The sequence below is a fragment of the Impatiens glandulifera genome, chromosome 4, assembly GCF_907164915.1.
Source record: "Impatiens glandulifera chromosome 4, dImpGla2.1, whole genome shotgun sequence".
NCBI classification, from domain to species: domain Eukaryota; kingdom Viridiplantae; phylum Streptophyta; class Magnoliopsida; order Ericales; family Balsaminaceae; genus Impatiens; species Impatiens glandulifera.
Genome location: NC_061865.1, coordinates 10,227,384 through 10,371,562, shown reverse-complemented (window position 1 = coordinate 10,371,562; position 144,179 = coordinate 10,227,384). Strand labels below are relative to the sequence as shown.

The window sequence follows — 144,179 nt, the reverse complement described above, 5'->3', positions numbered from 1 at the left end:
GATAACAATCAATACAAGAGCGTGATTTATGGTTTATGTGGATTGATGAATTGTGGATTTATGATTGTGGTTTTTGGATTATGATTGTGGTTTTTGGATTATGATTGTGGTTTTTGGATTATGATTGTGGTCTTTAGATTGATGATTGTGGTTTTTGGAATATATTAATGGTTTTGTAAAATGGATAATTATTATTGTTTATATAGGTACAAATATGAAATATTAAAAAAAACGATTATATTTTTTAATAATGATATTAAACATAAGAAAACCATTACTAATAATATATCATTAACGATTTTATAAATAAGAAAATCGTTACTAGTAATATATCACTAACGGTTTTATAATTAACAAAATCATTACTAGTAATGCTTTATCTATAACGGTTTAACCTTGGCTAAAACTGTTACTGTTGTTGTTAGAGGAGTATCAATAACGACTTTCAAAAGTCGTTACTGATACTAGAAAAGTATCGGTAACGCTCGTTTCTATAACGAATGGTAACAGTTTTATTTGCCGTTACAGAATGTTATCAGTAAGGACTTTTGAGGCTTTCAGTAACGGTTTTCTCCCTTACTGATACCCTCTTTTCTACCCGTGACAATTATACAGACTAGAAGAAAAACTAAAATATAAATATACTAAATGCACAAATCTTTCATTTACATCGTCCATATTTGTGAAGATAAAGGCGAAGTTCTTGATGTGATTCTCGTGGTTCTCTAATATACAAACTGCACAAAATAACTAGAAATGATGTCTATTACCATTATATTAACATGACAGTGGTATTAAGAATGTGAGATTCTCCTTAAAAATAGATAGAAAAAATCTCCATAAAAATGGATATGCAAAAGATGAAATGTACTTAAGAGTCTAATTTACAATAATTTATAACTAAACAAATATGAAGATAGCAGGATACAAGAGGAAGCAAATTGGTTATGCAAATATTGCAAGATACAAGATGAAGTGTACTCTTACGTGAGGGTTTAAATGATAACGTGAGATACTAGGTTTTTTCAAATCTATCTTACAACCAACTATATTTGCTTAAGGTTCTAAAACATATTTCATACATAAATTTAGGGTCTAATTAAGTTTTTTTCCACAAGAGTTCAAAAATTCATAAGAATATATAAATGGTAATCAACAATTATTTTTCTTTAGATGGAATTAAAATATATTCTTTCAAATCAATACATGAGGCGAAAGAACCATGAAAGAATAAATGTCATGATGTGTGGTCGGTCGCAAAAGAAGAACCGTCGAGGAAGAAATGTTTTGTTGTGGTCGGTTGCGGAAGAAAAATATTTGGCGAAAATCAATAAATGATAGAAGAACAACTGTGGAAGGAGATTGAAAGTTGGGTGGGAAGAATAAATGAAGTTGAGAGGGTTTTGTTTGTTTGAGATCGCGTGGAAGAACAAGAGTGGAAAAGAAGAACAAACCTGTTTGTTTGATGTTAAAAAAATAAAGTTTTGTTTGTTTGATGTTAAAAAATAAATAAATTACCTGTGACAATAACGTTAAATAAGTTAATGGGAGTTCTAAATATACTTAAATAATGTAAAAAAAAAGTTTTTTAAATGTTAAATAGTTAGGAGTGTCCTAAATTCGATAAAACTCGTCAATTACTCTCTAAATTTGTCATTTATTCATATATATATATATATATATATATATATATATATATAGGGGCGGAGCCAGGATAAAAAATTACCTGGGGCTGACTCCAACTTGCATCTTAGATTTAACTTTCTATATTCCGTTTTTTTTTCAATAAAATTTCCACGATTATTCAAAGATGGAGACTCGTCATGCCCTCTTAATGCACACGTTTGCAAAGTGAGCCACCGAATGTTTTCAATAGTTGTTGTAAGCCGTAATCTGTTATTTTGTTTTTCATTTAAATACTATGCATTCAGTACTTTGTCAATATGATAAGGATATTCATTAGATTATCAAGATATTCAACTGCCCTATTATGTGGTGAAATATTACATCCTATATTATAACAAAAGAGCATCTATCCCCATCATTAACTCACTTTCAATATTTGAATTCATCTATTGTAAATGTAGGTTTTTGGGGTTGCTTATGTTCAAACAAGAAACATGGAAAACAAAAAGAAACATCTTTCAAAGGAGAGTATTTTAACCAAGTAAATTTCTTAAACCAATGACTTTAGAACCGTCGATTTTGATTTCCAAATTTGGTCGGCGGGTACTCATCCTTAATAGGTTGATATGACCCCATCTTATATAAGCTCGTCTAATTTCATCCATTTTATTAAATGAATATTTCCATATCGAAATACGTAATGCTGAATCAAGTTTAAAATTAAGAAATATAAAACACTATTATTATTTTAATTTTTATATTTTACCCTTATAAATAATTTGTATTATTAATTATATTAAAATAAATAAAAAATAATGTATAATTATAATATAAATATAATTTTCAAATAAATAATATTTCTATTATTATTTTAATTTTTATATTTTACCTTTATAAATAATTTGTATTATTAATTATATTAAAATAAATAAAAAATAATGTATAATTATAATATAAATATAATTTTCAAATAAATAATATTATTATATGATTTACATTATTTTATATATAATTTTTTATATTTTATTTATATAAATAAATCTTATTTATATATTAATTAAAATTTATAGATTATTATAAATATTTGTATATTAGAAAATATTGTTAGTATAAAATAAAATAATTATGAATTAATTTATAGATAAAAATTATATTTTAAAATATAATAAATTAAAGTTATTTATATATTAGAAAATATTGTTGGTATAAAAAGGTGAGGCTAGGGATTGATCCCTAGACCTCATGTTCAAAGTTCAATCCTTTAGCCAACTGGGCTGAGAGTCATTTGTCAAATAAATATATAAAATATTTTGTTTTAATATTTTAATTTAGGTGGGGCTGGAGCCCACCCTAGCCCATGTGTGGCTCCGCCTAATATATATAAACTTTTTATTGAAAGAACATTACAAAGAAGGGGTGTAGGGATAGAGAAAACCCTAAACCAGAAAATAAATAGACAACAATTGACCTATCGTACCAGTAAAATCAAAGAGGAATGTGAAAAAAAAACATAATCCAGAAAATAAATAAATAAATGTCAATAAGATTAAATAATTCTCCACGTCCAAAATCTTCTTTTCATAATAGAAGCAAAAACCTGACACATTAGATTCTTCTAAAGTCGTAGGTTTTCCCATGTAAAGTTTTACGGTTCGTTTTTTTTTTAATCTTCACCACGTGATAATAACGATATGTATATTTTCAATCGTTCGCGATATTATCATTCGTTCTTTTGCTCACTTGTCCTTTCCTCGGAGAAGGAGGATATGATTGATGTTTTGGTTGGCTCTTCATAAAGTTCATTTAATCTAGATTTATCTCTATATAATTAATTGAATATATTTAAATAATCTTATATGATTTAATTCAATAAAAAAAAAAATACATTCTTTACATATTAAGCTAAGCATGTTTATTAGGTTCCAAATCAAAAAAAGACGTCAGTGCAAAGCAAAGAGGGTTAAAGTTAAAATACATTTTAGTATCTAATTGGTCATCATATATATAATTAAGTTGAAGTGAGGACCTGTTTAGTAAATATAAATAGTTTAAGGACTAAAGTCAAACTTTCTACTTAGTATATATAGAAGCAAAATAATGTAATTCATTAGTTTTTCAAATAAAATAAAGATTGACAGAAGAATGCGAAGGAGAAGAGTTCCAATTCTTTTGATATCAAGATGCAGTAGGAAATAAGCAATCAGTCCAAATTACAAGCAAGCTTGATAAGCTATTGGTTTAACATAAAAGGATTATTACAATTCTTTTGTATTTATTTGTCATGAGTTCAAATTGACATAAAAGGATTATTATTTATTTATTACAAGCTTGATAAGCTAGCTATTGGTTTAACATTTCATGATTTCTTGCATGGAATGAGACGGTAACCACACAAGTCTTTGTTTCCCACGAATGCGCTTATAGGAAAATGATTCAACGGCTTCCCAAAAGGAATTTCTCCTTCCAATTGATTATATGACAAGTCGAACTCTTGCAGTCTGTTCAGATTCAGGAAACTTTTCGGCACTTCTCCCGTGAACTGGTTCTTCTCCAGCAAGACTGACACCAACTTGCTTACATTTCCCAGAACTTGTGGCAGACGAGAACCCAACTGGTTGTAGCTCAAATCCAAACGTTCTAGTGATTTCATGATTCCAATGGAATCTGGTACGCCACCACTTAACTTGTTACGTGATAGATTCAGATTTCGTATATTTTTCCCTGACGATCCTTTTCCTAGTGTTCCAATCCCGCCAGAGAATTGATTGTCTGAAAGATCTAAATTCCACATCTTGTCATTCAATTCCTGAAACACGTCTATACTCCCAGTCAGCCTATTTGAATGAAGATCAAGCTCTCCCAAGCTGTTCAGCCGTAGAACTGAAGCGGGTATCCCTGAATCCAGCGAATTCCTTGACAAATTCAGAGAGTAGAGATTACGAAAGCTCCCTAGCCATTCTGGTATAGGTCCGGTTAAATTGTTGACTGATAGGTCAAGGTTCCCTAATAAATAATTGCCGACAGGATTCACGATTTCTGGGATTGGACCATTGAAATTATTTCCAGCTAGGTTGAGTCTTCTAATTGATTTCATTTCTGGGATGGAGGAAATATTTAAAGCATTAAATGACAGATCGAGAATTTCAAGATCTGGAATCAAAGAGATCTCCTTGGGCAAAGGACCCTTGATGGAGTTATGGGGAACACTTAAAACTAATAACTCTTTCATTTGGCCAATGGATCCAGGTAAATTACCTGATAAACTGTTTCCACCTAGATACAGATCAGTCACAGATGAGAGATTACCGAAGCTGGAAGGAATAGGACCGTGGAGCTTGTTATTGTCTAGGTGCAGTCTCTTAAGTGAGGTTAACGATCCAAAGGTGGAAGGTATTTGTCCATTGAGTTGGTTATTATTCAGATGCAGGTAGTGTAGAGATGGCAATGGCTTATTATTATTATAGAAAGAAGGAAACGTTGGGATATTTCCTTCTAGGTGATTAAATCCTAAATACAGGAGTGTAAGGGCAGTTAAGTTAGCTATTGAAATTGGGATCTTCCCGCTTAATATATTATTCGAAAGGTCAAGCTCTTTTATAGCTCGCAAGTTACCAATCTCATTTGGTATAGGACCGGACAGAACATTTTCTCCGAGATCCAGTGTCTCCAGATTCGTCAACTCAAATACAGCATCAGGTAATTCCCCAGAAATTTTATTCGCGTGTAAAACTAGTTTTTTCAGTTTTTTCAAATTACCGATGCTTGTAGGCAGAGTTCCAGATAAGCTATTTGTGTTGAGATATACTTCTTCGAGTTTAGTTAACTTACCGAAATTTTCTGGAATAGGGCCGGTTAGCCTGTTGTTTCCCAGGTCCAACTTTCTGAGCGATGAAAGCTTACAGATTTCTTGTGGGATGTTTCCTCCCAGATTGATGGATGAACTGAGATCAAGAACTTCAAGATTTGTGAGTAGAGCTATGGAAGGGGTAATCTCACCAACCATTGATGTAAAAAAAGTAGCAGTGTGAACATTATTTGTCTGCGGAAGGTTCACTTGCGACACTCTGCCCGTCTCATTGTTGCAAACGATGCCGATCCATTTGCAGCAGTCGAGTCCAGTCCAAGCCTTTAGTCGGTCTGAGCTATCGAATTTGATCCCAGCCTTGAACTCGGTTAGTCCTTTCAGGTCCATTTCGTGGCATGCTTTGATATGACTCCCCGTATCCTCCGATACTCCGTAGGACTCGAAAGACAGCAGCAGTTGAAGAAGAAAAAGAAGAACAAACAATGATCTGCAGACCATTTTCATTTTTTTACTATATGAACTGGTTAGTACTGATCCCTCTTCCTTTCTCTGTTATATATATATATATATATATAGTAGTTTGGGTCAAAGATCTCAAATATATAGAAGATTTCTTTTTTTAGTTAATCGATTTTTCTTTTGAATTCGGTTATTTTGTTTTCCTTTACAATAACCCAAGATCAAACTAGCTCTAAAACAACAACAATAAACTTTTATATTAACAATCCCTAAAGTTTAAAGTGGTACAAAAGCATAATTATGTCTTGATTACCGATGACTTCAGATTTCTTTCTACCAAAGAAAATATTATAAATTCAGGAGATCATTTTTGGTCAAATATCTCCTGTTCCAATAAATAAAAAAGCCTAATTAAACAAAGTTTTCCTTTGTTCTCAAAATCCACAAAATATTCTAATAGCCTGGTTTGTTTAATTAGGAGATTAAAAGTATTTATAAAAAAAATAATAATAAAAATAATAAAGTAGTGTTATTGGCTTATTAGCATCTTACCCGTGCGTTTGCGCGCACGAGTAATAATATAAAAAACCGTGAAAAAAATATTACGATAAAAATATTATTGCATTTTAAATTTTATTTTAACCGTTTTAATTTTATTGACGAGTCAACCCACAATCTGACTCAAGTATTCATTTACTGTCACATATATTTGCAAATTAACCATAGTTCTCGACCTAGCAATGCAAACACTTTAAAAATTAAGCATTATTATATATATATATATATATATATATATATATATATATATATATATATATATATATATTATAGTTAGTTAGTTAAAAAGTTGAACTACGTTAATTAAATTTGGTGTTTAATTTAAAATATAAAGTGTTATTAGTCTATTTGGTTAAAAGGTTGTATTTGTTTTATTAGGTTGCAAGTTCAAACTATACATACCTATAGCATTTTAAAAATGTCCAGCGTTCATCAAATTTGTGTTGAATTTAAAATATAAAGTGTTATTAGCATAGTTGGTTAAAGGGTTTTATATGTTTTAGTTAGGGTACAAGTTCGAGTCATACCTATATCATTTTTAATTTTATTTTTAATCGTTTTAAGTTTATGGGCGGATCAACCCACAATCCGACCCAAGTATCCATTTACTCTCACATATATATCCAAATTAACCACAGCTCTCGACCCGGCAATCCGAACACTTTAAAAATAAGCATCATTATATATATAAATTAGTTAGATAAAAAGTTGAACTTATATTGTTAAAATGTCTCGCGTTCATCAAATTTTAGTGTTGAATTTAAAATATAAACTATTATTAGTCTAGCTGGTTAAATGGTTTTACTTGTTTTTGTTAGGATGTAACTTCGAACCAAACCTATAGCATTTTTAATTTTATTTTTAACCGTTTTAAGTTTAGAGCGGGTCAACCCATAATCCGACCCAAGTATCCATTTATTCTCACATATATATCCAAATTAATCACAGCTTTCGACCCGGCAATCTGAACACTTTAAAAATTAAGCATCATTATATATATAACAAATTAAAATTGGAATCAATATATAAGAGTCATTTGATAAAATAATAAGTTGGCAAAGATGTAGATTTTGGAGAGAATCTTGTGTCCAAACAAGGCTCAACGAAACAATTAAAAATGTGTAATTTTTGTTTTGTAACCACTAACTTGTTTCATAAAGTGTTCAAAGGATGAAAGGGGGCTTGCTTGAAAATAATTTTATTGTTTAGAAAGTTTATTATTTTGAATAAAATTATTATAATATTATTAGTATTTTATACTTTAAATAGTTATAAATGAAAATAAAAGTACTTTAATAAACTGTTTGATGGAATATAAAAAATGGGTTGGGATTATGTTGAATTGTATAGTTGTCCTTAGACCATCTCCAACCGAAAAACCCATTTTCAAACTCATTTTGGTGTAAATGTTATATCAAACAGTAAATCTTCTCCAACTGAAAAACTTATTCTCAAACCCAAAAGAATATTCTTATAATATTCTTCATTACATCAACTTTTATAACTTTTTAATATCCCCTCATATATTTTATAATATTATAAATTACACCACAATATTTTATTATCACTCAATTATTTTAAATTTGATTATAAATAAATTATTAAAAATTTAAAAATTAAAATACACAAACTAAATAAAAAATTATTTTTCACTATTATGATCTTTTTGAACATTATTATAATATTTAAACATTATTATATTTTTTTTGAATATTATTATAATTTTTTAAACATTATTATAATTTTTTTAAATATTATTATAAATTTATGTTATACAAAAAATATTATATAAATGAATTAAATTATATAAATTATTAAAATAATAAATTATGTAAATAAGTTTAATGTATAAAATGGACATAAATTAAGTCTAAGGGTTAAATTTAAAAAATAGAAAAAATTTTGAGTTTATGAACAGTGCAAACGCATATATGTGTTTGTGTAGGAGAGGGAAAATGAGGGAAACTCATTTTGGGTTTGGGTATTGGTATTAGTTGGAGTGATAAAGGGGTTCTTGGTATGAGTTTGGTGTTCGGTTGGAGTTGCTTTTAGACAATTGCAAATCTTGGATTTTTCTTGATGCATATTTCTTTTTCTTTTTTGTCTTATTTTTTTTTATTAAATCAATTATTATTTTTCTCTAAACCTACATATATTGTTTTTCATAGATTGTCCTTGTCCAAGAGATTGGATCCCATCAATATTTCCTCCATAAAACAAATGTGGCTCTTCTTTTTATTTAATTTATTCGTTAAAGGTTAAGCTACTTTGATTCAGTTTAATCTCAGCTAAATGATGCCATCTTATTTAATCGTTATGTTTTATTTGGTTTAATGCCTAACTTATTTCTTTTATAATATTATTTAATAATTAATATTATATATATATATATTTATTCATTTAATTTTAAATAGTAATAAATTATTTAAATTAATATATATATATATATATATATATATATTTGAAAATAAATTATATTAATATATTAAATTTTATAAATTTTATAAATTTTTCTTAATATATAATTTTAAATATTAATAATTATTTTAATTAAAAAATAATATATTTTAAAAGAAGTGATATAAATATATTAATTTTTATAAATATATAATTTTAAATATATTTAATATAAATATGATATAATATATATATATTTAATAATTTTTTAAAATAAAAAATTTTAAGATAATATAATTAAATAATAATAAATTATTGAAGTGACGGTATTTTGCACAACTTTATTAAACAGAACAATGAAAATGAGGATAATGTTGATAATAGAGCTTAACATTGGAGAAACGAATTTTCCACTATAAAACTTAAACTAGATTTTTTTTTAATTATGAAATTATGGGTTCGTTTGTAATATTATTGCTTCATAAATTTCTCAATGTCAAATACAATAGTTAGTTTGCATGAGAGGTTATACTAATGATTTATTAAAATATAATGTTATTTATATTTATTATCAAACTTCATATTACATAAATTTTATAATTTTCGTTATATATATAATTATTTTATTATGTGACTCTCTATTTGTGGGTAAGAAAAGGAAGAAGTTGAAATATATATTTAAATTTATGTTTTATTATTATAATAATTTTACATTAATATATAAAAAAATAGAAATAAATGGAAGATAATGAATAAAATAATTAAAATTATATGTAATATACGAGAGAATAAATAAATTGATAAAAATATATTGAATAAATGAATAAAATAATTAGAAAATAATGGAATAAATAACCGTGAATGAAAAAAAAAATATTTAATTAAAAGTGATGATGGAGAAATCGGTGAAATTATAAGCTTAAACGCTGAGGAAGAGAGAAAATTAAATTTAAACGTAAAATGTGTTTGATTATAACTTTTTGTTTGAGATTATTACACAAAATCACTTTAACCGCTTATAACACAATTGTCCAATCGCATCGTATATTTTTAAATCAAACGAGGCCGTTAAGTTACTAATTCAATTTATACGATAAATGAGTTTGATAAGTTTAATTATTTTAATTTATTTTCTTTAGATTATATAGGTTAGTTGTTAAACGTTTATTTCGTAATTTCATCTTATTTATTCTCATAAGTCGAATCAAACTAGTACAGTTGAACCATTTTCTATAATCTTGTATGTTTGGATAGATTAGGCTTATTTACTATTCATTTATTCATCAAACATATATTCAAATAGACAATTAATATTAAAATAAACTTATTTGAAAGAATAATAAATTATATGTAAGGGACAAGTTGCATTTTTTTTTTCTAAATTTCATTTTAGTTTTTATATTATTTTTTAAAGGAAAAAATTACCTTGGGGCTCTTTAATTACACCGATCGCTCAATTTTGACCTTTAAATTAATTTTTAAAATAAATCATCCCTTAACTTTGATAAAGATCACCAATTTTTAACTTTTTAGTTAAACATAACTGTTTAAATTTAAAATATATTTTTTATATATTATCTTTAATCTTATATTTTATATTTATATATATAATTATTAAATCGATTATATATATATTATTATTATTAAATTTTATATTTATATAATTATTAAATCTTTTATATAATATATATATATATATTATTTATTTTTTATCTATATCTATATAAAATAAAGTTTAAAATAATTTATATAATATATATATATATATAATTTATATATATTATTTTTAATTAATTTATATATAATATTTATATAATATATATTTTAAAAATTAATTTGAGTGCTAAAAGTAATTGAGTAGTTGGAAAGTTACCATTATTTTTAATATTTCAAATTAATTTTTAAAATATATATTCTATAAATTATATAAATTTATTTATATATATAATAATTAATGATTAGAGATAATACATCTAATTTATTTTTAAACTTTGTTATATATATATATATATATATATATATATATATATATATATATATATATATATATATATATATATATATATATATATATATATAAGAGATTTAATAACTATATAAATTTAAAAATTAATAATAAAATATATATATATAATATTATATATAAACGATTTAATAATTGTATATATAAATATAAAAAATAAGATTAGAGATAATACATATAATTTATTTTTTAAACTTTGTTTTATATATATATATAAATAAATAAAAGAGATTTAATAATTATATAAATATAAAAATTAATAATAATATATATATAATATTATATATAAGAGATTTAATAATTTTATATATAAATATAAAAAATAAGATTAAAGAAAATTTTAAAAAAAAATTAATTTAAGTTTAGGAAGTTATATTTAATCAAAAAATTGACGGAAGGGCCATCAGTGGTGACCTTTGTAAAAGTTGGAGGGGCGATTTGTTTCAAAACTAATTTAAGGGATAAAAGTGAGTGATCGGAGTCATTTTGAGAGCCGCTTAAATAATTTGTTCTTTTTTAAAATCTTTTGATTGTATTTCATGTATTGAATATGAGTTTTAAATATTTTCTTAACTTTAAATATTTATTTACTATTTAAAACATGTCAAAATATTTAATATGTATAAATATTATTTTAAATTAATTATTTAATAAGTATTTAAAATAATAAAATAAAAAGTTAATATATTAACACCGTATTTTTGTGTTAATATTTTAAAATTATTAATTATTTCTATAAATATATATATAAAAATATATTTATAAAATATATTAAATTAAAGAAAATAATAATTAATATTATTGTTTAGAAGAAGTAATTATATTATTTAAAAAATATATATAATATTAAATAAATTAGCTGAAATAAAAAAAATGTTTAATAAAATTAAAAAATTACATAAACAAAATCATACAAAATATTTAAACTAATATATATTTATGCATATATATATTTGAACATTGCCACTTATTTGTTAGTACATGAATATGTATATTTTAGGGAGTAATGTAAGAACTGATATAAAAGATTATTGTGAAAAAAATTAATTATTGTAAAATATGCTTAATTAAAAATTGATATATTTTTAGGCTTCTTAAATATAAAATTTATAATAATTAAAAATTTTCACAATAATTTCTTAATAAATTTTATTGTAAATTGACAGAATGTAGCTCGTCTCCCAAATCGGATATTCTAAATCTTTTATTCTCCGTTCCAGACCAATCATAATATAGTATTATTATTTTATTATTAAATTAAGTCTTAGATTGAAATGAAGAGATAATTTTGGGTCAACTTCATTCATGTAAATTAAGTTTGAAAATCCCATCACAAAGAAAATTACATCAAGAAGAGCTATAAAGTGCTTCACTTTACTCAGTTCACTATGCTCATGTAAATCCACATTCATGTGAAACCATTTATTCATTCTTTAAAATCATTTATATCTTCATTTAACTTACAAAACAATACAGAATAAAATATATTAATTATTTTACCGTCTATATAATTATATATTATATAAATATATATATATATAATAATATATTTATAAATTAATTTGTTTATAATTTATATATATATATATATATATATATATATATATATATATAACCAGGATAAGGCATTTAAATAAATTTATTTCATTATTTTATATAATTATACAGTAAATATATATATATATATATAATAATAAATTTAAAAAAAATTGTAATGTATTTGTAAAATAAAATATTTTAAAATTTATTGGTAAAATATTTAAATAAATTTATTTTAATTATTTTATATTTTATATAATTATATTATATATATATATATAATAACATATTCAAAAGTTTCTATAATATATTTAAATTAATTTGTAAGATATTTAAATAATTTTATTTTAATTATTTTATATAATTATATATTAAATATATATATTTATGTTCATGTAAAACCACTGACATGCACATTTATGTAAAAACATTTATATGTTTTATGTATTCATGTAAAGTCCTACAAGAGAATAAAAAAAAATGAAACAAACGATATCTGGTAAGACTTGTTTCACAATGTATTTATAACTCTCAAATGAGTGAAACAAGCGCTAACTGATGATATTTGCTTCACTAGGTATTTACAACGCTCAAAAGAGTGAAAAAGCGCTACCTGATGAGGCTTGTTTCACTAAGTATTTACAGCGTTGATGGAGTGAAGAAAACGCTATATAATAAAGCAAACTTCACTAGGTATTTATGGCGCTCAAAGGAGTAAAAAAAGCGCTATCTGATGAGGCTTGCTTCACTAAGTATTTACAGCGCTAATAGGAGTGAAGCAAACTTTAATAGGTATTTACATTAATCAATCATTCATTTGCGTTTGCTTCACTTTTATTTACATTGTTATTAAAATTGAAGTTAGGTTCACTGAAGTAATAAACTCTTTAAATAAATAGATTTTTTTTCTGCACTCCCACTATTTACTTTCTCTTTCATCGATTTTTCAAACCCTAGCACGAATCTTCTCCGCTACAATCTTCTCGTAAAATGGCATTTGACGGGGGTGGCGTCGAAAGTTCTTTGTGGTATTTGGGATGATGTTAATGCAACATTGGATCTCTTGAAGTGTGTAGCGATTTGTTGGTGTACATCTGCGATTTCTCTGTTAGAAATTACTCGCCGAGTTTTTGTCTTCTTTTTGTAGATTCGGATAAACCAGATCTATAAGAAAGTGTTTATCTTATTTTATATTTTTAATCGTCTTCTCAAAGTGTCTGGATGAACTCGTTTGTGTTGTTAACTAGGTAAAACCCTAAACGATCTTCTCGTATTTCTTAACAGGTACAATGTTGGCTTTCTTTAACAACTATTGCGACAAAAACACTTCATATTATTCATTATTCATCAACATCTTTACTACTCATAATTACTAATAATATATCTGGACCATTGGATCCTTTGAAGCGTGTAGCTATTTGCTGTTGGATATCTGCAATTTCTTCGATACAAATTGTCCATTAAGTTTTTGTCTTCTTTCTGTAACTTCGTTTACAATATAGAACGGATTTCGGTATGTTCGTTTTAATAGTCAAGTGCGATTCCAACTAAGTGTTATAATGTTTTTCTTAGTGTCAAATAGTTATAATTGATAACTGCTAATTGATCATCTATATCTTAATTTCAGGTGCCTCAAACACTCAGATTTTTATTGGACTGTGAAATATCGGATTATTTGATGGTAAATGTTGTCCTATCTTTTAATTACCTAATTTTTTCCAATGGAGTTGCAATTGGATAACTCGTAAATTTGTTTTGTTTCTGTTTGTGCAGATTATTGGTGAAATATCTATGCTATGAGCAATATTTAAATCGATGGAATTCGTTGGATCTACAGTTGAAAGTCTAACTGTAAGTTGATCAACAATTTTCACGAGATCGGAGAATACAAATTCCGTTCATTGGTAACCTAGTACTTTTTGTTTGTCTTGTTTCTTTAAAGATGAAAGAGATGATGATATTGTGTAACATGGTTGTTGAAGTTGGAGAAAAAACTGGAGTTGTACCTACTGATTCAACCATGCATGAGTACCTTAAGGTCAATTATTTTATATGGATATTTTCAGTTATTTGCAGAACAAAATGCTCATTTAGTGGTATGTTACAACAATTCTGTCAAAATATGCAAGCCAAAAAGACCCATTATACTATAAACTTTATTGAATTTGATTGTTGAATTAGGGTTTGTGTTGACTTAGATTTATATATAATTTTTACATTGTCGTCTAATCAGGATAGGGCTTTTGTGCCGTATGAAACAATTTACAGTGATGATTAAGCTAGGTAATCAAACCCCTTTGTGACCACATTTATAGAACGTTCATATTCTCATATTCAACAAAAATTGCGTCAGAATCAAGATCGTCGTCATGTCTGACACGGTCACACGATTCAGTTGATTTGGTAGTCAGTTATAGAAAATGTGGTTGGAGTAAAGATCAGCATGATTAACACATCTGGCACGTTCGACACATCGGAGAAAATCCTCTAGGAACGGTCGAAAGACGTCTTGCTTCACCTACCTATTCATCGCCTTGCCTCTTGTAGTTTGTTATGACAGTCTCCGCCTTGCCTTGGTGCATGTGTGGTTTGTTCCTTTGGTGTTGTGTAGGTGCATGTACATATCTTTAGGATGCAGACCTGCAGTCCGACTACCCTTCCTTGAGACGTGAATCTTGCATGCTGCAGCTGGTTGAGTTCCGTTTCAAGTGCTAGCGTTTTGGTGCAGGTGTTGGATCAGTCCCTAATTTAATAGGTGCATGCGTAGTTCATCCAGGATGTATGTTGTTTGTTACAGGTTGCAGGTTGTGCGACTGTTGTGTATTGTACATGCCGTAGGTTTTGCTGATGCAGTCGCAGTCGCAGTTCATCCCTACTGTTTGTGATATATTGTAGGTGTTGGTTCTTCATCTGCTTGTGGAAATGTCTATTGTTGTACTGTGTGAGATTGTGCAGGTGCTGCTGTTAGTTCTTGTTCAGTTTGCAGGTCTTGTGGCTGCTGGTATTATGTAGGTCGCATGCTTTCTGGTGTAGGTGCAAGTCTACTGGTAGTTTGATTTTAGTTGTAGTCTGTGGTCGGTTGCCTCATTGTGGTTGAAGATTGTAGTCGGAGCCTTCCTTACATTTGACCATTTTTTATTTTGTAAATTAGAAAATACAATCTTTTAGCAGAATTGTAGAATTTCCATCATGACTCTTAAAGACAAGGGAAGTGTGTTAGGATCGGGGACGCCCTCGGAGGACCGGGGTGTTTCCAGTTTCAGGAAGGGTGGCCGCTTACAACACACAACACACTTTGGTGATAGTCCGGTTAGAGACTATAACCGTTCTCAGCACTACACAAACTGTCACAGACTCTTGAACCGGGTTCAAGGGCGGAAATGTTTGTTTCAGTCTGAAGCAACGTATGCGACTTAGATGATGTTTAGAAGGAGTCGGTTTTAGAGATATGAGTGGACCTGTTTACGGAGTACGATTAATTTGGTTTGAGGTTAGGCTAATTGAGTAAGTAATGAAACGAAAGAAGTGACACGAGACAAGATTTTTTATGGATGTTCGGAGCAAACCCTCCTACATCACCCCTTCTTCTCAGGTTATGAGAAGTATCTCCACTAACGTTTAAAGTTACAACAACAACACTGTCGGTCGAGCCCAACTCGCTACTCGCCGGTTACACCAACTCACTCTTGATGTAATACAATAACACAACACAACAAGACACAGAAAGCTTCCGGTTTTATGACACACCGGTTTTGGATCGTAAAAGTTTATCTCTCTAAGATCTTTGTAACTTATCGCTTTTCTCAGAAGGATGTGATTTGTATTAAATGAGGATGCTTCATCTTCCTTTTATAGTAGATGAGATCCCAACGGTCATTTTCTTCTCTCTCCGTGGGATTGGTTGATCATTATCACGTCGATGCAGGGAGGTTACTTGCACGTTTCACCTTCCTCGACACTTGGCAATCATACAAGGATTCCTCAGGAAAATGTGACGTTGCCGGTTTGCAGATTCGAACACGTGTCAGACATGCACCTCCGGTTGTCAACATCGGATCAGTAAATTATCATTGATTTCCTCGCATGCTTCCGATCGGATCTGATCTTCTTTTATTCCTTCGAGACACGTCTATTTCGTCATACTATGTCACTTCTGCAGATTGAAGTAACCGGTTTTGTCTCTTACATAATATGATCCGGCTGGAATGTGAACTTTTGTCTTTGCTAGCCGGTCTCTTGAGAGAGTTAAAAACCGGTTCCTCTGATCCTGACTTGATCACTTGGAACTGATTTTTCTTTGAGGTATTTCAACATCCGGTTGATGAAGCTCCTAGCCGGTTCATACGATTTGATCTGTTCTTGCACATAGAGGTTAACAACTGTTTAGTTTTTCTAGCCGATTCCAAAAATTAACTTTACTTAATTTTTCTTATCAATTTCTCCCTTTTTGATTATTTAGAATAAATATTCAAAACTTGTAATGTATGACCGGTTTAAAAATTAACTTTACTTAATTTTTCTTATCAAAGTGTGTTTTTCTAAAAAAACATTTTGGCTATAAGAAGCTCAATTAGTGACTTTTTATAGAACACTGCGAAACGCTTGAATGAATACACAAGAAGAAGAACAACAACAAACTAATAATCCCATCAATCACAAAATCATTCAAATTAACGTCTTATTAAAACCTCATCTAGAAATCTTAGTGCCTGAGGAGACCGAAAAGAGACACGAACTAGAATGAAAATAAACACGAACAAGGGCTTCCATCAACTCTTGATGCTCCTCAAAAAGTTCAGAAATTGATTGTTGAATTGAATATTCCATTTTTTTCATACAGGTTCCTCAATGCTTCTTCAAATACATTATTGCATGAACTCTTCACCCACTCGTCCAGTAGCTCCACAAACATTATGACTTCCTGAATTAAATATGAAGAAGAATAATTCATTCTCACATGTCAGACAAGGTTATGGTTGTGATCCAAATATAAGAATTCTCTTGTTTCTCTAATTGGTTGTACAATGAAAAAGAAAGAATTAGACCCCAAAACTAAAATACAAACGAAATTGCAATTAAACAGTAAAAGACATGTTTCTGTATTCATAAAAGTGAACTAAAAATCTTCTAAGACATATTTTTTATGAAACAAAAAAGTAAAAGAAACTAAACATTTGTTTTACTATTGTCTTGTTTGTTGCTATCAATAAAATGGTGTACATCCATCCATAAGAGAAATCTGATCAGTAACCGCCATAACCTCTTCTTTCACCCCACTATTGTTGTTGTTATCGTTTGTTGCTGTTTTGTTCAAATCCACCATTTCTTCTTTCTCTATTAATACTGTTATTCTGCTTTGCCAAATCCTTCATCATCCTCTCCTCCTTCATTTTTACAAACCATGAATATAGTGTTTGAGGCTTCTACTTCCCTAATTTGTTCACTTCTAGTTTCAGCGGCTGCTGCAATATATATAAACAAGCAACAATAAATCTCAACGAATGAATATATGGAAATTACAACTTAATTTTAATTCTGTAGTTTACAATAGTGAGACAAACCTTCACAAAGAAGCTTCTATTTCCAATGTTCTTCTGAACTAGTAAAGCCCCAAATCTGCAAATAGAGAAACACATCAATTGATAAAAATAAAAGGAACTTATAAACATAAAATGAATGAATATATGAGTCAATAATACATTGACTTGTTTGTATTATTATTAACAGCTCTACTTCTGTTATAGACTCTAACACGTGTAGACATATAAGTGATGACTGTTTTTCTAGTAGTTTCAGTTGCCAAAGAAAATTTGTTACTTTGAAAATTCGATCTCCTTTGGGCATGAGTTCCTTCCATGAAAAAGAAAAGGCTTTCAAAATATAGAATAATGACAAATATCAATTATGTCATGCCAATTATTTAAAGAAACAAACACGAGTAAATTGTTAAACCTGTCGAATAGATGATCTTTATTCAATGAAATGTCGAGCCTTCAAAGATTTGTCTTGAGAAACCTAATTTGAAGTCTTTTAGTTTCTATTCTGCAAAGGAATGCATACAAATTAAGTATCTAAAGACATCAACAAACCTTTTAAGTTTACAGAGAAATAACTAACCTAAAATCGTTGGTTCTTAGCTTTAGGTGGACCTTTTTTGGACCATTTGATGATATCCTCTGAGAACACATAATATCAAAAACACTAAATAAATATTCTGTAAAATTGATAATGAATTGACAGAGATTGTAATAGTTTGTTCACCTAATGACATGTCCATTTTTTTGCTGTCATAGTTATTGCTTCATTTGTTAAAGGTTTAATTGACATCTGAAAAATAAATCAAGTTAAAGAACCAATCAGATAAGCATGTAACACTTTAACCCCAAATTCATCAATAAACGCAAGCATTATCATAATCAGAGACATGCAACAGTTCATTGAACAAAAAGAGTGTACATAGTTTCACTGCTAAAGAATCAACTATATATAAAGTCGTAAATTGAAATTCATCAGGCTTAATCGAGAGTAGTATAGGGAACATCCCATTAAAAATTGTTGTAGCATGCCATTTATGACCATATATTATTTTCATCCTCTCATTTTCTATTAACATATTAAACAAAAATTGTAAGTGAGAATGAGTTTGTAAAGATGTTTAATGAATATACATAGATAGATAGATACCTATTCAAGGCAACATAATCGAAGGTTAGTTGAAGAGAATTCAAGAACTTCATCATTCAAGAAATTGTTAACTTTATATGCAACTGTTGTGCTAACCATAACTTTACTTATGTATTCTTTCAAAATTTTCACCTCCATTGCTACTTCCACCATTCAATACCTAAAAGAAATATAAAAAAAGTGATTTAATAATCTATTATAATGTTCTGTTATTATTGAAGAGATGAAGTAGAAAATTTTGCATCTCTTAAAGAGACTTGATATACCTAAAGTAAATTATTATTGATAACAGATATCTAATAAAATTTACAGACATTCATGCATAATGATCTTATCTTACATATGCCGCTGAGAATCGCAGTAAAACAAATAATAAACATTCATTATACCCTTGATTTCCAAATATATACTCATTCTTCTGTCCATGAACAAAGTAAACAACTTTCTGAGATTTCTGAGATATGAGTAGTAATAATGTTGATGAATAATGAATGATATGAAGTGTTTTTATCGCAATAGTTGTTAAAGAAAGCCGACATTGTACATATTAAGAAATATGAAAAGATCGTTTAGGGTTTTACCTGGTTAACAGCATAGAAGACGATTAAAAATATAAAAGAATAAGAACACTCTCTTATAGATCTGATTTACTCGAATTTACAAAAAGAAGACAAAAACTCGATATGCGATTTCTAACAGAAAAATCGCAGATGTACATCAACAAATCGCTACACACTTCAAGAGATCCAATGTTGCATTAACATCATCCCAAAGACCACAAAGAACCTTCGACGCCACCCCCATCAAATGCCATTTTGCGAGAAGATTGTAGTGGAGAAGATTCGTGCTAAGGTTTGAAAAATCGATGAGAGAGAAAGTAAATAGTGAGAGTGCAATAGAAAAATTTCTATTGATTTAAATTATTACTTCAGTAACCTAACTTCACTTTTAATAACAATGTAAATAAAAGTGAAGCAAACGGCAAATGAATGATTGATTAATGTAAATACCTAGTGAAGTTTGCTTCCCTCCTATCAGCGCTATAAATACTTAGTGAAACAAGTCTCATCAGGTAGCTTGTTTCACTCCTTTAATCACTATAAATACCTAGTGAAGTTTGCTTCCTTAGATAGCGCTTGCTTCACTCCTATCAAAGCTGTAAATATTTAGTGAAGCAAGCCTCATCAGGTAGCGTTTGTTTCACTCTTTTGAGCGCAATAAATATCTAGTGAAACAAACCTAATTAGGTAGCGCTTGTTTCACTCATTTGAGCGTTGTAAATATCTAGTGAAGCAAGTCTCATCAGATAGCGCTTATTTCATTTTTTTATTCTCTTGCAGAGCTTTAAATGAAGGCATAAATGCTTTTACATGAACGTATAAATATTTTTACATAAATGTGTTAGTGATTTTATATTAATATATATTTAATATATAATTATATAAAATAATTAAAATAAATTTATTTAAATATCTTACAAATAAATTTTAAAATATTTTATTTTACAAATTAATTTAAATATCTTACATAATTAATATATTTTATTATGTATTGTTTTGTAGGTTAAATGAAGATATAAATGATTTTAAAGAATGAATAAATGGTTTTACATGAATTAGTAAGTGGATTTACATGAGCGGAGTGAAGTGAAGCATTGTTCACTTTATAGCGTTTCCTGATGTGCCTTTCTTTGTGATGGGATTCTCAAACTTGATTTACTTGAATAAAGTTTACCCAAAATTATATTTGGTTTCGGGTCTCTCTTTATTTCAATCCAAGACTTAATTTAATAATAAAATAATAATACTGCATTATGATTGGTCCGGAACAAGAGGATTAGAGGATTCAATAGCAGAAGATCTAATTTGCTCATCTCATATCCTTGTACAAACCTTACCATATATGTAAAGAAATATTATAATTTAATTGTGAATATATCTAAACAAAAAGTTATTTAGCTTTATATAAAAACACATTACTTAAAATAAAAACTCAACATGTTAACACAACAATATTTAATAACATATTATTTATTCTTTAAGAAGTTATTTTAACAAATATTTTATATTAAATAAATAAGCAAAATATTACTAAAAATATATTCAATTTTAATAAAATTTTTGAAACAAAATAATTTTTTTATCAATAAATCAAAATAATTTTTAAAGACACTTTATCATATATATTGTTGAACTTGCATAACTTAAGTATAGGGGTGAGTCGATAAGGTATACCTTAATATTTTATTCATACCTAATACCTTACCTAAAATTTCGGTATGCAAAAAATCTATACTTTTACCTTACCTTGATTTCGATATACCTTAATTTTGATACGATATCGTTATTATACCTTTGATACTTAAAAACCATATTAACTTAAAAAAATTAATCTCATCATTAAGGTAGAGATTGTATATATTGAATAATATTTCAGTATAATTATATTTTGATATTATTCAAAAATTATATTTCTATAATTAAATTAATATTAAATATATTTAATTATTTCTTTATCTTATAAGTATTATATATATATATATATATATATTTTAACTTATAAATACTATTTCGGTATTTCTGAAATCTCCATATACCAAAATTTTAAAAATCTCGTACATTTACTGTACTAATCGGTATCAGTATCATACCTTACCTTTTTTCGGTATACCTTAAAAATCGATATTTTTGATATATTATAATACGGTATTTTCGATATACCTTTAATATCGGTAATTTTTCTCACCCCTACTTAAGTATATTAAGATGAAAATTATATATTTTCAAATTTCTAGCATGTTAATATTATATTTAATATAAAAAATGATTGTTAAAGAAAACAAAATAATTAAAAAAAAACTTTTAAATCAGTTAAATTAAAATAAGGCAAAAAGATAGAGTAATAACAGATAATCTAAAGTATGCTAAAATAGAATATTCCATTTAAACATAGAATATTCTCCTCTTACTAATTAATTTCTCTCTACCACTATCAATTAATTTATTCATATTCTCACGATTAAATGTTTTCACTCTCCATTAATAAATAATTATTAATAAATGATTTTTTTTCACTTATTTTTTTTATATTTATTATCTCTCATTTAATTGATAAAATAATTCAACACTTCACAATAATATCTCACATTAAATATTTTAATAGTATGTTTAAATAAAACATAATGTGTTGTATTTATTAGTTATGTTTTTTCTTAAACCTTAAACCCTAAACACTAATTAATATATTTCTTACGTTAATTCAGTTGAATTATGAATTTATCTCTTTTATTTTTTTTATATTTTTATAACTTTTTAATTACTTTATTTATCAAATATTTTTTTTATATATTTTTTATGCCCTCTTTTTTTTCTTTGTCTTCTGTTGACTTATTAATATTTTTTTTTTAGTTTTTATTACACATAAATGTTTATCTAATATTTTTATTCTCTATTTTTCATCGTATTCTAAATACTTTAATAAACATAGATTATTATTAACATATTAATAGTGTGTTACTTTTTTAATTGATGATGGTAGGTATGAACATTGGTTGGTGGTCAAATATTGTGAAAGGATAACATTTATCATAATTTTGTGTTCATTATTTTATTATTCTTGTATTAGATTACTGGTAATTTTATTATATCACATTATTTTTTATTTAAAAAAAATATTATTACGATATTTCAATAAGATATTATTTTTAATTTTTGAGTTAGATGTAAAATTTTGTTTTTATTTTTTAAGTTGATTTTATTGGAAAGTGATATGAGTAATAGAAAAAAAAAACACAAAATATAATTTATTGACCAGAGAATAAAATAATCAATATTAAAGAAAAAAAAATAATAATATGAAAATAAAGAAATTAATTAAATAGAAATGAGAGAGATAAATTAATTAATTCGTTAGAAAAAGAAAAAATAAATAATTAGTAGAGGTAAAGAGAATATTTAAAAAAAATAATTTATTTTCACTGACTTAATTTCATATTCGCTTTCTTATCGTTACTCAATATATATATATATATATTTAATATTAAATAAAAAATATATATAATTAATTACAAATTTAATATTAAATAAAAAAATAATATAATTAATCACAAATTTCATAATTTGTTTTTGTTAATAATTATAAAGAATAATTGTGATTTTAATAGTGACGATTTTTTTATCAATTAATTCCTCATTTAGTAAAAGAAAATATTTTTATTATTTTTTAGTACATATTTAAGATTGATAGAATTTTATTAGTATTAATTATAACTAGCACAATACCCTTGCATATAAGGATAAATAAAATCACATTTACAAAATTGAAATAATCAATATTCCTTGATTTATGGTAGTCGTCGTCATCGTTTTTAGAATCATTGTTTTTAGAGTCATCGTTATTCTCTTCGTCATCAACATTTATTGTCCGAACATGATGGCGCTTCAATGGTTAGGAGAACCTAATGATCGTCTTTCTCCTCTCATTTATCGTTGTTTTCGTTATTCAAAAAAAAATGATAACAAACTTGATAAAAAGATATGCATTTAACTTTTTTCTCATCAACACAAACATCTTTATCTTCGACTTTTTACTCTCATCTGCTACATTTTAAATTACTTTTTAAAATATATATTATATAAATATTATAGATAAATTAATAATTAAAAATAATATATATAAATAATATATATATATATATATTATATAAATTATTTTAAACTTTACTCTATATCTATCTATATATATAATTCATTAATATATATATTATTGAATTATATATATATATATATAATTCAATAATATATATATATATATATTATTTATATATTATATAAAAGATTTAATGATTATATAAATATAAAAATTAATAATATATATAATATTATATATAAGTGTTTTAATAATTAAAATATAAAAAATAAGATTAAAGATAATTTGTAAAAAACTATATATTTTAAGTTTAAGCCGTTTAAGCAAGAAGTTGACGTAAGGGTCATTGGTGACCTTATTAAAAGTTAAAGGTGCGATTTATTTCAAAAATTAATTAGAGGGTTAAAAGTGAGCAATCAAAATAATCAGAGAGTCGTTCAGATAATTTGCCATATTTTTTAGTTTTGTTTAAACGATTTTCATATATTTATATATAATATTACTATTTATTTTTATTTATTTTATTTATATATATATATATATATATATATATATATATATATATATATATAAAAAATACTTTTTTTATCATTTAGATATTTTTTCTTAATTTTTTTTTATTTTCTCTCTCTTATATATATTATATAAATTCTTTTCTCACCTATTTATTTTTTAAATCATTAATTTTATATAAATATATTTTATCCATTTTATATTTTTTTAAAATTTTCTAATTAAAATTTTTTCTCTATCATATAAAAATATATTTTCTTATCAATATTTTTATATTTATATATAATATTACATAATTTCATTTCTTTATTTATATATAAACAACCTTTTTTTTTTATAAATGCACTTATCTTATAAAATAAATATAATATAATTATATATTTATATATATATATATATATATATATATATATATATATATATATAAATAAATAAAATTATAGTTTTAATGCATTTTCGAGATCTATGATTTATCATTTAATAAAATTTATCTTATAAAATCTATAATAATAATTATTTTTTCTTTCTTTCTTTATTTATTTATTTTCATTCTTATTATATATTATTTTATTCGTCTGCTAATTAATTTATTTCTCTCCTTTTATTTTATTTTATATATATATATATATATATATATATATATATATATATATATATATATATATATATATATATATATATATATATATATATATATAAATAACACTAATAAAAACTATATTAACAAAAAAAAATGTAAATACAGAGTTACCTTTCATATATATTTAATATATATATATTAAATATTTTCTCTTAGAATAATTTTTTGATTAATATAAAGATTAACTAATTTATAATATATATTAAATACAAAATATATAGATGCATAAAATTATAAAATTATTTCAACAATCTCAAGTGTTTTAACGGTTAACATGTTAATACATATGTGTTTCCCTTATAAAGGGTTTCTCTATTGTTTATAACTAGTTTATAGTCATTCCAAATTAAAAAAAACAAACAATTAATATAATTCTACATAATAGAAGATAAACTAAAATATAAATATACTAAATGCACAAATCTTTCATTTACATCGTCCATACTTGCAAAGTTAAAGACGAAGTTCTTGATGTGATTCTCGTGATTCTCCAAAATACAAACTGCACAAAATAACTAAAAATGATGTCTATTACCATTATATTAACATGACAGTGGTACTAAGAAGGTGAGATTCTCCCTAGATAGGCAAAATCTCCATAAAAATGGATATGCAAAAGATGAGATGTACTTAAGAGTCTAATTTACAATAATTTATAAAAGTAAGTAACTAAACAAATATGAAGATAGCAGGATACAAGAGAAAGCAAAATGGTTATGCAAATATTGCAAGATACAAGATGAAGTGTACTCTTACGTTTACGTGAGGGTTTAAATGGTAATATGAGATACAACATGTTTAAATGATATTGTGAGATACTAAGTTTTTTCAAATCTATCTTACAACTAACTATCTTTCTATCTTCAGTTAAGGTTCTAAAACATATTTCATACATAAATTTAGGGTCTAATTAGTTTTTTTTCTTTTTTTGGATGGACTTAAAATCTATTCTTTCAAATCAATACCTGAGGGGCGAAGAACTGTAAAAGAATAAATGTCATGTTGTGTGGTCCGTCGCTGAAGAAGAACTGTGGAATAAGAAATTTCATGTAGCGTGGTCGCAAAAGAAAAACCGTCGAGGAAGTAATGTTTTATTGTGGTCGGTTGCGGAATAAAAACATTCATCGAAAATCAATAAATGATCGCGCAGAACAACCATTGTGGAAAGAGATTGAAAGTTGAGTGGGAAGAATAAATGAAGTTGAGAGGTTTATTTGTTTGAGATCACATGGAAGAACAAGGAACGGTTTCCAAAGTAACCTTGTTTGGCGTTCACTTTCCCAAACTAACCTAGTTTGTTCATTCATTCCCAAACTAACCTAGTTTACTATTCAAACTCAGTTTTATTTTTTTATTTTATTTTTTTTTTACATTTAAAATTTATTATATATAAAGTTTATATTTTGATATATATTTTAAATAATTATTTTTATAAATTAAATTATTCATATTTTGATATATAATTTAAATATAATTATTTTTTATAAATTTGATTATTTGTATTTTAATATATATATATATATATTTACATTTCAATTATTATTTATATAGTGTAATAAATATTAAATAATTTTAATAAATAATTGTTGGATACTAATAAATTTAAAATATTTTAACCATAACAATATAATAATTAAATATTCACGTTTTTAAATTTATCAATTATTTATTAAATATAATAAAAAGATTACAATATTTCTAGGGTTAAAATATTAATTAAAAATGTTATTATATTTAATAAATAATTGATAAATTTAAAAACGTTTTTATGAATATATAATTATTATATTATTATAGTTAAAATATTTTAAATTTATTAGTATTTATCAATTATTTATTATAATGTTAAAGGGAATATTTATTATATATATATAGATAATAATTAAAATGTAAATATATATATATATATATTAAAATATAAATAATCAAATTTATAAAAAATAATCAAATTTAAATTATATATCAAAATATAAATAATTAAATTTATAAAAATAATAATTTAAAATATATATCAAAATATAAATAATTTAATTTATTAAAATAATAATTTAAATTATATATTAAAATATAAATAATTTAGTTTTTTATATAATGAATTTTAAATGTAAAAAGAATAAATAAATAAATAAAATTGAGTTTGAATAATAAACTAGGTTAGTTTGGGAATGAATGAACAAACTAGGTTCGTTTGGGAAAGTGACGCCAAACAAGGTTACTTTGGGAAACTATCCAAGAACAAGACTGGAAAATAAGAACAAACAAACATGTTTGTTTGATGTTAAAAAAGAAATAAATGGCATGTGGCAATAACGTTAAATGTATAAGTTAACGGGAGTTCTAAATATACTTAAATAATGTAAAAAGATAAATATTTTTTAAACAACAAATAATTAGGAGAGTCCTAAATTTGACAAAAACTCTTTAATTATTTTCTAAATTGGTCATTTATCTCATATATATTTTAAAATATCAACTTTTTATTGAAAAAAAAAATGGCAAGGAGCCTTTGAACATTACAAAGAAGGGATGGAGGGATAGGGAAAAACAAAACGAAAAAATAAATAAAATAAATAGACAATTGACATGCCAAGATCAAAGAGGGATTTGACAAAAACAAAAACTAGAAAATAAATAAAAGAATGTCAAAATGATCAAATAATTCTCTACGTACAAAATCTTCTTTTCTTAATAGAAGCAAAAACATGACGCATGATTCTTCCAAAGTCGTAGCTTTTCTCATGTAAAGTTCTACGGTTCATTACTTTTCAAATCGTTCACCACGTGATAAAAACGATACGTATATTTTCAATCGTCCGCGATACATTCGTTCTTTCGCTCACTTGTCCTTTCCTTGGGATTGAGGATATGGTTAATTTTTTTGTTGGCTCTTCATGCGATTCATTTAATATAGATGTATCTCTACTTTTTATTACAAATAATTAATTGATTATATTTAAATAATCTCATATGATGTAATTCAATAAAATACATTCTTTACATATTAAGCTAAGCATGTTTATTAGGTTCCAAATCAAAAAAAAAAAGACGTCAGTGCAAAGCAAAGAGGGTTAAAGTTAAAATACATTTTAGTATCTAATTGATCATCATATATATAATTAAGTTGAAGTGAGGACCTATTTAGTAAATATAAATAGTTTAAGGACTAAAGTCAAACTTTCTACTTGGTATAAATAGAAGCAAAATAATGTAATTCATTAGTTTTTCAAATAAAATAAAAACAGAAAATAGATTCGTGCCCTAGTTTTCACGATCGTCTTCTTCGTTGAATCAAAGCAAGAAATTAATATTCATCTCTTCTCTCATTGTTTTGATGAGTTTTTAAAACTATTTTTTTGTTTTTATTGGAGTCAAAATGAGTGATGACTGCCCTTTTGTTTAGAATGGTTAGATGATACTCTTCATACTTGAATAACCAATTAGTGGTTATTTCCATGTAGGAGATAGATTATTGGGTTATTTGAAAAAAAAAAGACATCAGTCGGATTACTAGTGGGTTTTGGGCCAGGCTAGGTTGGGTGGTAACTAATGTAAAAGTTTTAAGATATTTATATATGAAAAATGATAGAGAGCGCGACTTGAGACAAACAATGATCCAGCGATGCCTAGGTTGACAGGTAGAATATTCTCTCTCCTATTATTAATTATTTTCTCTCTCCTCTTATTAAATGATGTACGCACTTCCAAATAATTTTGTACAATTATTTGCGCAATCTAAATCTACCATTGTTTAGGACCCCCGAACTATTATTAAAATAAAGGTTATAAATAAAGTTTTGATAGCCAGACTTTTAAAATTTAAAATTGTCTTCGGCAAGCGCAAAGGACATAGCGTGAAAGCATTTTCCCGAGCGTAACCAAAAAACGAACCCCTTATAGAAACTTTGGTCTAAAGTAAGTTTATACATGTATATTTTACTGATTTTTCTAAAATTATTTGGCGACTCTGTATTCAAATACATAATCTTTTATTAAATTACTTATGTTTAATTAATTTAAATCGGGTGCTATAATATTTATACTAAAAGAGGTATAGACGAGTACTTTAGTACCTTTGATCATTTGATCCCTAAATTATTAAAGTTTGAATAAAATTAATTATTGTATAGTTAATTTTAAAAGCAGCCATGTACTATGAAAATCTTTTAAAAATAATATTTTATTTTTAAAAGATGTCTGACACACAAATCAATGTTGAAAAGCATTGAACCTCGAGTCACCATGTGATTCTCCTTATTGCGACGTGACTTTTGACATGTGCTAAGCTATGAAAAATACTCTAGGGGGTTACAATAGGAAAATTAAACAATGTTGAAAAATCCATGGCAAACATTTATTGATATATAAAAAAATAGTCTTTAATTAATTGATAATAAATTTAAGTTAAAATTATTTATATATATATATATATAATTATATATCAATATAAATATTAATATATTTCTAAATATTTATCTTTAAATTCTCCTAATAATTACTATTTTCAAATATTTTAAGTTGCTTGGGTCAATGGAGTGAAGAACTCGAAGAACACTTAGTGGAGTGAAGAACTCGAAAAACACTCAAGAAAACAAAGAAAAAACATTTTGAATTCTAGAGAGATAATAAAATGAGTGAAGAAGATATATGCGATATATGAAGAGTTCCAACATGACGGGATATATATAGCTGAAAATTAAACCATCACAATAAATTTATTTATCAATTCAACGATTTATAATTCATCCAACGACTGTCATTCCTAGACTTTTGACATTTCTAGACTCTTTGCATTCGATCTTAACCATTGGCATTCGATCTTATCCATTGACATTTGTAACCCCCGAGAAATCACCCTTGTCCTATAGCTTAGCAAGTGCTTGGAGGACACGTGGCAATACGGGGAGACCCGGGGTGGCTCTAGGTTTGATGGTTTCAACCTTAGTTTGCGTGTCAGGCATTTTTTAAAATTAAACATTGTTTTTTAAAGGATTTTGACATTACTTGGTCGCTTTTAAAATTAATTATGTAAAAATAACTAATTTTATTCAAATTTTAATAACTTGGGAATTATAAAATCCGGTTTAAATTAATTAAACATAAACATAATTAATTTAAGAAAAATTATTTATTTGAAGGCAAAGTCTCTAAATAAAAATGTATATGTGTACACGTATTTTATACTAGAGTTTCGTTTTTTGTTCAAACTTTGATGATACTCGGGAAATGGCTATTGCGCTTCATCCTCCGTACCCGTCCAAAGAAGGTCTCTACTTATAAATTTGGATTTCAAAAATCGGTTGTATCAGATTTTAGTTTTTAACAAATTATTCTCCCGGGCCTAGTCATGCTTCTAGATTTTAGCGTTATTTAGAATATTGAAACATCAATATTTAAATGTTGGTACCTCTTGCGGATGATAAATAGGGTGAAAATACCTAAAGAATATCATTCATTTTTAAAAGCATGAAGTTTAGAAATAAACACCAAACAAGCCTTTGGTGAAATATTTTTTTAGAAATATCGCAAAAATATTTAAAATACATTTTCTAATTTTTTTGGATTTTTAGAAAATGATTTGAAGTCCCAAAATTACAAAAATAATTTTGGATTTTAAAAAGTGGAACCAAACAGGCCTTAGGATCGGAATCCTAAGACTTGGGTCCGATTTTATCGATCGGGATCTGGAGACCCTCGGTCTAGGCTTGGTAGCTGTCTATCTGAGTACCAGAGACTCTTGGTCAAGGTGTTAAGGACTCTCGGTCCTTAGCTAATCTTGACGGTCTAGGTATAAGACCTATCGGTCCTAGGCTAGCCTAAGGCTAGGTTTCTCGGTCTAGTGTATAAACCTCTAGGTCCGGGGCTAGCTCTAGGCTAAGTTCCTCGGTCCCAGGTCTGGGATTCTCAGTCCTAGTTTTTGACCTCTCGTTCCTAGGTCCTAGGAGTCTCGGTCCCATGTTTTGATTCCTCGGTCGTAGGTCTTGGGATTCTTGGTCCTAGCTTAAGAATATCGGTCCTAAGACTCGGTCATAACTCAAGAACACATGTCCTAAGTCTCGGTCCTGGTTTATTTTTATCGGTCCTCGAACTTGGTAATTCGCGAATTTAAATAATTCAACGTACAAATATTATCCGAACCCGACCCAAGTATCGTTTACACTCACATGAATATCAAAATGAGCGGCTCTCGATAGACGAAGCTCTCTCTTTATCATCTCGTGCCAGATGCAACAAAGGATGAGCCATCTTTCCTTCTCGCGAACCACGGGAGCGCTTAGCGCCCAGAGGAGCAAAGCTCATTTTCGGGTAAAGCGGCGCATAAAAAAAGGCTGGCCCGTCAAAACGGAGCTTCCTTCGCGAACGAAGTTCAGAATCAACAAGGGTTCGTAGAACGAAGGGAGTGTACAACTAGGGCTGGGAAATTGGAGAAATTTTAAATTAAGTGTATATATATAATTCTAATTTTATAAAATTCAAATTATTATTTTGTATTTATTAATTAATGTTATTAATAATAATTAAAGTTATAAAATAATTTAAATCATTTTATTAAAATTAACATTATAAATGAAACTAAGATTTAATTTAATTAATATAGTAAAATTAGATAATTAAAGTAAATAATTAGATATAAATAGTTAAATTAGTAAAATGTGAGCCCAGTTATTTCATGGTTGGATAGGGTCGTGATTAAGAGACTCTTATTGATTTGTGTGCACATTTAAGATAAAGATAAACATTAGTGGAGACTCTAAACCTTAAACCCTAAATTTTAAATCCTAAACTCTAAACCCTAAATTCTAAATACTAAATTCTAAACCCTAATTAATATCGAATTATGAATTTATTTCTTTTAATTTTATTTTATTTTGATGACTTTTCAATTTATTTATTTATCAAATATTTTTTTATTTATTTTTTATGGCCTCTTTTTCTTTTTCTTTTTTTATTATTTTATAGGATATAAATTATTTAATAATAAGAGAGAGAAAATAATTAATAATAAGAGAGAATATTCTATCTGTCAACCCACGTAGGCATCGCTGAATCATTCGCTGTCTCAAGTCGCGTTCTCTATCATTTTTCATATATATATATATATATATATATATATATATATATATATATATATATATGCTGATTTTGAAAGGTTAGGTGATCTGTCTCTCACAATTCTTTTATAATAACCTCACACTTCTTTTTATAAAATAATATTTTTTTTATTTTATACAAACAATATTTTCTAATATATAAATATTTATAATAAATTAACACTTTTTTTTTATAAAAATTAATAAAAAAAACTAATTCGTAATTATAGTATTCTAATTTCAAATATAATTTTATTAAAATAATTATTATTAATATTTTATTTTATACAAATAATATTTTCTAAGATACAATATTTATAATAATATAAATTTTAGTTAATATATAAATAAGATTTATTTATATAAGTTAAAATATAAAAAATTATATATAAAATAATAAAAATCATATAATATTATTATTTATTTTAAAACTACATTTATATTATAATTATATATATATATATATATTATTAATTTCAATATAATTAATAATTCAAATTACTTATAAAATAAAAATTAAATAACAATTTATATAAATATAAGGGTAAAATATTATTTTATATTTCTTAATTTTAAATTAATTTTAAACTATTTCAACAAATAAATGTATTTGTTAGATTTTATTTAGGGCTTAGGGTTTTCACACATATTTATTTTTAGTTATTTATTTTATGTAAGATATAGAATAATGAAGATGTTCTAATTTGTACTTCTACATCACATGACCAGAGCTTTCTCAATCAATTAATGAGCCTACTAATGAGTCTAATGTTACTGATCAAATATACATGGTTATAATATAGCATATCAAAAGATGCATCATTTTGTTTTTAGTGTTATATTTTCAAGTCTTTAAATAGAGAAAACGTAGATGATACATTTATAGGAGATGTGTACAAAATTGGAAAATGATATTAGAAAGATTCAATCGTCATATGGAAACTTCAAATAGTTGTCATAATGAAGCTAAAATTCAATTTGAATCATTACAAGATCAAAGACATAGCGTGAGAAACGTTTTACGTACACATGGTCGTGATATAGAAATAAATTATCGCACCCGTTTAACGACAATGTTTGATGTAACACGCTTTCTATTGTAACATAATTGTAACGGAAAATAAAACCGTTACCAATCGTTACTAAAAATTACGTTACAGAAACTTCACAAGTATCAGTAACGGAGTTCGAAAACCGTTACTAATAGTTAAGGAACAACTGTAACGGTTCTAGCCGTCTTAAAACCGTCACAGAAACAACAAAAGTATCTGTAACGGTTTTCGAAAACCGTTACAGATATTAATGGAACAACAGTAACGGTTTTAGCCGGCTAAAAACCGTTACTGAAAGGCAGCAGTATCAGTAACGGTTTTCGAAAACCGTTACAGATACTTTTGTTGTTTCTGTGACGATTTTCTATTTGTTAAACCGTTACAGTTATGTTTATAGTAACGGTTTTTGAAATTATTTAACCGTTACTAAACCCTAATCGTTTTTTTTTACAAATTTTTATCTATATAAAACCACAATCAATCATCAATAACCAAAAACCAAAAAGCACAATCATCAATAACCAAAAACTCAAAACTACAATCATTAATTCAAAACAATAATCATCCACAAATTACAATCCATCCACAAACTATAATCCATCCAAAAACTACAATCATATCACAAACTACAATATCATATCACAAATCCACAAAAACCATTAATTAACGTACTTCAAATTACATTCAACTAACCAGAATTCAAGTGGGAAAGCGATGATCAAGTGGAAGGGGCATCATCTCTAAGTAGGAGGGGCATCATCTCGAGTGGGAGGGGCAGGTGGAAGTTGATCACGGGGAATCCTGGATAATAAGAAGTTCATCGTCGATCTCATCTCAAGCATCTCATCCCGCATTCTATCACGCTCCCTTCGAGCTTCTTCACGTTCATCTTGACGCTGCATCAATAATTCTTCGCGCTCCATTTCACGCTGCCTTTATGCTTCCTCACGCTCCATTTCACGCTGCCTTTATGCTTCCTCACGCTCCATTTGACGCTCGAGTAAGGCTTCTTCGCGCTCTCTCCGTGACTGAAGCTTCTCCGCTTCACGCTCCTCTCGCATCCTCTGCATCTCCTCAAGTAAAAGTTGGTTTTGTTCACGGAAATTTTGCGTGTCACTGCGCGGTGTGCTAGAACCACCACGAGCATCAGGTCTAAAAGATCTAGGTGTGACACCGGAGCCCAAACCCACAACTCGCCCATGTCCTTGAGACCTGAATGCGCACTCAGCCAACTGCAATTCATTTCTATTCTGGTCTTCTTCTATAACAGTTCGCAAGGCAGTCTACAAACACAAATTAAATTTGATTACATACATGAAATAAATAACAGAAATAAAACTAATAAACACGACTTACCACTTTTTCTTGAATAATAGGGGGAACCTCCGGATTTGGATCTTGCAGAGTTGGTTTCTTCGTATGAGTGTGCAGAAATAATTCCGCAAAATTAGGCGACGTACCAGTAGTCTTCTCCTGTACAAATTTAATAATTAATAAAAACGTAATAACATTATAAAATTTGTTATTCAATGATAAAACAAACCATTTGCTTCTCCACTTGCGAAAATGAGATGCTGCCCGCATGATTCTTGTACACAACACGCGACCTATTTTGCGCATTCACAGTACTTGTTTTTTGCAAATAAGAAAAATTTTGTGTTTAATGAATGATTAATGTAAGAGCTCTTTATAAACACTTTAATTTACCTTGAATTCCGGAGTGAAAAAGCGACGATCAAGTAGATAATGCCAATCACTTATTTCGATCTCGGGAGGGGGATTTGCCCTAATCGCTTGCTCGTTACCTTCACGGGCTTTAATGTACATGGTGTTCCAATGACATCTCCATCTATCCCATAATTTTTTGGCTTGAAATAAACTTTGTCTTCGATAGTTGTTGATGTCATCCCCCACAGCCACGAAAGGATCCTAAATAGTCAACATTAAAATACAATTATAGATTGTGATGAATACATAATGGACTTAATAATATAAAAAGTTACCGTGATAGTCATCCATATGTGATCTAGCTGTGTAGAGCTCAGGTCCGACCAACGCAAAGTCCTGTGAGGTAGTGCATTGGAGTCTCGAATGACACTCCCAATATGCCTCGACCAAGCTGTCCTATTCTCGCACATTGGTTTACCATCTACCGGGTTAAAATGAAGTGTCATCTTTTGCCCCGCTTGCAATCTACCAACTGCTTTATTCTTGTTCTTGCCCCGTCTCCTCCTCGAAATAGATCCTAAAATTAAACAAAAAATTATATAGGATCATAACAACTAACTTAAGCAAAAACACAAGTACCTCCATCTTGCTCCTCAGACGGGGGTTGTGTCTCATCATCATCATCATCGGGGTTAGTGTTTGGTACACTATCAACATTCATGACATCATCAAGGTCCAAATCAATTTCCCCGATAGAGTTACACAATTGCACAGGATCTTCTGAATGCTCCTCGGTCCTTTGTATAAGGTCGTTTAGCGCGCTGCTTAAACTCTTACCTTGCATTCTTTTAGGTGCCATGATAGCTGCAAATATTGAATGTAATGTTTATAAGAAAAATTTACTAGTAACCCTTCATAGAAAATAATTCAACCTTAATTAGAATAACGAGGATTTATTGGTGTCACAATTTTCCATTCAAGCTTTGATGCCATATCTGTAGAGTAAAAGACTTGTTGTGCTTGGCTTGCCATTATGAATGGTTCATTTAATTGAGTCTGTAGAATCCTGTTGATATTTATACTAACATAACCATACTTATCAACTTTAATGCCCCGATCTTTGTGATAAACATCAAACCATTTGCATTTGAAGAGAATCACTCGTCTTCCACAAAAGAATATCACTTCTATGATTTCATTGATCACTCCATAGTAGTTAATAGTCTCGGCTCCATTATTACCAACAACCAAAACCCCGCTATTTTGGGTGGTCAAGCTCTCGTCATGTTTTTCAGTGTTAAACTTGTACCAATTTATTTTGCACGAGTTATATTTCTTTGCATACAATGTAGGCCCACGTCCTAAAATCTTAAGATCCGTTGTCCTATCGGATTGATCGGTTAATTGCTCCACCTATTAATTAGAAATTATTGTTAAACTAATTGTCATATACTAAAAAAGGAAATTGTTGAGACGATTACTTACTCTTTCTTGGAAATATCTAACATATTGTTTATCCCGAGCCTAATTGGAAATATTAGGAGGGCATGATTGAACGAAATCGCTGCGCAAATGATAGATTAAATTATTACTTAAATCATACTTATATAAGATGTAATTAATGTACTTACTTATAATATTCTTCAGCTTCGCGACAATTTTTTAAGATGTACCAATGAGCACGCTCACGATCACCCGGTTGATATGTGTAGGGTGTGCCGTTAGATAAGTCTTCCATAGCGATGAATATGGAGAATGTTGTACTTGTATTTATCGATTCATCTTCTGACTCTTGATCGTCCAAATATCGGGCACACATGCTCATACTCTCATTCAAAAGGTAACTCTCGCTGATTGAACCTTCTAGAAAGTTCCTGTTCCTAAGGTATTTCTTGAGTGTGCTCATATATTCTTCAACTGGATACATCCATCGATACTGAACCGGCCCTCCAAGACAAGCTTCAAAAGCTAAATGAACTGGCAAGTGCACCATTATATCAAAAAAAGAAGGTGGAAAGATCTTCTCTAATTTGCAAAGTGTCAAGACAATGTCGTCATGTAATGTTTCCAATTGCCCGCGTTGTAAACTTTTTTGGCAAAGCAACCGAAAGAACCTTGCTAAATTCACCACAGCATCATACACATCATCGGGAAGTAGGCCACGTGTAGCTAGTGGAAGGATATATTGTAATAGAATGTGACAATCGTGACTCTTCAATCCTGAAATTTTTTTCTCCTCCATGTTTACACACGCCCCGATATTTGAACAAAAACCGTCGGGCATTTTAATATCTTTCAAAAACTAACATAAACGTTTCTTGTGTTCTGAGGACAATGCATAGGGGGCCGGCGGATACCGAAGAACACCATCAACTTCAACCGGATGTAAGGAATGTTTTATGTTCATTATGACCAAATCTTTCCTTGCTTTAATTCCATCCTTGGTCTTTTCTTTAAAATTCATTAAAGTTCCCAACAAACTATCACATATATTCTTCTCAATATGCATTACATCCAAATTATGTCTCAACATCAAAGATTTCCAGTAAGGCAATTGAAAGGATATACTGAATTTGTTCCAATTATCACCTCGAGATTCATGTATAACTTTCGTTTTCTTAGGCAGGTACTTTGTCAAACAAATTTCCTTTAAATCTCGCGCCTGCAATTGAATTTCGGAACCCGATAATAGTACAGGAGGACCTCTATGCTTAGTATGCCCGTCAAACGTATCGGTCTCTTTGCGTCATCGATGATTAGACGGGAGGAATCGTCGACGATTCATGTAACACTCCTTCTGGCAATTTTTTAACCTCAAAGACACGGTGTTCTGATTACAAGACGGACATGCCAATTTCCCCTTTGTACTCCATCCAGACAAATTTGCATATGCCGGGAAATCATTAATAGTCCACATAAGAGCTGCCCGTAAATTAAAATATTGTTTTATGCTTGCGTCGTATGTCTTCACACCGGTATTCCACAATTCCGTCAACTCTTCAATAAGTGGCTCAAGAAATACGTCAATACAATCACCGGGACTTTTTGGTCCGGGAATGAGCATTGAAAGAAGAAAATTGTTTTTGTCCACACATGTGGTAGGAGAGACGTTATAAGGGATGAGAATAACTGGCCAAATGATATACGATGTTTTTCCACTAGCAAAAGGTTGAAAACCATCACTTGCCAAACCAAGTCGCACATTTCGAGGTTCTGTTGAGAAATTTGGGTACAAGTTATCAAAGGTCTTCCATGTCATTGAATTAGCAGGATGCCTCAACACATCATCTTCGGGATTGTTATCTTTATGCCAAGTCATGCGTGGAGAAGTTTTGGAACACATGTATAATCTTTGCAACCTCGGTTTTAATGGAAAATAGCGCAGCGACTTGTTGGGTATATACTTACCATTCACCTTCGTTCGAATTGCACCATTAGATTTATTGACATTCCACCTAGAAAGCCCACAAACTTTACATTGCTGCAAATCCTTATCCTCTTTACGAAAAAGCATGCAATCATTCTTACACGCGTCAATTGTTTCGTACGATAGGCCCATGTCTTTAATGAATTTCTTGCACTCATAATACGAATTCGGTAGTTGATTATGAATTGGCAGTATTTCCTCTTTCAATAAACTCAACAATAAATCAAATGACGTGTTTGTCCACTGACCTACATTCCTTATGTGAAGAAGTTTAAGAAGAGTTGAGGCTTTGGAAATGCGAGAACCTTCACACAAAGGTAGTTTCGAATCGTCCAACAATTTGTAAAACGTATTAGCATCATCAACGAAAGGCTCATTTTCACTCGGATGTTCATTCTCATTGTTGACATTAGGGTACAAATCAGCAATAATATCCTCCATTAGATGATCCTCAGCAATAATATCTTCCATTAGAACATTCTCACAAACTTCAACAGGTTCGTCTTCCATGATATTAGTCTCGTTATTTGGTGGTTCATTGATCGGTTCGTCTTCAATTTCATCATCTGATTCATCTTCTTCCACATTCTCGGTAACAACATTTACATTGTGACGTCCAAAGTATCTCTTTTCACCGTGAAAATACCAAAAACCATAATTTTGTCTTATTCCGTATACAATCAGATGGGATCTAACCACACTCTTATTCTCATATACTCGATTTGCACACTTTACACAAGGACATGCAATCGATGATCTACCCATAGACCTTTTAGCAAATTCTATGAATTTATCTACCCCCTCACTATATTTATGATCGGTACGAAGTATAGTCATCCATGTTTTGTCTGGGATTTCCATCTAACCTAACATACAAATTAATCTAACTTAATCTACCAATCCAATAATCTAATATACAATTAATCTAATAATCCAAACATGCAATAATCTAACATACAAATTAATCTAACTTAATTTACCAATCCAATAATCTAACATACAATTAATCTAATAATCCAAACATGCAATAATCTAACATACAAATGAATCTAACTTAATCTATACCAATCCAATAGGATATCATACAATTAATCTAATAATCCAAACATGCAATAATCTAACATACAAATAATCTAACTTAATCTACCTACATCTAATAATCTAACATTCAAATAATTTACCTAAATCTAACATCAAATAATCTAACTTAGCATTCAATATTATCTAACCTAACATACAAATTATCCACTAACCTAACATCAATAATCTACTAACAATCTAACATTGATTGTAAATAAGAACTAACCTGGATTTTGAAGTGCAAACTACAATCCGAGGCAGCAAAGACAAAGGCAAATTCAAACCCCGATAGAAGTGAAATGGATGCAACCTGATTCAACAGTTCAAACGCAAAATGTGATAATTAAAACCTGATTCAACAGTTCAACATATATAAGAAGTAACATGATTGAATACCTGATTATACCGTTCAAACGGCAGTGAAGAACGAATTCAACAGTTCAAACGGGGAAATTCTGAATTTCTGCAAACCAAAAATTGGATTATGTATCAATACACTCCAACTAATTAGAAAATTCCATCTTGTTACAAATGCCATCAAGAGATATGAGAAACACGACTTTACTTATAAATTCAAATCATTGCACTGAATAATAATGAAAATACTGGCCAACATACAGAGATCATATTATGTATCAATTATTCACTCAACTTAGTGACCTTATTCATAATATGTGCAAGGTTAAATTGAGTAAACTTAATGAGGATAAATGTTACTGCTTTCAAGTTAGATAAAACTTCTAGCAGTTCTAATGGGAAAAAATGCACTTTGAGTCAATGTACGTAATAGTGAATCCTAGCTAAGAAAACTAAACTGAAATTTGATCAACCATTTAATCTATCAATAATTGATCACAACAGAATTGAATGCGAATACAAAATACATAGAAAAGAAAGTGCAAAATCAGTAAGAAATAAGTATCAGACTAACCTAACCGAAATCTTGCATATTCAATATTATCAGAAACACAATAAGGATCTTCAGTAATTTCCAATATCCATATCACATATATTCAAAATCAGTAATTTATTTGTATCAGTATCTAAATAGAATTCAATTATAAGCTGACAATCAATACAAGTAACAAATCTATCTAAAATCCTTTACGGAAAACACACAATGAAAAATACTAACCTAACCGATTATCAGACTAACCTAATCTTGCATTGGCACTAAAATATTTCAGAAATCCGAAATGAGGAAATCGAGAAGAACTTACCTGATTGATTGGAAGGCAACGGCGGCGGTGATCGGAATGTTGGCCGACAGAAGAAGAGGAACAGACGGAACAGAGAAGAGGGAAGAAGAAGAGAAGAGGGAAGAAGAACTTACCTGATTGGGGCGGATGATCGGCGGAATCAGAAAATGGGCGGAAGAAGAAGATGATAACCGGCGGCGACTTCAGACGGAAAAGAAACGGGCGCGGAAGAAAACTAAAGAAGAAAAGAAAAGAAAGAAAGGAAGATGGAGGCGCGCGGTTTATTAATGAGTATCTGTAACGGTTATATGGAAAACCGTTACAGATACTAGTAGAGAATTTGAAAAGACAGATACTCTATCTGTAACGGTTATAGAGGAAACCGTTACTAATAGATTATCTGTAACGGTGTTTGATAAAAACCGTTACAGATATACTTCACCAAAAGCATTAACTGAAGCCTTATCTGTAACGGCTTTCTCTATAACCGTTACAGATACAAGAAGAGATGTTAAAAAGACGGCTCGCTTTCTGTAACGGTTTTCTTTATAACCGTTACAGATACTCTATCTATAACGGTTTCCATCAAAAACCGTTACAGATATCCCTCATTAAAACCTTAACTGAAGAATTATCTGTAACGTTTTTTTCTATAACCGTTACAGATAATAGCAGAGATGTTGAAAAGAAGGCTCATTGTCTGTAACGGTTTCTTTTATAACCGTTACAGATATTCTATCTGTAACGGTTTTATTCCAAAAACGTTACAGATGTCTCTCCTTATCTGTAACGGTTTATATAACCGTTACTGATGTACTGATAATCGTAACGACTTAATAAAACCGTTACTGATAAATAATATTAGTAAGGGCGTTCGAACGCCGTTACTAGGAGTCGTTACAGAAGACTTATTTTCTACTAGTGAGGATTAGCTTTTTGAGGACATGATGAGTCAAGTAGTTCATCAAATAAAGATAATTTTTTTGAATTGATTGATTGGTATAGTTAACGTACTGAAAAGATTTTGTCTTCTTTTGTACCGACTCATGGATAAGAATAATTTAGTAATTATGCTTGTTAGTATTTTTATGTAATTAACGAGTAAAATTTTAATTAAAAAATGCATTTATTTGATTGCCAAAAAATGCTACGTTATTATGTATCTGGCCCCCAAGAGAAAATATTTCTAGGTCCGCCACTGGACATCAAGGATATACAAATTCAGTGGAAAATATATATATTTTGGATAATAATATGAATGATATGATGTGATTGATTATTACATTCTTGATTATATAGTGGATTATTTGAAATTAATCTAAAATAAATAAGGTCATACTTTATTTCATGATATGGTGATATGCATACTAGAAGATCTCAGGAAGCATGCAAAGGAGAAGAACAATTCTTTTGATATCAAGATGGAGAAGGAAATAAGCAATCAGTCCAAATTACAAGCAAGCTTGATAAGCTATTGGTTTAACATAAAAGGATTATTACAATTCTTTTGTATTTATTTGTCATGAGTTCAAATTGACATAAAAGGATTATTATTTATTTATTACAAGCTTGATAAACTATTGGTTTAACATTTCATGATTTCTTGCATGGAATGAGAGGGTAACCACACAAGCCTTTGTTTCCCACGAATGCGCTTATAGGAAAATGATTCAACGGCTTCCCAAAAGGAATTTCTCCTTCCAATTGATTATATGACAAGTCGAACTCTTGCAGTCTGTTCAGATTCAGGAAACTTTTCGGCACTTCTCCTGTGAACTGGTTCTTCTCCAGCAAGACTGACACCAACTTGCTTACATTTCCCAGAACTTGTGGCAGACGAGAACTCAACTGGTTGTAGCTCAAATCCAAACGTTCTAGTGATTCCAAGTTTCCAATGGAATCTGGTACACCACCACTTAACTTGTTACGTGATAGATTCAGATTTCGTATATTTTTCCCTGAAGATCCTTTTCCTAGTGTTCCAATCCCGCCAGAGAATTGATTGTCTGAAAGATCTAAATTCAACATGTTGCCATTCAATGCCTGAAACACATCTATACTCCCAGTCAGCCTATTTGAATGAAGATCAAGATCTCCCAAGTTGTTCAACCGTAGAACTGAAGCGGGTATCCCTGAATCCAGCGAATTCCTTGACAACTTCAGAGAGTAGAGCTTACCAAAGCTCCCTAGCCATTCTGGTATAGGTCCGGTTAAATTGTTGACTGACAGGTCAAGCTCCATTAAAGAACCGGCGGCATACCTCAAGATTTCTGGGATTGGACCATTGATATTATTTCCAGCTAGGTTAAGACTGATAATTGAATGCATTTCTACTAGCCATTTTGGGATGGAGGAAATATTTAAAGCATTAAACGACAGATCGAGAACTTGGAGATATGGAATCAAAGAGATCTCCTTGAGCAAAGGACCCTTGATGGAGTTATGGGGAACACTTAAAACTAATAACTCTTTCATTTGGCCAATGGATCCAGGTAAATTACCTGATATATTGTTTCCACCTAGATACAGATCAGTCACAGATGAGAGATTACCGAAGCTGGAAGGAATAGGACCGTGGAGCTTGTTATTTTCTAGGTGCAGTCTCTTAAGTGAGGTTAACGATCCAAAGGTGGAAGGTATTTGTCCATTGAGTCGGTTATTATTCAGACTCAGGTAGGCTAGAGATTGCATATAGCTGTTATTTGAAGGAAACGTTGGGATATTTCCTTCTAGGCGATTACTTGCTAAATCCAGGAGTGTAAGGGCAGTTAAGTTAGCTATTGAAATTGGGATATTCCCGCTTAATTTATTACTCGAAAGGTCAAGCTTTTTTAATACCCGCAAATTACCAATCTCATTTGGTATAGAACCGGACAGAACATTTCCTCCGAGATCCAGTATCACCAGATTCGTCAACTCAACTACAGCATCAGGTAATTCCCCAGAAATTTTATTCGTGTTTAAAACTAGTTTTTTCAGATTTTTCAAATTACCGATGCTTGTAGGCAGAGTTCCAGATAAGCTATTATCGTTGAGATATACTGCTTCGAGTTTAGTTAACTTACCGAAATTTTCTGGAACAGGCCCGGTTAGCATGTTATGAGCGAGGTTCAACTCTCTGAGCGATGAAAGCTTACAGATTTCTTGTGGGATGTTTCCTTTCAGATTGTTGGATGTGCTGAGATCAAGAACTTCAAGATTTGTGAGTAGAGCTATGGAAGGGGAAATCTCACCAACCATTGTTGTCGAAAAAGAAGCATCATCGCGTTTAAATACCTCCGGAAGGTTTACTTGCGATACTCTGCCCGTCTCATTGTGGCAAACGATGCCATCCCATTTGCAGCAGTTGAGCCCAGTCCAAGCCTTTAGTCGGTCTGAGGTATCGATTTTGATCCCAGCCTTGAACGCGGTTAGTCCTTTCAGGTCCATTTCGTGGCATGCTTTGACATTACTCCCCGTATCCAATACTCCTCCGTAGGACTCGAAAGAGAGCAGTTGAAGAAGAAGGAAAACAGACAATGATCTGCAGACCATTTTCATTTATTTACTATGAACTGGTTAGTCCCTCTTCCTTTCTTTGTTATATTATATATACTAGTTTCATAATAGCTTGTTTTCTTTTAAGTTAATGACTTTATCTTTTTTATTTGTTTTGTTTGGTATCTATTTTGTTTTCCTTTGCTTTGATGTTGATATTTTTAAACTCTTTTAAATTAGAATTGTAAGTGAATCCAATCTAAGTATGGGTCTTGCTTTTTAAACACTTTATGGTTTTGGATTTAGGATTTGAATGGTCATATATTTTGTTTCCAAAATCAAATCCTTATATTTTAACTATGATATTCTTATATTTTATTTTTTGGCTTAAATAATAGCTCAACTGCAATTTATGTTATTCATTCCTGAAATGTACAAGTCAAAGAAATTTAAAAGTCTGCACCTATAATTAATATGATCATTTTTCTCCTTTTAGTTGAATTGAATATTTGAGTGAGATTATAGGTAATGTGATAAAAAAAAATAATAATAATCCAAGATCAAACTAGCTCTAAAACAACAATAAACTTTTATATTAACCAAACAAGTTTAAAGTGGTACAAAAGCATAATTATATCTTGATTATAATGACTTCAGATTTCTGCCAAAGAAAATATTATAAATTCAGAAGATCATTTTTAGTCAAATAGCCTAATTAAACAAAGTTTTCCTCTGTTCTGAAAATCCAAAAAATATTCTAATACCTGGTTTGTTTTGGAGATTAAAAGTATTTATAAAAAAACAATTAAATAGTGTTATTGGTTTATTAGTTTCATAACAAATTAAAATTGGAATCAATATAGAGTCATTTGATCAACTAAGCTGGCAAAGATGTATATTTTGGAGATCTTATGTCCAAACAAGGCTAGGAAAAATAAAAAATGTGTTTTGTAAGTTTTGTTACCACTAACTTGTTTGATAAAGTGTTTAAAGGATGAAGGGGGGCTGACTTGAAAATAATTTTATTGTTGAGATTCGTTTCAGGATATTTAGAGAGAAAAAACAATAATTATGGGTGATGATTTTGAAAAAATAAAAATGTTTTTTTTTTTTTTTTTTTTTTTTTTTTTTTTTTTTGATAAAAAGACTTAAAGGATATATATATATATATATATATATATATATATATATATATAATAATAATAATTTAAAATATAAGATATTTTTGTATTTTGGTTAATGAATGGATTGATTTGATAATTGAGGGAGAAGGTAATGTAATAATTGATTTTGTTGGATTATTTGGAAAACCTGAATAAAAACAAGGCCTTGATTATTTTTGAATAAAATTGCTAATATTATGTGAGAGTAAACCGGATAAACCCATTTTGGGTTATGGTTTAGGTATGAATGGAGGAAAACTCATTTGGTGGGTGTGTGTGTGTGTGGGGTGGGGGTGGTGGTGGTGGTGGTTAGAGATGGTTTAAATAATTATAAATGAAAATAAAAGTATTATAAACTGTTTAATGGAATATAAAAAATGTGTTGGAATTATGTTAAATTGTATAGTTGCTTTTAAGACAATTGCATATCTTGGATTTTTCTTGATGCATATTTGTTTGTTTCTCTATTCATATTTTCTTCTTTTGTCTTATTATTTTGTATTAAATCAATTATTATTTTTTCCCTAAAACATACATAAATTATTTTTCATGGATTGTCCTTGTCCAAGAGATTGGATACCATCATTATTTCCTCCATAAACACAACAATTGTGGCTAAGCTTGAATAATAAGACCGATTATTTAATTTATTTGACCGTTAAGTTATATATATATATATATATATAAAATGATGCTTAATTTTTAAAGTGTTAGAATTGTATCGAGAGTTCTGATTAATTTGGATATATATATGAGAGTAAATAAATACTTAGGTCGGATTGTGGGTTGACTCACCCATAAACGTAAAACGGTTAAAAATAAAATTAAAAATGCTATAGGTATGTTTCGAACTTGCAACCTAACAAAATAAGTACAACTCTTTAACCAACTAGGCTAATAACATTTTATATTTTAAATTTAACACAAAATTAAATGAACGCGAGACATTTTAACAATAAAAGTTCAATTTTTTAACTAACTAATATATATATATATAATTATGCTTAATTTTTAAAGTGTCCGGATTACTGGGTCGATAGTGAGAGTAAATGAAAACTTGGGTCGGATTGTGGGTTGACATGCTCATAAACTTAAACGATTAAAAATGCAACCTAACAAAAACAAGTACACCCTTTAACTAACTAGATTAATAACACTTTATATTTTAAATTCAACACCAAATTAGATAAACGCGAGACATTTTAATAATATAAGTTCAAAATTTTAATTAATTAATCTCTATATATAATGATATTTAATTTTTAAAGTGTCCGGATTGCCGGATCGAGATATTTGATTAATTTTGATATATATGTGAAAGTAAATAGATACTTGGGTCGGATTGTGGATTGACCTATTCATAAACTTAAAACGGTTAAAAATAAAATTAAAAATGTTATATGTATGTTTCGAACTTGCAACCTAACAAAACAAGTACAACATTAACCAAGTGTGATTGAGATGTGGTTTGCCGAAGGATAATAAGTCGGTGTCAATTAAAAGTGGTTAAAAAAATATGAATCAAATATTTAATTGACCAAAGTGTGATGTCACGATGTTAAATACTAAAAAAATATGAATCAAATATTTGATTGAACAAAGTGAAAGTGTAAGGTCACGAAATAAGATATTCATTCGGAAAAAATATGTGATGAGATATATAAAAAGATAAGTTGTTTTACCGAAGTGAATAAAATGTGAAATGAGAGCGTTCTATTTTTTATTTTAATATATTATTCGTGATTTATTAAAAATTTAAATATTGAATATATATATTATTTATTTATTTAAATTTATTTTATTTATATTTTTATTCGTATGAATCGTACGGATAATTCAATTTATTTTGTTTCACCTGCTTAATTGTTCTAATTTATTATTCTTATTTTCTTTAAATTATTGTTATTCTCTAAAAGTTAATGTATGTTTAATTTTATTTTTATGGGATAACGTATTCGTTAGATCATTGTATCAACAACTTATTAAGTAATTTCATCTTATTTTTAATTATATATTGAATCAAACTAGTACAATTGAACCATTTTCTAATCTTGTATGTTTTGATAGGTTAGGCTTATTTAGTGAATAATTCACTATCTAATCATTTATTCATCAAACATATATTCAAATAGACAAGTAATACTAAAATACTTTTATTTGAAAAAATAATTATCTAATAATTTTTATATATTTATATCTTAATATTTTTTCACTTGAATAACTAAACTTTACTTATCTTATATCAACCAAAGTCTTAAAAGACCTTAACTCATCTTGAAAATAGGACTAAATTTTCCAAATTATCTTTTTATATGTAAAGTTATAATTAAAAAATAAACAGAATATAATTTGATTGATGTGATATTTTTTTTTTTTTTGTAAGTTATAATTTAATTAAAAATAATTATTATTTATAAAATATATTTTAATATTTATAAATAAATATTATATTTTAATTGTGAATATACCCAAACAAAAAGTTATTTAGCTTTATATAAAAATAAAAAATCACTTAAAATAAAAAAATCAACATGTTAACAAAACAGTATTTAATAACATGTTATTTATTCTTTAAGAATTTGATATTAAATATGCAATTTTAATAATACTAGCATATAGACGAGTAATAATTTAAAAAACCGTAAAAAAAATTACGGTCTCGTACACAGATAAAAATAATAATAATATGTATTTAATGTTTAAAATTCTTAATAAATCACGAATAATATATTAAAATAAAAAATATAATGCTCTCATTCCATATTTTATTCACTTCGGTGAAATAACTTATCTTCTCACATGGTTGTACTTGTTTTGTTAGGTTGCAAGTTCGAAAAATACCTTTAGTATTTTTAATTTTATTTTTAACCGTTTTAAATTTATGGGCGGGTCAACCCACAATCCGACCCAAGTATCCAAATTAACCACAACTCTCGACTTGGCAATTCGGACACTTTGAAAATTAAGCATCATTATATATATATATATATATATATATATATATATATATATATATATATATATTAGTTAGTTAAAAATTTAAACTTATATTAATGTTAAAACGTCTCGCGTTCATCAAATTTGGTGTTGAATTTAAAATATAAAGTTTGTTAGCCTAGTTGGTTAAATGTTGTATTTGTTTTGTTAGGTTGCAAATTCGAAACATAACTCTAATATTTTTAATTTTATTTTTAACCGTTTTAAGTTTATGGCGGGTCAACCCACAATTCGACCCAAGTATCCAAATTAACCACAGCTCTCGACCCGGCAATCTGGACACTTTGAAAATTAAGCATCATTATATATATATATATATATATTAGTTAGTTAAAAAGTTAAACTTATATTAATGTTAAAACGTCCCGCGTTCATAAAATTTGGTGTTGAATTTAAAATATAAAGTTTTATTAGCCTAGTTGGTTAAAGGGTTGTACTTGTTTTGTTGAGTTATAAGTTCGAAACAATACTCTTTAACATTTTTAATTTTATTTTTAACCGTTTTGAGTTTATGGGCGGATCAACCCACAATCCGACTCAAGTATCCAAATTAATCACAACTCTCGACCCGGTAATCCGGACACTTTAAAAATTAAGCATCATTATATATATAGATAATAGATTGTTGAAACAAAATAAAATTTATATTCATAAATCAAAATAATTTTTGTAGGACACTTATCATATATATTGGTGAGCTTTCCTAACTTAAGTATATTGACATGAAAATTATATATTTTCAAAATTGTAACATGTTAATATTATATTTAATATAAAAAATGATTGTTACAAGGAAATAAAATAATAATAAAAACTTTTAAATCAGTTAAATTAAAAAGATAAAATTATTATATATATATATATATATATATATATATAAATATATATAAATATTAAATAAAAAAATTAATATAATTAATCACAAATTTCATATCATATAATTTGTTTTTGTTTTATTAATAATTATAAAAAGTAATTGTGGTTTTAATTATGACAAATTTTTTTTAATTAATCTCTCACCGAAATTTATTAATATTAATTATAACTAGCAAAATTTTCGTATATTTGTACGGTTAAAAACAAAATAATAAAATTATCATAATCCTATACAATCAATATACATCAACGGTATACTATTTCTTCTCCTACTAACTTACTTTCGTCAAACCAACTATCTTACTTTTACTCACTTACCAACTCACTTTCGTCAACCATCATATTCTTTATTACACAATCATCTCCTCTTACCGACCTTTATCCAACATATTTCTCTTATTACCCAACCATCTCCTTTTTATCGACTTTTATCAACTCACTTCTGTCAAACAACATATTATTTATTCTTTTTTATAATTATTACAAATTTGCACCAGGTGAGATTCAAACTCTCGATCTTTATTATGCATAATGGAACACTTAATCATTACACCACTTAAGATTGTTAAATTTTTTTATAATTTTATGTATGAATATATAATTGATATTACTAATAATTATATAATTATATATATGGAATTTATATATATATATATATAAATTAAATTATATAAACGAATTTAAAATACTGTTAGTTTAGTTATTTAAATGTTGAAGTTATATTTGTTATAAATATTAAATTTTGTAGTTGAATATAAAATATAAAGTGTTATTAATCTAGTTGGTTAAAATGTTAAATTTATATTATGAGCTTATAAGTGGCGAGTGAGTCAACTTACGATCCGACCCAAATGTTCATTTACTCTCACATACATATCCAAATTAGGCACACTTCTAAATCTGACAATTCATATACTTTAAAATTAAACATTATTATTATACATGTATTGTCATCTATCTTTCTAACTAGTTTTAAATTTACTGTTAAATTTAATTCATTATTTTCTTCAAATTTAAGATTGGTACTTTTTCTTCTCTCTAGGATTATGATCAGTTACGTACGAACTACATTGTTCCCTTCGAATTTGAAGGCAATCAAAGAAAGCGTGGATATTAAATTGAATATTATCTATTCAACAGATGCATTACAAAGATTGGAGATATTATGATCGAGTATAGATCGAGATCGACGATATGAAACGATTGGAATTGCGGTAAAGCGCTAGATATCTAAGTTTTTAGAGTTCTTTTTATCATTTTCTCTCTAAAATAAAAAAGTTATTATGAAGAACCATAGTTATTGGAAACTTATATCCGATGTATCTCATGTCCCTTAGGAAGATTGGTTCTTGGTTAGTAGGCGAAAAATCAAGAACATGGTGAGAGGGTTAGGAGAAATCAAAAGGTTAAATCGGACATCAGTCTTCAATCAGGTTTCTCTACAACCTCTAAAGATGCATCATGCGTTTAGGTTCGGGGAGGTTATGCGTTGTAGCATGAATGACACAGGTGGTAGAGGGAGAGTCCTAGAAAGGGATCGACAATCGACTAGAATTTGAGTCCACAATAAAAGGAAGGAGATGTCTCTAGTTAGAATTCGACATATGCAACAAACTAGGTTTGGAGCGGCACAACCAGATCCTTGTAAGGTTGAAGCTCGGACATATACAATAGTGGTAGGCACTAAGAAACAAACTATTTGGGTTAGTTGGACGAAGATGGTTCATGTCGGAACTAAATTGTTTGAATTTCAAACGTTGGAGGCGAACTCTAAAGTTGTGTCTATTTCGGAAATTAATAACGGAAAAAAAGAGAAATTGCGGTTGATTTGTTTTAATTAAAGTTGTTACGTCGGGCTCTTCATATGTCGACTTGGAACTGAGGGCGTTTGGGGCTCTTACCTAATGATGGCGTCTTTTGGTATGGATTCAATTCTCATGAAAGATATGTTGCTTTATGAAAAGAATTTAAAACAACATTTATCATGTCAATTGATAAACGTATTAGAACTTTAGTTGCTGAAGGAATCCGACGACTCGTTGATGGTCAAATAGTTAATATTGAAAATCAACATGTTATTGAGCCACTCGTAATATAAGATCGCCCTTAGATAAGGAGGAGGGTAAATTGATTCGATTGTTTGGAATGACAACAAATATGTGGAATCATGATCTCCTTAGTAAGGTCGGTAATGATCTTGGGAATTTATCAAACTTGACGAGGAAACTCAAAGAGCACATGAGAACGATTGTGTTAAAATTAGGGTGTGTCAATCTGATCCACATATATGTTATCCTAAATCTATTTGTGTTGATAATGGGATACAAGTATATAAAGTGATGGTGTGGCATGAATGTCCTATTATCATGTCTCTTTCACCAGGTTCAAATATGCATGTGTCGGAGGCGTCGACTTTGTTTGGGTTAACGAGAGAGTTAGTGATAACCCCCATTTTATATCGATCAGATCCATATGGCTAGACTTGTAGATGTTGAAAGACTAGTTGTTGAGATGACCAATTTAGGAGATTTGATATGGTCGGGAGGATGATTGAGTAGGATGAGACTGAATTAAATGAGGCAATAGATTCTCGTGAGGCCGAGATAGAGTATCCGTCTCCACACCGTCAAGTTGTGATGTCTCCCCATATGGCAAAAAAATGGAGAATAGGCAGATGGTGGTATATCAATAGTTGAGTTCATTAACTCATCGTCCTATTTTAGATTTGTTGTTTGAGAAAGAAACTATTAACGAGGTAGAAAATAAGATTTGGTCACCTATAGAAGATATAATCTAGGTCAATCATATTAGAACTCTTTATCATGAGATTGATATTCTGGAATCACTAGTTTATTCTGTTTAATGAGGAATCGGTGATTTTTTTATCCATATTATGATGTCCACAAAAATATCTAAATAGAATTCTCGACACATAATATAATGATTGATGAAAACAAATTCCCCGTGAAGGAGGTACTTGAATTAGAGACTGAAGTATGGCCAATTATGCACGAGATTCCACCTCTACCGTATACTTTTCATCCAAGTAATTCTTCATAAAAAAAAACTACCAACATTGTTAGCTGAAGAAGTTAAATGATCTACCGTAAGGTTATATACAAGTAAGAAAGTGTGTCTTGAAGCCAAGAAATAATTATTTTGATTAGATTTTATCAATGATTAGAAAAATTATTACTTACAACGTTTATGAGTTAAATGATGGTGTGAAGAGAGGTATCATTAAATCATTAATGGGAACCCTTGGTTGTGGCATGTAATGTTTTAGTGAGACTAGAATTCGGAGGCTCTTAATTCTATAGGCCTGGCATCATGTGGAATTCTTGTGGTATTGAGTGAAGACATGTATGAAAAATTAGATGCTAATTTGGGTAGATACTCAGTTGACGTTCAATTAAGAAATCAGGAGAATAATATTATATGGGTAATTTATGCGGTCTATGGACCGGTTCTATCACAATTTAAAACAGAGTTCTTTAATAAAATGAAGAACGCGGTGAGTCTTTGAGACTTACTAATTGTTTTTACATGTGACATGAACGAAGTTAGATCACCGTCTGAATGGAAAGAGGTCAATATGCTTAATAACCTAATGCACGAGTTCTTATAGACAATTGAAGATCTTGAACTTATCGACTTGCCTTTAGAAAACAGTCAATTCACCTTTTAATTAGTGAATCTATTTCTTTTAGGGTTTTCAAATATATTTCAAAAGGTCCTTCGGTGGAGTTATTCATATCACCGACCGATTTGGATGGAATACCGTACGATGAGAGAACATGTCGACCATTTAGATTAAAAAATAAATGGTTAATTAAGAAAGACTTTATACCGCGTGTGCAATCATGGTGGGTGAGTCAGACATCAGTTGGTTCTCCGTCGAGTAAACTCTTTGTAAACTTAAGAAATCTACGTAAGCTTCTCAAAAGTTTGTTCGTGTGAGATCGTGCTTTATTTTCTGAGATTCATCCAGAAAGCCGGTAGAGTCCGCTAGGGAGTTAATCGTTCTTCTCGAGGATTTATGAGCTCGATAACTTATTTAGTAACGTTTTTTTTGTTTTTTATTTATTTATTTATTTTCTCTTAATATCATATTTTTGTTATTTTGTTTAAACGATTTTCATTATTTTTAATATATATGAATATTTTTTAATTTAAAAAAAAAAACTTTTCTTTTTATTAAATAGGCCCTCACTTGTTCTCAATAATGTTACAAACAAAAATTCAACTTTAAAATTGATATTTCTTTACTATTAAAGTATATTTTTTTATTTCACTCACTCTTTTTTTTTTTGATAATATACTAAAAACCTACACCAAATCAACACTAATTCCCAACAAAAAAGTATACGATTACAATTTTGCATAATCATTGACACAAGTCATAGCACACCCCATAATTCTAAAACCACATAACAAATGAGAACAATTTCGATTTCAAACAAACTTGATTAGAAATAATTGAAAAACAAATAGCAAACAACATATTTATTAGACAAGACATACAATAACATCCATATAAAAGAAATTAATATTCGTGTTTAATAATAAATGTTTACAACTTAAAAATCATTTATAATCTATGAAGATTGATGCATGAATCACCTACATGCCTACCCAAAGTTTTCAGCTTAATCGAAAAAATATTATTCTTAATCTTTATCTAAACTAAAAAAATGTTTTTAATGTTACGAATTCAAAACTCTTATATAAATCATTATTTTAGGGAGCCGAAACATTTAAATTACCTCACTCTAGAGTCCGCCCTAGACATCGTCTCTCCTTGTAACCTACCCGAAATATACAATAATTTGTTTGAATAGAATAAACTGAATTAAAAATAAATAAATAATTAAATAGGTTATAAGAAAACAATAATTAATTTGATTATTTAATTTTTACCTACATACATTCAGTTAAGTTTTAAATTATTTTTTTTTTTTTTATAAAGAAATAAAAGAACATTTATTCTCTCTCCTCTGAAATCGGGAAAATGTATGAGAGAGAAGTTGATGATGATGATGATTCATGTATAATGTAACTAAGTTGATGGCCTAACGTGTCTACGTGCTCTGTGAAATGTGGGGTTTCTGCAGAAAATCTTTCAAAAGATCAAGAATCAAGATCAAGATCAAACCCTTTTGATTTCTCAATCTCTTTTCATCATCTTTATATAAAACAAGACAATCTGATTCAACAAAGAAAGGCCTGACTAGGGTTATCATCATCATCATCAGAAGAAGAAGAAGATGAAGCAATCGAAGCTTGAAGCGTTAATGGCAGTCAGCAGACTGAAATTATTTCGAGTAGCGATGATACTCTTGTTTCTCTATCTCCTTCTTATGAGTTTAGAAATCCCTCTCATTCTCAAAGACACCTTAGACGAAGAAGACGCGCCTGGTTCTTCTCTCGACCGTCATCCCATCACCATCGACGAAGTGGTCGGAGATTTCGCCAAAATAGACAAAGCTTCGACAAGTTTCCCGCAGGTATATACCAAAGAGTACAAGAAAGTGTCCGGTCTTGTGTTCGACGAAATGCCATTTGCTAACGGAAGCAGGGATGAGTTCTCCGAGCTTCATAAAGTCGCCGCGCTCGCGTTTTCAGTTGGAAAAAACTTATGGAAGGAACTTGACTCAGGGAAAATCCTTGTTGAATTAGATAACAAGGCTGAGAATTTGTCTGAATCTTGTATTCATTCAATCATGAAACCAGGTCAGGAATTTCGTAGAAATGGTCGAACAATGGTGATCCCTTGTGGGTTAACATTAGGATCTCAGATTACAGTTATTGGAAAACCTTATTGGTCTCATCCAGAATACGAACCTAAGATAGCATTGTTAAGAGAAGGAGAGACTAGTGTAATGGTCTCTCAATTCACTGTTGAGTTGCAGGGATTAAAGACTGTTGATGGTGAAGACCCACCAAGGATTCTTCATCTCAATCCAAGATTGAAAGGTGATTTTAGTGGCCGACCTGTAATTGAGCAGAACACTTGCTACAGAATGCAGTGGGGATCTGCATTGAGATGCGAAGGTTGGAAGTCTGATGCTGGTGAAGAAACAGGTTAAATTTCTTTACATACTTCACATAATCTCGCATTCTTGATCTTTCTTCGAATAAAGTCTTTTTTTTATATTGTTTATGTGAAGTGGATGGGCAGGTGAAGTGTGAAAAGTGGATTCACGACGATGATAATCACTCTCAGGAATCAAAATCTACGTGGTGGCTTAACAGATTGATTGGTCGGAAGACAAAACTAACTGTCGAATGGCCATTCCCATTTGTAGAAGACAAGTTATTTGTCCTCACTTTAAGAGCAGGCTTAGAAGGTTTCCATATTAGCGTTGATGGGAGACATGTTACTTCTTTTCCTTATCGAACTGTGAGTTTTCTCTGTTTTCATGTTTTCATGTTTGTTGGTTTATAATCAATGATTGTAAATATGTGTTATGTCATATGATTTGTCATTGGCAGGGATTCTCTCTTGAAGATGCAACAGGACTATTTATAAAAGGGGATGTTTATATTCATTCTATTTTTGCTGCATCATTACCCACTTCACATCCAAGTTTTGCGCCTCAAAGGCATCTAGAAATGTCGACTAAATGGAAAGCACCTAACCTTCCTGATAAGCCTGTTCATCTTTTTATCGGTATCCTTTCAGCTGGCAACCATTTTGCTGAAAGGATGGCTTTGAGGAAATCTTGGATGCAACATCAATTGATTACGTCGCTAAATGTCGTGGCTCGTTTCTTCGTAGCATTGGTAAATAAATAACGAACAAACTACTCAAATTAACTGAATCGGTTTTCTCAATGATTAATTTTTTGTTGTTGTTGGTAGCATGGAAGGAATGAAGTGAATGTGGAACTAATGAAAGAAGCCGAGTTCTTTAGAGACATTGTGATTGTGCCCTACATGGATAATTATGACCTTGTTGTACTGAAGACTGTCGCTATCTGTGAATTTGGGGTAAAAAATCTGCCATTCACACATAAAATGAAACTCAAATTTTCACCTAACTTTTTTTTTTTTTGTAGATTCACGAACTTGCTGCAAATTACATTATGAAGTGTGACGATGACACATTTGTTAGAATAGATGTTGTGATGAAGGAAGTTAAGAAAATCCGCCAAGATAAGAGCTTATATATGGGAAACATTAATTACTACCATAGACCTTTACGCCATGGTAAATGGGCAGTTACATATGAGGTAGTCAAATCTTGAAAAGAAGCTCATTTTCCTTCTTTAAGTTTGCATCATTTTAATATGCATTTTTGAAAGAAAATGATCCCTTTGTTGGAACTGATCATGACTGTGGGGATCGTGCTAGCTTCTTCCAGGAAATAAACCCTATATGCTTAAATCTTTATACTTCCATTGATTGTTGAATTAGATTTGTTTCACTTAACCTTTCGAGGAATTTCAGGAATGGCCAGAGGAAGAATACCCCCCTTATGCAAATGGGCCAGGTTATGTGGTGTCTTCGGACATTGCTAAGTATATTGTATCAAATTTCGAGAAACATAACCTAAGAGTATGGTCCTAACTCCCACGCTAATTTTATTTTATTATTTTTTGGGGCTGATGATGTTTGTGGTGTAATGTAGTTGTTCAAGATGGAAGATGTTAGCATGGGAATGTGGGTTGAGAATTTCAACAAATCAATGACGGCGACAGTTGAGTATGTACATAGTGTGAAATTCTGCCAGTTTGGGTGCATTGAAGATTATTTTACTGCACATTATCAATCACCAAAACAAATGATCTGTTTATGGGATAGATTGCAATTACAGAGAAAACCGACATGCTGCAACATGAGATGATGATGATAGATTGATTAGTTTCCTTAAATCTTTCTTCTTCTTTTTTCTCTTACTCAAAATGTATTAGATTATCAGCAAAGGAATTAAATTAGCTGGCGAAATTTTAACATCATTCAACATAATGATTAAGAGGTAGTTTGATTTCTCTCGAGTGTTCTATTGTTCGTGAGATTGTTACTACATGTAGAGTCGCTAGCTGGTGTTTGAAAAACAAGCAATCAGGTAAATTTTCTTGAGATAGTTTTATTTTATTAGATGATAGTGTGATATCTGTTTTTTATTCTTCACATGATTTGGGTTTTGCAGGTTGAGTAAGGTAAATATTGTTTGGATAGTCAAAATCATTGTCAAACGAATTGAATGATGACTTACATATAGTGGGTATGTTCCTCGAAAGACTTTACTGTTTTTGCTATATGTTCCTCGAAAAGACTTCCATAAGCTTAAAGAACTCGAATGTATGATGGATGGATCGATCACTTGAAACAATGAATTATGTGATATAGAAGTGAAAGTTTGTCAAATAAGTTAGATTGTGACGGGCTTTCCATTCCATGTTAATCTTTCTTGTGATGAGATTTGTAACCAACCTAGCCTATTTGGAGACTGATATATTTTCATAATCTTGACAAAATTGAAAATGTTTTCTCCATTTGGTTTAAGAATGTTTTTTGATTTACGATCTTTAGATTATTGTGATAAGTTTTACTTGGTATAAACAAAAACAAAAATTGGCTTCATTTGGTCAATTTGGTGTTGTAATGATGTTTATTTTTTAAATTTAGCTAGCACGGTTTAGGCACTTGGGATTCCGGTTGCCAAGACTGCACAAAGTGCACATGGACCTTTGGTAATGAGGATCCCAAATGCTCAATTCAATTTAGTTGTCTCTGGAGACTTGATGAGTTAATAAAATTTGGATATAATTATTTTTTGGATCATATTTAGTTTAGGTTATTATAATTTTTCATGATAGAATATCTTAATAAATATAATATATTTTTTAAAATTTCATAAAATATATAAGTGACAGTCCTAAACATGGTGGTTGTGGTTAACAAATCAAAATTATAAAACTTTGTAGTTGGGTATTTCATTTAAAAGTTAACATGACAAGTTATAGTCTCATACTTTGTCTTACCATGTTTTAGTGATAATCGAGTTCTGTGTAATCGTAAATTTGAAATAATAGAAAAATGAAATGTGATAACAAATAGTAATTCAATATATTTCATTTTTCCTTTGGAAAATGTAACATTGTTGGTAAACAAATCAAGTTCTCATACAAGATTTTCTAAATAAAAAAAGTTAATTTTGCCCTAATTGAAAAGTTATCAATAAATCAACTTTACCCTAATTGAAGCTTAAATGACCTTAGATACTTTAGAATCCAAACTCCATCGATATCAACTTTGACCTTAATAAAATATATATTTATATTGTGTGCAAAATATATATTTATATTGTGTGCTCTTGCTTTAATAACCACGTGCATATTACTTAATTTATTTTTTTTAATTTAAAATTTATTTTTCTACAGTTCTTATACCGGACCCAACATCCGATTATATATATACAAAGGATATTGAATAGGTTTGGTAATTATTTGGATATCCAAACTTATACATCAAATGAGTCATTTAAATTTTTTTTTTTTAAATCAATTAGTTAAAGTGAAGTACACTAATATAATAACAATTCAATCTATACAAAATCTCATTCAAATTCAATATAGTGCAGATAAAAATGATATTGAATCCAATTTAATTATACTTTTCTTAAACAAAATATAGAAATCAAGTTAATATATCTATACAATTTATTTGTTAATAATAATATTAGTTAATATATAATAAAATAAAAATAATAATTTAAATATATATATATATATATATATATTAATATTTTAATTAATAAATTAAATAATTTAATTTGTGGGTATAAGAATGATATGATAAATTTTAATTTTTGTTATTTAAATAAGTGAAATCATTGTTCTTAAATTTATTTAAATAGTTTCTTACCTATAACGATGATTTTTTTTAATAATAAAAACAATAATTAAGAGGATGTCATGGTCGCTAAGAAAATATAAAAAACAAACACGTCCCATGTGAGTTAATATTTGACCAAGACCAATTCAACAACAGCTGGCGTGGGTCGGCAAATAGATATTTCCAACCTTCTTCCTCTTCCTCACTCTTTCTCATACCATTCCATTTATAGATAACTCCGACCGAACAAACTTACTTATAATTCTCTCTCCTCTGTCTTTCATAGTACTATGGAATTATTTCAAAACGCAAAAGCAGTTCGTCTCCGTAGCAGCCATGGTAAATACCTACACGCAAACGAAGACGATGATTCAGTAACACAAGACAAAGACGGATCATCAAAAAGCTCACGTTGGACAGTCGAATTCATCCCAAATTCAGACAACGCAATCCGTTTAAAAAGCTTCTATGGTAAATACCTAACCGCATCAAACATGCCCTTCCTTTTAGGTATGACCGGAAGAAAAGTCCTCCATACCCTCCCTCCTCGTCTAGATTCCTCAATCGAATGGGAACCCATCAAAGACGGAAATCAAGCCAAGCTCCGCACCCGATACGGCCAGTTTCTAAGAGCCAACGGTGGTCTTCCTCCATGGAGAAATTCAGTCACCCATGATGTCCCTCATCGTTCTTCTACTCAAGATTGGATCTTTTGGGATGTTCATGTCATGGAAATCTTAGTTGTTAATTCTCCTAAAGTGGCGGCGCCGACACCGACACCGGCAGCGAAACGACAGGAGTCTGGTGTGGCGACGGCGGCGAAGGGTGGGGGAGATGGGAGGACTATTTATTTTAAGGTGGCGGATGATTTGGGGAATGTTGAAGAAGGGGGAGAGGAGATGAATATTGTGTTTAGAGGAAATGGAGTTGATGAATTGAGTAGGAGATTGGAAGAGGAGACAGGAATTGAAGATATTATTGTGTGTTCTAAGAATCCGTTGAACGGGAAATTGTTTCCACTTATGTTACAACTTCCTCCTAGAAGTGTCACTATGCATCTTGTTCTTGTTCCGGCTGATTCTAAAGGTAATTACTAATTTCGATCAAAAATTGTGTTTTCAAAAAAACTCAATTAGGTTATGATTCTAGTATGATGTGTGATATCATGACTTTGTTTGATCTAGATTTTTTGTTTGTTTTTTTCAAAAAAAAAAAAAAAAAAAAAAGAAGAAGAAGATAAATAATGTTATTTGGGTTTTTGTTTTGTTTATATACTAAAATATTTTTTTTTATTTTTAAAATTAATTATGGCTAAGTGATAGTGATATGAAAAAAAAATGAGATCAAATGAGTTTTTTTTTTTAAAAAAGAGATCAAATGAGGTTCTTAGAGCTTGTTTGATTTGAAGGTTTTTTGGGGATTTTTTTTTTTTTATAAAATAGTACTCTTTTTTTTGTTGTTTTAATTGGTTTATTAATAAAATGTTGTATTGTATTTAAAATTAAAATTTAATAAAAATAAAGTAGGAGTATTTTAGATAGTTAAAATAATAGTGATAAAATAAAAAAATATAATTTTTAAACAAGTGGGTAAAATTCTTTTAAAAAAATCCCAAAAAGTCAATATCAAACTAGAACTTATTAATTTATTTCAATATAATAAATGTTTGTTTTAAAAAAATAAAATAAATAATTCAATAAATGTGAGATTGCAACTTGACATTAAAGTCGTACTAGTGGTTGGTCTCATAATAACATCTTGCCATTAAAAAAGACCCAAGTGTCATTTATTAATATATTTTATTCTTATCTAAATATTTAAGACTTTTAATTAATTATTAATTAATTAATTTATTTATTTATTATTATTTTATTTTTGCAGTTGGCCGAGATTTCGAGAAAGCAGGAATGGTTCTCTAATTTAAATTTTATATTTATGTTCTCATCTCAAATTAAATCTCAATTTAAGACATTTTTATTATGTGAGATTTTATTTTGTACTCTATTTTAAACATCTTGTAAATTCTCCCCTCCAATTTTATTTATTTATTTTGTTATGGTTGTGTGATTAAGAAATTATGTAAGAGAACGATATTGTAAAATTTTGTATCACCAAGTATACAAAATAAGAGAGTATTATTTATTATATATGATCATCTACAATATATTTCATTTATTTGATTTATTTATTCGCATATATGCATCTAGAGCGAGCAAGATGAGATCTAGCCCATAATTTTAGAATAGAGAATATTGCGGTTTTTGTCAATTTTGTTCCGAAGTTCTTCTTTTTTGGCACCTGTGACCATATCAACAATTTTTCCTTTCTTCATCAATATAAATGTTGGCATTGTCTGCACCCCAAACTCCATTGCCACATTCTGAATATATTTAAAAATAGAAAATTTACTAAATTGTATTTAAACTTCAGATAGAAAAATAAATAAATATACCATAAGTTCGTCGACGTCAATCTTGACGAACTCGACATCGGTGTATCGAGTGGAAAATTCGGAAATTACTGGAATCATGTTTTGGCATGGTGAACACCATGAAGCTGTGAAGTTTATCACCATCTGAATGTTACAAATTAATTAAATATATATTAGTCATATAAATTAATATAATTATTTAAGTCTTAATGTCAATTAGCAATTAATTAATTATATAGCAAACTGATGATAATCGTGAGATCATGATCATTTATTATGTTTGAGAGTTTGAGATTAATTAATTTATTATTTTCCTTAGTTTCCAAATATTTAATTAGAAACAAAAATAATTAATTAATTAAATTATTATCTGTTAATGTTATGGTGGGCCTAATTAGTTTCATTAATTGGGAATAGTAATAAAAAAAATTCTTTTGAATTTATATATTTGTAGCCCTTTTTAAAAGAAAAAAAGGAACATTTACAGATCATTTGACATTTTGAGGAATCAATTATTTATTTATTTTTATTAAACTCTGCCTATGTGAAGATTACCCACATTTTATTTTTAATTTCTTTTAATATATATATTTTTTTTTGTTTAAATATATAATATTTTACCATTTAAATTGATACTAATAATTTAAATTGTTCAGCAATTTGGAGAGCTTGCCCTAGGGTTAGCCAACCCCAATTATAGTAAAAAAAATATATTAATAAAGCTCAAATTTACAGTTTTTGAATACTTTAAAGGATCATGAGATCAAATTAAATATTTTTTTCTAATTTTATTATGACTTTACTCATTTATGTATATTAAAGTTAAAAAAAACTTAACAATTAGAATAAAAAAATGGTACAAGTACTATTGCAGCCCAAATTTCAGGGTCATATATTACATAATTAAAGACTCAAACCCTGCATATAAGTTTATAACCAATCAATACATATAAAGTCCATAAATTCAACAAAATAGAATAAAATAAAACTTTTCAGAAATATAATATTTCTTGTTCATATATAATAACTTTTTTGAAATAGATGATTTTTGCATAAGCTAAATTTATTTTTTTTTAAAATAGAAAAAATGTACTAACCAACTTTTGATTTGTTTTGGAGGCTTCAAAGTGTGCCTTCCATTTGGCCGGAGTGTGAAAGGTAAGAACCTGACCCGCGGCTGGTGGCAATCGAGGAACCTGGCTGGCGGCTGGTGGCAATGGATGAACCTGACCGGCGGTTGGTGGCCCCACCACCACTTTACGGTCGAATGAATGAACCGAACCTGTTCGACGAGCAACCGGCGTAGGCAAGGGTGGTGGTGGTTTAGTAGATGAACCAATTCTCTGTTGCATGCTAGATATCTCTGCTCCCATATTTCTTCTTCTTATGAATAAAGTAATTAATTAGAATGGTAATTATGGTATGATATGAAGAGTGGAAGCATGAATTTATAATATATAGATAGATTACATCAACTATTTGTAGTGGTGGTACCGAGTAGTATTGAAATGGAATCGGAATTGGATTCCTCTCATTTATTTGCGGCCGTCACATGTTGATTTTTGGAAATTTAGGAATATCAATTTAATTGCGGTATTAACCGATACATTTATTCTTTCCTTATTTAACATCGCAGATTATTCAAAACTAATTTTGTTGGTAAAAAGATTTTTATGTATACGGATAAAATACCTTAAATAAAAAATTAACAATTTTTAATATTTTCATTAATGAATTTATAATTTGATCAATAATAAAAGCAGTGATATAATTTTTGAATAGGATAATATTATTTAAAGAATCTCTACAATACAAAAAAAGCAGTAATAAAATAAATACATTAATTAGATTATATAAAAAAAATTATGGCCTATTTGGGTTTTCAAAATAACCCAACCAAATCAATTGTCACTTCACTTCACTCCCCTCTCATCCTTCAAATCAATCAAGTCATTAACCAAAATACTAAAATACCCTCTATTTTAAATTATAATTATTTATTTTATTTATATATATCAATACCCTTTAAGTCTTTTTACCAAAAAACATCATCATTTCCTCAAAATTATCACCAATCATTACCAATAATCATTTTTCTCTCTTTTTAGATTATTTAAATAACCTGGACCGAACAAGCCCTATATATTATTCTTAGAGATGAAACTAGAAATTAAAAAGTTATGATGTTTAACATAATATACTTAACAACAAATTTAGGGGACTTAAACTTAGTTAAGATATATTTCAAAAAAATATATATTTGAGGAGAATGAACCAAAGACAAAAATATATATTATTAATCTTAAAAACAACTCAACTATTAATTTGTTTTTGGTTGGACTTAAGTCTATTATTTCTACCAAGTTTTATGCTAATTGTTTTTAAACATAAAAGTGTAGTGGTTTATGATAAAATATAAAAAAAAATATTTTTATTAAAAGTTCAACTCTTACTTAACCAATCAAATTTATTTTCATATTTTTCTAAGTAATTATTTTCCACCCTTAATCTCATTCTCACACTCAAAATACACTAAACGTCATATCAAACAGTTATTTATCTCAAACCCAAAAACTTATTTTCAAACTCAAAAGAATATATAATTTTCTTACCAACTTTTTAATATTTTTAATGTTATCTACATATTTATAAATTTTACAAATTAAATCCAAATATTTTTTTTTATTTAATTAAAATAAATTATAAGAAAAAACACTAAATATATATAAATTAATAAAATTAATATATAAAAGAATTATATAAATATATATATATAATTATATAAATATATAAAAAACAAAATTAATATATTAAAAGATTAAATAAAAAATAAATTAAATTATATAAACAAGATTAATATATAAAAAAATTATATAAAAAAATAAAATTAAACCTATAACTTAAAACTCAGTTTGTAAATATTAAAATAGTGAAGAATTCAAATATATATAAAATATAGTGAAAATGCGTTTTCAGTTGAAAAAAATTGATAAAAACTCATTATACGTATAAACTCACGTTTGATGTGAGTTAAGAGTTTCCAAACCCAAAATGAGTTTGCCTCAATCGTTAGATTGGAGACCGACTAAGTTTGGGTCGACCAGGTTGTACTAGTGCCGAAAGTGATTTAAATAATTAATCTTCATTATACTTATATTTTCATCAATCTAATCAATTATTTTTTAAATTAAAGATTAAAATAATTTTTTATTAAATATTAATAAATTTTTTATTCAATAACTTATTTTAATAAAAATATCAAACAAAATTATTTAAATAGCTCAAATATGAACCCTGCCTCAACAATAACAAATTTAATATTAAGAATATTTTTTTAAGACATAAATTGAATTACATAACACATCATGATATTAAAAACATTATATTTAATTAATGTCTTTTTTTTTTTATTGATGTACACTAATGTTTTGAATGTTCATTCTAGTGTAAATAAATGTTGGTCAATTTTCGGATTAATCCGCGGGTCAAAAGCTCACATACTATATATATATATATATTGCATTAAAAAATCACAAATAATTTAATAATTAAAGTGTTCACATTTTTCGCTTAAAAATAAATTTTGAATCTCAACGAGTACGAATTTGTAAGCAAACTGGCCAAAACCGAATTGTATATGGGCCGAACTAAGAAACTAGTGGTCTAAAACTGTTTGAACCGAAGCCTTTTGATTTTGTCCGTCGATTATTTACATCAACTAGTTGTACTTAAGACAACTTAAAAAGAAAAGAGTGAATCAAGATTTAGATGAATCCCTATCTTTATCTCTATTCACGGAGATACATACCTATTCGGCTCGCTTTCGTTCGGGGCAAGCCTGCACTCTCGCTTGTTTCTTACTCACCTACGAAAACAATACTAGACTCGACTTTCATGCATGCGCTTTCTCATCTGCACGATATTTCTTTCAAGAAGATTAGCCTGCGACTGGAATTGTGTTTTTTACTCTTTAGAGTAATCTTCCTGCTACTGAGTCAAAGTTGTGGATCTATACTGGAAGGGAAATGGTGAATCGTCTCACGTTCCTGTAAAGGGGAAGACTTGGTGCCTTCCTTTTGTTGCGCTAATCTTTAATTCCATAGAGGATTGTTCCAAACGACAGGCTTCGCTACCCTCCCCGCTCGCACCTGAAGTTTGGTTGTGCCACCTCTTGAGTTACAAGAGTTCCGACCCCCCATTTCAATCCTAAGATATGGGTAAGAGTTCTTGCATATCTTCCATTCCATCATTTTCAAGGAAGAAATGTTTGAAGACCTTCAAACCACCCTTATCAAGTTATCATGCCATTCTCCTCCTATCCCGAGATTTGTCAATTTTAATATTAGTTAGAGTCGAATTGAGTCTTTCATGGAAGTAGCTCATTCCAGCTCTCATTTCATCTTGTGGATTGGGAGGAGTTGTTCGAATCTTCCCTGTTCGAAAGTTAAATCTCCAACTTCAAGACCGAAGACTGAAACTCTTCTTTCAATTGTCAAGAGTGAAAGCTTTTAGTGAACAAAGGAATCAAACTATCATTTCAAGACCAGGAAAGACGGAAGCAGGCCTTCCCACCTCTAGTGTGAAGGATGCTCTAATGCCCGATAACATAGATTTTTGATCATATACATACAAAATGCTCTGTTTTTTAGGAAAACAACTTAGCGTCATTTCATTAAAACGCTCAAAAGTGGAAGAAATGGTTAAAATCAAAGTTATACAGTCCTAACTTTGATTAAGGGATGACAAACAACGACTCTAGAGTATCTGATTGGAAATAAACAAACAAACAAAGATTACAGTAACAAACAACAAAAACATACAAGACCTACATTTTTAAAATTCTTATTCTATTGTGAGCTTACTCTTTGGCTACTCTTACTCTGTTCTATAAACCCAATCTGCATTCCACGAATCTCAACAAATATATTCATGTCGCATCCTCACTTGTTTGGCTCTAGACTTTACTATTGGTGATTGAATTGTTGCATATGATGATGTATGTTTATGAGTTGTGTTTACATCATTCCCTTGTGTTAGTTTTGTTTTAGTTGATCCAACACTTATCTAATAACATTAGTTTTATTTCAGTATTTTAGAAATTTCACATTTACATTAACATTTCTTGGCTCCAATTTTGTCTGAATTGCTTCGATCTACTTTTATAGTCTTATCTTCACTTTCATCCATTACTTTTCTATCACTATCATCTTCTAATTTAAGCCATAATTAAGTGCTTATTAGTTTTTTAAATGTTAGAGGATATTTTTTTAAGATCTAAATTGTGTTTTTATCAATTAGATAACACATTATTTCATATCGATAACATTATATTTAATTAATGTCTTTTTAGTGATGGAGGTTAAATATTCACACTTGTTTTGAATCTTCATTTAAGTGTAAATTAGTGTAGATAAAATGGTGGTTAATATACGGATTAACATGTGAGTCAAAAGCTTAAATACAAAATATATATACACAATTCACATTTAAGACTAGGTTTTGAATCCTAGTTGGTGCAAATTGGTCAGTGAATATCATAAAATTTAAATGACAATGGTGATGGTATATGTATGTACGAAGTTTAGAGAGTTATATGTGTTGAGACTATAGTTCAAATCTTAGTTAGTGTGAATTAGAAATTGGGTGTTTAAATAACAATAATGGTTGTACATGTGAATGCGAAAATAGCTAAGGTAAGTAATGTAATGATTATACTTGTAGGTCTATATGCAAACCCTCTAGAGAAGAATTTGGCGGTCCAAAATTGCTTGAATTGAAGTTTTCTGATTCGATGTATTTTCTGATTCGATGTATCGAATAAATCGTACTACCAACCAGTTGCATTTCAAACAATTTAAGACTTAAATGCATATTAATTAATTTATTTTTTATAAGTTTTTTTAAATGTTAGAAGTAATTTTTTTTAATACATAACTTATGGTTTATGAATTAAATAACATATCACATTCATAACATTATATTTTAATTAATGTGTTTTTAGTGATGAAGGTTAATTCTTACATTTATTTTAAATCATAATTTAAGTCAAGATGAGTTTGGATAACATATTGGTCAATGTTGGAATTTTTAAACTAATTATATAAATTCTATTAATGAATGGAAATTAGAATGTGAATAATAAAATTAAATCTAATTCATATGAAATTCAAATGTGAATTAAATTAAAGGTGAAATTTGACCCAAATATATAATTTGAATTAATTAATTTGAATTAATTAATTTAAAATGCATTAATGACCAATTAACATAAATGTGGTTAATCTTTAGTGTAACTTAATTTATTACTATTAATTGTTTGATAATTTAATATTATTGTTAACAATTGAAAACATTCATATGGTGTCAGTATTGCAAAATAAATGTCTTAATTAATTTTGACAAGCAATTATCCTTCATTAAGAAAAAAAATATTAAGGAAAATGAAGAGACAATCAATGTCAATCGTTGTATCAATTGATGATTTAATTAACAGTTATTATTTCAACAGTGTAAATAGACATTCTATCCCACACCATCTAATGTACAAAAACACTTTATCCTCTTATATTTTCTCAAACTAGAATTCCAAAAGCCCTCTTTTTGTTTTGTGAGTGTTCTTCGAGTTCTTTGTTCGATATAGTCCAGGTACATTGATCAAGTTCGATGCGTAGTGATTCCAGTGCAGAATCACTACTAGATTCGTTGTACCATGGGAAACAGTCATCTGTGATAAACTCCAGCACAAACGGGAGATGGTGTAACTGTTTTAAGGGAAATATATTAAGCACATGTCTCGAATCAACCATTTATTCGGTGATGTTGTTCTTCATATATTTTATTTATTTGTAACATTATTTTATATATATTTTCTGTAATTTATTTTAAGACAAGATTTATAACAGTCAATATACGGATTAACTTACAGGTCAAACTTAAATACAAATTATATATACATACAAAAAATTATATATTTAATTTAATAATCATAGGTGGTCTAATGATTAAAGTGTTCAGGTCTAGTTAGACGTAATTATTTGTTCAAAATCGACAATTCAAAATTTCTTGAACCAAAGTCTTTCGATTCGATGTGTCAGATCTTTGCTTGATGAAACGTAAGCCTTAAATGCTTATTTTTTTCTGTTCTTGAATCGCATAGAGATGCTTTTCATTCGGCATTCACATAAGATTATCTTATGCTCAACTACCGATCAATTAAATGATGACATTCGACTGATTTCAATAAAGATAGAGACTCTGTAAAATAGTAATAATAAACAATTAGTTTATATTCATTTTGAATATACTGATAAAATATAGGGGATGTTGTAATATTTTAGTATAATATAAATACCAGAACAAAAGCCTATAAGGCAGATATGAATTTCAAATTTCAATCTCTCGGCCCTAATTCTATGTTGCGATCTCTAATCAAAAAATTTACATGGTATCAGAGCAAGGGGAACATAGTAATCAAGAAACAGAATCTTCTGAGTCTTCATCAACCGATTATAGTGATCAAGAAGTTTTAAAAGAAGTGCCAAAAGAAAAAAGTTGAATCTCCTGAATCTTCATCAATCGATTATTCTTCATCATCCTCATCAGATTGTTTGAGAGATACAAATACAAGAATGGTCGGCAAGAAGAAACACGTCAATGTTTTATACACTATGCGTAACTCCAATAATACATGTGCGATAATTTGCACAACTGTTTTCAATGGTGGAAATTATATAGGGTGGAGTAGTGGTGTTTGTTTATCCCTAGAAGCAAAATCAAAATTATGATTTCTAGATGGATTGTTGATAGTTCCAAGAAAAGCAGATGACTTCAATCGATGAAAAAAGATGGATTGTCTAGTTCGATCTTGGATTCTAAATACAGTGTTGGATGAAATCAAGATTAACTACTCATCCACGACTACAACTTGAATATGTGGACATATATCAAAGAAAGATATCAAGAAAATAACGTCCCACAAGCATACCAAATCCAGAAGGTCATTAGTAATCTACGACAAGGAAATTTGACACTTGAAAAGTATTTTTTCCAAGTTAAAGAAGCTATGAGATGAACTGATGGTTCTTGAACCATTACTTGTGAATAATTCAAGAACTCATTGTTGTTGTAAAATGACAAAGTTAGTGATTGAGTTAAATACTTTAACATGCTTGCACAATTTCTATTGGGACTGAAAGAGTATTTAGATAACGCAGGACAACATATAATTCTTATGGATTCAAAACCAAGTCTGAATCGATATTATGTAATGGTGTTGAGTATTGAAAGACAAAGGGAAGTTTAGAGATTAATGTCTAAACAAACTGATAATTTTGCAATGCTAATGAAAGATAGTTCAGATCAACAGAGGGGTCAAAATAATTCAAGAAAGAGGAAGGAGAGGAAACAACATAGGAAAAAATGGGAATGGAACACAAAATCCATTTTTTACTCATTGCAGAATGGAAGATCATAACCAAGAAGGATGCTTCAAGATTATTGGGTATCTAGAATGGTGTAAAGAAAATCGAGACTAAAAAACAAAATTTCCAGAAAAAGCAAATGCAGCAACTAACAATCCCTTCTCATATTGTGATAAACAACTTGAGTCCTCAAATCAAATCCAAAGTTCAGTAACATAGACATTGAAAGTAACATAGACATTGAAGCAATGGTAAAAGAAGTTATGAAAGCACTACAAACATAAGGCAAGAGTAAAGAAAACTACTACGAATGTATGTTTTCTTCTATAAATCTTACTAATACTTGTAATTTGAATGTGTATAATAACTCTAAGAATAAACATGTTTGGGTAATAGACATCGATACTAGTTGTCACATATGTGCTAATTTGAGTATGATAATTGATCTTAGAAAATCATATAATATGTCATTGTATCTACCTGATGGAACAACAAAACATGTAAAATAAATAGAAAATGTTAGATTAACTAGAAAGTTGATATTATATGATGTAATATATGTAAAAGACTTATAACATAATTTCAGTTTCAAAACTTGCTACAATAAACAATATTAGTTATCAATTTTCTTCTACTGGTTGTTTATTGCATAATGTTAGAGACAATACAATCGTAGACAGATGAGACTTTTCTTAAAATTTGTACCTATTAGAAACTAATTTAGGGAACAAAATCTTCAATACATGTACTGATTTTACTTTGCTGCATAGAAGATTTGGTCATCTTTTTGATATTTTTAAAAAATACTTTTAGTTTAGATAAGAATGAGAATTTTCATTATAGTGTTTGTCCAATTTCAAAATAGAAAAAATTACCATTAATAGTTTATCCAAAGTTACTAAGTGTTTCGAGTTGATTCATATGGACATCTAGGGTCCTTATAAAGAAAAATCTTTCATTAATTGTTCTTATATCCTTACAATTGTAGATGATTATAGTAGGTTACTTGAACATACATCCTCAAAACTAAAAATCTTGTTTGCCAAATATTTTTGATTTTTATGCCATGGTCAAAACACAATTTGAATAGTCTATTAAAACTATAAGAACTGACAATGGAAATGAGTTCTTAAGTTTTGAATGTTAGAATTTTTCAAAAGAAATAGAATATTGCATCAAAAATCTTGCCCTTACACCCACAACAAAATTTGGTGGTAGAGCGAAAACACCAGCACCTTCTTCAAATTGCTCGTTCTATTTTATTTCAAGCAAGTCTGCCTTCATGTTTTTGGTCATTTCCAATCTTAATGGAAACACATATTGTTAATAGGACTCCTACACAAATTTTAAATTAGAAACTCATTTTTTAAACTACATAAAAAAAACAACCAAAATTTTCACAGTTAAGAGTTTTTGGATGTTTGTGCTATGCCGAAAACAACACTCCTCACAAAAACTAAATTTGAACCAAGAGGAAAAATGTATTTTCATTAGATTTTGTCATGGAAAAAAAGGATATAGAGTTTTTGACAATGCAACTGAAAATATTTTTGTCAAAAAAATATTAATTTTTATGAAATTTCTTTCCATATCGAAAGATAAATAATTCTATAAATATAGATCATTTTGATGAATCTGATGAAGAATTAAAATACTCAATTGTAGGGGATTCAACTTCTATAAATGATGATGTTATCATGATTCAGTTTTTTGTGAAAACTCTAAACAAAATTATTTTATACAATCAAGTGAAACAAATTTTTACAAAATCAACAAAGAAAAAAATAGGGAAAAAAGATTCATGTTTGGCATGATAGTTATGTTGTTAATTCAAATGCAAACCTAAAAAGTGGAACTTCTTATACTCCAAATACTTTTCCATATATAACTAAATGTATTAATAATGAACACTTAAATTTTTTAGAAACTATTTCCATAATTAAATAACCACAATCTTACAAAGAAGCTGAAAAAATTAAACATTGTCAGATCGCCATGAATGAGGAACTAACTACTATAAAAAAACAATATTACATGGAATTTAGTTACACTTCCAAATGAGAAGAAACCAATTGGATGCATATGGATTTGCAAGACGAAATTAAATCCAAATTGAATTGTGGCAAAGTACAAAGTGAGACTAGTGGCAAAGGAATACAACCAAAGGGATGAGATTGACTTCCACGGTAGCTTCTCTTCGGTTACAAAAGCAGTCACGGTAAGAATTTTACTTACTCTAAAAGCCTCAACAATTGGCTTTTATAGAAATTTGACGTTAACAATGATTTTCTCCATGGTGACCTTTATGACGATGTACATGCATTTTCTCCATGGTGACCTGATTGAGGGTTTTTTAAATGCCGATTGGGAAACATGTACAGATAGTCAAAGATCTCTCAAGTTTTATTGCATTAAACTTGGAGAAGCTTTGGTGTCATGGAAGACTAAAAAATAAACTACGGTTTCACGATCGTTCGCTGAGGTAGAATACTGGAGTATGGCCACTACAGTTTGTGAGCTAAAGTGGATATTTTACTTGCTGAATAATTTTAACATAAAAGTGAGTTTACCGATTCCACTTCGATGTGATAATGAAGTCGCAATTCATATTGCTAAAAATTCGGTCTTCACGAGAGAACAAATCACTTAAATATAGATTGTCACCTTGTTAAAAATAACTTTAAACAAAGTTTTATTCAACCTCTACATGTCTATTAAAAGATACATGAAACTGGAAAAGCTTTGGATCATGGTTTATTTTCTTGCTTCCGATACAAGATGAACTTGAGAGATGTTCATCTTGGGGAGGGGATGTAAAATATAATAAAAAATAATTAGTTTATATTTATTTTGAATGTACTGATAAAATATAGGAGTTGTTGTAATATTTTAGTATAATATAAATACCAAAAGAAAAGCCTAATAGGCAAATCTGGATTTTAAATTTCAATCTCTTTGCTCTAATTCTATGTTGCGATCTCTAATCAAGAAATTTACAGACTCTTTAACCAATTTTGGTTGCGTTCGTTACGCCTAACGAGGACTCTTCAACCTGATATTTTGAAAGTATGGTATGCCATTGATGTTATGTGCATAGTTTAATTTCTTTGATTTAGTGATTTCAATAGTATTTTGTTCAGTTTGATATAAAGATTTTCTTGATTATTATTAAATCAATGATTGTGATTAGTGTGTGCATATAATGATATAGACAATTTTGCATAATTGTTTTCATAAGATATTCAAATACTTCTTTTTATTAGATTTAGTTGTATGACAAAATCTTTTCAAGTGTAAAGCTATGTTATATAGATGGTATTGGTTAATATGTATGAATATAATTTTCTTTTTAAACTAATTATAATATCAAAAAATATTTAATTCAATATTCAAAGCTCTAATCTAATGCAATTTTTTAAATTATATATATTATTATCACTTAAATGCTCTAGTTGACACTTGACAGCGAAAGGGGAGCTGAAATCCGACATATAAGAATTGTTAATATTGTAGGTTGATTGAGAGAACTCAAAAGAGAGGAATGAAAGATGTGAGATTTAATTATTTAAGACTCGGAGGAGAGTTGTATATGATTGTGTTAATCTTTTTCACAATAGGGAAAATACGAATTTTTTTTTAGCAAATATTGATTTTTTGTTTGATTTGTTTATTATATTAAGTTCGTTGTTAGAAAATTGAATATTTTTTTGAGAAATTATTCATATAAAATGAATGATAGTTTGCTATTTTGTGTGATTAATTGGCTTGACGATATGATATTAATTTGTACAATATTATTTTCTTATGATATTTTGAGTTTAAAGGCTCAATCTTACCCTTAACAACAAGAAGGGAGCTGACATTGTTGTATAAAGATCCCTTATTGTTAGGTTCTCAATTGATTAGGAGAACTCAAGATAGAGGAATAAAATCTGTGAAATTTAGTTGTTTATGAGTTAGAGGAGAGTTGTATAAGTATCAGATATAGGGAAAAATAAAATACTTGTTGACATGTGTATCTTACACATTCAATTAACTTTTTTTTCTTTTTTTTTTCAAATATGTAATTTTGTGTTTGATTTGTTTATTTTATCTATTTTTTTTACTTTATAATTATTATATTAAGTTGGATGTTGGATAATTATTATTTATAAAATAATAATTAATATAAAATGAAATGTGATATGCTTTATACTCAAATTACATATATAACAAAAGAATTATAATTAAGAACGATGAGATCATAAAAATTAACGAGGGAGAGAGAATATAAGTGTGGATGAATAGGAAGAAGATATAGAAAAGATTTCTCTAATGTTTTTTTCTAAATTAGGATCTCTTCTATATATACTGCCTTAATAAAATAAAAATCCCACATTTATTTTTGTTATTGACTTTTTTATAATTATTTATTCTCATATTAATAATTATTTATTTTTAGTTCAAATTATTTTAAAATCTTTTTAATTTCTTATGTACCTCTATTTATCATAATCAATTTTTCTGTCACTCCCACATATTTTGTAATGTCTTATTAATAATTATTTATTTTTATATTGATAATTATTTATTCCTAGTGTAGATTATTCTAGGGTTAGGTTTTAACCCTAACAATCCCTCGTATCATTAACATCTCCAACATTTGTTCGATCACGAACAACACAATTAAAAGAAGAAACCGATTTATTTCTAACTATTCCATGTTTTGAAAATTCATATTCCAACCAACCAAGATTCATCCTCCTTCCATGTAGGCAATAAATGAATGTTCAACTAAAACTCCCAAAACATCCATAGCTTTCCGAACCACATGAATCGTCGTAATTGCTTCCTTAGGCTATCGAGTGGTTCATCAAACCATATGAAATATCTACAAGTCATCTGATAGGATCGACTTTATCAATAAAGACGGGGTCTGGCTAAGGATGAAAGTTTATGAAAAACGGTTTGAAAGAAATCTTGTTAGGGATTTAATTCGCTTTCTATTCTACGCAAACACTTGTAAACACTTGAAACAGATTCAAGGCGGAATTGTTTACTTGGGTTTGAAGCACAAGATGAAATATGAAAAGATGACAGAAATGAAAGAACACAGCAGTTTGTTTATGAATGTTCGGAGAAACTCTCCTACGTCACCCCTTCTTCCAACCACCGGAAGGATTCACTATAATATGATTCGAATCAAATACAGTTTACACACACTTAGCTCACTATTGAACAGAACACTTTCTGTTCAATTACAATATGAAGAATATCACTCAGCTAAAGGTGTTTTGATTCTAGCTCTCTCTTTATTCACACACAGTACAATCAGAAAGCAGCTTCACAGTATGAATATTCAAAGGCTTGAATTCTCTCAAGATTGGCAAGTTCGTAAAGTTAGCAGTTCTTCTTGTTAAGGCGGATTGTTCGTTGTCCTTTAGATTTGTTAAATACTGAGCAGGAGCTAACGGTCGAATCTTTTAGAATGATACGTGACACTCTTCCATTGGAAAACCTCCATTGTACATTGTACACAGCAGGTTCTGAGCACAAGGATCGTGGCCGTACATTACTGGTAGTACGCCGAATATTCCATCAGGGATGTACGGGCAAAACAAGTAATGTGAGGAAAATTCTCTTATGTGGCATTTCTTGGTTGGTTTCATATAGTTGTTGTACTAATCTTCACTAGAAAGTGGAGCAGGAGTAGGGTACAACTATAGCACGTGGGTAGGTGAAATGCTAGCTTCAAGCAAACTTCTTAAGCTGGGCATTAGACGAATTTCAGTTAGACGGATTTTGAAAATCAGTCTAATGAAATCAAACATCTCCTTCTAATAACCGAGTCTATTAGACCGCCTGGTCTAATAGAATTAGATTACACGTCTAATTACAATAACCATTAGACTGCACATCTAACTCCACTGAGTTAGACTGCACGTCTAATTCCGCATATATTAGACTATCCGTCTAATTGCAAATATATTAGACTATACGTCTAATTCTATGCATTCATTAGACTAGACGTCTAACTCCGATGAGTTAGACTGTACGTCTAATTCTATGCATCCAATGCCAAAATCGGTCTAATGACCCTCATTAGAGCCAAGTCTTATGAAATATTGTTTCAATACACCTGCATCAAAACTCATAAGTCATTTCATCATCAAAATCTCAATGGTTAAATTATTTCAACACTTAGTCAAAATAATTTGACCCAACATCATCAACGATTTACGACCAAAACTTTTATCATCAAGTGGTTCTTAAAACCACAAAAAGTATCTCACTTTTTGTCTTGAATCAAGACATGGTTGAAACATTGGGTCGTTGGCCAAGATTCGATTTTTGAGACTCTCAAATGCATCAACTGTTGAATTGAATATGTCACTGTCAACTTGATCATATGTATCGACGTATATTGACTGCACTTCCTGTTCGTTAATTATCATTAGCGACATCTCGTTTCCCTAACACAAATTTTGGGATTTATAAATAAATAACCGACAATTTTGTATTATTGTATATCTCTTCTTCAAATTCAAAATCGTCGCATTTTGTCTCGTATTCCTCTCGAGTCTTTGTTATTTTTCATTAAAACTTTTTGTTGGGCCACTTGTGGAATCAGACTTGAGTTTTTCAATCTAACAAAATAGTTATGATGTTTTTTTTCTCTAAAACATCCCTTGATTGTTTAAGAGGTTCTCCCTCAATCTTTTTTTCTAACTGCATAATCACTTTATGTATTGCATGTCAACATTTCTTCTATTCGGTTGAGTTATTTATCATTTCGATCCAATCTCTTATCACTCTTTGAGCTTCAAATACATCCTTTTAGATTTCTTTCTGTTTTGAGTTCCACCCTTTATAATGAATTGAGCTCTTGGTCAGCTTGTAGTATTTCGCTTCACGACAGAATGCTTATTGATATTCACACCATGATCTAAACTCTTCTTCACCGAATTAGATATTTTTATTCTTGTGATTGAATTCTTTGCAATTCTTTCTAATTCTCAATAGGCGAAAGAACGACACTCTGATACTAATGATACATCTTAAACTCGAATTAGGTATATATCTTTAAAGTAAATGAACAAGATAATTATACTTAAGAACGAAGAGAAAATAAAAATTAATGGAAAGAGATAAAATTTAACTACTACGGTGAGTACAATAGAGAAAGAAGATAAAGAGAGAAGTTAATCTTGAAATATTTTTTCTATAATATATTTTCTTTCTGTAAATCAAGATATCTTCCTTATATACCCTCTTAACATAATTAATTTTTCCACAATTCCATTTTTTTTTACTGCTTTGTTAATAATTATTTATTATCGTACTGATAATTATTTATCCTAGTAAATAATGAATGATAATTTATTTGGTGTGTTTGATTGGTTTGATGATATAATATTAATTTATACAATGTTTTTAATTATATATTTTGAGAAATGATTAATATTAAATGAATGATATCATTATTTTGTGTAATTAATTGTATTCACATAATGATATTATTTTGTACAATATTTTTATTTATGATATTAAGAGAAATAATTCAATATTCTTTTTTTTTTATCAAAAGTGAAATGTAGTCTTAAATATGACAAATTCATATTAGGTAATATTCTCGACAAAGACAATTTGTGAGTAAATAAAACGTTAGCTAAGTATCTGTTTATTAATATTTTGTGTACATTTTAATTAATGATTTATGACATATTTTTTGTATTTTGTTTGATATTTTTATCTAAAAATTTATATAATTAGATGTTTTGTCGATTTTTTTTTTATTTAATTCGAAATCGTACGAGGCGGGACACTCATGCTAGTTAAAAGTCATTCCAACATGAATAAGAATAAATGAATGAAACAATTATGCTTTATTCCTTAAGAATCAACATCCAAAGCATCAAAATTATTGAAAAAAATGGTCACATAAATTTTATTTTAATTTTGTAAGGTAAAAAGTTTTACATGACATCCTACATTCATTAAGCGCGAGAATCGTATTTGTGATCATTGATGTAAAGAAATCACTTTTATCATTTGATCTACATTTTACTTGACTTTTATATTTTATCATTTTGTTTCTCTACACACAAAATTCCAAAAAATTAATTAATTAAAAATTGGTCACATATGCATGTTGAGCATTAAGGTGAGTCTAATTAGGGACCGTCAATATCATCAAGTTATGAATAACTTAACTTATTTAAAAAGTATGATTTTCATAATTTTGAGTATGCAGAATTTTTTTTTTTTGTTTTTGTTAAAATGAATGTATAGAATATTAATATGTAATAATAAATTTTTTTTTTTGTGTGTAAATAAATAATATTTGAATTAATAAATTAAATAATATAATGAAAAGGAATTAGAACAAAATAATGTTTATTTAAATTGAATTATTTAAATAATTATAAACGAGCAAATATTTTCAAACTTTCTTATAAATATATTTTAAAAAAACTTTAAAATAAAGCTGATTTATTGTACTCAATTTGACTTGTATATAAAATAGGATTTGATTCGGTTTTGGTTTTAAAATAATTTAAAAAAAATTGACTTTTTAATTAATCAATTTTCAATAATAATATCACTCATTTCATTAATCAAAATACTAAAATACTTTCTATTTTTATTTTTTATTTTTTAATTTATTTATATATATTAATACACTTTAAGTCTTTTCAACAAAAATAATTATCAGGACATCACCTCCTCAAAATTATCAACAATCATTAAATTTTTCTATTTTTAAATTTTGTAAAAAAAAACATTCAAACTAGGCTTCTATAAACGTTTATATGTAAAAAAAAAATTGTCATTCATCCATTTTCAAGAAGGAGATTATGGCATCCTTTGATTCGGCGTTAATAAGTCGTGTATGTAATAAGTTGTTACAGTAACTTTGCGTAATAAGCTCACATAAAAAATTATGATCAAACACACATTTGCGTTTAAACTTAATTTTTTCTCTACCTCCCTCCTTAACGTTTTTCTCTCTCATTATTTTAAAATATTTTTTTATTCATTCTCTTTCATCTATTTCATTATTTTCTAATTACTTTATTAATTCTCTTTCATTTATTTAATCTCTTTCTAATAATTTTATTTATTCTTTTTCATATATTTTATATATTTATAATATTTTTATATATTTATATAAAATTATTATAATAAAAAAATATATATTTAATATATTTTTATTTATAATATATGTATCTTAATATATAAAATAATTAAGCAAAATATGAAATATAAATAAATTGTAAATTTTTTATTTATAATTATAGTTTCAAAAATCAACCTAGACTTAATTAATTATCGAAAAGTACATGTTACAATTGAAATGAATCAAACGTGACCAAAATGAATGATAATACGAATATGGTGAGAGAGCTCGAAAATGAATTGATAATTGAAAGATTAGGTAGAAGAGAAAGTATTGAAAGGTGAAAAAAATATATAATAATAATAAATTATTTTTTTTATTAATATAATTTATTTTAAAATATATTAATTTTTAATTTAAGTCATTTATTAATATTTAAAATTATATATTAATTTTTTTATAAATATTAATATTTAAAATTAAATTAATAAATATATATAACATTATATATATAATATTAATTATTAAATAATATTATAAATATAAAAAATAAATAATTTGGACGTATAAACTGAATCAAACCTACCCAAGCTTAAATCATATTGAAATCATATTAAACTGAATCAAACTAGTCTATATGATTATTAACTATCAAGAGATGATATTTTGATTAAATTGATGGAGTGAATTTGAAATATATATAATTTAAAAGTTCAGTGAATAAATTATTTATATATTTTAGTATATATATAATATATATATATATATATATATTTAAAATAATTTATTAATTTATAATTTTTGAAAATTTATTAAAAATTATGTATATAATTTTTATTATATAATGTCAAAATTATAAAGTAATAAATATTTTTAAAATTATATATTTATATATAATATTTTTAAAATTATATATGTAAATATATATTTTAAAACTTTCAAAAATATTCAAATAAATATAATTAAATTCTTGAATACTATATTATTTAATTAAAATATAAAGATATTCAATAATAATAATAATACTAATAATAAGAGTAATAACAGGTACAACTTATAAGTTTGAAAGCTAATTGTAGTATTTTATTTTCTTTGATATTTCTCATTTATTGTGTATCATTTGTTTAATATTTCATGACATGTAATTTAATTATTTTATTTAGTTGTTTAATGACAAAATAGGGATATGTTTGAAAACATTTAAAATTGGAGTAAAGTTAAATCTTAATAGACAAATATAATTAAATTTGTTAATATTTATAATGATATGGGAAAGTTGTAAAAAGGAATTACATGACATCACGAATTTTCTTCCCAATCATTTTTTTTAATATATTTTAAAATATTATTTCATGTAAACTAATAGGCTTAAATTTTCAAATTTAACCTATTATAATTTCTGTATATGAATAATGAAAATTCATTTCCTTAAAGTAACTCTTCTAAATTAACAAATAAATTTATAATTCTCTCTTTATTAACTTAAGAATTTTAATATTTTTTAAATAATATCAATTTATTAAAATATTATTTCATTACCTCTCATCAATCATATTACTTCATTAATTAATGAAATATTAAAATATTTTTATTTTTTATTATTATTATATATTATTTATTACTTTTAAGTTTTTTATTGAAAAAATTGTTTTTTAAAATTTGTACTAAAATATTAAAATAATTCACAAATTATTTATATAAAGAAATATAGTCTCTTAGGCCTTGTTTGTAGTGTGTTATTTAAATAAATTATTTAAAAAATGATAATTGATGGTGATTTAAAAAAAAGTGAGTTTATTTTTATTAAAAAAACATAAAATATTTTAATATATAATAATAAAATGATTTTAATTTTATTTAAATAAAATATATTTTAATTAATAAATTGAATAATGTGATATATGAATGTAGAAGGAGAGGATGTTTAAATTAAATAAGATTAAAATATCAATAAATAAATAAATAAAGTACCTAGTTTTTAGGATTTTTTTCCTAAAAATTCATTAAGTATGTTAGTTAAGATTTTATTTTCCAAGTTTGTGGTATGTGATTAATAAAAATATCTGACTTTTTTTAAATTATAATAGGCATGTAAATCAACGTCCATAACTGAATGTCTATAATTCTATATTACCTAACTCCTTATTCAACTTAAGATGTTTTTTAATAAGAATTGAACTTGTGATATTTACTCTCTTAGGAGTCATTATTCTCCTTTTAACTAATTTAACGAGTTAAAATATTTTTATTTATTCACCATATAAAATCAATATTTCTTAGTACAATGAACTAATTGTCAACAAATAACGAGATTTCATGTTAAAAAAATAATTAAAGACACGGCTGACTTGTATTACAAGGTTAATAATAATTGTGTTATGGCAACCATTTCACATCATATGCCGAAAAAAGGCAAAATGGTTTTTGGAATGTAAAATTGGTTTTACTTTTATCAATGGATTGATCTAGTTATATGTTTGGTGGAGGTGTAATCTCCTTTTTTTTCTTCTTTTTTTTAGGATCAATTATAGGTATAGTGATTATGTGCACCTTCCATTAATTTTGTCCATGTTTCTTTTGTTATGGAATCATTTTTGGATGGAACACTTTCTTATAGAATTTAAAATATATATTAAACAGAAAAATTCAATTAATCTTAATCAACACAACAAAATTACTATATAAATTCTCATTCTCATTATAAATAAAATAAAATAAAATAAAATACTCATAAAAAATAATCCTAATACATACATTCGCCCATTCGATCATTTTTATTGGCTTTATTATATGTGCTCAATTTTAAACAAAATTTGCAATTACAAGATTTGAGTTATGAATTATAGGAAAAGTTGTTACAGGCTTGAAAAGATTTGGTGCTTCATCCATTATCATTATTTGATGAATAATTTAAAAATATTGGAATTGAAATATTGAAGATGTCTTAGTTGGACTTGTGTAGATGCTTAGAGAATGCTAAAGGGATGTATTTTTTCCTTTTAAAGTTTGGGCATTCATGTTTTTCCTTTCATCTTATTTTGGGCATGTTGAATGATCATTCTAGAACAAAAATGCATCCTCTATTGAACAATAAAAGCAATAAAATTTGACAAACATAAAAGGGTATCATATTTGAAATATATATTTATAAATTACCCTCAAATATAAAATCAGAATTTATTCTAATTGGGTGGTTCAAGTGTGGATTTTACATAAAGAGAATAATATAAAGTTAGGTTTCTTATGGGGTATACAAATATACATATAGTATAAGTATACCTATAATAAATTATAAAAGAGTTGTTTAGTGAATTAATATTTATATGAACATCATTATTTAAGTATAATTTATACTTTAAAAAGGATATAAGATAATACCTACTATTACCTAGTACAAGAAAGTATAAATTTTATATTCCTCTTTTATCATTTAAATTTATAAACTTATTCAAATTTTAATTTTTTTTTGTATTATATTTAAAATAATAATAATAAACTATAACTAAATATTAATTTATATTTAATTATATTTAATTTTCTAATTCAAATAATAATATTTATATAAAATAAATATACCATTATAATTTTAATATTATTTTATAAAATTATTATTATTATTTTATTTTATACAAACAATTAATATATAGAATAATGATTTGGGGGCCGAGGGTGGGGCTCAGATCATAAAGCGAATCTATGTGGCATTGCCACACTGGATTTTTTCAATTTAAAAAAATAAAATTAAATAGCTTTAATCTGTGACTTTTCGCCTGCCCTATATTGAATTAAATTGCTTCTCTCTCATTACTCTCTCTTCTTGCTCCCTCTGTATAAACCCTAGTCGAACCGTCAATCTAACCATTGTTTCTCTCTCATTACTCTCTCTTCTCTCTCCCTCTTGTGTAAACTCTAGTCGAGCCGTGAGGTATTTTTTGTCTTGCCGTGGAAGCGCTCAACTTTTTCCATCAATCTCTTATTGTCGACACTAGTTCTCCGTCTTGCCGTGGAAGACCCTCGTCTCCTAATATTTCCCCCACCTCGCCTCCTCTTGTATTCTTGCAGTACGTATTCTCCAATATGAAATCGCTTCTTGTTGTCTATTCTCTAAGATAAATGAATTCTCTTACCGATATCAACATCCCATCTACCGTCCCCCCTAATTCCGACATTTTTCTATTTGATGGAACCACTGTTGTAACGATTCTGAATGCACGAAGGAGGAAGACCATCCCTAAGACACGAAAGAGGAAGACCAACGATGTTGACAACCAAGATTTTGGAAGGTAAGTTATCTTTTGCGTGTTATATTTCGTAATAACTAATTATATTGAGCGTAAAATATAGTTATATGAAGCGTACTAAGTAGTTATATGAAGCGTAATTAGTAGTTATATGAAGCATAATAAGTGGTTGTATGGAGTATAATATGTAGTTGTATGGAGCATAATAGGTAGTTGTATGGAGCATAATAGATAGATATATGGATCGTAATAAATAGTTATATAGAGCGTTCACCTTTGTCATTTTTTCAGTTCGAAGTTGTCAAAAAGAAGATTGTCGAAAACAACGATTCCAAACATCCGCACTTCTCCTCAGGGCCTATGTAAACTCGTGAATGGACTGTCGGACCTCCAGAAGCAAGCTGTCAAGGACATCGGCTTCGGCTCTCTCCTTTCCTTACGTGTCTCCAAATATTTATGCTCAGTAAAGCTAAAAGAAACTAAATATAATGCTGAATTATGCTCCATAGTTTATTGTTTGTGGTATCATAGTCAGATCATTTATTTGAGATCTATATAATGAGGTAATCATCTCAATATAACGAAGCAACAAGTACAATATAACGAGTCAATGATCTCAATATAACGAAGCAATAAGTACAATATAACGAGTCAATTAGCTAAATATAATGAATACGTCAATATAACTAGACAATGAGCTCTATATAACGAGTCAATTATCTCAATATAACGCTGAAATAAGCTCAATATAACTGATATAACATAAACACATGATAACATAACTACAATAATGTGGTAAAAGAGAATTGAGTGGAGACTATTGTTTGTGGTATAGTAGTTGGATCATTGAATTGTTGCGCATATGTTGGTTCATCCCGCATTTTTTTCTATAACAAAATTTAACAAGACAATTAGCTAAATATATTACATCAATTTAACTAGGCAATGAGCTCTATATAACGAGTAAATGAGCTCAATATAACAAAGCAACTAACACAATATAACGAGTCAATGAGGTAAAACTAACCTTTGTTGAATGTTTGGACATGTTAATTACTTTTTCTACGGCAGATAATTTCAGTTTTGTTAGTAGCCTACCTCGAGCCCTCACTCTAACCGGAGAGTGAATCACTTTCTCGGTTGGAGGAGTAGTTGCTGGTGTGGAACTTGTAGATGATCCATGTAGCTGAACAATAACAGATTTAAATTAAATTAGAAGATTGTGAACAATAATATAACCGTGTATTGAGCTTAATATATCTCTGTATTTAGATAAATATAAAGGTGTAATGAGCTCAATATAAATGTGTATATATTTGTGTATTGAGTTCAATATAAAGGTGTATTGAGCTCAATATAACCGTGTATTTAAATCAATATATATGTGTATTGAGCTAAATATAATCATGTATTTAGAACAATATATCTGTGTATTGAGCTCAATATATCCGTGTATTGAGCTCAATATATTCGTGTATTGAGATCAATATAAAGATGTATTGAGCTCAATATAACAATGTCAATATAAAGTTGTATTGATCTAAAGATAAAGTGAGGACAACGATTAAAGATAACGATGAAAAAACACAATATCAAAACATAATAGTCATATGGAGTTACCCGAACAATGTCAATATAAAGTTGTATTGATCTGAAGATAAAGTGAGGATAACGATTAAAGATAACGATGAAAAAACACAGTATCAAAACATAGTAGTCATATGGAGTTACCCGACCACCGTCGATATGGTTCTCTGGAGCAGCCACCGTCGAAATATATTTATATCGAGTTATATCCCGGCCACTGTCGATAAGGTTCTCCGAAAGAACCGAATCTATTCTAGGGTTTACAAAAAATTGGTTGTCTGGGAGAGGATAGAGAAAAGAGAAGATACGACCTGACAAGAGAGAAAAGAGAGAAAGTGGTTCCGTACGTTTACATTTCTTTTTTATATTTTTTTTTACAGCCTGGCAATGCACACATGGCAGCCACGGAGGATTCGTTGTATGGTCGGAGGCCCAACATCGGCCTCCCTATCACTGCTCTAATATATATATATTAAAATATACAACTATTTATAATAGTACAAAATTTTAAATATAATTTTTAAATATTAATTAATATATATAAGTTTAATTTATATAACTATATAAGCTAAATTATAAGAAATTATATATAAAATAATATAAATTGTATAATAGTATTATTTATTTTAAATAAATTTATATGATAATTAAATATTATTTTTTATTAATTTTAATATAATTAATAATTAAAATTATCTTTAATATAAATATTAAAATAATAAATAAAATAAATTATATAAATATAAAGGTAAAATGATTACATTTCTTACTACTTTCTTATACCACCAACCAAACACAAAATAATAAAATCTATATAATTTATACATATTTTATATTTTCATCCAAACACTAATAACTTATATAATTTATACATCAAAATATCTCCTTATAATTTATACTCTTTACAACTTATACCTATATAATTAGTACGATTTACCAAACAATATCAAATGTGTGTTTGGTAAACTTGGAATTGGTATTGAAATTGGATCCAATTTCAATTCTTAAGTTTGATAAACATTTTAATATTAAGAATAAGAATTATAATTCAATGAAATTTAATAGAGTGTAATTTTATAGTTCTTAATTCCATTCTTTTTAAGTCGGAATTATAATTCTAAATTTTATTTTATTTTATGTTTTTTCAAACAAAATAACTTATTATTTTATCATTTAAAATAAAATAAAAGTTTTCAAACGATAATTATTTTTAAATGTAGAATGTCAAAATATCGAACCAATGTCTTTTTTTAGTAAGTTAACATTTTGAACATTTTGAACCGAATATTTTTGAATTTAGAAAGTTAAAATGTCGAACTGATATATTTGTTTTTTAAATCTATGAAGTTAACATATTGAACCGAAAGTAAAAATTGAAACTTAAAAAATCTCTTAACACTTGAATTATCATAATTGGTTATGTTAAATTAATATTTTAATAGATAATATATATTAAAATTATTTTTATTATATTTTTTTTCAAACATAAAAATTGAGATTGAATTACAATTTTATAGTTTTTTCAAATGATAATTCAATGTCAATTCTCATTAAATTAAAATTAGAATTTTAATTTGAATTCTAATTCCACTCATCCAAACATAAAAATATAAGTTTAATTTATTTATTTTTTAAGTTAAAAAAATAGTATGATACTCTAAATAATGATCTCACATTTCAACTATAAATATTATTTTTTAAGTATTGACTTTTTTAACAATACTATGATACTTAAGCTAATATGATAAGTTATAATTATGGTATAATTATTTTCATTGTCATCTTTTATAAAAAAAAATTCATTTCTTCGTATCAATTTTCTTTTAATCTTTGTGTAGGCGGATAGTTTAGTTTGGTTCTATTATAATATTAACTAGGAAGATCCCCGTGCGATGCACACGGATAAAAATATATTGTTACAACGTTTCGCGTTCATCAAATTTGGTGTTGAGTTAAAAATAAAAAGTGTTATTAGTCTAGTTGGTAAAAAAATTGTACTTTTTTTTGTTAGGTTGCAATTTCAAAACATACTAACATTTTTTATTTTATTTTTAACTGTTTTAAGTTTATGGGCGGGTCAACCCAGAATCCGACCCAAGTATCCAATTTACTCTCACATATACATAAATTAGTTAGTTAAAAAGTTGAACTTATATTGTTACAACGTCCTGCATTCATCAAATTTGGTGTTGAAATAAAAATATAAAGTGTTATTAACTTAGTTGGTTAAAGAGTTGTATTTATTTTGTTAGGGTGTGAGTTCGAAACATACCTATAGCATTTTTTATTTTATTTTTAACCGTTTTAAGTTTATGAGCAGGTCAACCCAGAATCCGACCCAAGTATTCATTTACTCTCACATATATATCCAAATTAACCACCGCTCTCGACCCGGCAATCCGAACACTTTCAAAATTAAACATCATTATTTATATATATATATATATATATATATATATATATATATATATATATATATATATATATATATATATATATATATATATATTAGTATGACTTAAGTTATTTAATGTTAAATCAAAATTTAATTGGACAAGTTAAAAAATATAAAAATTAAAATTATGGATCAAATTTTGTCTTCTATTTATCTTACCAAAAATTCATCTAGAGTAGTCCCATCAATTTTCTAAAACTTTTAGAAGCATGACGATTTGAACGATGCTTCACTTTGATTAATCGTAACTTATATTAAATTAGTTGGTTTTTCAACGAAATAATTCAAACTATCTAATAATTATTTAAAATTTCACTTATATACTTAAAGATGTAATTTGTATATATACAATATGCTCTTATTTGAATTTATTTATTTATATTATATTTCAAAATAAAATATTCTTAATATTTTAAATTTTATAAAAATATATTTTTTTAAATTATTTGATAAAAATATTTGTGTAAAGTTATTATCACCAAGATAAACTAAGCATATTTAGTAAAAAGAAAAACAAAACTAATAAAAATTAGAATTCTTATTTTACATTATCATGTAGTCTGTGCATTTACACGAGTAATGATATAAAAGTTGTGGAAAAAAAATTACGGTAAAAATATAATAATATTTTTAAATTTATTTTTAACCATTTTAAGTTTATGAGCGATCAACTCACAATCCGATCCAAATATCCATTTATTCTCACATATATATCCAAATTAATCACAGCTATTGACCCGTCAATTCGAACACTTTGAAAATTAAGCATCATTATATATAGATTACTTAGTTAAAAAAATTAAACTTATATTGTTCAAATGTTCTGTGTTCATCAAATTTGGTGTTGAATTTAAAATATAAATATAAAATCTTTTTAGTCTAATCGGTTGTGTTGTACTTGTTTTTGTTATGTTGCAAGTTCAAAACATACCTATAGCATTTTTTATTTTATTTTTGACCGTTTTAAGCTTCCAAGTATTTATTTACTCTCACATATATATATTCAAATTAAGCACATCTCTCGACCCGACAATCCGAACACTTTGAAAATTAAGCAACATTATATATATGAGAAATGATAAACCCAACGAAAGTTCAGCGAAAGCAAGACCATGAATCTACGTGGCAAGACGTGGGTAGAAGAGAGAGAAAAAAATTAAAAAATAAAAATAATATTAAAAAACGTTTCAGTTCCCAGTTCCCCCTCTTTCTTCTTTTCATTTTTCATTTTCGGCGATCGTTCTCTTTCTTCTTTAGCGATTTGGCTCTCCGGCATCCGTGACTTCTTCTCTTTTCTTCATCGTCATCCGATCAAAAATGATAAGTTTTGAAACTCTCTTTCGTGTATCTTCACTTCATTTAGGGTAGGTCCAAGTTCATACTACTCTTCTTTTCAGGCTGGTGTTGGTCCAGGTACATCGTCCGTCAAGACTCCAAAGACTCCAAGGTAAATCTTATCTTTTTAGATATGAATCTATTTAATATAAATGATTTTGAACTCCATGCAAACCCTAGAAATGTATACAATTCGTAGTTTAGGGTTTATGTTTTAACGTAAAAACATTTTTGATATCCATATATTTTGTGCCTAAAGGTGTAATTGGTTGCATATTGTGTCCTGAAACCACGATTTCGGGACAAGAAACCACCCATTTCGGGACGAGAATCATTTGAAAAGAAGAAATTATGGTTTCGGGACCTAAAAGGGTGGTTTTAGGACCCGAAATGATGTTTTCGGGACACAATATGATGGTTTTTTGTCCCAAAATGTTGGTTTCTTGTCCCGAAATGTTGGTTTCAGGACCCAAAAGGGTGGTTTCAGGACACGATATGATGGTTTTGGGACACCATATGATGGTTTTGGGATACCATATAATGGTTTCGGGACACTATATAATGGTTTCGGGGTGGTTTTGGGACCCAAAGGGTGGTTTCAGGACCCAAAAGGGTGGTTTCGGGACCCGAAATGATGGTTTTGGAACCTAAAATGATGGTTTCGGGACACAATAAGATGGTTTCGAGACCTGAAAGGATGGTTTCTTGTCCTGAAAGGATGGTTTCGAGACACAATAAGATGGTTTCGAGACCTAAAAGGGTTTCTTGTCCTGAAAGGATGGTTTCGGGACACAATATGATGGTTTCGGGACCTGAAAGGATGGTTTCTTGTCCCGAAATAGTTCATTTATTTGCTTATCTGCTTTATTATTCATTTATTTGCTTATCTGCTTCATTCTTCATTATTTGTTTATCTACTTCATTCTTCATGGTTTTTAAATGCTTATATTTTGTTTTTGTAGAGCAAATAAACGTAAAAGGAATGTCGCCCAAGAAACCAAAGCAGCCCCCCACAACTTATTTTTAATGAGGACCTCGTCTTTTGGTCTTTTCAATCTTCTTCAACTGTTGTCTAATGAATAAAAGGAGGTTGTAAAGTCAATAAGCTTTGGCTCTCTTCTATCACTATCACTTTCAAAATGCCTCAGCGCGATCTCTCGTTATCTCGTCAAACGTTTTGAACCTAGTAATTGTGCATTCATCCTAGAGAGTAGCGAGGAGGTAAAAATCGAAGAAAAGGATATTCAAATGATATTGGGTCTTCCCAGGGGGGAACTGGACATTGTAGAATATGAGCATAACGAGACCGATGACAAGTTGAAGGCCTTTAGGACTCGATGGGGTAACCCTATTAATGACACTCCTATAGTGACCAAAATGCCTAAGAAAATCATGGAGAACAAAGCAGCTGACAACAACTTTAAGATAGAGGTCGTATTATTTGTTGTCAGTTGTTTTCTCTGGTGTGATCACTTGGGTCAACTAACCAGGTATATCTCAAAACTTACATATATATATGGTATATGCATTGTTAAAAATCCTCAAATCTGTTTTATTCACTTGCAGGTTTAGAATTCTGAAATATATTTCAGATGTTGATAATATCAAAAAGTTTAATTGGTGCAAATTTGTACTTGAAGGATTAGTTCAATCATGCGCAAAAGTGAAGGCGAATGAAAAACGACATTTCCAAGGACCACATACGTTCCTTATTATAAGTTATCACTAATTTATTTATGTGGCTGCAAATGTAAATGGTTTTAACATATGTATGCTTTCAGGTGTGCTACGTGTATAGGGTTAGCAACCCTAAACTGGGAGTTGATGAGCGTCGATTTTCTATATTGTCGTGTTGGAATGACACGAAGTTGAAGCTTATGTTGGATTTAGAGTCTGAAAATGGAGGATTCGGACGTGGAAGCGATGTTGGACGCATTCCACTACCACCTCTTCAAAACGAGGAGACAGATAGGGATGAGGGGGAGTACAATGATGTAGATATGGCAGATAGGGATGGGGTGGAGAACGAGGATGCATATATGGATGAGGGAAAACGAGGAGGCATATAGGAATGGGGGGTGAACGAGGAGGAATATAGGGATGGGGGCAAACAAGGATGCATATGGGGGTTCTTGAGCCTCAGAAGGCAACGCCTAAGAATGCAACACCTAAGAATTCAGCGCCTATTAATGCACCACCTCTGAACACAAGAACATCTATTAATGCACCACCTCTGAACACAACAGCACTTCGGAACGCATCAGCATCTGGGAATGCACCACGTGCGAATTTTACAGAGAATTTGTTTTGCATTTCTCAATGTACAATGATGATTGACAAAGCCACCAAAAATTTGTCATATTTAAGTGGCGGCTAGAATACAACGCCATTGTATGACAACGCCATCCACATCTTATACACAACCATGGACAATGATAAACGTTTTAGGGATGCCATGCACAAATACTTCAAAGATTGAATACCCACGGCAGAAAATGAAGACGTAAATACAAATGAAAAAACATTTGAAGTGAGCGTACCCGAAGTGAGGGTAACCAAAAGGTGGAGTACCCGATGTGGAAAATCGTTTACAAATGGTGGTTTGTGTTGTACAACTAGAAATGGTAGCTAAAGAAAAATCCAGAAGAAAAAATCTCATACGGAATGCGAAAATTCTTGCACATCTTCAATCTCCATATATGACGAAGAACAAGCAAAGAAATCAACCTTACTTTGAGTGTGCCCAAATAGATTACCGGGATGAAATCATTTTGGGGTTCATTTATGCAAATGAAGATGATGAGAATGCGAGGTAATTACTGATGTTTATATATCTTAGTTAGTTTAAGGGTGGTTTCAGGACCCGAAAGGGTGGTTTCGGGACCTAAAAGGGTGGTTTCAAGACCCAAAAGGGTGGTTTCGGAACCCGAAAGAGTGGTTTCAGGACCCTAAATGGGTGTTAATCATCCCTAAATGATGGTTTTTATTTGTTTTTCTTCATTATGTGGTTTCAAGTAGGAATTGTTGTATGAAACCGAGCATACCAATATCAACATAGGACATTTTCAATCAATGAAAAATGGATGTCATGTTGAAAGTGGCATTATTGATGCATGGGCACACGTTACGTGTAATAATAGTCAAAAATGTTCCTAGGGGAAAATTTGTTTTTCGACAATGGTTTTTGTAAGTCACTATATCTTTCATTTTTGTTTAAACTAATGGTCTAATTGTGATGTTGATTTCATTTGCAGGGCTTTTATACAGATCCAGAACTTTTTAATGACCAAGTTATTGAAGAAATTAGAATATTCCTAATAACATCCGAAGACATGAAAAATGCTAATCTTGTAAGTCTAATTTTTTAATATCATCTAAATCTTGCTCATATATATCATCTGAATCTTTGTCATATTTTTGCAGATATTTTTCCTAATTTTATACGAAAGTCACTATTATGTTGTTTGCATTAATATGCAAAAGAGAGTAATCGAAATCATCGACAACCTCTCACTGCCCAAAAAAATGCCATGGAAAAATAAATATGTCACAACTCGGAAACTAGTAATGTTGAAGTGTTTGTATGAACGTGTTTGTATGTTAAAGTGTTTTCAAATATCTGTTTATTAACTTCATTGGTAAAACAGATAGAAACATTCGTGAAGTTCTTCAAAATCATCGACCTGAACATCGCAACCAAAATTGCTAAATTCCCGCTCAAAATTTTGAAATTATCTTGACAAGACAGTTCAAATACAACAGATTGCGCAATATACTGTATGAGACATATTCAAACTTATTTGGGCGATGCAAAGTGGGATTGTGGTATAACCATAACAAATGTAAGTTACATATTTCACATTTTGATTGTTTTAAAATTCTTTAATAACTGTTGAATTATTATTTTTGTTGTAGGCAAGGGGAATCATTGAAACTTTACGAGTAAAGTTATGTGCATTCATCGTTAGGTCAACTTTAAACAAAAATTTGAACAATATCTTTAAGAGATATTTAGAAATTTTAAAAGAAGATTGTCCTAAAATGTATAGGTTGTATTCAAATAAGTAGTACATTGTGGATTTTCTAGTCTGCAATTATATTCGATTTACTAGTCTTCAATTATATTCGATTTACTAGTCTTATATTATATTCGATTTACTAGTCTTCAATTATATTTGATTTATTAGTCTTCAATTATATTCGATTTACTACTCTTCAATTATATTCGATTTACTACTCTTCAATTATATTCGATTTACCATTTCAGGACAAGAAACCATCATTTCTTGTCCCAAAATCATCATTTTTGGACTTGAAATCACCATATTGTGTCCTGAAACCATCATTTTGGGACCTGAAACCATCTTATTTGTATCCCGAAACCATCATTTCAGGACCCGAAACCAACCTTTCGGAACCCGAAACCATCATATTGTGTCACGAAACCATCATATTGTGTCATGAAATCATCATTTCTTGTCCCAAAACCACCATTTCGAAATCCGAAACCATCAAAGTGTGTCCCGAAACCATCATTTCGGGACAAGAAACCATCATTTCTCTTGAAACCACCCTTTTGAAACAAGAAATCATCATTTCTTGTCTTGAAACCACCATTTATTATCCCGAAACCATCATATTATGTCCTAAAACCATCATATTGTGTCCCGAAACTATCATATTGGGTCCCGAAATCATCATATTGTATCTCAAAACCATCATTTCTTGTCCCGAAACCACCATTTTGGGATCCGAAACTATCATGTGTGTCCCGAAACTATCATTTATTGTCCTAAAACTATCATTTCAGAATAAACAACCATCAATTTTTATCCTAAAACCACCTTTTCGGGACAAGAAACCATCATTTCTTGTCTTGAAACCATCATATTGTGTCCCGAAACCATCATTTCGGGACAAGAAACTATCATTTCTTGTCCCGATTTCTTGTCCCAAAACCACCCTTTCAGGTCCCGAAACCACCATTTTGGGACCCAAAACAATCATATTGTGTCCCAAAATCATCATTTCTTGTCCCGAAACTAATATAAGTAAAAAATATTCATTATGAAAATGCATTCATTATGACAAAAACTTAAAATTATTCAAAGTCACAACATGATCATATAAGTACTATCTTCGTTGAATGTTATCCCCACACGCATTATCTTCGACATATATTTGAGAGGACAAAAGTGATGTGAATGATAATTGTGTCGAAAGTGGATCATTCCATTGTTGTTGTGTTGAATCCAACACTATAGATGTTGTAGCCATATTTCTCTTCTTTGATCTCGACGACTTCTTGGGGATTTTCTCAATTAAAGATTGTTTCCTCTTTATTGGTGGTCGTCCTCGACTTCTAACTTTGTTAGGAGAGTGTATCAAAATGGATGTAGCGGGAGATGGAGATGGAGATGCATATGTGCTTTTGTCTTTAGATGCTTCTGTGCTTCCATGATTAAGTGACATTAACTGTTTCATCAAGTCTTTTATTCTGTTCATCCAAAAAGAACAATTGTCTTCAGATTTTACTCCAGCTTGTTGAACCTCTTGTGTCAATCGAGTTAGACTATTATGGCGTTTTTTTCTTCCATAGACATATCTGAATCATAAATGTTTGTGATATTTTGATACCCACGCTTAATATTTTAACGCCACCTGTCCATTATATAATATATTGGTACCTCATTCACCATCATTTTTTTCAATACAACCATGCTATGCCTACACAAAATACCTCTGAACTCAAACAATTGACATTGACATTTAACATTGCAGTCAATTTCAGTATAATGCACTTTGTAAGAAACATCTCTTACATTTTCTCCATTAACTCCCAAAATGATTTCCTCAACTCTAAATATATAAGTTGTCCATTCCTCTTCAATGACTGAGATGTCGCACAACATCAACCCTCTAACTTCTTCTTGAATCAATCTAAATATATCTGGAGTGTAGAAGGTTTGGTATTGCCTTTCGAATGCAAATCCATTGAAAGTTGATATCAAAGAATTAAACAATTTGAAATCCAATTTCTTTTCTCTCTCGATATTTCTCAACAGAGCCCTATCATATTGCTTGACGAATTGTTTGAGGGATGTTTTAGACTGTACGTAGTCATTAAAGAAGGCGTTCATATTTTCACTCCGTTGAGATGTTGACATCACGGCCTAAAATTGTCCTTTCACAAAAACAAGTATCCATTTAGATCTTTCCAAAAATAAAGATTTCAACCAGACATTATCTTCGAGCTGATAATCTTCTATTAGTCTAATCCAATCCTCTTCGCATTGTTGAATATTTAAAGAGTTGTATACTATGTTTTTCAGTCTCTTCTTTATTAGATGGTATTCAGTATGACTTCCAAGTTTTATAGGAAGTTTCTTCATTATATTCCACAAACAAAATCGATGATGAGTTTTAGGAAATACATTCTCAATTGCAATCGCCATGGATCGACATTGGTCTGTGATTATGGCATTTGGAGGTCGATCATCCATACATTCCAACCAAGTTCTAAACAACCAAGTGAAAGAATTTGAATCTTCACTTGACAATAAGCCACATCCAAGTAAAATGGATTGACCATGATGATTAACCCCAACAAACGGAGCGAATGGCATGTCATAGCGATTTTTCAAATAGGTTGTATCGAAAGAGATAACATCGTGAAAATCTTCAAAGGCAGCTCTGCACCTACCATCTGCCCACAATACGTTTTTAATTCGTGATTCCTCGTCCAGATCAATAAGGTAGAAGAAGTTTGAGTTCTTGGTTTACATTCTTAAAAAATAATTAGTGAGTGCTTCAGCATCCCCACTCCCTAACCTCAACCTTCGTGCTTCTGTAACGTAATTTCTACATGTTCTCTTATCGAAAGACATGTTTTCATACCCTCCAGCTCCACTACAAGGGATTGAAATGTTTTGGCCACAATTATTCTAGCTTCATTATTTGTATCAAATCTTTTCTTTACATTTCCGTCTATTACTTTATAGGATCTAACATGGCGTATCCTCTTAGGGCTTAATGTATGGTTGTGCTCAAGACAACTACTTGTTATCACATATTTCCCTTCATTCCGAACAACATTAATCTTTGCTTTACAATTTGTCTTCGTTATTGGTCTAGGCTGATGAAACTTATTTTTGGCATTCGATTCTTTCATAAAACTCTTGACACAACCAATGCTGAAGTATTTCCTCTTATCAACTACATTTTTGCTCCCTAATTTGGTAATGCCGAATCTAGTTATGTGGAAATATGATGTGTAGAATTTAATAAGTTGTTCTTTAGAGGAAAATGTCATTCCAACACTGGGAATGTCACTACAAAAAAATAAGTGTAATCGTAAGAAATACATCCTGAAACCACCTTTTCGGGTCTTGAAACCACCCTTTCGGGTCCTGAAACCACCCTTTCAGGTCCCAAAACGACCATCTTGGGTTCCGAAACCAGCATTTTTCTGTCCATAAACCACCTTTTGGGTCCTGAAACCATCCTTTCGGGTCCTGAAACGACCCTCTTGGGTCCTAAAACCAGCATTTTTTTGTCCAAAACCACCCTTTCAGGTCTTGAAACCATCCTTTCGGGTCCTGAAACGACCCTTTTAGGTCCCGAAACCAGCATATTTTGGTCTAGAAACCACCCTTTTAGGTCCCGAAACTAGGGGTGGGTCGGTACAATATACCTTAATCTTTTATCCATACCTTAATCTTTTATTCATACCTTATATCTTACCTAAAATTTCGGTATGCAAAAAATGCATACATTTACCTTACCTTGATTTCGGAATACCTTGATTTCGATATACCTTAATTTCGGTATACAAAAAATTCATACATTTACCTTACCTTGATTTCGGCATATCTTAATTTCGATACAGTATCGTTATTATACCTTTTGATACCTAAAAAATATATTAACTTAAAAAAAGAAATCTCATCGGTAAGGTAAAAATTGCATATAATGAATAATATTTCAGTATAATTATATTATGATATTATTCATAAATTTTATTTCTATAATTAAATTAATATCAAATTTATTTAATTATTTCCTTGTAAGTATAATATATATATATATATATATTTTAACTTATAAATACTATTTCGATATTTCGGTATATCTCGATATACCAAAATTTTAAAAATCTCATACCTTTACCGTACCAATAATTTTGGTATCAGTATCATATCTTACATTTTTTTGGTATACCTTAAAAATCGATATTTTCGATATATTGCGATACGGTATTTTCGATATATCTTTAATATCGGTATTTTTTCCACCCCTACTCAAAACCATCATTTCTTGTCCCGAAACTATTCTTTTAGGTCCTGAAATGATGGTTTCAGGACTTGAAATGATGGTTTCGGGACCTGAAAGGATGGTTTCGGGACCTGAAAGGATGGTTTCAGGACCTAAAATAATGGTTTCGGGACATTTTGAGACATTAAATTATACATTTTTTATACCAACAATTGGGTACCTTTCGGGTTCAACAATGGTGGATTTGTTCAGGTTTAGTGCTTCATCTACTGTGTTGTTCAAGTTCGGTGCTTCAGCAGTGTTGGTTTCCTGAAAGCTCAAACAATTCGTCATCATACAAAAACGAATTGAAATAAATCCCTAAACCCTAAATAACTAGATCTGTAAAAACTAAATAACTAGATCTGTAAAAACAATACCATAGGGTTTCGCCGGAGAGGTTTTAGGGAGAAAAATAAATGACGCCGTAGAAGTTTCAGAGAGAGAAATAAATGAAGCCGGAGAAGTTTCAGAAAGAAATAAATGAAGCCGGAAATAAATGAAGCCGGATTGGTGAATATATTTTTTAATTTTTTTTCTCTCTCCTATCCGCGTGGCAATGGCACGTAGGATTCGTGGTCTTGCTTTTGCTGAAGTTTCGTTGGGTTTATCATTTTTCTCTATATATATATAACCGTTTTAAATTTATGGGCGGGTCAACCCATAATCCGACACAAATATCTATTTAGTTTCACATATATATTCAAATTAACCAAAGTTCTCGACCTAGTAATCCATACACTTTAAAATTAAACATTATATATATATATATATATATATATATATATATATATATATATATATATTAGGTTAAATAAATTAAATTCAACTTTAAAGATAATCAACTCTCTTTTTTTCTGCCAAGTTTTCTGCCAAGTTTTGTAGGTTAAAAGTCAAATATAAAATATAACTTCTTTTTAAATATATATATATATATATATATATATATATATATATATATATATATATATATATATATATATATATATATATATATATATATATATATATATATTTGGTAGACTCTAAAACAATATCATTTTTATGTAATTTCTTTTGATTAGTGTATCTATTTTAGGTTGATATATGTTTTTTTTATCATTACCTAATAAAAAAACCTCAATAACTAATTAGATAAACTATTAACACATTTTCACATTTATTATAATAAGTCGTACAAATTTATTAAAAAACATAAAATAAATAAAATAAAACTTAAATTGCACTCACATCACACAAAAACTATAGTGTTCAACAATGAATGTGTGGATCATATTAATTTTTTCTCCAAAATAAATCTTAAATATTTTTAAAAGAAAATTATTTATTAAACCTTTATTCCATTTAGAATCAAATATTATACCTCTCATAGTATCGGATTCACAATGTTTGTTTTATTTTATTAATATTATTTTTTTAATAGCAGAAAGGTATCATCTTTTTTAATTTAATTCATTATTTATTTTTTTATTCTAAAAAAATGTAAAATTCAAGATCATTTATCCATTTTATCCATAATGTTTTATTTATTTTTTTAACCTCACTCAAATTTTTTTTAAACCCATCTCAAATTGTTTAGGGTAAATTTTATAAAATAATTATCCAATATATTATTGGTTTGACTTGTACTTATATTTAGAAATTGTAGTTTTAGTTTTTCTACAATATTTTATTTTAAAAAAGAAATAAAAAATAACAAAAAGAAGTGATAAAATATTGGAATTGAGTGAACGATCGTCCATTTATTGCCGCAAATATCATTTTAATATATACCTCAAGCTATCGAATTTTTCCTTTCCGTCATACTTTTTTTTTCCTTTTGACATTGATAATTGATTAAAATATATATAAAAAGTCATATCCCTGATCTTTAAATAAGACAGATATTTGTACAATGAAAAAAATGTAATATGATGTTTTTTTTAATTATACAAGAAAGGTTAGAAAGATAATTTAGAAGAGAAAATAAGAATAATAATTTAACCATTTAAAATTTTAAATAATTTTTTTTAACACATAATTATTTATTCTTGCTTATTCTTCCAAACAATCCACAATAACTTTAATTATTTTTCCTACAATATAAATTGCGAGACCTCTAAAAAAATTTGAATTTCTTAGCAAAAAAAATATTTAGAATTTAATTAAATTAAGGAGTTAATATTTGAATAATAAATATACATATATATATATATATATATATATATTATTGTTATATTATTTGCAAAAGTAACTTATAAAGTAAAAAAAAAATAGGTTACAACAAAGATTGAATAAGATAACATGAGAGAATGTAAAACAACCAAATTTGTAGCATTGTAATAATTTAAAGTGATTACAATATTATATATGATGAATTTAAATAAAAAAAAAAATAATCTTCTAGACAAAACCATAAACAATGTCTCTAATATTCTATCTTTTTCTTTCAAATTTACAATCAATAAAATATATAAAACTAAAACATATAATACAAAATAAAATAATCGGCAACTAAATTGGGAGACAAAATCGACAATAAATAACAGATTAATACAATAAACAACAAATTACATCAAATTCAGACAATAAGAACATATACAATTGAACAATAGACACACATTAAAAAAAAACATCAAAAAGCATAAAAAAAAAGACATAATTTTACTACCAAAAACAAACTAACCATTTTGCTCTCATCTATTTGAAAATTAAATGTTAAAACAAACAAAAAGAAAAGAAAAGAAAAATCAATTTTACAAAAATAAAACTTTACTCTAAAACAAATCTGAAACTATATGTGACTATAATATTTTAAAAGAACCTAGTAAAAGATAAAATAAAATAATCAAAAAAAAGTGTATACAATATTACATCATAAATAGAAAGCTAAATCTATGCATTAAAGAAACTCAAACCATAAATCTCAATAATATTCTACCAACAAGATTTATAATAATTAAACAAAAGTCCAACAAAACCCAAAAGCTCAATAAATAAAATAAAAAGTGAGAGCCATCATCATCCATTACACAAACACCTTAAAATTCAGGAATAATTATCTCACTTTAATTATGCGTTTACTATTTCTAACCAAGTAGAAGTATTGTATTAGGTTGGATGAGCTTTAAAAACAACTGTGGTGGTTTAAGAAAATTAGAATAACAAATAATGAATTAAATTGAAAATTTTAAAAAATTGGAGTGGTCATGTCATATTCAGTAAATTTCCTTTTCAAAAAAATATTTTTGTTCCGAGTTTCAGCTATTATATATCCGCTTCCTTTTCCTAACTCTAGATGTAAAATAAACATTCTCCTTGTAAAAATAAAATAATTCATTTTGTAATAAATTTTAAAGATATAGACACTTGAGTACAATGTGTTTTAGGAAATATACCCTCTATCTCATGTTTAAAAAACGGCCACATTTTCGGTAACCGACGCTAACGTGGTAACATGGAGTTTGACCTATTGATTCATTGAAAGAATTCACAGATGAAAAATTCTTCGTTGTCGAAAAAGAATATTGCAGTTTCGGAGATGAAAAAAAAGAACGTGACTGAAGATGAAGATCAAGCACAAAAAGAAACGTTGTCAAAAGCGTTAAGCGACACAAAATTCACCTTCTTCGGTGACTAGAAAAATTTAGTTTGTTAATGACAATGATTGATCTAAGCCTAAATTCTTCACCGAATATGTAAAAGAAAGATCAATTGATGTCGTCCGGCATCCGAATCTATGGGTTCATATATTATTTTTGAAATTCGAAAGAAAAAGTCATTATTGTTAAGTAAAATAAAAAAACTAAGAAATCAGCTTATTGGGAATCTGGTGAAAAAAAATACATAAAGAAAGAAGTTAAATTCAGAGCAAATATTTAATTGAATGGATTATGATAACATTTAAATATTTGAAGAGCAAATATTTATATACTTTAAAGGTTCATTTTATATATGAATTTACTATTCTTTTTCTAATTGAGAAGAAAATACAGGAAATCTAGCCTATTCGGGCACCCGTCATAAGATAGGATGACCCGGTATGGGTATCTGAAAAGACAAAACTGCCCCAGCGATCAAATAACATAAAGAAGAAAAACGCAGTCTTCTTCTTCTTCTCCGAGTGTAACCGATCGCAGATCGCCGGTCTTCAGAAATCCTATCAGTTTTCCGCCGCCGGCATCGTTTAAAGAACAAGAAGGTCAGTCGTCGCTTATCTTCCTACTTCTAGATTCAAATCTTCGTTTTTTGGATTAAGATCTTCTAACAATTGGTAATCGCCTTCTAATGTCTGATGTTGATTGCAATCTTTTGGTCTATAATTGATTTCAGTCCATGATCTGCCTGATTTAATAGTTCTTACTCTCAGTTTTTGTTTTTCTCAATCAATTTTATACCCTACTTTCTCGTAGATCTTAAAATAATCAATTTTGCATCTTCCGTTTTCTCTTCTGCTTATGGTTTGTCGTAGTATTGTTTGATCTCCACTGTAAAAATCTCATTTTTTTGATATCATAATTTTGGTGAATTGACTCAGCCAACAAATAATGAGATAGATTGTATGAGTGACTAATCAGCTAGGAACTTGTTCATTCTTCAGATACGTCTCTAGTTCATGGCCAATTCTTACTGATCTCTTGGCATTATGTTACAATTCATGTTAGGGCTGCAAGACTGAGACTCTCCCTGAGACCTGTTGTTGAGATTGAGACTCTAATTGGACAAGATCTGAGTAGTAACTAGAATCAACTAGAAGTTTAGGGAGTGATTGAGGGAAAAGAAGAATTGAAGGGGATTGATTGTCCATTTGATTCAATAAGAAGAAACAAATAAGTATACACTAAATTAGCCTATCTTTCTTCTTGAATCTCCTTCCAAACTACTTCCTCGTTTCTAGGTTTGAAACTGAAATCTCTTGCATTTTTCTCATTCCAGATTTCATTTTTATTATGTTACCATATTACCATTTACCTCATATAAGGGTCACTACATACCTGCGTCCCACACCAGGTTCTGAGAACACTTGGCTAATATGTTTGTTTAGCAGGGTCATCATATTTTTCTTATTTGAAATATGCTAATGTGCTTCCTAATCGAAACCATGTTTTACTAGAAGAGATAGACTTGGATAGGGAGAATTGAAGAACGGAATTGGATTGCCCATTTGATTCAATAAGGAGAAACAAATAAGTATACACCAAATTAGCCTATCTCTCTAGTAGGATTTGGATGGATTATATACTACCAAGTACCAACATAGGATCTGATTTGTCACTATAATCAGCAAGAAGTTTAGGGAGACACTGAAGAAATCGAGGGAAGAAGTGATAGACTCATATAGGGACAATCGAAGAACTGAAGTAGGCAGTTATAGATTCCCAAATCCATGTTATGATGCAGTTGTACACTTACTTTGATGTTTGATGAAACATGCATATTGTTTTGAAATGTGTCTGTATTCTTTTGATCTTGAATAATATGGGTATTGTTTTGTTACAGATGATTGATGATCAGGACTTGGGCTTCTTTGCCAATTTTCTCGGGATCTTTATATTTGTGCTCGTGATTGCTTACCATTACGTGATGGCTGATCCAAATTACGGAGGCAACTGAATATTCTCTACAGACGAGCAATGTGATGTCTTTCAAGCCCAAAAAATGTGACTTTTATCTGATGCTATTGTTAGACTCTTTTGATTATACTCTAATGGTGTTGCAGACTTCTTAGAGTCTTTTTGTAGTTTTATCTGGATAATCACCATACCTTGCTATTTAGTTCCATTTTGTCTTGTTTTAAATAACCCCTTAAACCATTTATCTTTAAATCTTTATATTTTTTCAAACTTATTTTTTTAGAAAAGAAAAGGGGGTTTTCTTTTTTAAAATAAAGCACATTTTTTTTGTTAAATAAATATTGATGCATGAGCATTATCATCATGGCCTAAGAGTGGTATTGAGATGCTCTTCTTTCTTGTGGGTCAAAATAGAGTTTTTGATAAATAGGAAAAAGGTGATTATACAAAAATAATGGTAAAATCACTTAAAAAATGTGCAATACCTGTTTGAGAAAGGAATCAAAATCTATGTTATATCCATTATTTTTCAGGGATTATAGTTCAATTGGTCATAAGTAATGAGAATCTAAATGTTCAATAGCATGACAAAATAGTGAAAATAAAATTATAATGGAAAAGATTTAAAAATTGAGTGACTCCAAATACAAAATCATTTGAGTTGCATAACGCAAATATAACAAACCAATAATGCGATGTCGCAAAAATCTCTATCAAATATTCTAAATACTTTTAAGCTATAATAAAATCTATTCTTATATGTGGGTTGGTAAAAAATACCGAATTTTTTTTATCAAATTAATGAGAAACTCGTAAAAATCAAGAGAGAATACATGTAAAAGAGTCTCCAACCGAAATATTCATCTATTTTGTTGTTAAAAAGTGAATGTACAGAAACTCGAGAAAATATCGTCGACACTAGGGTAAGGTAACCAATGCAACCACCTACCTAAGGCCCTCAATCTTTGTGCCCAACAAAAATATAAAAAAATATACTTTAACAAAATTTGAACCTAACCTTTTATAATGTATATATATCCTTTAACCAACTAAAATAGTTACGTTAAATATAAAATAAATTATTAATCTTTACATTATAACATATAAAAATAACAAGTTAAGTAAAAGAATAAGAACAATTTTTTTTATAGGCCTCCCAAACTTCGGTGTTGATCGGAGCTGGACCTGACCAAGCTAATTGGTAGGTATGAGCAGCAAACGACCCAACAAAAGTTGAGAGGACGAAAAATTCAATTCAATTAAACAAGATTTCGAATAAAATAAAATAGAATACTAACTCAAATTTGAGTGGTGAAAATAGAAGCGATAACTGACTCAATTACTAAAAAAAAAATCCAATTGTTTCGAATTTTCTATTTTTGAAATGAAATATTTACGGAATCTCCATGAAAAGGATCAAACCTTATTTCATGGTATTTCCATGAGGTTCCTCTTTCTTATTCTTAAGTAAGTCTCCGAGAGGTCATTGAGGTCTTGAAATTATATAATAATGAAAACAATAATCATAGTCAGTAGTCACCATTTTTATATCTGGTTTACTGGTAATAAGTTTTACTAAGTAGTATAAATTCGCTATTTTTTATTTTATTTTCTTATCCCAAAATTTGATATAAAAGATATATAAGTCATTCTTTTATACTAAATAAGTCATCAGTGAAAGAATGACTTTTTACTTTATTTCTTATACGGTGGAAAATAAATAATAAGTACAAAATTAAACAATCACCTCTTGATTTATATTATACTATGAAATAAAAAAAAAAAAATTAGAATAGCTTAAATTTAATATAAGACAATTTTTATAAAAAAATACTTCATATAAAAATTGAATTTTAGGATAAATACATCTATATTATTTTACAAAATTACTTAGACAACCAATACAATGTTATTATATATATATATATATATATAATTGACAGATAGTATTTTGTTTTTTTGTTAGATTTATGTGGAGGCCCGACATCGACTATTAAATATCTAATGGGCCTATACAACTTTCTTTTTTAACACATTTTAAATAATTTAAAATTATATAATAATTTAATATTAATATATATATAAATCCAGATCTTAAAAGAAAATATAATTTCTTTTTATAAACTAAAGTATATTGAGTTAATTGGTGAATCTCGATTAACCACTATAAAGTTAACAAAATAATTAATTGTTCTTAAACTTCCACTAATATATATATATATATATATATATATATATATATATATATATATATATATATATATATATATATATATATATATATATATATATATATATATATATATATAATATATATAGGAGTGATAGAGGGAGGAAATTTAGTGAGGGAATGACGTGGCATCACTTTCATTGGTTGGAAATATGCCACGTCATTCCCTCACCAAATTCCTTCACCAAATTCCTTCACCTAATCATTTCTCATATATATATATATATATATATATATATAATTCTTAATTTTGAAAGTGTTCAGATTGTCGGGTCGAAAGTTGTGGTTAATTTGGATATATATGTGAGAGTAAATGAATATTTAGGTCGGATTAAATGGATATTTAGGTCGGATTCTGGGTTGACCCGCACATAAACTTAAAACGGTTAAAAATAAAATTAATAATGTTATAAATATGTTTCGAACTCGCAACCTAACAAAAACAAGTACAACTTTTTAACCAACTAAACAAATAACACTTTATATTTTAAATTCAACACCAAATTTGATGAACACAGGACGTTGTAACAATATATTTTTTTATCCGTGTGCATTGCTGATAATCTTCCATATTATTTTTTAATAAGAATAAATTTTAATCTTACTTCTATATTATTTCAATTATTTTTTATTGAAAAAAAAAGGTCAATTTATTTGTAGTTAATATTTCATTCAATCAAATAATTCAGAATTCAAATAATTCAGAATTCAAAACAGTACAAAAATTATTAAACAACTAATTTAATTAAATAATGGATGGGTGATGACGTGGTTGGATAAGAATCTGCGTCATTATCTAATATCTAATGATTGTGCCTTTATTACATTTTTTATTTACATTGATAAATAAATTATAAAATATCTTAGGCAAATGAATGTAAATAATAAAAGAGAATTTGATAAAGTAAAGATTATAATAATTTTTTTTAATATAATTTTTATAATAATTTTGAGTAATAAGTTAAAAAAAATTTTATAATTAAACACATTTTATGTTTAAACTTAATTTTATCTTTTATCTCTATTATATAACGAATAAACTGAATTAAACTAAATCAAACTTACCCATATATAATATAATAATTGGAGTTCAGTTTTTTAATTTCTATATAAATATATATTTATAGATTAAGCAAAACGACAACATACCAATCAAAACTTAACTTTTAGATTCAAAATAATGCTGGGACCTTTTATAGCTTGTTTGATTTTGAGTTATTTAACAAACAAATGCTTAAATTGAAAAAATAATATACATATTTAAAAATAATATAAAATAAATTCACATCAAACAAATTAAGATGAGATTAGTGAAATCATTTGCTTCTTCCTATCTTTGGACTTATTCATGTTTAATGTTTAATTATGTTTGTTTGATTAAGTTTTTATTATAATTTTAGTGAATAAATTATTATGAAATAAATAAAATTAAATATCTATAAAATAAGATGTATAATCTAGAATAAATCAGAAAAATAAATTAAAAATATTAAGCTTGTTAAAAGAAATTAACTTTAAATATTTAAACATTTAATAAATACAATATATTAAAAATAAATTGAATCAAACTAGTCCCTATCCCAAAATAGAAACATGTAACACCCTCCCCTGAATCAGCCGTCCCCTGTATCTTCTTCTAGATACCCATAGAAACCTTTTTATTTTATTGATATTTTTTTAATCTTCAAATTTATTTAAATAATAATTTTCTTATAAACAATAATAACTAATAATTAATAAAATAAAATAATTATAACAATGAATAAAATAGTTTTTATTATTTATATTATAATCGTATATTTTTATCAAATGTAAAATTTATTTTATTTACATTTAATTAATTAGAATAAATTCATATTTTATTAATATATTATAATAATTTGTTATATATTAAATTAGAATATATTATCTGAATAAAATGTAGTAATTAAAAAAGTTAAATAATAATGAAATGGTAAATTATAATATATTAGATAAAACTTTGTAAAGTAAATAAAAAATAAAAACTTAAATCATATTACAAAAGAAAAATTAATTACCATATAAACTTTCATAATTTTAAACAAAATAATTTTTTTTATTATTCCAATGACTTATCCAGATTTGAGATTGGTAGCCAGGTGTAACCACGTCGGATTCCTTCACAATAAATTATAAAATAAAATGCTTTAAATAGTACTAAAGAAATGATTAGGGAGTGGAACTTGACGAGAGAGTAACTTCACATAAATTCGCTGAAAAAATTAAATAATTTTTCTTTTTTTTATCTTTTCTCCCACTTTTACATTTTTAAATAAAGTAATGCCAAATTATTCTCTTATCAAATTTTATCAAATTTTCTCTCATGGCTCCTCTTTAATTAATACACTAATTATGTATTATTGAGAACTCCAATTTTAACATATCTCACATTATATAAAATAATTAAAAAAACATAGTCTTAAATTAGTATTTATATAAAATAATAATAAATGTAAAGGAGGCTGCTCAAAATAAAATAAATAAATAAAAGCTTCCGTCTTGCAAGTTGCAGCTTTCTTGATTTTTCTATTTCAATCTCTTTCTCTCTCACACAGTCATACACACACACATCGATTGAAGGATTTCTCTGTGTGTAATCCAGAAGAAATGATTGATGGGAATCTGTAGATTTCTGTGTTCATTCCAGTTCATAGCTTAATTAACACTACCGATGATCTTCTTCAACTAAAACATTTAAAAAAAAAGAAAGAATCTTGATTAATTTCTTCTTTGGAATCCATTTGATTTGCTGTTGTCTGTGTTGAGCTCAATCTTCCCATGGATGGTTTCTTCTAATCTAATCAGCATTTCATCTCGAACCAGAGTTTACAGTCTACCCACATGGGATTGGGTTTCATAATATCAGTGCAAAGCAGGATCTTGTTACTTCAATTACCATGGAATCGCAATTGAATACGATTGATCACTCGTTTGATTCACGCTACTCTTTCTGGGCACGAGAGGTACTCGATGAAATGCCTGACTGTTTCACCATCACTGATCCTTCAATCTCCGGCCATCCAATCGTGTTCGCGTCTCGCGGCTTCTTAAAAATGTGTGGTTATCGAAAGGAAGAAGTTGTGGGTAGGAACGGCAGGATGTTTCAAGGTCCTATGACTTGTCGGAGATCGGTATTGGAGATTCGAGAGGCAGTTAGGTTTGAGAAGACACTGCAAATAAGTATATTGAATTACCGTAAAGACGGGAGACCCTTCTCTATGCTTTTCCATATGTGCCCTGTTTTCAGCAAAGAAGATGGGACTGTAATTCATTTCCTTTCAGTTCATGTTCCTATTGTAAAGAAGGCGCAGCAGAGACGGTCATGGAGTAGTGGAGTTACTTTCAGTGAAGATGGATATGGATATGGGTTTTCTGAAACTGTCCGTGGTTATTGCCGAAGGGACGTTGGCGACTCTGGCTCCATTGCAGAATTAGACAGGGGGTCCTTCGCTGCTGTTGATTCAGATGATAGAGGTTTTTCTTAATTCAGAACTAACTAACTTGTGATTTACTTATGGACAAAAAAATGAAAACCAATCAATCTTGGGTTTCAGAAATGGAGATGGACGATGATGGTCCATATGAAGCAGGGGAACTGGAGAAGAGGAAAGCCATATCAGCCGTGAGCAACATACTGTCAGTGTTAACCCATTACAGTGAGCTAACTGGGAGATTGGTTTGTAGCAGGAAATGCCGCCTATCATCAGAGACAGGCTTTCCTTCATCATTAAATATAAGTCTTGGTAGAATCAAACAAAGTTTTGTATTGTGAGTTTTTTGTTAGTTATTCTCCATCAGCCTATCTTTCTTGTGTGTTTATATGTTTCAATTGGAAATTTGTGTGTTTACTTACAGGACGAATCCAGATTTAGAAGATATGCCAATTGTATATGCAAGTGATGCCTTCTTACAGCTTACAGGTAGGTGGTGATTGCTGTTATTATTTGAATTTGTTGATATCAATGTAGAAGATGATGATTTCTATCCTATTATGAATATAGGATATGACAGACACCAAGTTTTGGGGAGAAACTGTAGATTTTTATGTGGAGAATATACAGATTTTTCTGTTACAAATCAGGTGAATCTAATTATGCTGATAGTGAAAAAGTAAAGAAACATGTGTTTATAGTTTGATCATTGTTGCAATGCAGATAAAGGAAAGCATTGAAGCAGCTAGACCATGTACAGTTCGAATCCTAAACTACAGGTTAGGTTATGTTAAGTTGTTGAATGGTGGTTTGGATTGAGATTGAGATCCAGAGACATAAAAATGCATATTCTTTCTTGTTGTTCTTATGTATATTGATTCAGGAAGGATGGAAGTTGGTTTTGGAACTTGCTTCATATCTCGCCTGTTCGGAATGCGACAGGAAAGGTAATGTTTTCTGATTCAACATTTGTGCAAACTTTTAGCCTTTTTCTGTAACGGTGAAATATCGTGTTTGTTATGCAGATAGCATATTATGTGGGAGTTCAAATAGAGGAAGAAGAAGAATGCAGTAAAAGTATGGAAATGAATAGACTGAGTCCAGAACAGAGGCATACAAGTGTAGTGGCTGTAGTTAAAGTTTCTGTAAGATGTTTATCATTGGGAGCAGCAAGTTCTTCCAAGTAATAATAATAGGGGTAAAATGTTGTGTAAAAGTAAAAGTGTATTATTATCAGACTATTTTATATATATCTAATACAAATGATTTTTCAATCCATTAAAGATACCTTTAATTCAATTATAGTAACTATAACTATTACTGATACATCAATGTAAATTCAAAAGAAAAAAATTACTATAAGAAGATCCTTTGTATCCATTTTGATGACTATAAATAAATAAGTAAATTAATAACTTTGTTTGGAAATACATTGTATCTAGGTAAAATAAAATTATATATATATATATATTTTCATTCATAACTTTAATATTTCCAAGAAGAAACTGACATTCAATGTATTACTCATATAATATATATATTTTATTATAGCAATTAATCAATTTTCAGATCTTCAATTATTATTATTATATATATATATTTTTTTTTTAATTTGCATTTTTTATATATTTTTATTGTGCAATTTTTGATATCTAAGGACCTTTCTTGCCACTCGAAATATAATTTTATTTTAACCATATAAAATTAAAAGAAATTTTATTTATCCTACCAATTTTTTTTTTTCACAAAATGGCATTCAAAGTTCTGGTTTAGGGTGTGAATAAGCAAGCAATCATGATATATTTGTCTTATATATTAGTTACTAAGAAGATTGTTTAATATCAATTGCAAAATATAGTAGTAACTAGGCAGTCGTTAATGGCTTTGGTCACGGCTCCCCTGTCATCAGGTCACCAACTTCCTTCCTTGATCTTTCATATATAGTTTTATGACTTTGTTTATGACTTTGCAGAGACATGTGTTTTTAGTAAAAGTCGTCCCGACCTAGACAATGCAACTCCCTTTGTGATATTTAAATAGGAAAAAAAGTGGAGCTGAAAGCATATCACATTGTGACAGGATAACGTTCAAAGTTTAATGAATCTTCGTTTACTAGAAGTTTCCAGGAAATTCATTTAGAGGAATGTTTCTAATAAAAATGGTTTGTAGTTTTGATGTTGAAACGGTTTTTCTTTTTCATGGGTAATGAGTTTCGACATATTAGGTATTTTCGTATTTATAAAACTTTCATTTTCGGTAAGATTTGAATGCATCTTGCATTTTTTTTAATAAAATTCACTATTTTTATTCACCATTTTTATTTATTTTAGTGCTTATCTAATTGTTGGTTTAGTTTATGCTTTAATTCATATGTTAATGATAAAATCTATGGGCAGTCCTTTTTTTTGTTCTTAGTAACGAATCTTAATTTTGAATCTTGTTGGTGAGATTAAGTCTGATAGCTATACCTGGAACACATGTTTAGATTTAGCTTCGACTTCAATGTTGAAAAATCGTGCACCTAATAACACATTTTAACACAGGGATGGATATAAGAAATTAAGTTTAAGGTGGGCTTAAAAAAATGAGATAAACTTAAAAAATAACATAAAAATAACCTAATCATAAATTTTGCTAATTCTTCTATGAATTTTAAAATTAAATAATGAATTAAATTGAAAAAATAAGAAATTATGAGATAATATCACATCCTTACCGTTATATATATTCGGATGAACTTCCTAACATAGATCCGTCCCTTGTTAATATTTAAAAATAATAATTATTCGAAAAAAAACTCAAATAACCATATCAAACAAACTTTAAAAAACAATTATTTAACATTTTTTTTCCAAAATAATCAATATTCAAACCACTTATATAAATATCTATCATCTCTAATACTTAACCTGTATATATTAAAAAAATTAAATTACAAAGCAGCATGGAATTCTGTATGGAAGACTGAACATAAATATATTTTTATCTTGCTGCTCTATACTAAAAAAATTACACAGGCAACGTAATGGATCCGTCCCTGTCTTCACATACTTGGATAATTAGCATGAAATTCTTTTTTTCTTTCATCAGTAGTTTGGATAATTGTCATTTATATTTAAATGAATTAAGATTAATAAGGATTCTTAATGATGTCGAACATGTATTTGTGGTATTTATGGATCAACTACAAGTCTTGACATTGTAAGAATCCTCATATGTCCTTAGCTTATAGTAATGATATAATATTTTTTCTTTTCTTTTTATAACTGTCAACTAAAAGATAATAAGAAATATGTACTTTTACAATTAACTCAGTTAAATATATATACTAATAAAAGTTCATAAAACGTATATATTATTAAAAATTGGTTCATCTCGTCTCTGTCTACTCATACGGTTAAATATTTTTTATTTTAAATTTAATATTTACTTTTTTTCTTTTTTTTATCAATTAATTAATTTTTTTAATCTATTTATTCTTTCTCTAGTCTTATGTTTTATTTTAATTTTTTTTAGAGAATACTTGAATATTATAATATATAAAATAGTTTAATATTTATTATAATATTTTACTTTTACTTACAAATTTTAAATTTTAAATCAAAGATAAAAAATAAATAAAATTTTTATTATAATTTATTTATGAATTTCTTTCTACATTAATTATTTTTTTTGTGTGAAAAGTTTCTTTTTATTTTATTTAGTATAAACAAAAATGAAATTAATAATTTTTTTTATTTATTCTTTGATTTAAAATTTAAATTTTTTAATAAAAATAAATATAAAAGTTAAAAATAATTTTAAAATAATTTATGTTAATATATAAAGAAGGCAAAATTTTATAAAAAGTTAAAAATAATCAAATATCAAATATTAATATAAGACTAAAGAAAAATAGATAAAAGAGGATAAATTGTTTAATTAATTTATAAAAAAAAGTATTTAATTAAAAAATATATTTAATATTAGCTAACAAAAATTAGATTTTTAATAATAGGTAACAAAAACTAGATTTTTAATAATAGGTAAGTTTAAATAAACTTTTATTAATACATAGCTACTTGAACAAATAAATAATTTTTTTCCAAAAATTTATTCTATTTTCATACTTAATTAATAAGTAAATTTTGAAATCCAATCCATGGAGTTCTTTTTTATACCCTTTCATCTTCGCAATTGAATTTTGAAATCCAATCCATGGAGTTTTTTTTATACCCTTTCATCGTCAATTGAAAAAGTACGAAATGACCGTAACATGAAACTAACAAAAACCAAATCAAGGAAGAAGAAAGCATTAATTACTAATTAGTAATTACCCACATACTATTTTTGAATCCTCATACATATACATAATTTTTCAATCAATTAATTACTTCAAAATTTCATTTTATTCAACTAGTATAAACTGATTATGATTGATAAATGTACAATCTACAAAGGGTTTGTTATATATTATAATAAATGACAACCTAAAACAAACAAAAAGTTAAATAAAGGTGCGTGCAATCGATCGTGTTACCAATATTTGTGTCTTACGTTACTATAAGAAGATTGTTCTGATACCCATCGTTGTAAACTGTAGGTCGAAGTGGATCTATCCTCCATTCATTATCAACAAAGAACTTGATCTAAACACAAAACCAAAATAAAATAAATAGAGCGAAAATTCTACCAAAAAATAAGTTTATATTACCTCATAATTTCCTGGATAAAGTTTCAGCCAAATCGAAAAATCACCTCTACTCGTTCTCTCCATTCTCCTCTACAAGTTAAAATCGCCATTTTAGATCCAACCAAACATTCAAGAAGCAATCTAATATATATATATATATATACCTGAGTGGTCCAACCATCAAAGGATCCTGTTAATAGAACCTCGAAAGCTGAATTAGGCCAAACGATGCAAGTGGAACGAATAAGTTTTACAGCTTTTTTAGCATTATCGACTTTCCTCTGCTTCTCTAACACGACTTTTTGCGCATCACTATCATAAGCACAAAAGAAATCAGTTAAAAATGAATAATAATGAATATAGCAAAATATTATTTTGGGGAACACATACAGAAATGCTAGGGTTGTCTTTCCTTCTAAGACAGCCAATTTCGCAAATAAAGATCGCAATTTGTCTTGAGCATTCATCATTTCATTTTCTTGGAATTCATAAGCATCAGAAAGCTCCTGCCAATCGTCACATGACAATCCACGCTCCTCATCCTCCTCGTCCTGATACATAATGTTCATTTTTAATATTGCAGAAAAACTATCATATTGACCAGCCGACATATAGTTCATTAGTTTGTAACAGGTTCTCGAGGTCAAGTGGGCTATACCAAATGTCAAATGGACAATTTTGGGATCAATGATTGGTTAGACGAATCAACCATACTAAAAAAGAACAAATTCCATAACTTAATTCTTCTATTACTTAAAGGGTGTAAATAATATACTTCACCACTCTCTTCATTGTAATTCACAAAGAAAGAACACATGATTGCAGAAGAAAGACATAGCATGAACCTCATATAAAATCGAAACCAAATTGAAATTCAACCTTTGGTAGAGCAGGTTCTTCTCTATTGGACCTCAATGAGTGAAGTGTAGGTGAAAGCTCAATCTCTATATCTTGTAGGCCAGTTTGTATGTCCTTACCATTGCCATTTTCATTTATCTCGATTATATCATCCTTATGTAAACCTTGCATTTGAAGTTCAGATAACAAAACTATCAATTTCAGTGGCAAGCATAATAATAATAATGAAGTTGGATTATAATAATCGATTACCAGTAGATGACCCATTCACCAAAAGAACAGTAGAATCGTTTTTCGCCAATTTGATTCCAAATGACAAATTTCTCTCTTCCTCCAATCGTTCAAGTATACCTTCAATTCCAGTTATCTTCTTAACTTGTCTAGAAAAAAACAATATCAAGTTAGATTACCGCAATCAAGAGAGTAAAAGAGGCAAACTCACATGGATCCATTCGACAACGAAGGCGGTGCAGTTTCGATTATTTGATCATCATCATCATCATCTTCTTTGTTCAGATCCCAGCCCATAGACAACCAACCTCCCTGTTTAACAATAGCCTCGGCCAAATCCCGTCTCCCACCACTAACCAATTCCTTCTTACTTGGAAAAACGCCTGGATTCTCAGAATTCTTCATGAATTTCAAAAGATCAGCTTCCAAAGCGGAGTTTCCGTTCCAATCATTGCGGCCATAACAAAACAAACCTTCGCAATCTCGTCGTCGCCTTCTCAAACCTCCGAATCTTAAGAAAGAACAACTGTGAAACCGCCGCGGCGTGCTATGATTGGAAACTGCCAAGTGTCGCGGCGGCGACGGAAGAGATGAAAAAGTGAGAGAATGCATCTCTCAGGCATTTCGTCGAACAGTCGGTGATGATGAAAATGTTGATGAAGAACAAGAGGACGAAATTGTCAGTCTTACATATCTTCTTCTAATGGCTCATTAATATTTATTAACAAAACCCTATTTAAATCAAAATAACACAATCTCGACCGTTGATTATTTATTCAATAATTATTTACAAAAACATTTTAATTCATTTTTAATGTCAACAATATAAATTATATTTTGTTTTATTATTTTGTATATTAGAATAAAAATGAGAATTCAGATAAAACTACAAAAAGAGAGTCTCAAACACAACTAGGGTATCATATAATAGAAAGTGTCTAAAGTTTATGAGCAATGTAATAATATTGTCGTTTGTCGAAAGTCATCGTCACGTTTCAGTTGCCTCCGTAATTTGGATCAGCCATCACGTAATGGTAAGCGATCACGAGCACGAATATAAAGATCCCGAGAAAATTGGCAAAGAAGCCCAAGTCCTGATCATCAATCATCTGTAACAAAACAATACCCCATATTATTCAAGATCAAAACAATATGCATGTTTCAACAAACATCATCGGTTATGGTTTAGGGTTTAGGGAACACATTTGCATATCTATCTAGTAGGACTTGGTTTAGGGTTTAGGGAACACATTAGCATATATATTGGTTTAGGGTTTAGGGAACACATTGGCACATATCTAGCAATCTTTCTTTCTAGTAGGACTTGATTTAGGGTATAGTGAACACATTAGCATATATCTAGCTATCTTTCTAGTAGGACTTGGTTTAGGGTTTAGGGAACACATTTGCATATATCTAGCTATCTTTCTAGTAAGACTTGGTTTAGGATTTAGGGAACACATTAGCATTTTTTCGAAAAAGAAAAATATGATGACCCTGCACAACTTGGTGTGGGAATCTATATAATGAATAATCAGCTAGCGAGAAAGATAGGCACACAGGTATGTAGTGACCCTTGTATGGGGTTATGGTAATGTGGTAGTGCACCAGCACAAGTATAGGGTAACCTAATCAAAATTAGATCTGGAAGGAGAGAAAATGTAAAGAGTTTTAGTTCCAAACCTAGAATGTGCAATTACGCAAAGTGCAATATGGAACAAAGTTGTTAATTCCACACAAGATTTGGGTATCGAGTTCTTTAAAAATGTTGCTTAACTAGCTTTTGTTGCATAAGTTTAGGGTTTAGTGTTTTTTTTCGCTTTCTTGAACAAAAACAGAGAGTATAGGGTAACATATCTTATGGGCAGTGATCTTAACTAAGAGATGATTCTAGAATAAGGCAGTTTACAAAGAGGTTGAGTTGAGAGACTACATAACTCACTCACCCAAGTCCTAATTGAATGTAGGCTATATTGGTATCATCCTATTGAATACAGGGCTTTAGTCCTCATTCTTCTTCCTCACTTAGTCTGAATCTATGTCTTCTTTTGAACAAAAACAAACTATATGCTTCTTCAATTCTCCCATAATCACTCCCTAATATTCTTGTTGATTCTCTAATGAATAAGTAGCCCTAGTCCTAGGCCTGAATAGTGTATATCTCTTCTCCCTAAATTGATAAGTAAACCAACCGAGATACAACAACAAAAACATGCAAAATATCGATCATATATAGCAAATTAGCCACTAGTTTGGATCATGTGCTTCATCTCGGCTATGCAGAATTATAGGTATGAAGAAACAATAAATTTATGATGTAGCGATCAATATGACAGCATAAATAAACTACAGTAGAACTGAAAAAACAGAATTAAGACACAGAAGATGTTTACATTGAGAGAAATGATACGGATTATAGTAGATCTACCATAGAAAATCGATAGAGAAGAAGAATACAGTCAATTTGAGCAGTTAGAGTGGATAATGGCATCCATAGAAATTCGAAAGGTGGAAAAACAGTAGGAAAGTGATGATCAACAGAGAAAACCTTGGATCTTAATCGAAATAGATAAAATTTGAATCCGATAGGGAGAATTGTAGATGACAAACCTTGTGGTGATGACTGTGGCGGCAATCTGATACGCTCTCAAGACTGGCGAAAATGCGATCGCGTCGAACTAGGCGGAGGAGAGAGAGAGAGAAATCTGAATGTATTGTTAACTCTTGTTTGTCTTCTTCAATAAGAAGTGGACTGGGCCTTCTATATGTGGAAATCAAATTGAAGATTAATTAGCTCCAAAACTGTTTGCAAAAACTAATACTTGGGCCAAGCATATTTATTTATTATATATATATATATATATATCATTTATTTTTTTAAATACTCATTTAAATATTAAAAAGTTGAAACAGTTTAACATAATAAAACAAAACATGATTTCATAAGAAAAAAATATTAAAGATGGTATAGCCAAGAAAAAAAAAAATTAACCAATATCTTAAAAAAGGGCCATGCGCTCTCCAACCGATTACACGGATTTTTCAGATCGAATATCAGATTGTGTTATGAATAACATACATCGGTCGAATACAATCCCTTAAAGTATAACTTTTATTTTTCAAACTAAATAGTCCACAAAAATATAATAGGTATAGTAACTCAACGATTTAGACTCGTCATATATGTTGTTTCGATCCAATTTAAGTCATGCTTCAAAATAGACTTCAAATACCCATTACTATGCAAAAATACAGAAGAATGTGAGATGTTGATTCAATCTTTATAAGGCACATCCAACAATGACTAATCATAATATATTTTTTTCATGTATATGTCGTCCGTCAAAACCCCATCATGAATAACACTCTAACCAAAAATGAGATCTTAGAAGGAATCTTGGATTCTCACAACAAATAATCGTACGAAGACAACTCCACGTACAAACTATAACAATGCTCCATATGAAAATAATCCATGTATTGATACCGCATTACACCACAGTTGGTCGGTTTAACCTACTTACGCCCACCATGATGAAAACCCTAGTATGAGAAGAGCTCTTCATGGTATTTAACCTCTATTTATATATAATGTGACTAGCAAAACCGTTAATTTAATAATCAAATATATCTTTAACCGTGACATTCATGTAAATGGCAATGGAGGCGACAGACGAGCTCAAAAATGTCACAGTGAGAAACTTAACCCGCACGGTCGCATCATACATCATCTTAGAAACTAATCGAGGCTCGTCTCCCATAGTGAATTTGGATTGCTCGTGATAACTCTTCCATAAAGAATATATATTCCACTCTAAATGATACAGTCTGCAAGGTGGTTAGACTTTTGATGAACCATCTAGACAAATCATGGCATATTTACATCTAATTAACGATGTCAAAGACTATCCGGTTAGATTCAAATATACTACACCATTTTGAGAGAAATTTTTATTAAAGGAAACAAAATCCCAGATACCTAAACCTCCCGATCCTTGTATCACTTGACCTTATCCAACTGACCAGCTGACCAACTAACCAAATGAGGAATTAACCGATCTCTAAAAAAATTACACATAATTCTCTTCATTTTCACCGCCACACTTTTGGGGAGAACGAATAAAGACATTATATATGTGCACAATGCATAAATGTCAAAACACTCTTGATGAGAACCAAACAATCCCAAGAGTGATCAGGTTCCAAGAAAGCTTAGAACAAACTTTAACACCTAAATATATATCGAAACTCAAAACATTGGCGAGCTTTGTTCTTCTCCTCAACGAAGAAGAGTCCAAAAAAAAGATAACAGATTTATCAAGATTAACCCGTAGGCTGGAGCAAATATCAAATAACTAAAGGATATCACGAAGGTGCTTGAAATTCATGTAAGTGGTACCATTATAACTCCCATTCACAGTAATAGAGAATTTGACTGTTGATACGCAAAAATTTATCCAACCAATCTATTTTTCAGCCATTCTCACTCTGTCCATTACGTTAAAAACATAATTCTCAATTGACGTGATCATAAACTTTTCAATATATAACTTAACAAATGCACATTTATCGCCTCTCGAATTAGCCAAGTCAATACACTCATTGACAATTAATAATGTATTAAAGATTTGACGTCCCGTAATGAACGTCATCTAATTCTTAGAGATAACCGTTCCTAGAACCCCACAAGTCTATTAACTAAATATTTCGACACAATCTTATAAAATAAAGAAATCAAATTGATAGACCTGAACTTTACATTAATATTTCCTGGAGCCTTGCAAATGAGACAAATCAACGTAGAATATTAACTTCTATTAAAGATGAGAAATGATAGAAGTAGTCGATAACTTCCACAATATATTTATTTAAGAAAAAGTCCACGCCTTCTTAAAAAAGCAAAGTAAAATATTGACCCCGGAGCCTTGTCGTTACCACACCCCTTAATAGTCTCCTCGACTTTCTCCACCGTAAATCGAGCTTCCAAAATCTCCTTTTTCACCAAGTTAATATCGTCGAAAGTGATGTCGTCCAATTTAGGTATGTCCTTATATAAATCTTGAAACATACTTTTATAGAACTCAACAATACTCATTGAGATGACCGACTCACTTTAATGAACAACATCTTGAACTAAGATTGAATTAATCATGTTGTTCTTGTTGAGTTATGAAGCATACACTTATAATTAACTCTATAATTGTTAATTAAAATTGATTGAGTTTGTATTTGGGTTTGGGCTTGGACCTAACTAAGAGTTATTTAAGTTTTATTACCTGAATGTTTACTCTATAAATATGTTATTATTAATGGTTTACATTGATAAGACAAAATTTAGAGAGATAAAGTGTGAGGCAAAAATTATGTATTTCTTCTTCTTCTTCTTCATAGTGAAATCTGGTGGCGACTGAAGTGGACGTAGCTCATTTGAGTGAACTATTATAAATCTGTGTCTTCTTGTGTTATTCTTTTCTTGCATTTTTACAGATCGTTTCAATCATGTCAGATTTGGGAGATCCAAATCCTAACTGGTATCAAATATATTATGCTAGATTTGAGCATTGAAAATGATGTCAAATTAGAACAATATAGGACACGATATTGGAATATTTGATGGAACAAATTATTCATTTTGAAGGATGCAGATTGAGGATTATCTTTATAGAATGAAGCTAAATGTTCATTTGAGTGAGAAACTAGAGAATATGGAAGAAACTGAATAGAAACTCCTTGATAGACATGTATTAGGAATTGTCCGATTGACGCTAGCCAAAATTGTTGCTCACAACATAGCAAAGGAGAAGACCACCATGGGTCTGATGAAAGCTCTCTCTAATATGTGTGAGAAACCATCTACTAACAATAAGGTAAATTTAATGAAAAAACTTTTTTACTTAAGAATTATTGATGGTACTTCTGTCACTACTCATTTGAACAAATTCAATACAATAGTGAATCAACTTCTATCTATTGAGATTGATTTAGGGGACGAAGTTAGTGCCCTGATTTTGTTAGAATCTCTACCAAATATATGAGAACCTATGAGAGCAACAATTAGTAATTCAGTTAGAAATGCTAAACTGAAATCTATTGAAGTTAAAGATCGTATTCTTGTGAAGAGGTTAGTAAATTGATTATGATAAAACGTTCAAAAGTTCTGCTCTAAATGTTGAAAATAAGGGTAAATCTATGTCAAGGAATATGAGGAGTCAATCCAAGTCGGGATGGACATTTGATTGTTGGAATTGTGGTAAGTATGGTCATTTGAAGAGGAACTGCAAAGTATCGAAGAGAAATAGTGATGATAAAAATGATGCAACCAATGCAATTACATAAAATGACACTGATGCATTGCTTCTATCAGTTGATAGTACGATAGACTCATGATTTTGGACTCGAGAGCATCTTTCCACACCACTGTCCACAAAAAATTAATGGAGAATTATGTGGTTGGAAACTGTGAAAAAGTTTATCTCACAGATGGTGAGCCACTAGATATTATTGGCATGGGGACATCAAATTAAAGATGGTAAACGGTTATGTTTGGAAGATTAATAAGGTGAGACACATTTCAGGTTTAATGTGCAATCTGATTTCTGTTACACAACTTGATGAAGAAGGTCACAGTTTTAGTTGTGGAAATTGTGCGTGGAAGGTGACTAAAGGAGCAATAGTTGTTATTCGAGGTCACAAAACTGGAGCGTTATACATAACTTTAACTTGTAGAGAAACAATTGTTGTTATAGTTGATAACTCAAAGAACAGTGAGCTGTGACATTATAGGTTGGGCCATATGAGCAAAAAAGAATGAAAATTCTTTTAAAGAATGGACAGATTCCATAACTGAAATATGTTGAACATCAATTATGTGAAAACTGTATTCTTGGAAATAGAAACATGTGAGTTTATTAAAGACTGGGAAGAAGCTCAAGAAAAAGAAAGACTATAGTTGGTACACACTGATGTGTGGGGATCTACACCCATTTCTTCTATTGGTGGATCACAATACTACAAGATGTTTATAGATGATTCGACGAGAAAAGTATGAGTATATTTTATGAAGCACAAGTCTGAAGTATTTGTTATTTTCAAGAAGTGGATGGATTTGGTTGAAAATGAAACAAATAAGAAAATTAAGTGCTTGAGATCCGACAGCGGAGGTGAATATATCAATTCAGATTTAAGAGAGCATTGTACTGTGAATGAGATCAATACGGTGAAAATTGTTCCCCGAACGCCTCAAGACAATGGAATAGCTAAACGGATGAATTGCACATTAAACGAGTGTGTTAGAAGCATGAGATTGCATGTTGGGCTGCCTAAAACCTTATGGGCAGAAGCTATCAACACTGCTGCCTACTTGATAAATAGGGGACTCTCTGTTCCTCTTGAATTTAGAATTCCTAAGGAAGTCTGGAGCAATAAAAAGGTAAACCTTTTCTTATTTGAAAGTGTTTGGTTGTTTATCACATGTTCTTATTAATGAATGTGATAAGAGAAAACTTGATCCAAAGTCTAATAAAATTTTTTTATTTGTTATGGTGATATCTAGTGTTCTAAATGGAAGTAGGCGGTGACGGAGCGGTAAGTGACTGCCTACTGTCTCGGATGTTAGGCGGTGCCTAAGCAGTTGAATATAAATATAAATAAATTTAAATATAATAAAGATGTTCTATAATTACAATTTTACCAAAAAGACAAATTAATATTCTCTAACATAGTAACATTTAACAAAAATAAGTATGTAAGCATAATTAATTTTCTAAATCTTCTATGTATGCACCATCAACTACATTCATAATTCTCTCATCATCGTACTCAAAATCAACATTTTCTTCATGTTCATCATCTAATGTATCTAAATCATCGTCAAGTTCTCTAATAGTGATGCTCCTTTCACTCCTCCTTGGTCTTGGTACTTCATCTTCCCCCAAAGCCTCTGCCACCATCTTCCAAGTAAGTCATGAACCTGGTTCAATCTCATCTTCATTACCACCCTCAACAAGCCAATCTTGAGCTTCACTAGCTTGAGAACATAAAATCAAATCTCCACCTGTTTCTCTTTTACTTTTCTTCTTCATAAGATTGGCATTGAATTTGACATATACTAGATTATTCAACCTTGATGTCTCATGTCTATCCATTTTCTTAGTATGTATCTAATCAATTATTAAATTATAAATAAAAATAATAATAGTTAATGGATAATAAACTATAATTTTTTTTAAAAAAACTACCCCTTCAAATTGGCTCCAATTTCTTTCACACACCGATGAACTACTAGTCAATGAAAGAAATCTCATTGCCATTCTTTGCAAGTTTGGAGTGTCACCACCATAATTAGACCACCATCCAACTTAAAAAATAAAGAGGAAAAAAATAAATGGTAAAAGTGACATGCATGTTAAGTGTTAATGAATAAAAACAAGGATAAGAGATTTACTCGGATCAAAATCATGATACACATCCACCTTTTCATATACTGCAATCGCCATTTTCCTACTAAAATTTCCAGATTTGTTCTTATACTTCAACAATTCTACATTGGAAATGATAGATTGCATATTCGCATCGGTTGAAAAAACTTTCTCAACAAAATTCAAGAAATCATTCATAACATTGGCATCGTTATGTATGCTTGAATGTTTAAAGTAAAAAAATGGATTCAATAAATAAGCAGTGTAATGCAAAAGGCTATCAAGTCTATCCTTGGACTTCGTATCAACAATCTTCAAAATAAGGATGGCATTTTCTTCTTTTTTGAAGGTTTTTTTATCTCTTCCTTGGCTTGTTTAAGTGCTCCAAATAAAAATGCAAATGGGTTTTTTTTTGTCACCATCAACAAGACATAGAACTTTCACTAAAGGGGTGAAAACATTCAAAGCCAAAGAAACCCCATTCCAAAATGAAATGCTTGTTACTATAGCCTCTGTCGCTTTACCTTTCACACTAGTCCGTAATTTTGTTTTGCTCCACTCATCAAATGTAAACATAAGTCTCAATTGATCTTTCTTTCCTTGGAGACTTTCCAATGTCAAAAAGGAGGTGGCAAATCTAGTCACCCCAGGCCTCACAATATCTCTTTTCTTAGTATATTTCCTCATAATTACCAAAGTTCTATGATGTGCATATATAAATATTGTTAGGGCTTTTGCTTTCTCCAGCACTCCACTAAACTTTGATATTTTTCCTATTGCTTCAAGTATGAGATTAATTGTATGAGTCGCACAAGAAGTCCAAAAAATGTGAGGTTGTTTTACCTTCAAAAACTCAACTGCTACCATATTGTTTGTGGCGTTGTCCATCACTACTTTAACAACGTGTTGAGTTCCAATTTCATTGATATATTTTTCCACATATTCTGAGATGTAATTCCCAGTGTGAGCTTCCATAGATTCTTCAATAGAATCCAAAAATGAAGTGCATATTTGCAATTGACACATAAATTCATAATACTTCTTCTTTTACGTTTCGTCCATGCATCGGTCATTATTGAACACCCATTTTTCAACCACTCTTCTTCATGTATTTTTAGAGATAACTTAATTTTCTCAACTTCTTGCTTCAAAAATGGCTCTCTTAGAAGATATTGACTTGAAGTTTTGTAGCATGGGCCAAATTGTCCAACTGCTTCTACAAATTATCGAAAACTTGAATTGTCAATTGAATGGAAGGGAACCCTTGCCTCATAAACCCATCAAGATATGCATGCACATCGTTTGTAAATTTCAACTTAAGTGCATCATTTATACTTTGTTGCCTTAATTTTGTTGGATCAATGGTGGATGTCCACTTATCAATAGGCCCCACGTGCTTTGACTTTTTCCTTATAGAATTTTTCTCCATTGCCAAATCATTTTCAACATCTATATTAACTTCAGCTCCCTCTTCTTTTAGCTCTTCAACATTTTCACGTTTTTTATCCTTAGTATTTTCAAGAAAATCTTTGACTCTTCTTTTGTCTTCATCGGATGATTTAGGACATGCTTCAACTTGTCCAACAATGCTAGCAATATGATGATTCATTCTATGAACACCTCATTTAATAAGTTTTTTACATAACTTGCAAGTGATCCAATCCCGTTACTCTTTGGAATATAACACTCTATAATCTCAAGCGATATCCTTATATTTTCTCTTCAATTTCACTTGAACCATTTCTATCTGTTTATCTTTTTCCTCCATTCAAACAATCTAATATAAATAAGCAAAAGCTAAATAAACAAGTATACTGCACATATATTGAAAAAGAGATAAACGACATGAAGAAGAGGTAGACGAGCTGAAGAAGAGGTAGATGATCGAAGATGTAGATGATCAAGCATGGTGAAGAAGAAGATAAGAAACGGAAAAGAAGAAGAGAAATGAATTAGAAACAGAAAAGAAGAAGATAAATGAATTGGAATGTAAAGAGTCATTTCAAAATTTAAACAAATAGTTGGAAATAAAGAGATTTTATTTATTAAATATATATATATATTAATATTAATAATTAAATAATTAAAAATAATAAATAATTAAATAATCTGACCGCCTCATGTAAAGCGAAGCGGTGTTGGACCGCCTACCGCCTAGGCGGCCGCCTCAGCCGCCATTTAGAACAATGATGAAAAATAACAATTTTTTAAGGTGTGAAGCTGATTATTGTTGCTATATCAATAGGTTTGATAAATTATATATTATTCTGCTCATCTACGTTGATGACATGTTGATTGCTGGAGCAAGCTTGTATGAGATTAACAAGTTAAAGAAAAAGTTATCAGAAAAGTTTGTAATGAAGAATTTGGGTGCTGCAAAACAAATTTTTGAGATGAGAACTATTAGGGATAAAGAAGTTCTCAAGTTTCATAAAAAGAATATGTGAAGAAATTTCTTAGCAAATTCAACTTGTATGATGCAAAACCAGTTACTACCCTTTAGCTAGTCACTTCAGACTATCTAAAGATCAGTCGCCTTCAATAGATGAGGAAAAAAATTACATGGCCACTATTCCATATGTCTCTTTCATTCGTTGTATTATGTGTTAGAAAATAATTTTTAGAACTTATGAAAAGTTTAATGAATAGATAAATTAAGTTCAAATAAATATGTTAAACCGCTAAGTCATATCAAGTATATTAATTGGTTTAAATATAACAAGAAGGTGTTGTAGCGTAGTGGTAAACACTCCTGCCTGTGGATCAAATCTCACTGACTGCAAATAATATTTAAAGTTTCCCTATTTTAGGGAAGATGAGCAAAATCTGAAATTTACCTATAGGCAAGATCGGCTCGGCAATGTATACCGGTTCGGTCAAGAAGCTCAGTCAACCGGAGTTCGGTCAAAGAGTTCAGTCAACCGGAGTTCGGTAAACCGGCTCGGTCAACCGACTCTTAATGAAGCATGGCAGGTCATAAATAAGCTCCGGTTGATTAAATGAGTTTCGGTTATTAAATGAGCTCCGGTCATAAATGAGTTCCAGTTATTAAATGAGCTCCGGTCATAAATGAGTTACGGTTGATTAAATGCTCCGGTTGATTAAATGTTGTCAAGCTTCGGTTATTAAATGAACTACAGGTAGCTGTCAGGCATGCTTGTCTCAGTCTAGAAGCAACCTGCAGGCAATAGGTAGCTGTCAGACATGCTTGTCCAAATCCAGAAGCAATCTCCAGAAAGCAGTTAGCTGTCAGGCAAGCTTATCCAAGATCTCTAGCAAATCTCTGAAACAGGCGGCCGGTGCATGCATGTCTGCCAGATGTCCAAATTAGCAAAACATGCACGCCACCTGAACCTGACTGGTGCATGCATGTCTGTCATGTGTCCAAATTGATCTGTCCAAGAGGAAAGGCGTGCAAGTCCCTTAATCATTACCGACTTCAAATGACCAATCAAGAGGAGAGAGAAAATTATGACCGTTGTCATATTTTCTCTATAAATAGAAGTCAATAGTGTCAAAGATACATACGCGTGAGATCACTACGAAGAGGCATATACAAGAGAGAAGCAACCGAAACATAAGATCTTACGCATAGTGATTGAAATTCTAAAAGTGTTTGTGTATTGTGTGTATTTTACCAAGTGTAAAAAGTATTGTATTACATCATTGTGAGTGGTGTAACCGACGAGCTGTTACTCGTTCGGATTGTGTGTTGTGGTGTGTAATATTCCGTAGTGAATATCCTTCTCACTGTTTGAGAAGAAGGGGTGATGTAGGAGATTAAACTCCGAACATCCATAAAATTCTTGTCTCGTGTTTTGTACTTTCATATTCCGGTTTACTTTCTCAAACCTAACCGAAACATCTAAACCGAGATAACTAATATATTCCTAAACCAAACCGGTTCTCTCCTTAATCAATATCTCCTTAATCAATATCTTCAAGTTGAAACAAACAATTTCCGCACTTGAACCCGGTTCAAGAGGTTTGTGACAGCTTGTGTAGTGTTAAGAAGCGATTTTAGTCTTTAATCGGACTATTACCAGTGTGTTGTGTAAGCGTTCACCCTTTAAAACCAGAACCCCGGTCCTCCAAGGGTGATCCCGATCCTAACAAGTGGTATCAGATCAGGAATCTTAACACTCAAACAACCAAAGAAGATAGGAAGCATGACCCACAGCGATAGGCCACTTATGCTAAACATTGAGGCATTTAGCGGCTGGAAGGTTTGGATGTATTTACATTTGATCACGTTGGATGATGAAATGAGCACCATCCTAAAGGAGGGTCCGATAAAGATTGAAAAGGAGAAAGATGAATGGACAGCTGAAGATAGGAGAAGAAACAACCTAGACAACCATTGCATGAGACATATCTTCAAATCTCTAGACATAAACACTTTCGAGAAAGTCATGGAATGTACAACGGTAAAAGAAGTGTGAGAAAATTTGATCCAATTGTTTGAAGTTAGTGACCAAACAAAAGAGAACCAGAAAGAGCAGAAGACTCTAATGGCTGCTGAAAGCAAGGGAAAATGGGCTGATAGCGATTCGGACGACTCATCATCCAACGACAATGATGATAAAGTTGAAACCTACTTCACTGATAAGAAAGAATCTGAGGTATTTGATCTCTCCTTTGATAATTTTACCCGAGATGATCTAATTACTGCACTCAATGACATGGTCATTAAGTATAGAAAATTGTCAGAATCTCTTAATCAAACTATTTCAAAAAGTAAGTCTGATAGTTCAAGTTGTTCATCTCAAATCAAAGAGGTTGATGTTTCAATAAGTGAGATCTCATCTGTGAATGAGAAGCTCAATGAAGAAATTACAAGCCGTAATGATTTAACTTCAAAGGATAAAATGATTTATGTAAAGTCAACTTCAAGCTAGCTGAAACCTGAGAGAAGGACGGTCAGTTTGTATGGCAAAGAAAAACTTGACCGAAAGTTAAGAGATGTTTACCGAAAATCATCTTTTAAAGTTAAATCATCAGCAGATAGATATACTATACATACACACAACGGAAAATCTATCAAAATAATCAAAGTATAGATTCCCAAGGGATTAATAAGCCACGGACCCAAAGAAAAATGGGGACCAGATTTTCTATTGTCTATGAATGTAGGTAAATCAAAACAGAACCTTGGAAGAGTCAACATTGCATCCGGGTCGGCTGTTGACGAACACATCACATGAAGGGAACAAGAATGAAGTGGCTAACATCCTCACAAAGTCACTTCTCGAGTCTAAGTTTTCTTCCCTTAGAAATATTTTAGGATTGTTAGATTACAATAATTCCTAAATTAATTTAAATTTTAAAACCGACCAACAATTACAAGTTTTGAATATTTATTCTAAATAATCAAAAAGGGAGAAATTGTTAGAATTTTCCTCAATTTTTTCAACCGGCCAAATAAATAAAATTTCTTCAAACCGGCCAACAATTACAAGTTTTGAATATTTATTCTAAATAATCAAAAATAGAGAAATTGTTAGAAAAATTAAGTAAGTTAATTTTAAACCGGCCAACGATTACAAGTTTTGAATATTTATTCTAAATAATCAAAAAGGGAGAAATTGTTAGAAAATAATTGTTAGAACTTATGAAAAGTTTAATGAATAGATAAATTAAGTTCAAATAAAAATGTTAAACCGCTAAGTCATATCAAGTATATTAATTGGTTTAAATATAACAAGAAGGTGTTGTAGCGTAGTGGTAACACCCCTGCTTGTGTCATATAGGTGACCAGGGATCAAATCTCACCGACTGCAAATAGCTATTTCAGGGTAAGATCGGCTCGGCAATGTATACAGTAGGTAGCTGTCAGACATGCTTGTCCAAATCCAGAAGCAATCTCCAGAAAACAGTTAGCTGTCAGGCAAGCTTATCCAAGCTCTCTAGCAAATCTCTGAAACAGGCGGCCGGTGCATGCATGTCTGCCAGATGTCCAAATTAGCAAAGCATGCACGCCACCTGAACCTGGTCGGTGCATGCATGTCTGCTATGTGTTCAAAATGATCTGTCCAAGAGGAAAGGCGTGCAAGTCCCTTGATCATTACCGGCTTCAAATGACCAATCAAGAGGAGAGAGAAAATTATGACCGTTGTCATATTTTCTCTATAAATAGAAGCCAATGGTGCCGAAGATACATACGCGTGAGATCACTACGAAGAGGCATATACAAGAGAGAAGCAACAGAAACATAAGATCTTACGCATAGTGATTGAAATTCTGAAAGTGTTTGTGTATTGTGTGTATTTTACCAAGTGTAAAAAGTATTGTATTACATCATTGTGAGTGGTGTAACCGACGAGCTTTTACTCGTTCAGATTGTGTGTTGTGGTGTGTAATATTCCGTAGTGAATATCTTTCTCACTGTTTGAGAAGAAGGGGTGACGTAGGAGATTAAACTCCGAACATCCATAAAATCCTGTCTCGTGTTCTTTACTTTCATGTTCTAGCTTACTCACTCAAACTTAACCGAAACATCTAAACCTAGATAACTAATATATTCCTAAACCAAATCGGTTCTCTCCTTAAATCGATATCTCCTAAATAACCTCCAAACCGAACTGTGTGTGTTGCTTCAAGTTGAAACAAACCATTTCTGCACTTGAACTCGGTTCAAGAGGTTTGTGACAGTTTGTGTAGTGTTAAAAAGCGGTTCTAGTCTTTAACCGGACTATTACCAATAGTGTGTGTTGTTGTGTAAGCGTTCACCCTTAGAAACCGGAACCCCGGTCCTCCAAAGGCGATCCCGATCCTAACATTATGTATCGATGATTTGCACAAGACTAGACATAGCAAATGTAGTGGGAGTTGTTAGTAGATTCATGAGTAACCCGAGTACACAACATTATGAAGTAGAAAGTGAATACTACGATACTTAAAATGAAGTATGAGTCTCGCTTTGTGTTTTTGAAAGTTTAATTTGGGTTTGGAAGAATATGTTTATGTTGACAATGGTTGTGATGTTGATAGTAGAAAGAGCACAACATGATACATTTATACTCTATGAGTTATTACAATTAGTTGGGTTTTAAAATTGCAGAAAATTGTTATTCTTTTTAGTTGCGATGCAGAGTATGTTGCTGTGATAGAGACTGCTAATGAGATGATGTGGTTGCAACACTTTTTGCGAGAATTGGGTCAAGACTACGAGGGAAGTGTGTTGCGATGCGACAATCAAAGTGTCATTCATTTGGCAAAAATCCAGTTTATCATGGCATGACAAAACATATACAGGTTCGTTATCATTTCATCCGATCAACTTTAGAAGATAGAGTGTTAGCTTTTGAGAAGATTCGCGGGAGTGAGAATCCATCTGATATGCTGACGAAAGTTGTGGCAAATGAGAAACTGAAGTTGTGTGCAACTTCAGTTGCTCTTCTTCGTTAAGACACCGGATGGAAAACCGCTATCAATCGATAGATGATGAAATTAGTCTCCAAGTGGGAGATTGTTGAGTTATGGAGCTTACACTTATAATAAACTCTATTAATTAGAATTTATTATATTTGTATTTGAGTTTGGGTTTGAGCTTGACCTGACCAAGAGTTATTTAGGTTTTATTACCTGAATGTTTACTCTATAACTATGTTATTATTAAGGGTTTACATTAATAAGACATAATTTTAGAGAGATAAAGAGTGAGACAAAAACTTTGTATTTATTTTTCTTAATAGTGAAATTTGGTGACGACTGAAGTGGATGTAGCTCATTTGAGTGAACCACTATAAATATGTGTCTTCTTGTGTTCTTTTTTTTCTTGCATTTTTACAAATCGTTTTAAACAGGTCGGATTTGGGGGATCCAAATCCTAACCGTTCTTAACTTGCACATTAGAAATCCCATGAAAAACATAGTATTCTTATCCCCAACTCTAAGACAAATAACCCTACTAGTTGGCGAGCCCCAATTTTCACGTCCTTACACACAAATCACTAACCATGTGAATTCGAGAACTCCTCAATCCTATCAATAATATTAATCTGATTACATAAGGCCTTGATCTTGGCACAAATTATAGCATAGTCTCCCACGAATCAACTTTTAAGGAGTTTTTGAAGGTTTCTTAATTTCAAAAAAAAATAATTGATGGGGAGCTCGTTAACATTTGACTCACCCACCAAAATTACACACGCGATATGAAATCATTCATAATTAACCACTTATTCTCGAACCTGAAAACACAATTTTTCATTATCATCACCTTCGTTCTAACAAGATCGAATGATGGCCTAAACAACTGTATGGAAGAAACCTTCTGAAAGATATTAGTCACCCTTTGAAAGATGGATTAGATAACAAAACATTTGTCGATATGGGAATGACAATGTCCACTCCTCTCATTACCTCTCCTAAAAGTAAACTATTCGCATTCTAAGGTGGATCAATGAGTTCGAGATTCTCAATAGTCTTATAAAACTCACGCATAAGGCTCGTGAGCCTAATGACCCCTTTCTTTTTAGATGAGATCTAACTTCGTTTATATCATCTGCAACGACAATAGGTAAGTCCTAGAGACTAGCTACATTTGAAATCTCATTAAAAAACTCCATTATAAATTGTGGGAGAATCGACCCATATACCACATGTATCACTAATCGAAAGTTGTTCCCCAATTTCTCAATTGAACGCTAACTGAGTATTTATTAAAGTTATCAACAATTTTCTCATATAGGTTCTCATTCCATGACACCAAAATCCCACGTGACGCCCCTATAGAATTAAGGGTCTCACATACATTCGTCAATTACAAAAATCCTTAACAATCCACTAGTTTCTATGTCGAATATTTGTCTCGCTAAAACAATATATACTACACTTAAGAGTTCCAGAACGGACTTACTTCAACATATTTTTTATACTATCATTTATCTCATAAATATTTAATGCAATAATCTTTCCAATCATTATAAATATATATTTTAAATAAAGAATTGCATAAAAAAATATAGTAAATGATACAAAATAATATATCTAAATGATGTTAAATAATATGTCAAATTTATAAAACTTAAATCTAATAGTTTTTTTTTTAATAATCATGCTTTTAAAGTGACTCAATTTATTTGAATTCGATAAGTGATAAAATAGAGTCGAAAAATCTCTATAAAATATTTTATATCGAATAAAATTTATTTATGTCTATAGGTAAGTAAACAATTCTAGAAAATATCGATATCAAATGCTAATTATGTATATCAAGATCTGATTAATTTATCTCTTTTTGTGTAAAAATGAGATGGACAAATCATTGTAATTATAGTTTTTATTAGTTCAGGTTTTCCCCCATTTATTATTATATATTACATGATGAAACAAAACAATTATTGTCAAAATTTTGATCAATTTTCATGACACCATGAGTGGAAGTTGGGTGCATAACAGTGGTAGTATATTCTTTACTCTATCAAAGTTTATCTTTAAACAATGGATTTATATATGAAATATAAAATATTCTGGTAGTAATAGACTTTTATACAATCTTATTTTACTCTAATATGACTTGGAAGAACTTGCTGCTGCTACCATTGATGAACCTCTCACAGAAACTTTAACTACAGCCACTACACTTGTATGCCTCTGTTCTGGGCTCAGTCTATTCCTTTCCATATTTTTACTGCATTCTTCTTCTTCCTCTATTTGAACTCCCACATAATATGCTATCTGCATAACAAACATGATGTTTCACCGTTACAGAAAAAGGCTAAAAGTTTGCACAAATGTTGAATCAGAAAACATTACCTTTCCTGTCGCATTCCGAACAGGCGAGATATGAAGCAAGTTCCAAAACGAACTTCCATCCTTCCTGAATCAGTACATAAGAACAACAAGAATATGCATTTTTATGTCTCTGGATCTAAATCTAAATCCAAACCACCATTCAACAACTTAACATAACCTAACCTGTAGTTTAGGATTCGAACTGTACATGGTCTAGCTGCTTCAATGCTTTCCTTTATCTGCATTGCAACAAAAATCAAACTAAGCACCAGTTTCCTTTCTTTTCACTATCAGCATAATTACACTCACCTGGTTTGTAATAGCAAAATCTGTATATTCCCCACATAAAAATCTACAATTTCTCCCCAAAACTTGATGTCTATCATATCCTATATTCATAATAGGATAGAAATCATCATCTTCTTCATTGATATCAAATTCAAATAATAGCAGCTAGCACCCCACCTACCTGTAAGCTGTAAGAAGGCATCACTTGCATATACAATTGGCATATCTTCTAAATGTGGATTCGTCCTGTAAGTAAACACACCAATTTCCAATTGAAACATATAAACACACAAGAAAGATAGGCTGATGGAGAATAACTCACAATACAAAACTTTGTTTGATTCTACCAAGACTTATATTTAATGATGAAGGAAAGCCTGTCTCTGATGATATGCAGGATTTCCTACTACAAACCAATCTCCCGGTTAACTCACTGTAATGGGTCAACACTGACAGTATGTTGCTCACGGCTGATATGGCTTTCCTCTTCTCCAGTTCCCCTGCTTCATATGGACCATCATCGTCCATCTCCATTTCTGAAACCCAAGATTGATTGGTTTTCATTTTTTTGTCCATAAGTAAATCACAAGTTAGTTAGTTCTGAATTAAGAAAAACCTCTATCATCTGAATCAACAGCAGCGAAGGACCGACTGTCCAATTCTGCAATGGAGCCAGAGTCGCCAACGTCCCTCCGGCAATAACCACGGACAGTTTCAGAAAACCCATATCCATATCCATCTTCACTGAAAGTAACCCCACTACTCCATGACCTTCTCTGCTGCGCCTTTTTTAAAATAGGAACATGAACGGATAGGAAATGAATTACAGTCCCATCTTCTTTGCTGAAAACAGGGCACATATGGAAAAGCATAGAGAAGGGTCTCCCGTCTTTACGGTAATTCAATATACTTATTTGCAGTGTCTTCTCAAACCTAACTGCCTCTCGAATCTCCAATACCGATCTCCGACAAGTCATGGGACCTTGAAACATCCTGCCGTTCCTACCCACAACTTCTTCCTTTCGATAACCACACATCTTTAAGAAGCCGCGAGACGCGAACACGATTGGATGGCCGGAGATTGAAGGATCGGTGATGGTGAAACAGTCAGGCATTTCATCGAGTACCTCTCGTGCCCAGAAAGAGTAGCGTGAATCAAACGATTGATGAATCGTATTCAATTGCGATTCCATGGTAATTGAAGTAACAAGATCCTGCTTTGCACTGATATTATGAAACCCAATCCCATGTGGGTAGACTGTAAACTCTGGTTCGAGATGAAATGCTGATTAGATTAGAAGAAACCATCCATGGGAAGATTGAGCTGAATACAGACAACAGCAAAATGGATTCCAAAGAAGAAATTAATCAAATAATCAATCAAGATTCTTTCTTTTTTTAAATGTTTTAGTTGAAGAAGATCATCGCTACTGTTAATTAAGCTATGAACTGGAGTGAACATAGAAATCTACAGATACCCATCAATCATTTCTTGTGGATTATACACAGAAAAAATTCGTGAAAGCTGCAAATTGCAAGACGGAAGCAATGGCAATCACATTTTTTATTTTATTTATAATATTTTAGAATAAAAATATATTATTCCAATTTTTTTAAAAGATTGTTATATATACACAAACGATAAAAATATATATAAAATAATTTTAAAAAAATAAAATAATAATATGTAATATGTATTCGTTATTTAGTTTTTTAATAAATAACGAATAATATATTAAAATAAAAAATGCTCTCATTCTACATTTTATTTACTTCATAAATAATTTATCTTCTCACATATCTCATTACATATTTTTTTCAATAAATTTAATAAAAAATAATAATAATATATATTTATTGTTTAAATTTTTAATAAATCATGAATAATATATTAAAATAAAAAAATGTTCTCATCTAATTAATATATATATATATATATATATATATATATATATATATATATATATATATTAGTTACATAAACTCGATAAATTAATACTAGATTATTTAATAAACTCTCGATTATTTAATAAACTCTCTAAGATAATATTTGTCGCCGCAGAGATAAAGTGTTAAATTAATAATTCCCTAAAATTATAAGATAATACATTTTTGATAATTTTTTAGACTCCATATAAAATATAAATTAATAATTCTTTATATATAGCATATTACTCTCCATACCCTCCATTTCAACATATCCACTCTCTCTGCCGAAAATTTTTAATTCCATATTTTGCTTTGAACTTTCCCAGCCAACAAATTTGTGCCTCCCCACCTTAAAATAAAAAAATTATATATATTTGACATGTAACTCTTAATGAAAATGAGATTAGATTAGGTGATCAAAACCCTGGCCTCACCTTTAGTTTTAATTTATATATTATATTTTAAAATATAATAAAAACTAATATAATTTATATCTATATAATTTATCTTTAAACTAATTCATAATTATATTATTTTAATTTTAAATATAATTTTATTAAAATAATAATTATTAATATTTTATTTTATACTAACAATATTTTCTAATATACAAATATTTATAATAACACATGAATTTTAATTAATATATAAATAAGATTTATTTATATAAATAAAGTATAATTTTTTTTATATAAAATAATGTAAATCATATAATAATACTATTTATTTTAAAATTATATTTATATAATAATTATACATTATTTTTTTTATTTATTTCAATATAATTAATAAGGGTAAAATATAAAAATTAAAATAATAACAGTGTTTTATATTTTTTAATTTTAAACTAATTCAAAAATTTATAAAAAAAATATAAATTAATATTAATTTTAAACTAATTCAAAATTTTATAAAAAAAAATATAAATTAATATTAATAAACAAGTTAAAATAGTTATATTGGTTTGATTCAGTATTTAAATAAAGAATTTGATATATTATTTTTATATGTATTAATATTCTATAATCGAGTGTTTGTTCACATTATATGTGTTTATCACGTTTTTTTCTTTATTTTTGTTCTTATTTATATTTTTTATTTTTTTTATATTCTCATAAAACTAGGCTGAAAATTAGATTTTTATATTTTTTTTATAATTAGTTTTTTATGAATTTGTTTTTGTGTTGCATTTAATAAAAAATTTATTGGAAATTACAAGTGAGTTGTTACTTTGCCTACAAAGAGGAGATCAAAATATAGTTCAAGCTATGTCCATGATCGCGAGTTTAAAGTTTAGAGAAGATGGATGGCATGATATTTTGGACCAAGTTAACAATTTTTGTCAATTACACTCGATCTCAAATACTTGATATGAATGAACATATGATAATTGATAACAATGGTAGCCAGAGAGGAAAAAAGGGAACTCATCACTAATCTTCATCATTATCGTGTGAAAATATTTTATCAGGTATAACAAATATTATTTCTTATCTATTAATAGTTATTATTTATTATTTAATGATAGGTTCTTGACTTGATTATTCAAGAAATGAATAATCATTTTTCAGAAGTTAATACAGAATTACTTGGCTGCATATCATGACTTCATCCCAAAAATTCATTCTCCCAATTTGATATTCGTAAACTCATTCGTCATGTAAAGTTTACGAATATCAAATTGTGAGAATGAATTTCTAGGATGAAGACATGATATACAGCCAAGTAATCATGTATTAACTTTTGAAAAACGATTATTCATTTCTTGCATAATCAAGTCAACAGCCTAGCATTAAATAATAAATAATAAATAATAACTATTAATAGATAATAAATAATATTTGTTATACCTGATAAAAGATTTCCACACGATAATGATGAAGATTAGTGATGAGTTCTCCTTTTCCTCTCCGCGTACCATTGCTATCAATTATTATATGCTCATTCATATCAAGTATTGAGATCGAGTGTAATTGAAAAAATGTGTTAACTTGGTCCAAAATATCATGTCATCCATCTTCTCTAAATTTTTGTAATTGATTTTTCGAACTCACGATCAAGGACATGACTTGAATTATATTTTGATCTTCTCTTTGTAGGCAAAGTGACAACTCACTTGTAATTTCCAATAAAATTTTCATCAAATGCAACACAAAAACAAATTCATAAAAAACTAACTATATAAAAAAAATATAAAAATCTAATTTAATAGATTTCACCTAATTTTATGATAATATAAAAAAAATAAAAAATATAAATAAGAACAAAAATACAAAAACCTGATAAACACATTTATTAAGTGAATAGATTATAGAATATTAATGCATATAAAAATAATATATCAAATTCTTTATTTAAATACCAAACCAAACCAATGCAACTATTTTAACAACTATTTTAACTTGTTTATTAATATTAATTTATATTTTATTATAAAATTTTAAAATAGTTTAAAATTAAGAAATATAAAACAATATTATTATTTTAATTTTTATATTTTACTTAATTTGTATTATTAATTATATTAAAATAAATAAAAAATAATGTATGATTATTATATAAATATAATTTTAAAATAAATAATATTATTATATGATTTACATTATTTTATATAAAAAAATTTATACTTTATTTATATAAATAAATCTTATTTATATATTAATTAAAATTTATGAATTATTATAAATATTTGTATATTAAAAAATATTATTAATATAAAATAAAATATTAATAATTATTATTTTAATAAAATTATATTTAAAATTAAAATAATATAATTATGAATTAATTCATAGATAAATACTATATTAGTTTTTATTATATTTTAAAATATAATAAATAAATTAAAACTAAATGTGAGGCCAAGGTTGGTTACAAAGCTAACTGGATTAAGAGTTACATGTCAAATATATATATATATATATATATATATATATATATATATATATATATATATATATATATAATTTTGAATTAAGAGTTACATGTCAAACATATATATATAATTTTTTATTCTAAGGTATGTCAAACATATATATATAATTTTTTATTCTAAGGTTGGGGGAGGCCCGGACCCCTAGTAGGTCTGTCACTGCCCCGAAAAAACATTTATGAGTTCGCCACTAGATATAATTCAAAGAAAAAAAAAAAAGACGGCATACTTTAAAGGAATGAAAAGAAGAAAATGTATTATTCTAAGAAGATTTAAGTATTATTTTTTACCATTTTCAAATAATCAATCATTATCAGACATAATCATTTGTTTCAAATCCTAACTTTTTAAAATTAAAATAATAACTAAACTTAATAATTTATTTTTTATTAATAACACCAAACTTATTAAATTATTTTTGTAATATTGTCTAATAAAGTAATTTATTTGAGTCAAATGTGTAAAATAATTTTAAAATATTCTAAATATATAGTTAGAAAATTATTTATTCTAAAATATCACATGGTTCAACAATCTTCATATGTTATTAAAATATTTTAATTTTTTTTATATTTTTTTTATAAAAAGTATATATAATATTAGTACTATAATTAATAATACATTATATAAAATATAACCAACACTAAGGACTGTTTTAGTTCAAAGAAGAGAATTTGAATAAAAATAAGATTGATAAATGTACTAAATGAGAATGAAAGTGAATATTTATTGTTGTTTGATTAAGATATGAGAATTATTAGTATTACGAATGATAATGTTTAGTTTGCTTATAATCTAACAAATAGCTTTGTAACTTTTCCGAAACAAATATAATCTTTGAAAAAAAACTTTAAATTCGATAAGTGGATTCCAAAACAAATAGCTTCATAACTAGATTACCCACTGAGAAGAAAGGCACAACCAACAACATCACAAAACACATACATGGAAGCTGAGGTATTGGTTGAACAGAAGCTTGTTAACAAAGAAAGACAAAAATACACTCTTCTTAAACCCCACATACATATATTGTATATAGATCACAAACAAAATACCTGATGTCTCAGTCACAATTAGCTCGATAGATTTGCTGTGTGCTTCGTCTTTGTTTGATAGAGCTCTCTAAAAACTTCAACACACTAACCATTTCTGCTGGAAGGTGCTCCTTTCTGTACAAGGACATACACATTTAGCGAGCCAGTTCCATTCTATATAGAGCCACCATTTGACACTGATAATGACAGTCTAGTTTTACCTGTAGAATTCAGAAAACAGGTGCTTATGTCATCTAATGTAAGCAAGCAATTTGATCACCTGCATTTCATAAAAGATACAGTTGTGTCAGATATCTCACATTTAATAACACAACTTAGATAGACATGGATTCATAATTTTTTCATCTGGATCTGTATTCAGATCCACATCCAAAATTGTACATTGTATGAAATAAGCATATACCTTCTCAAGTGTCTCTTCTATAGCTTCATCGCTCAATTTTTCACTCCCACCTTTCTTCAAAATATTATCACAAAACGAGGCCAGAAGTTCAGCGCTCAAGCTTCCACCAACAGCCTTGTTGCAGAAGATCTCAAAAGCCTCTTTCAGCGCCTAAATATAGAGTACATAGATTTTAGTGAAGGTTTTATCAAAAGAAACAATCAAGGGAAACTTTAGCTCATACCTTGTGGAAAATATTGCGGTTTATAAAACAGTCTTTTACACACGACTTATGTCATTCAAACAAATACATACTTTATCACATAACAACTTTATTAAAACTAAATAACAAAGTCTCTAGAAGCCTAACATGTTAGTCCAGTGCAAACACTTCGATTCTCAGTTCATCCTTGAGGTTCTTGCTTGAATGAAGTAAGAACCATAAGGATGGACGGACAGCCGAAGTGATGGAACTGAACTATCATCTCACACTTTAAAGACTTTGTTTCTTTTGTAAAAGCAGACTTTAACTAAATAAGAAAGAAGGGATTGGTAAACATTATTCGTTGAGACTTTTTTTGAAAGATCTAACACTAAAGTTGTTAGGATTGAAGATTGATAGATTATAAAGGAAAGCGTTTTCATAGAGAAGTTGTTGTCTAAGGTTATTAACTTATTATTAAGCAAAAAAAAGATTCTACTTGAATGTTTTAAAGTAAATGAATACCAATCCTTTGAGTCCTGTTTCAACAACTCAAGGATCTATATAATTTAAAATTTTAAGAAAGTAAGCATGTCATAAAAACTCTATTTACGATAGATAAACAAAATTTTTATGTCCTGAATCAATACATAATTTGTCCTAAATCAATGCATAAGAACAAGAAGAATATGCATTTTTATGTCTCTAGATCTCAATCCAAAGAACCATTCAACAATCTTACCTAACCTAACCTGTAGTTTAGGATTCGAAGTGTACATGGTCTAGCTGCTTCAATGCTTTCCTTTATCTGCATTGCAACAATAATCAAACTAAAAACCCATTTCGTTTCTTTTTCAGTATATGTATAGTTAGATTCACCTGGTTTGTAAAAGCAAAATCTGTATATTCCCCACATTAAAATCTCAGGTTTCGCCCCAAAACTTGGTGTCTGTCATATCCTATAAAGATAATAAGATAGAATCATCATTTCTTCATTGAAATCGAAATCAAATTCAAATAATACCAGCAAACACCGCCTACCAGTAAGCTGTAAGAAGGCATCACTTGCATATACAATTTCTTCCACTGTTAGTCCAATCTCCCATTTCTCCTGAGCGCCTGCTTCATAGGGGACCATCATCGTCCATCTCCCCATTTCTACAAACCAAGATTAAAACTAAATAAGAAAGTCTCTACAAGCATGCCATGTTAGTCCAGTCCCACCACTTCGATTCTCAGTCCATACTTGAAGTTCATGCTTTAACAAAGCAGGAACTTCAAGTATGGTCTGACAGCCGAAGCGGTGGAACTGAACTATCATCTCACGCTTTAAAGACTTTGTTTCTTTTGTAAAAGCTGACTTTAACTAAATAAGAAAGAAGGGATTGGTAAACATTATTCGTTGAGACGAAAAAGAATGTTAAATTGTTTTTTATTGAAAGATCTAACACTAAAGTTGTTAGGATTGAAGATTGATAGCTTATAAAGGAAAGCGCTTTCATAGAGAAGTTGTTGTCTAAGGTTATTATTAAGCAAAAAAAGATTCTACTTGAATGTTTAAAGTAAATGAATACCAATCCTTTGAGTCTTGTTTCAACAACTCAAGGATCTATATAATTTAAAATTTTAAGAAAGTAAGCATGTCATAAAAACTCTATTTACGATAGATAAACAAAAATTTTATGTCCTGAATCAATACATAATTTGTCCTAAATCAATGCATAAGAACAAGAAGAATATGCATTTTTATGTCTCTGGATCTCAATCCAAAGCACCATTCAACAATCTAACCTAACCTAACTGTAGTTTAGGATTCGAAGTGTACATGGTCTAGCTACTTCAATGTTTTCCTTTATCTGCATTGCAACAATAATCAAACTAAAAACCCATTTCGTTTCTTTTTCAGTATAAGTATAGTTAGATTCACCTGGTCTGTAAAAGCAAAATCTGTATATTCCTCACATTAAAATCTCAGGTTTCGCCCCAAAACTTGGTGTCTGTCATATCCTATAAAGATAATAAGATAGAAATCATCATCTCTTCATTGAAATCAAAATCAAAATCAAATTCAAATAATAGCAGCAAACATCGCCTACCAGTAAGCTGTAAGAAGGCAACACTTGCATTTACAATTTCTTCCACTGTTAGTCCAATCTCCCATTTCTCCTGAGCGCCTGTTTCATAGGGACCATCATCGTCCATCTCCCCATTTCTACAAACCAAGATTAAAACTAAATAAGAAAGTCTCTACAGGCATGCCATGTTAGTCCAGTCCCACCACTTCGATTCTCAGTCCATACTTGAAGTTCATGCTTTAACAAAGCAGGAACTTCATGTATGGTCTGACAACCGAAGCGGTGGAATTGAACTATCATCTCACGCTTTAAAGACTTTGTTTCTTTTGTAAAAGCTGACTTTAACTAAATAAGAAAGAATGGTTTCGTAAACATTATTCATTGAGACGAAATAAAATGTTAAATTGGTTTTTATTGAAAGATCTAACAGCAAAAAGAATTATACTTGAATGATTTAAAGTAAAGTAAATGCTATAAGACCTGAATACCAATCATTTTAGTGTTGTTGTTTCCCCTATAATCATGTCTTACATTATAGATAACAAAGAGAGAAACACAAGAGTTGAAACCTTTAATCATGTCTTACATTGATATACCCACAAATCTCTTTGCCGACCCAACTGGGTTTATTACTACCCAGAATTCATAGATGAGGAAAGAGACCTGAAGGAAGGGGATGCTAGAGATTCTACCGCAACTTGGTCTCGATCTAATCTTCCGCCGTCATCAATAAGTGAAACCCTATCTCCAAACCGCACTTGGTCTCGATCATCATCGCTGAATTCGTCGTCATCGTCTTCTTCTTTCTAATGGAAGTGATTTCATCAGAAGCGTGCGTAGGCTTAGAATTAGAAAAAAACGAGAAGCAGGTGGGCTTATATAGAGAATTTAAAAACAAAACCAAACAGAATCTCAAAAATTTAAGGCATATTATTTTGTTTTTAAAAACATGGTCAACAACATCAATAACAACACAAGTAAAATTTCCATATTTTTTTCTACTTTATTTAATAAAATAACTGTTTTAAATTAAATTTAAAAACAACAAACAAAACAAAATCTCATAAATTTTAAGACATATTATTTTATTTTTAAGTCAATATCAATAACAATAACCTTAAATAAGTTAGTTTGATTGTGAGATTTATACACATGTTGATTGAATTCATATAAGATATTAATAGTTTTAATTAATTAAATTAATTGAATATCAATTCAACAAAACCCTTTATCATCTAAATCTATAGTAGCGAATGACCCGGTCTCCCCGACAAAGTTTCAAAAAATCCATATCTATAGTTGTTCTTAAATTTATTATATTTCTTAATCATATATCAATTATTTAAATTATTCTAATATCATTTAATTGACTTAATATATTATCCAAATACTAAAATATTTTTTATTATAAATTATTTAGTTTATTCACTAAATATATATATATATATATATATACTTAATTTATTTATTTATAGTAATATGGAAATCTAATTTTACACTCTAAATAAATAAACTCTAGAGAAGTTGAAATGGTAAAAAAAATTCCACTCAAATAGTTTTTTTTTTAATATTGGAGGGTGTTTTGTTTTTCTTTTCGTCACTTAAATTTGAGTTGATGTTACATTTAATTCGGTTTAACATTATGTTAACTGGGTTAAGCTTTTTCGTCTCGGTCGGGTCACGGGTGTAGGGGAGAGTTCGATTTTCTCGATCGGAAATCGAATCCAAGTTGAGCCCTTTGTCGGACGTCAAGAATATCAAACTTCAGGTTTGATGTTTTTGATTGAGGTCATCGTCATTTAATCCAAAGGCATGGAGAATTTCGTCTGGTCCCTAGGATCATTTATATTAACATCATCCCGATATAACATCGTCTAATCCCTAGGCATTTGAATGATGTTCCATCTAAGTCAAACAATTTTGAAAAACTAAATGTTTTCAATTTTTAAGGTTTATTAAGTTTTTTAGATTTGTTACAACAGAAAACTTATAAATAATCTTATAATCGTTTTAAATCAAGAAATTGAACGATCAAGAAATATAAAAAATTGGTCGAACTGAAATATAAAAATTTTAATTTATAAATTGAATTACAATATGATTGGAAGCTTACTGTAAGTTAGAGAACACTCCTAAACTCTTTTAGAAACTTCGTGAATGTCTATATCTGAGCTTTAGAAGCCTTATACAAAGTTTCAAAATTTTCAAGAAAAATTTGAAAATTTTAATGTCGGATTTCTCTTGAAATGGATTGAGGGCTTGAGATTGTGTTCTTTACCTTCAATTTGCCTAGAAGGAGCTATTTATAGCCTCACAAGGTCGGTTGATCGACCAAGTGAACCGAATTTCAGACAAAACATCATTAATGACTTTTGTCTGTTCTTCATCAAGTTGATCAATATAAGAGATGATGAAGCCTATGATCTTAGGTTAAATGATCACCATGTTATGATGATCATTTCAATTTTCGAATCAGCCGTTTTGGTTGAGTATCAGCCGAGTTTCACTTTTGAAAAACCAAAAGTTTTGGTCGATGATGATGGTTGTTCGTTGCGAGGAAGAAGACAAACAAGAGGAGAAACGACGTTGTTTGCTTTCCCGCGTTTGGGCACTGAGGGAGTCTTAAACGGCGTCGTTTCTGGTCAAAGCGCGGACGCCTGGGCATTCTGTCTGCATTGAACGTTCTGATCATGTCTGGGCTAACGACATTGACATGCACATTAGTTGATCCAGTGTTGCGCGGGAGCGCTTCTCTTCTGTTGCATTTGGTCCTCTATTGTTAGTTAGAGGAAGCTTGGACACTTGCCGGGCGCTCATCCTATGACTGCAGGGTCCGCTGCACTCAACTCTCCTTTTGGTTGCATTATATATGCTTCTTTTTTTCAACTTTAACTCGTGTTTGAAATTGATTTTTTAAAATTGCTTTTTATTTTATCCATTGAACTTTGTTTTCAATCTACATACTATTTTTAATAAATATAATATTTATTTTATTTTTTATATTTTGGAGCTTTTTATAAATAATTTTGAGATAAATGGATACAATATTTATCTTAAATTATTTATTTTAATTTCTTTTGACCTCCTTAAAATTAATTTAAAATAAAATGAATATAACATTTATCTCAAATTATTTTATTTATTTTTATATTAATTGAGATTTAATTAGTAAGTAATTATCTCAAATCATTATTTAATCGGTTTAGGCTTTAATTTTAATTATCTTGATTTTATTTATTCAAAATAATCATTTTAAGACATATTATTTTATTTTTAAATATATGATCAACCCTCAACATCAATAACAACTTTTTTTTACACTCAAATTATATTAATTAAAATTAATTTATACAAATAAAATTTTCATATTTATTTCTTGTTTATCTTCTTCTTTATCTAATAAAATAACTGTTTTAAATTATTATTATAATGTTTTTATAATTAGCTAGATTATCTATATATATAATAATGCTTAATTTTTAAAGTGTTCGGATTGCCGGGTCGAGAGCTGTGGTTAATTTGG

General features: G+C 29.2%; 9 protein-coding genes and 2 long non-coding RNA genes across 12 annotated transcripts; 4 read left to right on the top strand and 7 right to left on the bottom strand.

The window, feature by feature from the left end:
• Positions 1 to 3,982: 3,982 nt before the first annotated feature.
• LOC124934696 (LRR receptor-like serine/threonine-protein kinase SIK1) lies at positions 3,983 to 5,929 on the bottom strand. The gene has a single exon (XM_047475215.1). It carries the CDS (start codon positions 5,927 to 5,929, stop codon positions 3,983 to 3,985), a length of 1,947 nt encoding a protein of 648 aa, XP_047331171.1.
• Positions 5,930 to 41,998: 36,069 nt separating this feature from the next.
• LOC124934695 (LRR receptor-like serine/threonine-protein kinase FLS2) lies at positions 41,999 to 43,939 on the bottom strand. Its single transcript, XM_047475214.1, has one exon. The coding sequence runs from the start codon at positions 43,937 to 43,939 to the stop codon at positions 41,999 to 42,001; it is 1,941 nt and encodes a 646-aa protein (XP_047331170.1).
• Positions 43,940 to 53,920: 9,981 nt separating this feature from the next.
• LOC124935990 (hydroxyproline O-galactosyltransferase GALT6-like) lies at positions 53,921 to 57,353 on the top strand. The gene is made up of 8 exons (XM_047476441.1): positions 53,921 to 55,002; positions 55,089 to 55,321; positions 55,414 to 55,704; positions 55,783 to 55,911; positions 55,980 to 56,153; positions 56,371 to 56,478; positions 56,552 to 56,989; positions 57,074 to 57,353. Exons 1-7 carry the CDS (start codon positions 54,186 to 54,188, stop codon positions 56,765 to 56,767), a joined length of 1,968 nt encoding a protein of 655 aa, XP_047332397.1. The 5' UTR covers positions 53,921 to 54,185; the 3' UTR covers positions 56,768 to 56,989; positions 57,074 to 57,353.
• A 1,647-nt stretch (positions 57,354 to 59,000) lies between these two features.
• Positions 59,001 to 60,779, top strand: LOC124935742. Its single transcript, XM_047476162.1, has 2 exons — positions 59,001 to 59,847; positions 60,643 to 60,779. The coding sequence occupies exons 1-2, from the start codon at positions 59,052 to 59,054 to the stop codon at positions 60,678 to 60,680; spliced, it is 834 nt and encodes a 277-aa protein (XP_047332118.1). The 5' UTR covers positions 59,001 to 59,051; the 3' UTR covers positions 60,681 to 60,779.
• Positions 60,780 to 60,895: 116 nt separating this feature from the next.
• LOC124935743 (thioredoxin H-type) lies at positions 60,896 to 62,622 on the bottom strand. 2 transcript variants are annotated; one of them, XM_047476164.1, is made up of 4 exons: positions 62,395 to 62,622; positions 62,290 to 62,364; positions 61,214 to 61,336; positions 60,896 to 61,141 (listed from the first exon to the last, which is right to left on the bottom strand). In XM_047476164.1, exons 1-4 carry the CDS (start codon positions 62,563 to 62,565, stop codon positions 60,986 to 60,988), a joined length of 525 nt encoding a protein of 174 aa, XP_047332120.1. In that variant the 5' UTR covers positions 62,566 to 62,622; the 3' UTR covers positions 60,896 to 60,985. The 2 variants fall into 2 exon arrangements, with proteins under 2 accessions (XP_047332120.1, XP_047332119.1); XM_047476163.1 differs by having other exon boundaries at positions 62,290 to 62,622.
• A 38,071-nt stretch (positions 62,623 to 100,693) lies between these two features.
• LOC124936362 lies at positions 100,694 to 102,462 on the top strand. Its single transcript, XR_007099121.1, has 2 exons — positions 100,694 to 100,823; positions 102,122 to 102,462. It is a non-coding gene; the product is annotated as an uncharacterized LOC124936362 (long non-coding RNA).
• Positions 102,463 to 106,965: 4,503 nt separating this feature from the next.
• LOC124935779 (protein TWIN LOV 1-like) lies at positions 106,966 to 109,155 on the top strand. The gene is made up of 7 exons (XM_047476203.1): positions 106,966 to 107,920; positions 108,001 to 108,214; positions 108,302 to 108,366; positions 108,448 to 108,527; positions 108,601 to 108,656; positions 108,761 to 108,824; positions 108,903 to 109,155. Exons 1-7 carry the CDS (start codon positions 107,344 to 107,346, stop codon positions 109,062 to 109,064), a joined length of 1,218 nt encoding a protein of 405 aa, XP_047332159.1. The 5' UTR covers positions 106,966 to 107,343; the 3' UTR covers positions 109,065 to 109,155.
• Positions 109,156 to 112,246: 3,091 nt separating this feature from the next.
• On the bottom strand, positions 112,247 to 114,363 carry LOC124934694 (protein FLOURY ENDOSPERM 6, chloroplastic-like). The gene is made up of 7 exons (XM_047475212.1): positions 113,850 to 114,363; positions 113,660 to 113,787; positions 113,413 to 113,571; positions 112,940 to 113,240; positions 112,714 to 112,861; positions 112,571 to 112,639; positions 112,247 to 112,505 (listed from the first exon to the last, which is right to left on the bottom strand). The coding sequence occupies exons 1-7, from the start codon at positions 114,248 to 114,250 to the stop codon at positions 112,410 to 112,412; spliced, it is 1,302 nt and encodes a 433-aa protein (XP_047331168.1). The 5' UTR covers positions 114,251 to 114,363; the 3' UTR covers positions 112,247 to 112,409.
• A 97-nt stretch (positions 114,364 to 114,460) lies between these two features.
• LOC124933509 (dolichyl-diphosphooligosaccharide--protein glycosyltransferase subunit 4A) lies at positions 114,461 to 116,402 on the bottom strand. Its single transcript, XM_047473924.1, has 2 exons — positions 116,249 to 116,402; positions 114,461 to 114,747 (listed from the first exon to the last, which is right to left on the bottom strand). The coding sequence occupies exon 2, from the start codon at positions 114,745 to 114,747 to the stop codon at positions 114,634 to 114,636; it is 114 nt and encodes a 37-aa protein (XP_047329880.1). The 5' UTR covers positions 116,249 to 116,402; the 3' UTR covers positions 114,461 to 114,633.
• A 15,096-nt stretch (positions 116,403 to 131,498) lies between these two features.
• On the bottom strand, positions 131,499 to 133,564 carry LOC124934342 (protein TWIN LOV 1-like). The gene is made up of 7 exons (XM_047474863.1): positions 132,698 to 133,564; positions 132,404 to 132,617; positions 132,263 to 132,327; positions 132,103 to 132,182; positions 131,977 to 132,032; positions 131,815 to 131,878; positions 131,499 to 131,736 (listed from the first exon to the last, which is right to left on the bottom strand). Exons 1-7 carry the CDS (start codon positions 133,272 to 133,274, stop codon positions 131,566 to 131,568), a joined length of 1,227 nt encoding a protein of 408 aa, XP_047330819.1. The 5' UTR covers positions 133,275 to 133,564; the 3' UTR covers positions 131,499 to 131,565.
• Positions 133,565 to 138,197: 4,633 nt separating this feature from the next.
• Positions 138,198 to 139,724, bottom strand: LOC124936942. Its single transcript, XR_007099182.1, has 5 exons — positions 139,623 to 139,724; positions 139,461 to 139,540; positions 139,324 to 139,389; positions 138,401 to 138,550; positions 138,198 to 138,256 (listed from the first exon to the last, which is right to left on the bottom strand). It is a non-coding gene; the product is annotated as an uncharacterized LOC124936942 (long non-coding RNA).
• Between the last annotated feature and the right edge of the window lie 4,455 nt (positions 139,725 to 144,179).

Coding starts and splice junctions, on each gene's coding strand:
- LOC124934696 (XM_047475215.1), bottom strand. CDS start 5,929: ATGGTCTGCAGATCATTGTTTGTTCTTCTTTTTCTTCTTCAACTGCTG.
- LOC124934695 (XM_047475214.1), bottom strand. CDS start 43,939: ATGGTCTGCAGATCATTGTCTGTTTTCCTTCTTCTTCAACTGCTCTCT.
- LOC124935990 (XM_047476441.1), top strand. CDS start 54,186: ATGAAGCAATCGAAGCTTGAAGCGTTAATGGCAGTCAGCAGACTGAAA. Junction 55,003..55,088: donor TGATGCTGGTGAAGAAACAG/GTTAAATTTCTT, acceptor GTTTATGTGAAG/TGGATGGGCAGGTGAAGTGT. Junction 55,912..55,979: donor TCGCTATCTGTGAATTTGGG/GTAAAAAATCTG, acceptor TTTTTTTTGTAG/ATTCACGAACTTGCTGCAAA.
- LOC124935742 (XM_047476162.1), top strand. CDS start 59,052: ATGGAATTATTTCAAAACGCAAAAGCAGTTCGTCTCCGTAGCAGCCAT. Junction 59,848..60,642: donor TGTTCCGGCTGATTCTAAAG/GTAATTACTAAT, acceptor TTATTTTTGCAG/TTGGCCGAGATTTCGAGAAA.
- LOC124935743 (XM_047476163.1), bottom strand. CDS start 62,565: ATGGGAGCAGAGATATCTAGCATGCAACAGAGAATTGGTTCATCTACT. Junction 61,337..62,289: donor CCAAAACAAATCAAAAGTTG/GTTAGTACATTT, acceptor TGTAACATTCAG/ATGGTGATAAACTTCACAGC. Junction 61,142..61,213: donor TTGACGTCGACGAACTTATG/GTATATTTATTT, acceptor AAATATATTCAG/AATGTGGCAATGGAGTTTGG.
- LOC124935779 (XM_047476203.1), top strand. CDS start 107,344: ATGGAATCGCAATTGAATACGATTGATCACTCGTTTGATTCACGCTAC. Junction 107,921..108,000: donor TGTTGATTCAGATGATAGAG/GTTTTTCTTAAT, acceptor CTTGGGTTTCAG/AAATGGAGATGGACGATGAT. Junction 108,825..108,902: donor TTCGGAATGCGACAGGAAAG/GTAATGTTTTCT, acceptor TTTGTTATGCAG/ATAGCATATTATGTGGGAGT.
- LOC124934694 (XM_047475212.1), bottom strand. CDS start 114,250: ATGCATTCTCTCACTTTTTCATCTCTTCCGTCGCCGCCGCGACACTTG. Junction 113,572..113,659: donor GGTGAATGGGTCATCTACTG/GTAATCGATTAT, acceptor TTCAAATGCAAG/GTTTACATAAGGATGATATA. Junction 112,506..112,570: donor TTTATCCAGGAAATTATGAG/GTAATATAAACT, acceptor TTTTGTGTTTAG/ATCAAGTTCTTTGTTGATAA.
- LOC124933509 (XM_047473924.1), bottom strand. CDS start 114,747: ATGATTGATGATCAGGACTTGGGCTTCTTTGCCAATTTTCTCGGGATC.
- LOC124934342 (XM_047474863.1), bottom strand. CDS start 133,274: ATGGAATCGCAATTGAATACGATTCATCAATCGTTTGATTCACGCTAC. Junction 132,033..132,102: donor ATTTTGCTATTACAAACCAG/GTGAGTGTAATT, acceptor GTTGCAATGCAG/ATAAAGGAAAGCATTGAAGC. Junction 131,737..131,814: donor TTCGGAATGCGACAGGAAAG/GTAATGTTTTCT, acceptor TTTGTTATGCAG/ATAGCATATTATGTGGGAGT.